This window comes from Wolffia australiana, chromosome 8, assembly GCF_029677425.1.
Source record: "Wolffia australiana isolate 7733 chromosome 8, ASM2967742v1".
Classification (NCBI taxonomy): domain Eukaryota; kingdom Viridiplantae; phylum Streptophyta; class Magnoliopsida; order Alismatales; family Araceae; genus Wolffia; species Wolffia australiana.
This window is the reverse complement of record NC_135842.1, coordinates 8,210,585-8,354,763: the sequence shown is the minus strand read 5'-3', so window position 1 is coordinate 8,354,763 and position 144,179 is coordinate 8,210,585. Positions and strand designations below refer to the sequence as shown.

The window sequence follows — 144,179 nt, the reverse complement described above, 5'->3', positions numbered from 1 at the left end:
TCATATCTAGTAATATGCAAATTTTTAATTTTTCCAACGAACAGGCACATGTATTAGTCAATTAATTTTGATGGGTCAATACTATTTAGTGACCAGCCTTATTAATTGAAAATATGAGCAGATAAAAAAAATGAAAATTTTACAAAATTGATAGGTTTTTTGTTGGTTAATTTGGGTTCCAAGCTATGCTTCAGGCTCTAGAACATGCAGTGGAGTAAATAAACTCCCTCATGGAACCTTTACTTTCATCAGTTATCTTGTTGGTGTAGTCCTTAATTAAAATACGCCATGAAGCACTGGAAAAATATTAAGTGGTCATTTTAGTGTTCATTGATGTGTAACACAAGGTATTCGAGAAAAACTTATCTTATATTTCCAGTTCTGTTGCTAGGGGAATTAAATGCATCTTGCTATTTGAGTTAATATCTTCACAAACTGAGTGTGGAGTATCCCTCTAGACTATCCAATTACCTTTGAGGACTTCTTGCTATATACCAGATAAGAATAATTTTAGCCTCGTGATTAGAGACTCTTAAGTCATCCAAACACGACTTTTCGTCTGTAAAGTGTCATTGGTATCTCAGGTCTTAGGAAAAATTAGACAACTATGACATCAATAAAGATGATTAAAGTTAAGTATTATACAGTTATGAAATTCTTATGGATTAATTTAGTTAGATATTTCCTAGACATCATCCACCATCTATCTTTAGTGTCTCTACACTAATGGCCATAGGATCAGCTTTACTTATGATATAAGCAGACTTTGATAGCGCACCATTGGTATTCATTGTTTTCAAATATTAGCATCATACATGTATTAATAAGAAGGTATTACATCACCCAATGTTTTTCAAAAAAACCATTTAAAGTATTTTATATTTTCTAGAACCTCATCATACAAAATATTTTTCTAAAACATAAATTATTAGTGGAAGAATTATGAGCGATGGCTATATACACGTCTCAATAAGCCTTGTGGTTAGTGTTAATCATAATTAAGGCAAAATATTTTCATAATTATTTAAATTAAATAAAAATAATACTTGAGAGTAAATATACTAGAGTTGATGAGCCATGTGGTTAGTCCTAATCATCACATCAAATAAGGAAAAACTAGCTGACCAAACTCATAGCCTCCATCTGCTTCGAGGCAGGCCTTCCCTCCACTCTCTTATCCTTATTCTTCTGAGGAGATAATAAAATTGGTATGTGTAGTAATTCACAAGGGTGTGGCTGCTGCTGGAGGTGGAAGCGAGTATTATATCATTAGCATCATCTTCATTTTCATGGGCATCATCATCATCATGGTCATGGTCATCACCATCATCATCATCATCATAATCATCTTCTTCTTCTTCAACTCCTTTCATCATCATCATCAGCATCATCATCATTTCCATCTCCATAATCACAATCATCATCATGGTCATCATTATCATCAAATTCTTTTTCCTGAATTGAGATTGAACGTGGAATATTGCATCAATCTCTCTACATCTCTCACTCATTTCCATTACTCATAAGTTACATGCGGATGAATCATTAACTACTCCTTTATTCTCTCAGGAATACCATTTACAGGTTCAGGTTTCTCTCTTTAAGTCATTTTCTAGGGAAGACACCATTAGTCGCCTTATCTCTTCTCTTCCTAAGTAGATGTGACGGAGTTTAAATTATGTGTGGTCGTCAGAGTAAGCTTCTGGGAGACTGATGGGGGACCATCCAGCCTTGAGGACATATCTTCCCTGTTTTTTTCACACCCATGGCGTGTGTTTGTATTTTTTTTCCCTGATTGGGCCCTTCCTCTTAAAGTTTTAGGTTTTCTTCCCCTTTTTCCTAGGGGGAAGGCCCATATTCCCCCTATAAAAGGGAAGGGGTGTCCATCGAAAGAAAGAGAGCCAAGTGAAAAAGAAAGTTTTGAAAATGTAGTCTTTTGTGTTTTTTTGGTTTTATTTTAGGTGTTTTTTTTATTAGGATTAAAGTTCGAGTCACTTAAGGAATTTCCCCTGTGAGAGAGAGAAGGGTTAGGGCATCTTTCGTTACTTCGCCACAGCGCCGCCGCTGCCTTCGCTGGCGCCGCCGTCTCCGCCACCGCCAGACCAGAGTGTATTCGCTGTCGCTGGACCAGGCCGCAGCCCCACAGCCACAGCCGTAAGTCGCAGCCACAACCGTAAGTTGCGGCCGCAACTGCAACCGCCTGCAGCGGCGTCGCCGCGAGCAATGGGCGCCGCTGTGAGCAGCGGCTGTCTCCGTGAGCAGTGGGCGCCGCCCGCAGGGCCGTAGCCGCTCGCAGCGGCCGCACCCGCAAGAGCAACCTCAGTCCATCAGAGCAGCCGTAGCTGCCGAAGCGACCACAGCGACCAGAGCAGGCCGCGGCTGCCAGGGCGACCGTAGCCGCCGGAGCAGGCCACGGTTGCCAGGGCGACCGCAGTTGCTGGAGCAGGACAGAACCGCCCGCAGCAGTCGTAGTCTCCAGAGCCATCACAGCCATCGCAGCAGCCGCAGCCGCCCCCAGCAGCCACAGCCACCCGAATGGCCGTAGCCGCCCGCAGGGGCCGTAGCCACCAGAACAGCCGCAACCGCCCGCAGCGGCCGCCTTGGCCGACCCTGGCCGCCTCGGCCAACCCCAACTGCCTCGGCCACCTTTGTTAGCTGCCTTTGGCCACCTCTGCTGCTTCAGGCTGCCTCGTCCACTCTTGTCAGCCGCCTCAACTGCCTCGGGCTGCCACGGCCGCATCTGGCCACCTCGGGCGCCTCCGGATGCCTTAGCAGCCTCAGGTCGCCTTGTCCGTCCTCGTCAGCCGCCTCGGGCCGCCACGGCCGCCTCGACTGCCTTGGGTTGCCACGGCCGCCTTGGCCGCCTCCGACCACCTTGGTCAACGGTGACCACCCTTGGCCGCCCTCGTCGCCTCGGCCAAACTCGACCGCACTTCAGCCGCCCTCAGCTGCCCCGGACACCCGCAGCCCTCAGCCATCCACGGCCTCCCTCGACTGTCCTCGACTGCTGCCTCTACTGCCCTTCTGCCACCCTCGGCTGCCCCTTAACCGCCCTCGGCCGCCCTCAACCTACATGTGCTGTTGCCGTTCGTGGCACCACGCTCGCCTTCGAGCCCATCGCCGTGCCAAGCTGCGCCGCCACCGTCCTCGACACATGCTCACCCCCGAGCTCGTCATTGTGCTTAGTTACGCCATCTTCCTCAATACCACGCTCGCCTCCGAGCCCATCACCGCACCTAGCTGCGCCGTCACCGTCCTCGCCACTACACTCACCTCTGAGCCTGCTGCCGTTTTTACACGTGCCACACGCGCACCTAGTGTTTCCCAGAGTAGTTTTGAGGAGAGAAATTGCCGGATGACCAGCCGCCGCCACTTCACCGCCGCGAAGTACATGCCGTCGCAAGATGAACCACCGCTGCTGTCGCCGGCATTGCCTACCTCCGTCCGGTAGTAGTTAGCTTACAGCCCTAGAAGCAACGCCAGACATCATCGTCGCCTATGTCCGATAGTACCTAGATGCAGTCGCCCTATGCCGCGGTGCCTTTACGCTGTCCTATGCCCGCCGCTATGGTCTCCTAGAGAAGCTTCAAGGGAGACGATCGCCGGATGACATGCCGGCGCTAGTTCACCGCCGCGAAGTACATGCCGCCGCAGGATATACAGCCGCCGCTCTGCACCGCCGATGGCAGTCTTTGTCGCCTATAGCGAGCTGTAGCCAAGGCTCAACCCGTCACAGTTACCGACGCGGCTGCCCTGTGCTGCCGCTCTACTGATCAGCCCTCCTCCCCTTGTGGTGTAACACGAGCCGTTCGCTCCTGGCGCGTTGTGTTATATCAGAGACTTGAAGAGGAATAGTCTCCCTCTAAATCTTTCTCCCTCTTATTGTATGCATCTCCTATCTTCTATTATCCTCTTTAGAATGAAACAGTGGATTCTTTTGTCCATAGTGAATCGAATGAGATTTCTTGTCTCTCTCTCTCTCTCTCTCTTCCCTTCTTTCACTTAACATAAAATGAGAACAACTAATCTAATACATCAACCACATGAAGATATCTAGCATTGATGAGGTGTCTTCCCCGGTCAATGCTAGATCAAAAATCACAAAACATACGATTTGTTCGGTTTTAAAGACTGAGGTTCAGCGATTTATTTTTCCTTTTGAGTTGGATTCACATTCTTAACGTTCAGGGTCTCAATAACTACAATATGTATTTTCATCTTTTCTTTTGACACTGTATCTCTCTCTTTCGTTTAATTGCGTATTGATAACAAAGTGGTTTCCCCCTCCTCGAACTGAAAGTTTTATATAGAACATAATTCCAGAATATAACCATACCGATGCCGGAAGTTCCAGAATTCTTTTCTCTTGCTTTCCTGTGATGTCGTTGGCACAGAACAAAAGTTTACTTTCTGTTTTTCTTGTGCAGTGAGCTCAATGGATACTCAACAAATAAACCCAGATTTTTCCCTGATATTCGACAAAAGTTGGAAACTTTCGGCGGACAAACATGGCCATTGTGACTTGGAGAATCTCAAGCGATCCTCTATATAAAGGCTCCTTTAAAATTTCCAAGGTTTGAGGGTCAACAAATACGCCTGGCACCAACATCGTCAATCTATCCTGCTCACAAAGAAATACCAGTTTGTGGATAGGAAGTTAGTCATATTTTTCATCTAGTCTCCCGTTCAAACGTGAAGTCCCAGCCGGTTTCTTTGAATGGAATAAATGATAGAAGTCAACAAAAGTCGACCAAGAACAGAACCAATTCATTGAACGGTCTTCGCTTTCAACGCGGGAAAGAGATTATAAATGGCTTCGTTAAGTTCTGGCTCTCGCAGCAATCTCTGTTGTGCACCAACAGCCAGAAACCATACCGGTGGATCAAAATGGAGGATTGCGAAGGTAATCAGAGTTCGCTGGATCGTCAAATATGCACGAGACTATCTTTTATTTGCACGATACGAATTATATGTAATTTATTTGGTCTGGAAACTATTCTGTAGGCAAAGGGTACTGGCCAGAACTCGTTGGAGCGCAGGGCGAGGTGGCAGCTGTGATAATCGAGAAGGAGAATCCTCATGTTCGAGCTCGTGTCATTCCTCAGAAGAGTATGGTTACTATGGATTATCGTTGCGACCGGGTATGGGTCCGGGTGAACGATGCCGGCATCGTGACACGAGCTCCGTTGATAGGATAGAATCTTCTATTTAATTAGTCATGGAGCGATTCACACATCTGTTTTGACTTCCAATTTGTGCCACTCATCCGTTTTATATTTTGATTTTCAAATAAACACATTGGGAACGTAAGGCCTTTTTATATTTTGATCTTCATTACTTCTAATTTATTGATTTTATTTTTAAAATAAGGAAACATCTGTCTTTTATCTTATCTACCACTAGAGGGCGCTCGTATCACTGATTTTCTGGCATGATTACGCAAATTATACTTGTGTGATTATTACACCTCGTGTACATTATGCATCGCCATCGTTGTGTTGGGAGCAAACACTTGGGGAATCATATTTTAATGTGAACAAATACATAAGATAATGATCATCAATGAACTAATGCCAGGAGAATACCCGAGGCGCAATCATCAGCCTCATTACATCTCAGTGTCATCACGATTAAGAGGACATCCTGGTTTATGGGGACAGAGAGATCAAGAGAGAAAGAGAGAGAGGAGAGAGAGAGCCATCGTTCTGAGAACCTTCAAAGGAAACTCCAATTCCAGGGATGAAAAAAATAAGAAACAAGGCCTCTAAATATGCACAAAACAAGGCCCCTAAATATGCACAAAAGAAGGCCTCAAGCTTCGTAAAAAATAGGCACATGCCTAGAAAAGTAGACACATTCCTATTTTGTAGGAGGGGCAACATAGTAGTTGCCATGCTTGGTCAACCCCTTAATCTCATAATACTGGGCTGGAGGACTTCACCTTCACAGGCATTGACCTTCGAACAGTCTCAACCTTCCCAGACATCCAAGCCCAAACACACGTCACTCCATCATTACATGGGTGCTCTACCTTCACTGATGCACCTCCAATGCCAAGTATGTCCAATCACTTATGGAACTTCTCCATTGTGGCCACCTCCATTGATATGTCTGCAGCATTCTCCTCTGTGCGCACCTTTTGAATAATGGTGATATCTCCTAAATTCAGCTGTTCTCATATCATGTGATACCACACATCCATATGTTTTGAAAATGCTTGGTACATCTGATTCTTTGCCAAGCATATAACACACTTGAATGCCACACAATAAAGGAACCTCCTCTTTCAGGATCCCTAATTCTTTCATCTATTCCTTAAACCACAAGGCTCCTTTTCTGCTTCACTAGCTACCATGTACTCCATATCAATTGGAGATAAAGAGGTAGTATATTGGAATTGGACATCCAGCTCAAAAGTCTACTAGTAGTAGTAAACACAAATCGCATTATAGATATATGATGATCTAAATCACCAACAAAGTCAGAATACACAAAATTCATCACTGACATATAACTTGTCTGTCCTCATCCAACCATGTAGATATCAGAGGATCCACTTCACTACATTCTAAGGTTCCTTCCCTGGGTTTCTCGTAAACCAACTCAGAACTCTAACTGCATGAGCCATATCTGGTCTAGTGCAGACCATATCATACATAAGAAAAAAAAAGCACAAAGAATTTTCTTCACGTCATCCTTTGCCTTTGGACATTAAACTTAAGATATCTTGAAATGATGCAAAAGATGAGTACTCACCACTGTAGCACTAGACATGCTAAGTAAATTAATAATCTTCTCAAGATAGCTCCTCTAAATCACACACAAGCCACCTTTCTCCTAGTCCATATGGATTTGTGTATCAAGAACATTCCTTTCACCTCTAATATCTTTGATGTAAAATTAAATTTGCAAAAGTGTCTTCAACCTTGCAATCTCAAATAAGTTATTCAAATTACTGATTATATCATCCATAAAGAGCATCAAACTAATGCATGACCCATCACCACACTGCTTTACGTGAAGACAGCAATGGAAGTCACACTTGGTGAGCTAATCCCCATCATATAGGATTCAGACTTATTAAATCACTACTTTAGAGATTGATTTATCCATACACCAACTTTCTCAAATTTTCACGCAACTACTTTACACCATTGTGTATTCAATCCCTCAGGATGATTCATACATACACCTAGCTCCATGGAAAAATATCATCTTCACATCCAACTGCTTAGATCCATATCATCAAGTCCAACAATAACAAAAGATAAACAAGTTTATGCATTGAAATAAACCTTTTTGTGTAGTACGCTTGACCCACACTGGAAAAAAGACAAATTTATGCATTGTAATAAACCTTCACTACTGAGGAGTACATTTCATTGAAATGAACTCCTTTTTTTAGTTAACCCCATCATAATAAAACTTTTTTTATGTTCTACGCTTGGCCCACACTTGACACTATTGTATCTAATATCGCTCTTACCCATAGTACACTCCGTTAGATCACATCTGTGGTTCTAGTCCAAGGATTTTTGCTCCTCATACATCATCTTTAGCCACTTCTCTTTCTCAAGGCAACTAATCACATCTTTGAATGAAGTTGGCTCACGATCTCATACAAACAGGGGAAATGCAATAAAGTTATCTATATGTGTCACCAGCATGCAAAATCTTCCCAAACCGTCCTGCGTCCCCGTCTTGGACAAGGGTGCACTATAATCCTTATCATCTTAGAATCCTCCCACTTACACAAAATGTTATTTCATCAAATATTGACCTATCTTCATATTTATGTACCTTTTCTACTTACTTTTTAGCTCTTTCTCAATCATTATAATAATATCCATCATATCACTTTATCCTTTCTACTATAATCATATTAAGCTTATTAATAATTATTACCTTTTCGCGTTACATATTCTCTTTCTCTTGACCCCATATTTTTATACTAATATTCCATCATCTCATTACTTACTATTTAAAGATCATTGAATCCATAGTTATTGTTTCCTGTGGAGACGATCCATACACATCACTCATTGGACTGATTTAAAAAATAAATGCTTACATTTTTTACTGATTAAACTCAAAAGCACTAATGATGAATGAAAACCCTTATTTTGAGTTTATCATGCATGAATTTCAAATCATATGCAAGATATCCTACAACTATGAAACTTTATATTTAAAAGTTGGGACAGAGACTATCCGACTTCAGCATTTTGAAATATATAACATTGGACTTGAAAAGTTATGTTATGTTCTTGTTCATCGTTTCTAATTCTGAAAGAAGATCTCAAATTGCAAAGGAAAATTTATGAATTTTCATTGAAAATAAAAAATTATCTGTGTTAGTACATCTATGAAAAGATCTAGAAAGTAAACGATGAAGTCCTTCACTAATTTGACGATATAAATAGAAACAAAAATTATATAAAATTATTGACTTTTAAAATATTTCTAACTGAAAATTTAAGTGACTGGATGGTCGAAAGACATTGATATTTAAATTTTTGTTCTTATTCTAAAAAATCTTCTTAATACTTCATTATTTCCTAGAGAATTATCAAGACAAGAAATTATATTTTGAGTCAAATCCTATTGCCAAAAAAAGAGAATTATAATCCAATCATTTTGAGAAAACATAAGGTGGAAATGTAGAAATGTTTTTTATATAAGAAGTTATCATATGATTCACAATGATCACAATTTCATGTACATCGTAGAACGTGACAATCATAATTTATTCTATACAAATATGAACCATAGGCTAAAAGGTAAATAATCAAAGGATAAAGTGAGTAAATATATCTTGAGAGTCATCTTTTCAAGCATTTTCTACACTTAAATATATATGAGAATCAATGATAATAAAAATGAAATACACCAAACTCAATGAATCCTGCTCCCCGACTACAGTGTGAGTTGATGAACCATAAAATCAGGAGAAATTATATCATTTAAGGCTTCTGGTTTATGAATGAATATATTTAATTATCCTTATGAGCTGAGAGCAAGTAAGGATTAAATACACAAAAAATATTGAAAACTGTAAATTTGAAACTGGATTTTTTTAAGTTTTAAATTAATTATAGGAATTGAATGTAGTTTAATGAGGACAAACTAGTGAAAATTAATTCAAAGTAGTTATAGAAAGGATGGAAACATAAATCTTAATTAATCTAATTTACTCAATTTTTATGAATAATTGGGTCTTGATTGGATCATGGCTCCTTCAATCCTATGCCATGAGAACATGTGTGGAACCAAATAAGGTTTCGAATGAGAAAATTAATTTGTCAATTGTTATTTTGAAAACCAATCTAGGGGAATTTTTTGTAAGGATGCGGGGCTCCGTTTGTGGATCAGTTAGTAGGTCTATAGAAGAGGTATAGACAGAGCTACTGTCAAAATTTCAACTTAAAACTCTGTATCAGCTGTTAGATATCTTTATTTGAAGTTAGAGCAATCACAAACATCAAACTTTTTCTATCAGTGATCCATGTGTTGGATTTCCAGCACGACACACTATTTAAGGAAGGCTAGAAAAAGTTAAAAAAATATAAAAGCAAATAGGAAACTACATTTTAGGATATATAAAATTGTTTTCTTTATGGGTTTAATGTTGAATAATTTAATATTATAACATTAAACCAAGAAAAGTGTAATTATATTGCAGATATAATAGAAACCTATAAAACATGTAAATAAAGCTAAATACATATTTTCTGTCTCTCAACATTGGTTTTTATGAAAATTGGTCTTTAAAATAATTCTGTAAAATAATTAAATTCTTTTAAAAGTAATTAAAAATTTTGTAAAATAATTAAAAATTGGGAAACAGCAAAATATCATTCTAATAATATTACAACCCTTATAAATAATGAAAAAATATAGACAATTGGTTCAAACTTATAAAAAATTTGATTTATTGTAGTGAAGTAAAAAATATTGTTAAATTATCAGAAAACTAAGGAAAATCAACTTCGTTATTAGAATTTAATAAGTCATATTAGTATTATTTATATGAATTTATGATCAACTCATTCAATATAAACACATAAATGCATGGATTTTATATGAAAAGTGTAAGTCACATGTGATTACGAAAAGACTTATTAGAACTGAGCTTTTCTCATCTGACATAAGAATAAAACATAAAGTTGAGTGCATCGAGTGAATGCTTGTATTATAATGTAAAAGAACTAAGGTTGAAGATAATGATACTGTTGAAGGTATTCAGAGGGCGTAGAAAATATGGATCAGGCATATTAGTTACGGGCTTGGATATAAGTAGGATAGTGCTGTTAAAGAAAATGACTTAATTTATTTTGGAAGCGAATGAAACAAGTAACAGCGTAAAGAGGTAGGTTCAATGTGTAGATAACCAATGGTGTATAAAATTAAACCTGTCTTTTGATGCAAAGTGAACTGCATGTCTTGATAATTACATGATTCTTACAAATGAATATGTATATTCTGATTATTTGTCATGTGTAGATAACCAATGGTTTATAAAATTAAACCTATCTTTTGATGCAAAATGAATTGCATGACTTGATCATTACATGATTCTTACAAATGAATATTTATTTTCTGATTATTTATCATTCTCATTAATAGTTTTGTTTGTTTCTATCAGATATTTTCCAATGTCTCTATATCAATGGATTATATACATGTTCATCTAGAACTCATAATCCAATAACTCGAATTGGAGTCCAGGCCTATTTTTGGTCTTTTAAAAAAGTCAATATTATTGATGATAAATATAACATTCGTAAAAATCAAACCAATTTTAAAAAATAGTTTCGCATGAAGGCTTGTAATTTTAAAATTCTTAAGGTCTAATACATAGTAACATTAATAATGAATCCAACACAATCAAACAGATGAAATCTGTTGAGATTATATCTAATTAGAAATGTAAGAAATATTAGTTGCATAGAATAACCTCTAAAGAGATGGTTAACAACATTGAGAAGACAAAGGAACAATTTTTTTTCTTCTGTTTGCTGCTTAATAGAGATAATAAAAAGATATATTTGATCTTATCAAAATTTTGATAGGAATTATTTTATGAAAGTAAATTAATATATAGTGGAAAATTTTTTATTATTAAAATGCAAATGACCATATAATAGTTGTTAAATTATGTGCTATTAAATGTAGATTTAATCATGTAATTGGCTTTTAGGCAATAATTTTCAAAATTTTGATATTAAAGTTCAAGGAAAATTTGAAAGAGACCTATGAATTTAAGACACTAACTGATATGAGTGATGACATAAAATATATAGTCAAAAGTATGTGTTTTAATGATTTATATTATTATTCATATCAATAATAGGCACAAAAATATAACTTATTCATGGTGACATGAAATTAACTGTCAGTTTTGTAATTGGTCCTAACTAATAGGTTTTAATGACTTATGAACAAACTCCACTTGATTTTCTTGAATCAAGTGGTTTATTTGTCTCATAATTTCCTTGGAGCTTCATTGTATGACATGACTTAGGTTATTGGAACCTTAATCATATATCAATGGTGAATAAAAGAGGGATCTAAAGCACAATGAAGCCCAATATGGAGCAGGCCCAAAACGGGATGCCAAAAGGTCCTTAATCCTAGTCAAATGAGCAGCCCCTTTTTAAGGAGAAATTCAAGTGGATGGTTGATGTTGCTTTCATATAAAGGAGGGCACGAAATTGACTGCCCAAATTGCCAAATCACGGCCACACATTCTAGGTTTTTCACATTGAGAATTTGGGATCCCAATGGATGGAAATATATGCAGCCGTCAAGTCAATCACACATTCCATATCTCGTTCCATGTTCATTAATAGAATATATTCATTATAGGGCACATGTGATGCTTATAATGAATTCCATGAAATTGGATTACAAAATCAGACTTTGTGAATTATGATGAAATTGTAATACAGAGATCACCAGACTTTAAGCATGAGTTCTAAATATTCCTATTCGAAGGATACTCGAGAAGGATATGAAAGTATGTGGATAGATAACTCTATCTAATCTCACTCATATGATGAGTATGGTCGTTCTCGTAGCCATTAGGGTGGAGACACTAAGGATAGATAGTGGCCGCTCTTTAATGGAAAATAGTTAACTGAATTGATCCATACAAATCCCTAAATAGTATTATACTCAATTGTCAACTAGGTTGAGTCACATCACGGTTGTGTAAGTGGTCCTTAGACTTGAGACACCAAAGACGTATTGTGGGGACAATTGTACTTTGACTATGATGTATGAGTTTCTAATCATGACATTATAAATAGTCATAGTTTTGACACATTAAGAAGTTTACGAAGATGATTGAGTGGTCAAGATGTGATTACCCACCCTCAGTATAATAGGTGATAACTCAAGGAAGATGATGTGATGAAGTCCATGGCCAAGGTAGTGAAGTATCGTAGAAGAGTTCTCCAATGATTTCTGAATGCATCAGTACTAACTCTGACGTAGGACGGCTACGGAATGGATGACTAAGGAATGGACGACGAAGGAATGGACGACTGGGTTGACGAGATAGACTACGAGTAGATGGACGACTAGGGATGGAATGGATACTGGAGGGATAAAACAGCCACAGAAATCACATGGTCGAATTCGGACTTTAAAACCGATGAAAATCAGGTGGTGTGGCTCCAACCTTTATCGAGGGCGGGAGTACTGTCTTCCCCACCGCGACGATGCCTAAGCACTGAAATCAATATTCGAATTCGCATTGCGAAGAAACACTTGAGAAAGAGAGAGAAGAAGTGGAAATCCAAACCAACTCTAATTCTGACGGCAGTGGAAACTTCTCGAGAAAACACTGGACGTAGAACACTTTCGACACCAAAGAGTTCAGACGTACCTTGGCACCGTAGTGCGTGAAGAGGATGCAGGAAATTCCGATTGTGATGAGACTGGGCGAATCCGGGCGTTGAGCGGCCCATTGGACGAGGAAGATTCTGGGCGTTCCGGGCGTTGAACGGCCCTGGTAGAGAGTAGATGTCGTTGTCACAGAGTCAGGCACAGGCAAATACCCACGCGCGTGAAGCACGCATAGGGTGTGTGGAGCGCACGGAACGCGCAAAGCAGCGTGCGCGAGCGCTGAGCGCGCGGAGCGCCGGCGCGCGCGCGGAGTGCGGAGGGCATGCAGCGCACCTGGAGCGCGCGTGGCTCGAAGAGTCGGACAGCGTCGACAATGACCGGCGCCGCCGGTGTCGAAGTCTGGCAGGGCGGCCTGAGCGGCCTTTGGGCGACCCCAAGTGGGCGGCTTGGGCGGCGGCCTTGGCAGGGGCGGCCTGGGCGGCCCTTGTTGGGGCAGCCTGGGCGGCCCTGATTGAGGCGGTCTGGCGTTTTGGGCCCTGCAAGCGGCTGGGGTGGCCTTGGCGGCCTAGTAGGCGGCTCGGGCGTTTGGTTGGGGCGGCCTGGGCGCCTGGCGGCGGCCTGGGCGCCTGGTTGGGGCAGCCTGGCAGCCTGATTGGGCGGTCTGGGCGTTTTGGGCGGTCCTGCGGGCGGCATTGGCGGCCGCAGGGCGGCTGGGGCGGTTGTGCCTGGCAGGGCGGCCTGGGAAACCTTGGTTGGGCGGCTGGCGGCCCAAGCGGGCGCCTAGGGGCGGCCTTGGCAGGCGGCTGGGCGGCCTGGTTGGGGCAACCTGGGCGCCCTAATTGGGGCGGCGGCCCTGGCGCGGCCTAGGATGGCCTTGGCCCTGGCAGGGGCGGCCTGGGCGCCCTTTGGAAGGCGAGAGAGAGGGAGAGAGGGAGGGAGAGAGAGAGAAAGAGAGAGAGAGAGAGAGAGAGAGAGAGAGAGAGAGAGAGAGAGAGAGAGAGAGAGAGAGAGAGAGAGAGAGAGAGAGAGAGAGAGAGAGAGAGAGAGAGAGAGAGAGAGAGAGAGGGGAGAGAGAGAGAGAGAGAGAGAGAGAGAGAGAGAGAGAGAGAGAGGGAGAGAGAGAGAAAGAGAGAGAGAGAGAGAGAGAGAGAGAGAGAGAGAGAGAGAGAGAGAGAGAGAGAGAGAGAGAGAGAGAGAGAGTAAGAGAGACTAAGAGAGAGAGGATGGAGAGAGAGGAAGGAGGAGACGAGGCAGACCGGCGGCGCGACGACAGCGGCAGCGGCGGTGGTGGCGGGGACGGCTAGGGTTAGGAGGGATAGGGGAGGCTGGGCAGTCCTCCAAGAAGAGTTAAACAAAACTCAATTCTTGAAATATGACTGCCTAAGTGTTTCTTGAAAACAATGGCCTATATATACAGGCCTTGGAGGAAAGAGAAAATGACGAGAAATTAGAGACGAGAAATTAAAGACGTGCTTCATGTCACGCCAAAGGACAGTTGTTGATCTGCCTCTGGCGACGTGTCATGACGCGCGTAGGGACGTGCGCGGGTGGAGACGTGCGTGACGACGGTTGCGATGTGTCCGTGGCGGAGGCGTTGACTTAGGTTGACTTCGCCGTTGACTTAGGTTGACTTCGCCTTTGAGTCTGTAGCGGGAGTGCTGACTTCAGTTGACCGTATCGACGCGTCTGATGGTGATGTGTTGGCGTCCTCGCCATCAAACTCGGATAATAGATTTGGGTTTGATAGTGGACCATACCCTAAGTCCTCTGAGGATCATCAAGTGGATGAGGGACTATGCGTACACGGTAACTGATGACAAACATTTTCCATGAGTGAGACGATACACACTCACGTGTATCTGCTAAAGCACAAGGTGTAGCTTGGCACCCCACATGTTAGATACTTGACCTATTGATTGGGTTAAAACAATCTGACATCAACTAATCCATATGATGATATCTAATTAATATGGAAGGCAAATAAAGGTTATTGGGCTGCTCGAGTCATTTATTAGTTTGATACATGGGCCTAGAGGGTCACACACAAATGGTCTTTGGATGTCAAAAGATACACTTAAGTTTGGGGTTTTTTTTAAAAAATACCCACTTAGTATAAATAGGGGAAATCCCTGTACAAAATTTGATGTCGGACGTTGTCTACGACGTCGTCCGGTCGGCACCGAGTATGATGGCTCGGTATCGATAAGAGATGGTGGTATTGAACGTCGACGGTGTCATCGTCCGACGGATTAAATCCTACGGGTTATGTAACTACAATGTGATGAAATGCGTCCTACGTGTCGTACGTGTAGGCTCTAACTCAAGGGAGGTACCGAGCTCTGAGCTTGGATGGGGTCATCGGGTGACGACAACGGTGGCCTCTCGAGCATCGTCGAAGCGACGAGGATGACTACGGCCGGACAGAATCAATCCATAGGGCTCACACGTAGCGGACGGACTCGTCCGTACTGGTAAGATGCTCAAAGTTGTCGTTGTTCTCTCAATTATTCCTCTCTCACCTACCTAGCCTGAGTGCAGTGGAGTCAAGACAAAAGTGTACTACAAATGGTAATCAAACGAACGACGAGAGAGGACGACGTACCTTGTCAGCACTTGGCTCGTCATGTAGGGTCGTCGACGGTTGGCGGCGATCGGAGCGGGTCTGGTAGAGAGTCATCGGAGAGGTCACGACGACTCGACAAGCAAAGGGTAATGCTAGAGCTACAGGTAAAGGTTGGAGGAAGAGGGATCGCGATCGGGGTCGAGATGAACTGGCTGTAGCGTAGCGCAGAATTCAGGGCGCACCCAATAGGGCTGGTGGGGGCAAACTCAGTCAGGTGGCACGAGCTGCGGTTTGGCACGTAGATCCTCGACGGTGATCGAAAATGGGCGGCAGACAATCAGGGTCGCCGGGTGACGTGCGATCTTTCTTGGTCTATTTCGAGTGATGAGAGGAGCACTGATTGAATGGAGAAGATACCCAGCTATTGGCGGTGCATCATCTTTGCTCAAAATCACGGTGCTGCTCTGCTAGAGTTGTGCATTCGTCCGTAGTCCGATCAACTCAACGGAGGGTGGATCTGGCAATGTCAGTCGATCTCTAGTAATGCCTATAGCCGGAATTACTAAAAATGGGCTTCCGTTCGTGGTGCAGGGTCTTCGATCACGGTTGAGAACTTGACTGGCTGGCAGGTACTCTCTTCTCTCAACCAAAATCGATCGACGCCAACGGAGTTCGGTCAATCAGCAGGTCTGTTGACCCAATGGATTCAACATGACCATACCATCCGCGGAGCTAGTTCGGTCAGCGGGAGGGCCGACAGGGGGGGGCCCGTCACTCAAATTCCTTCACCAGAAAGATCCATCGCGGCGATATGACCACCAACGCCGGGGATTCGCCGCTTCTCGTAAGCGACAGTCACCGGGAGAATTGGTGTGCCGGAGAAGGCTTGTGCGGGGCGAGATCGGTCACCACTGCAAATTTCTGTCACCAAGGGGATAGTGGATTTCATCCATGGTGAGTCGTACTGCGGCAATAGACCAGGGCGGACAGATTTGGTTGCCGGGATCCTCTTTCTCTACGGTGGAGTGCCTGGGGCGAGAAGGGCCTTTTGACCGTGAGAATTGGTTGCCCAAGAAGGATGGAGGCTCTCATGATCAGAATGAAATTGAGGGGTAGGTGGAAGCATTCCGGACCCCCAATTTCCACCGTTTCTTCCCTTCTGCTCCCTCTTCCTCCTTCATCTGTGTTCTTCTCTTGAGCGAGGAAGGGACACCAGAAAATCAAAAACACAAAAAATTTCTTCTTTGTTCTTTTTCCTGGTCTAAGGGGGCTAGGGCGCCCCCCCTCTTCCCTTATAAAGGGGAAGAGGTCAATAGGCCCTCCCCCCTTAGTGGGTCAACAAAAGAACAAAAGAGGGTCCATTAGGGGGCCCATATAAATTGGGTCCCCACTACACATAGAAGGGAGGGGGATTTAAAATAAAATAAAATAGGAAAAGGGGGAAAAGGGAGGCCCCTTCCCCCTGACGATAAACTGACCAACAAACGGGACACATCGCAAACGTGACAAAAACACAAAGACAAGAACAGGAAAACACAAAACACGAAAAAAAGAACGATGGAAAACAAAATGCGATAATCGAGCATCTTTCACATGGTTTTCGATGACGGTGGCTGGTGGCGCAGACGACATCGTCAGTGATCTTGATGGCGTGTGCCATAAAAATTCACCAGTGCTAGAATTGTTCAGGGCCTTCCCCTTCTCCCCTTCTCCCCTTCTCCCCTTCTTACGTTCTCCCCACACCTCCTCTCCACTTTTGATGTAATCGGGAAGGCGTAACATCGATGACGAAGGGTGAAAGGCTGTACTCTTGGTTTGCATGGGTGAAGGAGGAGATTCCTCGTGCTGAGGATCGCGTGGACGTTTCGAGGCTGCACTTGAGCTGCATGACTCGTCTCGCTCTATGATCCAAGTAATTAGGGATGTGATCCGTGCACGAGTTCCTCATTTCATGATTTTAAGGATGTTGTTAGGATTCTGTTATGAGAATTTTTACCAAACTGGAAAACCAGAGATTTGCCACACATTTTTCGGTGGCGCATCGTTTAGACCAGGGTGCTCGTGTGGGCAAACTGTAGTGCTCTCTATCAAAAAGTACTGTAAGCAATATAAGTAGTTATTCTTTGATTTCATAATATTAAAATATACAAATAAAGTTTCTCTAAAATATCTTTAATGTTATGCTCAACATTTTTCCTTCATTGCAATTGCTTGAAAATAAAGAAGAAACTATTGGTTCAATGAGAGTGAGGTTTTCCTTTGGTCTGAAAAAACTATCCTTTTTTATGATCACATGGAAAAATATTCTAATTGATTTCTGGATCTCTGTGATTTGACTCTTACTCAAATCAATACTTATAAGGAAGCATTTTAAATTTGTTGTTTAATCTAGGAATTAACAATGTTGTATACCCTTTTTCTAGCCTATCATTGAGAAACATCAAAATCAAAATCCACATATGCATGTTATCATAGCATTTAATAATATACAAATTTAAAAAGGTTCTCATGCCATGTGCCTCATGGAATTGTAAAAAATGAGTTAATGATTCCTTTTTCAATGATTGGCACAGAATTTGGAAATTAATAGATGACACATGGTAGGCAATGATTTCAACCGGTCATAGGTTATTGCATACACTTATTGAATGTAAAATATTATTCTGGAGTTCTAAAAATAATTATACAATCACCCTTTAGGTTTTCTATCAATTTGAACAACTATAAGATGCAAATAATGAAATTTTGATGCACATTTTCATGTAGAGTGAGATACTTTAAGAGTGATTAAAATATTTGTATATATAATTGGGACATTTCTAATCAATGAATAATATTTTTTTACATTATCAAATAAGATATGTTCCACCAGATATCACTACAGGTCTCATGGGCTTTTCTAGGAATGGGGCCTTGCATTAGGCGAGAAGAGTATCACAATAGGTTGCCCGCATTGAGAACGGAGGTGAAAGAGTGATTAATTTTTGTTCGACTGTAAAAAATTCCCTCAAATATAGATAGAAAGAAAAAACTGATTGATAATATCTGTTTTATTGCCTCCATTTATTTGATTTTTCATAATTTTAGCTTTTGAGGTATTGGAAGATTTCTCACTCATTTGAGTTTGACATGTTAATCCAGGTCATTTTCTTGTACATTTAGAAATGGTACAAAATAAAATTGCATACAAATGATTCCGTTTTGAGAAAACTTCCTCTAGGTCCACCACACTGAAAAAAAATAGTTTTAAATATTTTGGCGTTATAATATGAGGGCATGGTCGGATATGCATTGCAATCATCAAGACTAAAACATATAAATATCATTTGATGCCATGAACAGATTGAATAATGCTAACTTATATGTTTTTTTGTCAAGTTTCACATTTTTTACTCATTATGTTTTCTGTATTTTGTTCCAGGCGAGTGATGTTCATTATGTGTCTTAAATAAAATGTATTTTGATTTTGATATCTGGAAAGTGTAGAGAGAAGTTGGATTTTTAATGAGAAATATGACGGATTCTAGAAACATTTTCAGATTTATCAGTTACGGCTATGCCAACGCTGCACGATTACATATTCCCTGGACATGTTTGGTTCTAGAATAGATAATAAAAAAGTTAGGATGGGTAGCCATATGTAATGCAAAATGAGCATAAACATTAAAATTCTTGGTTGCATTTGCATAACCTAATAAAGGTGATGTACGAAATAATCTCCAACTTCCATTCATTTCTCAAACTCATACGACAAATATTTGAACATAGTTTAATTAAAGCATCTTAATAACTTATAAAATAAGATATGTTCTTAATTTTAATATCAGTTGTGTGTACTGAAACTTATAAATAAGATTTGGATTACGTTATCCAAGATTTGGAATTATCTTATCCTAAATTGTTGTAGGGTATTTATTTTTCTATTCAATTCCCTTGACTGCCAATTTTTGGGTAAGAGGCATGTTCTAGAAAATATTTTAACCCATCCGTATTTCTATAAACTATGGCTGGATTTACTTAAACCACAAGATAGACAAAACAAAATTTGTATTTATGTAGATTCATCAATCATTAATGGACAAAAGCTTACCACCTTTCTTGTTCCGAGGTGAAGCCAGATTTTTATTTGCGTTGGTATCTTTCATGGGACAAACATTCTGGACTTAAACACATTGAATCTAAAGACGCTATCTATGCGGTGACTCCTTTATAATTTAAAAGTTTGACGGTCAAGAAATACGGCTGGCACCAACATTGTCAAGCTATCATGCTGAAATAGAATTCCAATTTGTGGATAGGAAGTCAGTCAGAATTTTTTTCTGGTCTCTCATTCAGACGTTATGTCCCAGCCCACTTATTTGAACTACAAGTTTCTTAGTGGCGAATCCATTCAATTAGAAAAGTGCGATAAGTCAACAAAAGTCGACCAAGAATAGAACCAGTTCATTGAACGGTCTTCCATCTCTAAACATACAGGCTTATAAATACTTTCATTGAGTTCTCAATCTCGTAGCAGTCTCTGTTGCTTACAAATAGCTAAAACCTGTACCGGAGGAACGAAAATGGGGGATTGCGAAGGTAATGAGAGTTCGTTGGATTGTTAAATATACACGATGCTAAGTTATTGTTAAGAATAATATTTAAGATACACTGCTCTGTAAACTACTTTGTAGGGAAGGACTACTGGCCAGAACTGGTGGGAGTCCAAGGCGAGGCGGCGGCTGCAATAATCGAGAGGGAGAATCCGCACGTTCAAGCTCATATCATTCCTGAGAGGAGGGCCGTTCTTACGGATTTCCGTTGCGACTGGGTGTGGGTACGGGTTAACGATGCCGGAATCGTGACACAACCTCCAAGGATTGGTTAGAATCTTCTACTTAACGAGTCCTGGAGCAATTCCCACGTCTGTCTGAACTTCTACTTTGTACTACATATCCACGTTACCAGTAAGCTCGTCAAATAAACACCTTGGGAACTTACGCCCTTCTTCTATTTGATAAAGGAGGAGTTTTACTCGGTCAACGCCAGCGCCCTCCTGTTAGGAAATTAAACAAGATTAGTTAGTAAAATGAATGAATATCATATACTCGTTAGAGACATAGAGAATAGGATTAAATATAGTTTCAAAGATAGATTAGGATTAAACATAGATGGCTAGGATCAAAGATAGATTAGGATTAAACATAGACGGCTAGGATCAAACCATAGATAGTTATAACGGCTGAGATTAAATCGTAGGATATCCGTTGTAATATGTGGGTCTACCGCACCGATTGACGGCTGTGATCGGTGCACCCAACTTATTATAACGGTTAGATTTAAACATAGAGTATCTGTAATAACAAACGGACTTACCACACTGATCGACGGTTGTAATTGGTGTGGAAGAAGAGATCGTTGTTTATTCTGCCAGATTTTCCAACGCTACATTGGTTGTATTTATATTACATATAGAATAGTTTAAAAGAAATGTCTGTTTCATATATCCGTTATAACAGTGTTACAACGGATATAAAATATAGTTTAATCCCAACCGTTTAACAAGTTGGGTGCACCGATCACAGCCGTCGATCAGTGTGGTAAACCCGTGTGTTATTACGGATACCCTATGTTCCTATGTTTTTTGTTTTGCCTTTTTAATATTTTTTACTTATCATAATGGAGAAGAATGCCTAGTTTTGCAGTTTTAAAAAGAACATCAAGGAGATTATCGATGATTCCCTGTTTTTTTAGCTACACTGAAAGGGAAGGGAAAATTATGGGTTATGATGTAAAAAGATCTTCCCACTTTTTTTATCATCAGAACATTTATTTGGGCTTAGTTTTATGCTGTAATGGATATTTTTTATTATATTATCCCAATTGAGCTCTTCATTGTCCAATCTTAATATTGAAAATCTTATTTTACTTTTTCATCCCTCTATTAGAAAAAAGAAAATTATATTTTGGGTTAAAATAAATATAACTTACATGCTTTTATAATAATGAAGCTAACTGATGTTTCATGATACATAGAATTATAATCTCGACCAGGTTGAAAATTCTCACATGAGTTGGTTTTGACCTCCCAAGACATATTCGTTAACAATGAGTTATTTCTGGGCCCAAAAGAAAATCATATATACCTTGAAAGAAATCTAAGAGGTTGCTATTTACCATCTTTTTTTCCCGACTTCTGACTCAAATAGACATCAGTTGCATTGGGGAGTGACAACTACAAGGAAATGATAAAAGGTGCATGACGAGGAAGACTACTGCTTGGTTTGCATATCTGAAAAATTATGATTTATTCTAGTAATTCATTATGAAACACAGATATTTTTTGCTAGGGGCAAAAAAAATCGTCATGTTTTTTGTTTAATTCTATTCTTGAATCATGGTGAGTGAGGATAATTTCTTTTCCAAATGATAGATGTTAATAACCCCATTTCGTGAATTTTTCTAAGCTTTTGAATGTATTTCCCACATCGAAACTTCCGAAGAGGTTAGGATAATAGGTGGACTGAGTTGTGGGGTTGAAAAGTCAAAGTGTTGAAATTCCATAGTATGAGTGATAGGACCAAGTAAAATAAGAAAAGCCACCTCTTGTGATCAATACCAGATCCTACTTGAAATCCCCACAACCTTCATTAAGTGAAATATTGAGTGGGGAAGGGGTTAATTCTTATTTAAGTCCCCCCAAAAAAATTCCTTTCTGAATCCACCTAAACTGTGACTTCAAAGCCTAAATATGTTTCATATTTGCCCCTATCTTACCCGACCTAACACCATCACCCTATGCTATTATTATCTAAAGTAACCCTTCTTTAAGCCTTTCCCACCATTACTGATAATATGGTTATATGGAAACTTCATCTATCATTGCTATTCTAATATCTTGTGATATATTTTCTATGGTATTATTATTTATATTTTCATCTTCATTTCCCAGCGTCATTCTTATATGTAATTCCTTATCACTAATTACATTATCACAAGAAAGATATGTATAATGGTCTTCCAAATTTTATATTCATTCTCCTTTGACTTTGAGATATATTTATCAAAGTCTTACAAATCCTTTTGTGAAGATGTCAGCCAAATTGTTAGCTGATCAGATGTAGGTAGTGCAAATAATACATCCTTATTGTCCATTCTTTGAGAATATCTTAATTAATGTCTTTTTTCCATTGATATTGAACTTGATTATGGACCCTGCTTGATGCTTATCTATATTGCCACCCAGTAACTTAATTCATCCCTGTAATGCTTTATTAAATCAGATGTGTTTAAATTATCTGTTCAGCTTTAGTTGCACCTGTTGTTAGAGATGATAGTTAAGATTATACAGTTAATCTAGATACCTTTTTATTTTTTGGTTTTCCAAATAATTAGATTTCCTTTTAATAAGTGAGGCATTCATATTGTATATCTGTCAACTACTAATGAGCATGAGAAATCCATGTACATATTTAATTCAAAAGCTTCATCTTATTTAATACTAGACCATCTCTTAACGCAGCTTTCAAAAGTGTAATATTAGGTCCATGGATGGACTAGATTTAAGCACTTACAACATAAGCTATTAATGGCCTAATATCAGAGAAATAATTAAATTGATCAATGGGGCGCTGATATAAACCTTGGGTCAGCCACCCAAGCACCTTCTCCCATCTGCAGTTTCTGAGTTTTAATCTATTGGTGTATCGACGTTGACAATCTTCATATCCTGGTTCTCTCAATACATAAATTTTAAAATTATATTATGATAAAACTAAAACAGGACAAAGATATAAAACTTCTATAAAAAGAAAATAATTCAAGAAAGGGCCAAGTATTCCGTTTCAATTTCATAAGACAATTCACTATCTAAGTTTTTTATCTCTTCATTGTCATCACGAGGTAACAGTCTGGACATTGAAATAAACTAATATTATGCTGAATTTGAACAAATATATTGTGTTTATTAAATATTATGTTATCACAGTTACTGATAAGCTCAAAAATTACGTTTATATATGTCGTTATTTAGGGGTTTGTTTGGGCTTAATCACTAAATTTATATATCCCTTAATGAATTGAGTAAGGGGTCCAACCCTAGGGAGGCGATAGGAAATAATCAATTTTCTTTTGATTAGGGTTTTGAACTTGAAATCTAAATGAATAGATGTTTTAATTTCTTTTTCAAATGCTAATACTTGTAAATCTGAACTAACATTCTCTCCGTTGAACTTAAGTGATTTTAGTGATTCTCTGTTATTAAATAACAGAGATATAAAACCACTTAAGTTTATCTTTATATTTGATTTTAAATCTTTAGTCGATTATAATTGAAATCAATGTCAAAAATGGATTTAACTGTATAGTTTTATAACTTTAGTTTGTTTAATTTTTCGAATGGTGTTTTACTAATTTTTTTAAGAATCAGAAAACTAGGTTTAATGCTAGTTTTAAGAGTATTTTTATTATATTTTTATTTTATCAAAATTAATATGAAATTGTAATTATGTCCTAAAATAGCAAATCGTGAATATAACTCACGATTTGCTTATTGAAGAAGAACGAGATCGTGAATCGAATTCACGATTTCATGCGAATCAAAGGACAGATAGGACCGCTTCGAAATCGGAATTTTATCAACTAAGACAATGATTTTAAAAACGAACTAAAATCTATGAAATTAAACGACTAAAATCGGAAATAAAAAAGGAACGGCAAACGTGAACGAAAATGCAAAATCGAGAAAATCTAGCGCGAATTACAGTTTAAAAATCAAGCAGACATTGGCCTAGAGGTACCAGGAATTATTTAGACTCGCTTCGAACGAATTCCGCGCAACGAAGTCCCCGATCTCCATGAGTTTTTGCTTGAATTGGTCGGAAGATTGCGGCTACGGATCAGCGAAATTCCTGTCAAAATTGATCTTCAAATCGCTCCTGGCTGATTCTTGAGTCTTCAAGGAGGCTAGGCGATCGTTCCTTGAGCTTAACAAATCAAGAATAATCAGAAATTTCGCTTTTCTGGCCTTTTATCGCCGCGGAATCGGAAGGACAGCTCTTCCGATTCCGTTAGAACTTCTATCTGTTTTGCGTCGTATCCTGGGCGTACAATGCGATGCCATTGGCTCGTTGAGCCTTCCCGTGTCTTCTCTCTGGGCGCGACACGCACGGGATCGGGCACGTGCGTATCACACACGGATTGCTGTGTCTCTTCCTCCTGATTGGCTCGTGCGGCGCTGCGTGTCGAGTGCATTGCTCATGGGCCATGCGCGACTCAACCACTTGCGTGAGCGCCAAAACTGGCCCAATAAGGGCCAGTTTAATAAAAAAAAGTTTTTTTAATTAAAAGAAGAATGGAATAAGTCCTAAAAATTATTTATTAATGCGAAGCAAAAGTTCTCTTAATATCTAAAATCAATTTTTATTGTTTAAAAAGACCTTTAATTTTTTTAGCTTCTTTTTATTTAGAGAAGTAGGTCAATTAAAATCAATTCAATTGTTCTAAGCATCATTTTAAAATCATTCAACGTGTAAATTGACCTAAATATTGATTAAAGGTATTATTTAACTTGAATTTCAAGAAATGTCTTATTTTAACCCAAAATCGTGACAACATGCACTAAATGTAAATGTTTTATGCATTAAATACCCAAAAATATGATGAATTTAGTATTTATTTAGCTTCTATTTGCATGTTATCAGTTACTCAGTCTATAACTAGTTATTTACTTTTGTTAGTTTTCAGAACTAAGCTATTTATAATTTTTTTACACTATATAGCATTTTCTGAAATTTCCAAGTATTATCACTAGAGTCTTGATCATCCTCTAATTCTTTATGAAATTACGATGTCAGGTTGAGTATCAAGTTGTTCGTATACATTCTTAAAACGTTCATCTTTGTTAGTAGGTAAAAGGTCTTGAGATAACCTATAGCTGTCCAGCTATAAATCTTTATAGTAATGCCCATTTACATCTTACAGTTTTGTTACCTTTATGTGAACTCAATATTTCGTATGAAGTATTTCTTCTTAATGCTTGTTTTGAACTTTGATCTGTTCTCTATTTACCCGGATTTTTAGAATGATTGATGTGCTTATGAGGCACAATTACATATAAAATAATATTTAATAGGTTATAATTATTATTTTGTACCTACCCTCTTTCCTTTTCTTATGTTTATTTGAAGCTTCAGTGTTTTAGTGTCTCCTTCTATGACATCATCTTTTTCTGGGTTTTAATTTTCCACGTATAATCATTTTTACAATCTGCAAAGCCATTTGTTTCCTCTTTTTTTTTTATGATTGAAGTGGTTAAGGACTTTCATCAGAAAAATTTTGGATTTCAGTTTTCTATGTTTCAGAATGCGGGATATCTCCATCTTCACTGTTAATTGTCAAGGTCCTAGGCATAACACCATTCCCAACAAGTCCATTATTCCAAGGTGCCTAGAGCCATGATGTCTCATGTATGATACCCTTGGTTTTTTAAAAAATCCATCAATGTCTATTGTAATAGTCATTGGAATAATAATTTTGAACAACAATGGATTTATTTTTTAAAGTATAAATACCCACGTAAAATGAGTACCTTTATCAGCTAAAAGAAGGAAAAAGAAATAATGTTTCAATAAAATGTCTAAGGTTAGAGCCCATACACCACTGCGAATGAGTTGAAATTCTCATTATTTTTAATTCATATATTGAGGATATTGAGATGCTTTTTTTGATATCTCACATACATCACAGCCAAGTTTTGCATTTGATAAAAGGTAAATATGAAAAAAGAACCTGGAGAACTCTAAGATGCTTAATCACCGATTTATAATTCACAGTGAATTTTCATTCTTCACCTTCAGCTCGTCGTTAATGTATGCAATTGCTTAGTGTATGAAATATGGAAGAGTTCTGATAACATTCAAATGAATTTAGAAATTTCATTCATCAACATGAACGTCATATGGTCATAATCACAAGTTATCACAGTTAAGATTTCTTCAAAATGCTTTTGAGAAAAGATAACAATTTTTGAATTTCTTTATATTTTGATGTTTTTTTCTGTAGTTGTATGATGACCAATTCAATAATAAATTATTTCAACTCTGGTCTGTGTAATTTTGCCATGTGTCAATGAGTAATTTAAAGTTCACCTTAATCAGTGGTTGGATGAATTAGTCATAATGTGCCACATCATCTATACCTTGCTATTTAAGAGGGCAAAATGACAAATTATGAGTAAATCATCAGTGCTCTTTAAAGTTTTCAAGGACACATGGTAGAGAGGAACTAACAAATGCAATGTACATTTAATGGAAAAGATGCAGTAGGAGCTGTGGCCCAAATATAGAAAAATGCCCCTTATTTTACGCTATAAGTGCACATGGGGAAATGATGTCAAACTCAGAATGAATAAATTGAGACTTTATGCCTTTTATGGTGCTTGATGCCTGATGGATTCAAGAGCATGTGTCACACTCGTAGCAGTCAATCACGTATATTCTCCTTATTAATTAAGGACCAATTATTGGATTTTTTTAATGGCACAGGGAACACATCGTGATGCAGATTTTCACTGATTGAAGTAAACAAAGGCGATCCTTTTATGGTGATGGAGGCATGCATTTTTGGGAGAATTTTAAGTGAGAAAAACCTAAAATGTGAGTGGCGGGATGGAGAAGAGAGCAATTAGTGATCAGACAACCAAGATTTATCCATTTTGAAACAATAATATCTCAAGATCTAGCTATCAGATTAGAGCTCAAATTTTTACGATAGCCTCTTTTTATGATCCTCTTTCCATCCATAAAGTCAGATTCTTAACAAGAGGATGGGAATAAAGAGAAATTTACTTTGGAATTGCCTCAACCCTATTTGGCCAGGATAGACAAAAGACTTTTTTGAAGTTACATTTATTGCATTTCATAAATGGTTTTTGTGAATTTCTTCATCCCGTTTCTTCATATCCTTATTTGTTTCAGAAATACTGAGCATGTGCAAAATATTCATGCTCTAAGAGAGAGTATCTAGGGAGAGCATCACCACAGTCAAGATTGCATATAAAAACATAAAAAAAATTTCTCAAATTTGTAAGGATAGCGGGTTAGGCTGAAGATAGTAATGTTTAAGTCTCATTCAACATTTTTTCTTACTTCTCCTTCAAGATCTTTCTCTCCCAATTGAGGAGCACGATCAAGAAGGTTCTGGAACTTCTTTTCTGCTAGGATCACGACCTAAGCACCCATTTGTATAGAATATGGGGACACTAGTTGAAAACTTCCAAGCTTGGTTATGCAACGGAATATAGAAAAAGCAAAAACATTAGGTTTACATGGGTTTAATCTAAAATTTCTTTGTTTGAATATTCAAGCCATTCAGATATCTAGCCTCTAGACATATCTGCAGAATCTTCCAAGTGCTAGATCTCCTCTTTTCCTTGAACTTTAGTGTTTCAAATACTATCTCCATTGAAAGTAACAATTTAGAAAAAAATAAGAAAAGAAGGTAGGGGGGTGTAGGGGGCCATAGAGTCCATGACTGGGAAACCTATCACAATATTTCCCAGACTTGGACTTTGTTGACCAACCAAAAAGGAATCATACGTGTGTGACCACTAGGCCTGTGTCTGAGTCGTTTATAACTTTAATGACCCAAATTTTTTATTAGGATGAACTCATTAGTTAGCTATATCACATAACATATGGATTAATTAATGAAGGACCCATTTTAGTAAATGGATTAATTTAGTTATCGGCTCCTGAGGTGCCATGTCAACTCTCTCATGAATTCTTTACCATCATCGGTTACTCTATATGTTTAATCACCCTTCCACACAAAACTCATGAATGAATTAGAGTATGGTTAACAGTTAAACTGTAATAAGGCATTCGAGTCAGTATAGATGCGTGGAAAAATCATCACTTAACACCTTTTTTGATAAGTCGGCTATGCAGAACAAGGATATAACTACATCATCTTCCTACAGTCAATCTCTACTAAGATCCAGGGTCGACGATTCCATCTTAACCACAAAATCACTGATAATCTCAATTTTAGGGGTTTAATTCGTCGTTGGTAATTGGATTATTCAATAAAAATATATTTAACCATACTTAAGAATACTTAGTTAGTGATGAGTACGGATCATCTCCACAGGGAACAATGATTAAGGATTTAATTTTCTCACTATAGTGATTATCGATACGAGAAGAGATAAATACGAGAATAGAATATGCGAGATAGTGATATCGAGGAAATAGAAGTAGAATTACGCAAAGTGTTATGAGAATAAGGTAGAGGGCGTGACAGATACGATAGTGATCGAATGCGTGAATAGTATGATGGTAATAATAGACACGAGACAATGGGGACATAAGTAAGTGAAATGATGAATTAAGAGATGATAAAAACTATAATTATGATAACGATGATGTCAGGAGAAAAACAACCCGAGGCGAGGACACTTACCTTAGATCCCTACATTTTACCAGGATCACGGTGATTTACGAGTGTGGTAAGCTCCCCCTCTTCTCTAATGCTTCTTCCCACACGCCCAAGACATCAAGAACACACTTGATGGATCTCAAAACTCACAATCTTTCAATCAGCCCACATAAGTAGGAAGCAAGTTCAAGATGAATTTCACAATGATCCAGAACTCTATTTATAGATATGAGGGTATGTATGGAAAGAGAAGGGGAAGATAAAGAAGTGCTAAAAATTTCAGCTCAATCAGAGTTGTAGATCAAAAGTTACGGTTGTTTAAAGTTGAAGCAATCCTAGTCCTTGATTTTTTTCATTATCATTGTCTCTGACGCTTCCTTGTTTTCCATTTTTGGTTAAACTGTCAAATCCACTAGATTCCTCATCCTCTCGTCTTCTGCACTCACATTTTTCAGAACTGCCACATGTACCTGTAGGGAGAAAAAGACAAAAGAGAAAGAGAGAAAGAAGAAAGGAAAAAGACAAAATAAGATTTGTCTTTTTCCTTTCTTTGTCCACGTGAAGAGAGAGACAAAAAGAAGAGAGGAAAAAGACAAAATAAGATTTGTCTTTTTCCTTTCTTTGTCCATGCAAAGAGAGAGAGGAAGAAGACAAAATTATTTTGTCTTTTTGCGCCTGCAATATTTATTGTAAATAAAAAAGGAGAGAATTTTTCTGATTGGTCCACGTTGCTAAGAAAATCTCTAAATGAAATTAAAGCAAAAAATAAAAGTAAATATATATTTAGACTTAGAAGAATCATATCTTTCCAAATTTAATGTCAACAAATTCCAGAAAAATCATATTATGTCTTAAAAATCGTATTCTTTTAGAATCTATTGTTAGAAAATCCCCAAAAATGCATGAAATTCAGAAAATCATTCTAAAAATAGATTTAATCATTTTAAGCTTGGTAACATGCAAATATGAGTGATTTAATGCAAATATACATGTCAACATGATCATATTAAATAACTAAATATGCATGTTATCAATCACATTTCGGGTATTGTTTCTACATCGAGGCTAAGATAGTCTGGAATCCCTTAGTCGGATACTTACGGCTCATAGTCAAAACACAACCATCCATACACAAGGTGTCTTTGGTGTTGCAGGTCTTAGCATGCCTTACACAACTATGATACAAAATGAAATGGATCGCGGATAACTATAATATGACTCAAGGTTCATACAAATGAATTAAGGGAAGTCTTTTCCCAAAGAGTACTGATTATCTGTCCCTAATATCTCTGTACTTATAGCTCAAAGATCAACCATACTGTAGACAATGTTATTCCTTACAGATATTTGAATGTCCTTGAAATAGGAATGCTGGAGTGGGTATTGAAAGACTTTTGATCATTGTACCATAATATGATTTTGATTCACATAGCCATGGCACGTATTCATGGAATTCAAGGATAAGCAATATATTTTTATTATAAAGAATATATGTTGTATGAATGAACATAGAATGAGACCTGGAATATACGATTGGCTTGCACACCAAGTATATGCCCAACAACCTCATCATCCTCATTTATCCCTCAAGTGACATAGATTTTCAGGAGAATGTTAAGGTCAATTGAATTCTCCCTATCATTTTAAATCATCTCACTCACTCTTAAGGATCATCTATTGTGCTACATTTTCATATAATAATATCATAAATTACATCTCAGATTTTACTTCTCATCGTTTCTATTGACAGAACTCTTTTCTGTAGTCTGAACAAGGAAACTGTATCATTGCATAAGATTTAAATCCAAGGATGCACTTAAATTATTGTTTCATCTAAAACTAAATTTAGGCTTATTAAGTCCTTTACGAGTTTATCAAGTATAATCATCAAAGTCTCCATATTAATAAGGTGAATTAGAAAATTTGAAAAGATAAATTAAATAAATACAGTGTCTTGGACAACATACAAATCTTGTACTATCCCAACTGGTTCTATTCTGATATTATCTTTTCCATGTTTCCCATAACAATGATCCATCAACTTCTTAACCATTCTTATTCCTGGGGTAATCTGATTTTAGAATTGGTGCACTTTTGTATTCTTTATCATTGAATGTGAGGCACTAGGGAATGCAATATATTTTTATGAAGTTAAGCCCCTTGAGAGACTATGATAAAATAAGAGCAGATTGCATTTTCAAGCTTTGAGCCACTTGATTCAAACAAGGTGATGTCTGCCTAGATTCAAATGTCAGGAAGCTCTTCCCAGTTCATTGACTTTCTCTCTAAATACTTATATGTATATATAGTATGCCTTATTTTCTTATACTGCATGCATTAGATATTCTCATTCCTATCATATTACTTTCCCGTCTACCTCTGATATATGCCATATTCTGAGGTTTTTCCATACACTGACCAATAAAGACTAAATTCAACCTTTGGTCAGGATTCTGAAACAATTTTATTGATAATTTCAATCAACTATTTGCTTGAGCTGGTGCAGACATGACATCTTTAATCATCCCCTTTTCAGGCCTATTTAAGACTTGAACTCAACATGCCTGAAATTATAGATTTTGGCGGAGTGGTAAAAAGTAAACTATATCTCGGGGAATATGTTCCCTGTCTGCTAAATCTGTAGTTGGAGGCTGGTAATGATTCGACTTTGTTCACATTGCAATTAGCTCGGTTGTATGTTCTAAAACAATAAATTGTCCTTGCGTAATCTGTTAGGCAGAAGAGACTAATTCATGAATCGTTTCCTTCAATTATCTTTTGGAATGTATCTAATGAGCTGCTGAACATAATGCCTTAAAAGAAAGTTTATATTTGAATAGTTCCCCAACTCCAAGAGCCATAAATTTTAAGAACCACTCAGTGAGGAGGGATTCGTTGCTGATCCACCAATAATATGTAGGATCCTCAACATTAGGACCGTCCTCCGTAAGGTAATCCCTCAATTTTTGTGTACATAGTTGTCTCTCAATTTAACAGGTCCATGGAAACAGATTGTGGCCCGTATACATTTCATTCTAGAGAGCCTTAGACACTTAACTAATCCATATATGGCAATATAGCATAACTCCATCCGTGGTCAGAGCCTGACTTATTTGAGCTGTGTGCCAGGTGGACTTGGAAGCTCAGATTACGATATTTTTCTTGATTTCTATGAGCACTACTCTTTCAAGTTCTATTTTACCAAAAGAAGAATTTAATCAGAAGTAGGACAGTCGACCATACGATCCAGCGGACACCATGTATGTCAAGAATAGATTGAGTTAAGATAAAGCCAAAGACTCCAACGCTGATTGCTGTGATATGATATCGACAGATGCAAATGAATCCAGCATTGGCACATTTCTGTAGGTCTTCATAATACAAAGATTCAATAAGAACTTACCTCGACTATGCATATGAGAGAGGCTTGATCTTTCTGATGTCAATCTCCACGGAGGATGGAAGAAAAGCCTAGATCAACATTACCGAGGAAGAACTCCTAGTTAAAGGGAGGAAAATCTACGGGATTTGTCTTCATGAGATACCTAAAAAACCCAACTAAATATTCATTCAGCATCTCAAAACCGGCATTAAGCTCTTAAAACTTATGAAGATACCCTAATTCCCTAAAAATGAACATATATTTCTATGCCTGTCCAGCTCTGCGTCTGACGCGCATCTTCTCCACAAGAACCAGTGATGTTTCAGATTGTGGGTCTCTTCTAAATGTTTCCATCTTAACCCTACTAGTGCCCGTAAGAATAAAATCCCTTCAATTTCGTTTCATATTTTATCGATCACAACTGTACCCCGCTTTGCATTTTATGGAGTAACGAATAACATGATTTTCTTTCGTTGAAGAGTTAGGCTTTACATAGAACATAATTCTACAATCTATCCCAGGCGGTTCAGTAGGCAGTATCCCAGTGCTCTTTTCCACAGCTTCATCCTAATGTTGTAAGCACCGACTGTTTCGCTTTCAGTCATGGCAACAATATCCTGGTCTCAAAGCACTGTAGCCGGCTTACCATCAGTTCCCAAGTTAAAATGACATTTAAGGCGATAAAGTTATATTTTATTCATAATAGGAGAAAAAGGAAGATTCTGCATACGTTTGCTCAGCAATAAACCATGAAAATAAGTAAACCATCTGCTTTTTTCTGCGATGAGTTCAAGGTTTACCGTTACCCTTTTATGTTCTATCAATTATGCCAGATTTTGATTTTCTTTGGAACCTTCGGGGAGCAAGCATCACTAGACTGCCATATTAAATCTTAGGTGGCTATCTCGGTATCAACGACTTAAACTTACAAAAGTTGGACAGTCAATAGATACGCCTATCACCAACTCAGTCAGACTATCATGCTGTTATATAAATACCATTTTGTGGCCAGGAAATTGGTCATAAATTTCCTCTGGTCTCCCATTCTGACGTGATATCCCAGCCCGCTTCCATGAGTCACACGTTTCTAAACGGCGAATCAATGCATGGAATAGATGACTCATCAATTTGAAATGTGCGATAAGTCAACAAAAGTCGACCAAGAATAGAGGCCGTTCATTGAACGGTTCTCTCTTTCGAAACGGGAAGAGATTATAAATAGCTTCATTATGTTCGGGATCTCGTAGCAGCCTCTGTTGCATACAGACACCTAAAACCTATACCGGAGGTACGGAAAATGGGAGATTGTGAAGGTAATGATAGTTCGTTTGATTGTCCGATATGCACGATACTCAGTTAATGTTTAGAATCATATGTAATATATTTGCCCTGGAAACTATTTTTCAGGGAAGGGGTACTGGCCAGAACTCGTTGGAGCCCGGGGCGAGGTGGCAGCTGCAATTATCGAGAGGGAGAACCCTCGCGTTCGAGCTCGTGTTATTCCTGAGAAGAGAATGGTAATTACCGACTACCGTTGCGACCGGGTATGGGTGCGGGTCAACGATGCCGGCATCGTCACAGAGATTCCAATTATTGGTTAAAATATTCTATTTAACGAGTCGCAGAAAAACTTGCACATCAATCTTGGCTTGCAATTTGTACGACTTATACGTGTTACTAGTAATGTGGCCAAATAAACGCGTTGGGACATATGCCCGTCTTACATTTCGTTTGTAAAATGTACCCATTTATTGCCTTTATGCTTAAAATATATAAACATCTGTGTTTTACCTTATCCATCACTAGGGGGTAGATAAATCACTGATTTATTTTTCTACTTAAATATATAATGTCTTATTCATCGTCATCATTACCAATCGCCAAAATTTGAAGTGGACGATGATAAGATGTAGGTTATCGCGAACGGCGGACACCGACGACGACTCATCATTACTATCTTCTATTCCTCGTTCTCTTGGACACAAATATATCACTAAGTTCTTGATCGTGGGGTGGGTAGAGTGAACTTAAAAACCAAAGAAATAATCGTCATCGTCCTAATCATCAGCCAGTTCGTGGGCTTCATATAGAAAAAAAAAATGTAAACCTCTGAAAGCGATGGTTATAATTATCCTACGCGCATCTGATACCCAGGAAAAATGTGCGCACCACAACTGAATTTAGTCAATTTTACAATACTATGCCTGAAATTTGCATTTCCCAGCCTTTACCATGAGAGGATGGGTTATTTTCACGGACCAATTGCTATTCCAATGTGAAAGTAAACCGGGAGGAGAGCGCGTCTATTATCGCGTGAAAAGATTAAGGTCCAAGAGATTGGTGTCAGTAAATATTTTAAGATGGCATTCAATAGACGGGCCATGGCATCAGTTACTGGATGGGAGATAAAAAGGATGGTGCAGTTAAAGAATATGAGTCCATTTCTTCACTCAGCCCTTTTTTTATGAAGCTGATTAAATAAACTGATACCGTAAAAGGGGTTGACTCAACTCGATATTCATTTTTTTCGGGAATACTTCTCTTTTTATACATCACATATGTTCCATTTTCTCTGCGTTAATGAAATACATACACCTTCACTTAGTATTTATGCTACAGTAATAATTTGAATGGGAATACACGTTTAAATATATGACTGGAAATGGTATTGTAAGCATTGAATTTTTTCTAAATTTCGCCACCCTAATATCTTATGTCACCCTAATAACCAAATCACAATCTTTGAAAGTCATTTATATATTCTTTCATCAAGTAAATTATTCGTCTTGCAAGAAAGAGACGACAGTTCTTTCTATTTCTCCATGTGAACTGTCAAAAAAGTGGGTTAATTGATCGATTTTATGAGTTAATAAACCTATGCCGGTAAATAAATACAAAATAAGATTTAGTTGCGACAAACAATAAAATATTAAGTATTTTATTTTGGACATTATGATAATGGCCACACCGTCTTAGGGTGAAGAGTCATATTATTGGATGTGAAATGTACTTTTAAGTCAAAATTATAATGGATGAACTTTAAACAAGTTGCATACGATATTTTTAAAGCCCGGGTTCTCTTGATGTATAAAATTTTGCTTTTTTGGATAATGGTCAAACAGGAGAATCTATTAGACTACGGAGGTTGGCTTATGGTTATAACTGCCTCGAAAACATTATGAAATTATATCCCAAATGGGCCGGGAAATCCCTCAATATTTGTTTGGAAGTAGAATAAAATAGGATACCATGGACTATCAAAATTTCTATCGGAATGGCACTAATTAAATAAAAAAATGATAAAATAATACAGATTGTTACATTTTCCTGGATTTCTAAGAACACTACTCTTTGTAGTCCTATGTTTACAAAACAAGAATTTAAGCAGAAGCAGGAAAATGGGGTATATGATCCAGCATAAACTGTGTAAATGAAGATCACATGCAGATAATAAAACGAAGGCAAAGAATGTGAACCTGTATTGTTATGATGCGAGGTCAAGAAATACAAATGAATCCTCCATCACATTTTTTGTAGATATTCACAGAGATTTAAGAAGAAATTACCTAGACTCTTCAGATGAGGGACCCTTGATTTCATCTGACATCTATCTCCATAGAGGATGGAAGAAGATCCTGGATCAACATCACTAAGTACGCCTTCCCGTTCAAGAAAGGAATACGAGAGGCTTTTTCATTCATGAGGTCGCAAGAAACCTCAGACCAATTATTTATTTACCGTCTTAAATCCGGAATAAAGGGGAAAAAATTAAACTCCTATGAACTATGAACATACCCTACTTTCCTAAAAAATGAGTCTCGATTTTTACACCTGTCCAGCACAACGTCTGACCCGCGTTCGTATAGACAAGAATTAGTAATCTTGCTTCTTGTGGGTCTGTTCTCATTCTTGCCATTTGAGTTTCATTTATATGCCTACTCTTGAGGGTGTCTTTAAGAGCAACATCCCTTCATTTTTGGTTCAGATTTTATACTTCGGAACTTATATCCCCCTCTGAGTTACATTAGGTAATGATAACTACACGGTGGTTCTCACGTTTTATTAATTGGGCTTTCTATTGCTCGTAAGTCTACAATCTATACCATCTGATTTGGAAGCGGTTTCATAGGCAGGATCTGAGCGATCTAGTCACTAACATTACCCTGGTGTGGTTAGCGCGGGATTAGATTTTTTTGTCACGGAAGCGATATCCTGACCTCCACGCTGTTCGGGCGTCTAACCCTTAGCTACAATTTTAAAATCACATTTCAGGCGATGGAGGTTGGACTTTATCCAAAATAGGAGGAAAAGGAAACTTCTGCATATGTGGTGTTGGGAATTAATAATAGACAAAAGTTGATGATCTGCTTTTTACTCCAGTGAGTTTAAGCAAGGGTTACCGTTACCCTTTGTTGTTCTACCAATTAAGCCAGTTTTTTATTTTCTTTGTAGCTTTCGGAGGAGCAAGCATTACGAGATTACCACAAATTTACACTTCCCAAGTTTGACCGTCAATAAGTACGGCTGGCACCAACATAGTCAAACAATCATGCTGAGATAGAAATACCATTTTGTGGCCAGGAAGTTGGTCATAATTTTCATCTGGTCTCCCGTGAATGTTCCCACCCGCTTCTTTGAACTACAAGTTTCTGAGCGGCGAATCCATTCAATTAGAACAGAGCGAGAAGTCAGAAAAGTCGGACAAGAATAGAACCAGTTCATTGAACGGTCTTGTGTTTTAAAACGCGATAGGCTTATTTATAAATATTTTCATTGAGTTCTGGATCTCGCAGCAGTCTTTTTTGCGAACAATTTGGTAAAACCTGTTCCGGGGAAACGGAAATGGGCGATTGCAAAGGTAATGAGAGTTCGTAGAATCGTCAGATTTGCACGGAACCAAGTTACTTTTGTGAATTATATTAAACTTTGTTGTTCTGGAAACTATCTTTTAGGGAAAAGGTTCTGGCCAGAACTCGTGGGGCTTGACGGCGAAGCGGCAGCTGCAATAATCGAGGGGGAGAACCCTCGCGTTCGAACTCGTATCCTTCCTGAGAAGAGACCCGTTATTTTGGATTTCCGTTGCGACCGAGTGTGGGTGCGGGTCAATGATGCCGGCATCGTGACTCAACCTCCCAGGATTGGTTAGAATCTTATCCGTAACGAGTCTAATTTGCAGTACATATGCGAGTTACTTGTAAGCTCGTCAAATAAACACATGGAACGTACGCCCCTTTTCTATTTCGATTGTTAATAGTTCTGATTTGGTGCTTTTATTCATTAAATAAATAAAGAAATGTCGTTTACTTTTATCGACTACTCGTGGGGTCATATCTCGCCGTTTCATGCATTAATTACACAAGAAAGATATGTCTTTCTTGATCGTCATCGTTATCTGCACCCGAAGTATGATGTCGATGTTAATGTGACTTACTCTACACCGAACGGATTACAAGGAAGATGAGTACTCACTGCTATCCTCTCTTCCTTGTTCTCCCGGACACGAAACCAACCTGCGTGATGGAACTTCGGCAGGTATAGTAAACTTTAAAACCGAACGAACAATCGTCATCTTCCGATTTTACGGCCAGTTCAAGTGAAAAACATTTAACTCGCTATTATCACGGTGGTGAGATAAAAAACAGACATGTTAATCTCTCGTTAAACAGTACACATACCTATGGCATGGTGTTAGGCCCCTAACTAGGCGGCATTCCCTGCCCAGAAGCCTGCGTGCTTATTGGGAGGGCGTGTCCGTGTATTTCGGCTCACGACATTAAAGGACTGAGTCATTATGGGTAGCGATGCCCGAATACCTGATCTTTCAGGCCATTGCCCCTGTACGTGGTGATACACTACAGACTGTGCACGTGTCCGTCCACGCCCAAGGTGGGACGGGTCAGGTACGGTCCGCGCATGCTGGGTGCGCTGGCTGATCGGTATGTGCGCGTGCGCACCAACGCCAAGCACCACGCGCAGGTGCCAACGCTATGCACCAGCGCCGAGTGCTGCGCGCGGGTGCAGGACGCGCAGGTTAGGCAGCGTACCGCGATTGCAGCGCGCGGAGTTGTGCGAGGTGCCGCGCAACGGCCGCGCGGGCAGCGCACACATTGCGTGTGCGGGGCGTGGGGCCGGGAGACATCCCGCTAGGAGACTAAAGCATGTGGCGCACTGAGAGCGCCGAGACGGCACAACGGGCGCGTAGTGCTCCTGCGGGTAGTGCTGGGTGCGCAGCGCCTAGCTCGGGGCCGCCGAATGTGGCGGCGTCGCGTAGGCTACGCGCTAGAGTGCTGACATGGGTGCTGGTGGCGTGTGTGATTGCCAGGTCCGTGGGCGCACGACGCCTGTCCTTGCATACTTGTGTAGTGGCAGAGCAGGCGCCCTCGCGCAAAGCGGCGGCCCTGAGGCGGTGTGGCGACATTACCTCGGCGTAAAGCAACTCGTCTCATTCGTTGTATCACCCCTCGTCTTCCCCCATGTAATTATCCCCAACGATGATGTACTTTTTATGATATTAATGCAATGACCCTATTCCCTGACAGTGCTGAGCACCACCATCTCCTCTAACCCCTTCTATGCGATCTCAAGAAATCTGCAAAGCTTCCACTGCAAGAGATCAAGACTGCTCAGTGCTTTGCCCTTAACATTGAGGCCGGCACACGCCAAATTTGAGCAAGAGACCTAGCTTAGGATTTGACCGTGTGACAACTAGTATCAGAGCCAGGTTGGATCGCTTACCCCTGTGCTTCTAACCCTGGTTGAGGAGATGGAGTCGTTTTGCGCACAGTTACGTGAAGAGAAACGACAAAAAGAGAAGGAGCAGAGGCTAACTACTCGCCTGCTGCACAAGAATGTGATGGGTTTGAAGTCCCATCACATGAAAAAGACATCACATCACATCACATCACATCATATCGATAGGAACTACGACGAGCTGAAGTCAGATGTAAAAGACTTGCGGGTGGAGACCCACCAGAGGCATGAAGTCCTCGAGGAAACTAATAGACAACACGAAGACACCATCCGGTAGTTGACCGAGATGGTCCTAACACTAAAGCTCAAGATGGAAAAGCTGGAAGAAGGCACCAGCAGTCATCCCAGCAGTGACGACGTGGAGAAGCACTCACTCCCTGAACCGCGGTTCGACGGTTCTTGCAGGGAAGACGTAGTGGCAGATTTCCTATACGACTGTGACTGTTATTTTGGTAAAGGACAACTCTCAGATGAAAGAAAAGTACTACATGCTAGCTACTTCCTCACAGATGAGGCGAAGTCGTGGTGGCGACAGAGGGAAGAGTGTAGAAATTGGCCACCTCCGACATACGAAGCGTTTGTGTGGGAGATAAAGGAAAGCTTCATGCCGCACAACATGGCATGGATTGCGAGGGGAGAACTTGAAAACCTCAAGATGACGGGCAATCCGAGGGAATATGTGGGCCAATTCGTGTCCATAATCCGGAGGATCACTGACATGTCTGAGGCGGACAAGCTCTGCCGCTTTGCCAAGGGCCTTCCCCACTAGCTCTAGACAGAACTGGAGAGGAGACAGTGCAGAGACCTAAACTCGGCCTACAAGGTCGTGGACCTAAACTCGTCCTACTCTGCCCCTCTAGACCCGCCAAAACAAAGGAAAACATACCCGCGAAAGGGAAGAAGCCGCGTCAAGAGCGCGCTGAGGCACCAGCAGCACCAAGCAATCAAGGCCTGAAAAGGAAGTTCAAGCCAGGCCACGGCAAAAGCTAAGACAAGGGCAAGAGCCCGAGACTGTGGAAATAGAATCCAGGCAGTGGGGGCAACAAGTTAACTTGTTTCGCTTGCGGAGGACCCCATTTCATGAAGGACTGCCCAAGAGGGACGACAGCGGCCACCAACGTTAATGCGATGGTCATGCCACCGCCCCAACCGGATGTTCCCGGGGGAAACAGTACGGTGACCCTGAACCCCTTACATTGCTTGCGGCACTACAGGGGGGCGCCCCAGTCCAGTATGAGGGTCTGAACCTCTTGCATGTCCCGGTACTGATCAACGGCAAACCCTCCAGGGCCATGGTGGACACGGGGGCGACGCATAACATCCTCCCTGAGAAAGAAGCAAAGAAGCTCGGCTTGAAGTTGTCCCCAAGTGTGGGGAAGATCAAGGGCATCAACTTGGAAGCCCGAGACATCGTCGGCGTGGCCAAGGGGGTGTTGCTGCAAGTGGGAACGTGGGAGGGTCGGACCAACTTCATGGTGTCCCCCATGGATGACTTCACGGTCATCCTAGGTCTTGACCTTCTAATGGGTTCACGTGCTGTCGTGTTCCCCCAGTACCGCGGCGTCCTGTTCCCGGAGGGATCTCACCCATGTTTCGTGAGGGACCAAGGGGCCCAGAAGCCGCGGAACACCGCTCTCCTTTCCGCCATGCAAATCAATGGCGGATTGAGGAAGGGGGAAGAGACCTTCCTCGTCACCGTACGAGGGCCGGCACTTCGAAAAAAGGGTGAAAGGCAGGGATGCACACCAGCCCATTTGGCGGCACTTAGTTGGGGTGAAGACGACGACAACAACCCCGGTGCAGCCATGGGTGGACTACCGGGGCCGATTGCGAGCGTACTGCAGGAGTTTGCTGGGGTGATGCCCACGCAACTCCCCGCGAAGCAGCCGCCTAGGAGGGATGTGGACTACGAGATTGAACTACTCCCCGGTACACCTCTCCCTGCATGGGCACCCTACAAGATGCCCTCCGCTTAACTAGAGGAGCTGAGGAAGCATCTTCAAGAACTACTGGAGAGCAAGCTCATCCGGCCGTCCAAGGCTCCCTTCGACACTCTAGTTCTCTCCCAGAAGAAGAAGGACAGGTCACTCCGACTTTGCGTGGACTACCAAGCATTGAACAAGGTAATAGTGAAAAATAAATATCCTGTACCGAATGCTGAAGAGCTGTTTGACAGGCTCGGCGAGGCTCGCTACTTCTCACGGATGGACTTGAAGAGCGGGTATCACCAAGTGCGGATCAAGGAAGGGGACGAACCAAAGATAGCGGGCACTATGGATCATTTGAATTTTGCGTTATGCCCATTGGGCTCACGAAAAATCCTGCTACTTTTTGTTGCCTCATGAACATAATTTTTCGGGACTTTATCGATGATTTTGTCATTGTATACTTGGATGATATTCTCGTATACAGCCAAAGCTTGGATGACCATGTGAGGCACCTGAGGAAGGTGATGGCCATGCTGAAGGAACATGAGCTCTACCTCAACCGGAAGAAATGTGAGTTTGCCTTGTAGGAGATTGAATTCCTCGGACACCTGGTCATTAAGGGAAGTGTGCGCATGGATCCCTCGAAGGTGAACGCCATCAAGAATTGGACTGCGTTGAAGGGAGTGCCATAGTTGAGATCTTTCCTTGGTCTGGCTATTTACTACCGAAAGTTCATCAAAGGCTTCTCCCGACTAGCTTCCCCACTAACGGATTTGTTGAAGAAAGATATGAAGTTGTAGTGGACAGACCGGTGTCAAAGAGCATTCGACAAGTTGAAGAGTGCAGTCTCTAGTGAACCGGTGCTTTGATTGCCCAAGTTCAACAAGCCATATGAGGTACACACTGATGCTTTTGACTTCGGACTTGGAGGTGTCTTGATGTAGGACGAGCACCCCGTAGCTTATGAGAGCCGCAAGCTGAACGACGCAGAGAGACGATATTCAGTGCACAAGAAGGAGATGATAGCTGTGGTACATTGCCTAAGAGTCTGGCGCAGCTATCTCCTTGGAGGAAAATTCGTGGTCTACACCAACAATGTGGCCATGAGCTGCTTCGAGTCCCACAAGAAGCTGACCCCGAAGCAAGCAAGATGGCAGGATTTCTTGGCAGAGTTTGACTATGTCTTGAAATACAAGCTAGGGCGGGCTAATCAAGTAGCCGACGCCTTAAGCCGCAAGGAACCCAAAGTTTTTGTGGCCACACTTTCAATAGTCCAAGGAAGCATTCTTGATAAAATCAAGTCGGCGCTGAAAGACGATCCAGAAGCCGTTTGCCTCATGAAGCGCATTGCTGCAAGCGAGACATGGAGATTCTGAATTGAAGATCACATTATCTATGCAAACGGCAACATGCCATGTGTGTCGTGTGTGGGTGGGTTGCATCTTACGCTCCTCTACGAAGCACATGACGCACCCAACGTTGGACACCCAGGGCAGGCACAAACGCTTGCACTCTTGTCCAAAAGCTATCACTGGCTGGGAATGGAACGAGAGATGGAGGCTTATGTTCATTCATGCCTGGTGTGTCAACAAGACAAGACGGGGAAGGCAAAGGCTGCAGGAATGCTAGAACCTCTCCTGAGGGCGAGCAGACCATGGGAGTCTATTTCAATGGATTTCATCGCTTGCCTTCCACGCTTGGGTAGGCACGATGTCATCTTGGTCGTCGTGGATCATTTCTCTAAGTATGAGATGTTCATCCCCTCCACATTGGCTCGTTTGTTCATGTCTTATGTGGCAAAGTACTGAGGTCTTCCATTGGACATCATTAGCGACCGCGATACAAGATTCACAGGTCATTTATAGGAGTCGTTGTTCAAGTACATGGGCTCCAAGCTCAAATTTTCTATGAGCTTCTACCCCAGATAGATGGTCAGACGGAATGCGTAAATTCCATGCTTGAAGAGTATCTACGGCATTACATTTCGGTTAATCAAGAGAATTAGGTGGAGGTGCTGGATGCAGCACAATTTGTACACAACATCAACCAGAGCTCGGCTATGGGTCACTTGCCGTTTCAGATTGCAACGGGAAGACAACCACTAACTCCTCCACAAGTAGTGAAGAGAAAGGGGAACAGGCATTTCCCCGCGGCCCTCCACTTTGCACGCGATTACCATGCTCGCATTGAGGAAGCCCACGAGGCACTAGAACGTGTTGCTCCGAGCACGAAGAAATATGCCGATCAACACAGACATGACGTAGAGTTCCAAGTCGGTGACCTGGTTTTGTTGAAGAACAACGCGCAGATGGTGAAGACGAAGCAAGCAAAGCAACCACACAAGGGTCTGGTACCCCGCTACGATGGATCTTTCGATGTGGTAGCAAAGATCGGACGGGTTGCCTACTAGCTCAACATTCCCTGTCAGTTGGTGGTCCATCCGGTCTTCCATGTGTTGGTTCTAAAGAAATATGTACCATATTCCGAAGACGCGGCGAGGAACCAGCCCCAACGTGTGTCGCCGAATGTGCGTGCACATTTTGATCAGGAAGTAGAAGCAGTCCTAGAGAAGAGGGAAATTGACTAGGGAGGACACAACATGGGAGAGCGACTCAGACTTATGGCAATTCGAGGACATACTATGAGCATATGAAGCGAAGCAGCGGGCGTCGACGAGGGCATCGACAAGTTCAGGCGGTGGGGGCATGTTAGGCCCCTAACTAGGCGGCATTCCCTACCCAGAGGCCTGCATGCTTATTCGGAGGGCGTGTTTGTATTTTAGACTCACGATATTAAAGGACTGAGTCATTATGGGTAGCGATGCCCAAACATGATCTTTCACGCAATCGCCCATGTATGTAGTGATACACTAAAGACAGTGCGCGTGCCCGTCCACACCCAAGGCAGGACGGATCAGGTGAAGTCCGCTTGTGCTAGGCGCGTGGGCCGACAGGCGTGAGCGCACGCGCGCCAAGCGTTGCGCGCCAATGCTAAGTGCCACGTGCGAGCGCCAACGCTATGTGCGAGCGCCCATCACCGCGCAGGAGCAGAAACGCTGCGTGGGCGTGGGACGCGCAAGCTGGGCGGCATGCCGTGGGTGCAGCGCGCGGAGTTATGTAGGGTGCCACGTAGCAGGCGCGCAGGCAGCGTGCGCATTGCATGTGCGGGGCACGGGGTAGGGAGACATCCTGCTAGGAGACTAAGGTATGTGGCACACTGAGAGCGCCGAGGCGGCATAGAGGGCGCGTAGCGCTCCCGGGGGTAGTGCTGGGTGCGCAACACCCAGCTTGAGGCGTCGAATGTGATGGCGTCGCGCAAACTGCGGGTGAAGGTGTCAGCGCAGGTGCTGGTGGCGTGTGTGATTGTCAAGGTAGGGTTGGCGCATGTGATGGCCGCGCCTGCGGGCGCGTGGCGCCCAGGCCGGGGGCACGCATGAAGCGGTAGAGCCGACGCGCGCGCGTGGAGTGGCGGCCTCGAGGCGAAGAGGCGACACTACATTGGTGCGAGGTGCCTTTGTATCACCCCTCTTCTTCCCCCATGTAATTGTCCCAACTACGATGTAACCTTTCATGATATGAACGCAATGACCCTATTCCTTGACAGGGTTGCGTCCCCACCATCTCTTCTAACCTCTTCTATGCGATATTAAGCAATTGCAAAGACTTCCGCTGCAAGAGATAGAGGCTGCTTAGTGTTTTGCTCCGAGCAGTGAGGCCGACACACGTCAGATTTGAGCAAGAGACCTAGCTCGGGATTTGACCGTGTGACCCATGGGCATATGCTAATTCTGAATGATGTGCAGACATATCAGAGGTAAGTTATTTACATAGAAAGTTTACCGCCTCATATCACATTATTATATTCTTCCTGAAATCTGAATTCTCCAATCTTTACCCTGAGAGAATAGCTCATGACAACAAACCTTTTGTTGTCCGTCCGGAAAATTAATGGAGAGCTGAGCTCCAGGATTATACACTTATGTCATAATGTCAAAGCATGAAGATACAAGAGATTGGTCAGAATAAAGGCTTTCCGATGCCTTTTTCAAAAGATGGGCCATGACAATCTGTCAGTGACTCGGAGAGCAAAAAGATAATAATGTGAAATAAACTACGTGTATTTATTAATGAGGACATTTTATTTTGAAACTGATAACATTTACAGAGAATCTAAATGTGCCAATTCAGCAAGTTAACATGGATGAAAGATTCCATGGCATTAGAAAAGACACCCTTTTTTGGTGGACAATTAACTGCCTGATTTGATTACACAATTCCAATGTTGAAAACTGCACACTTCTATTTACATCTATCTTTTGGGAATGTGTCAGCCCCCGCCCTTTCCCATCTTTCCCTTGATACTTCCCGCTTTCTGTATTGTGTGCCGGAGAAGGAGGGGGGGAAAGGATTGCCTTGTCAACCCTCAAATAAAAGGGGGCCCGCGGGAATTATTAGTCCGTTCCCTTCTCGTGTCGCTCTCTACTGGGAAGGACACATGTGGGCTCCTTTCCTTGGTTATTCAAAGGGGTGTCACCCCCTAATCTGATTTATAGCGCCCAAGTGATTGTTGTTGTTTGTTCGCCTTTTCTCTCTCCCTCTCTCCCATCTCTATTGGAGGCAAGCCTAAGCTTTCACACCTTCCCAAAGGTGTTGATAATGGAGAAAATGGATGTCGATCGAGAGAGGAAGACAGAAGTGAAAAAAGAACTTTTCAACTTGCCATTTCAGAAGAAAACGTACATATTTATAGACCAGAAGAGAGAAGAAAAATGTAACTGCTAGCGAGATCTACTTTCCCACGTAGCTTGCAACGGACGGACGAAAAGAAAAAGGAAGAATAAGCCGTCGAAGAGCGCAGATAGTGGCATAAATAACTGCCTTTAACGGCAAGGAATGCTACGTATTGGGCTTATTGTCTTCACTCTCTACATGCTCTTCTGTTCTCTGGATTATTCGTTGGCGATTACTCGCTTGTGTTGGGAATCCAAGGTGGAGCTTCTCTACTGCAGCATACGACACGACTACACCCAGCACCAGAAACCGTCAGAGGTAAATTTTATCTATCTATACACCATCGAATTGATGTGTCTGGATTGGTATTTCCCACATTTTACCATAACATCCTGGATTTTCTTTCAAAAGCTGTGGGATATTCCGAAATGTTTCTGTGAATGGGTACATACACAGTCCCCAAGTATTTATACACTAAATCCATATCTATTTCTTAAAGTATTCAATGTTATTTATAACTGCTGCACTTGACTTCCATATGATACTTGCGCTAATTAAAAAAATGTTTAAACATTATCTATACTTATTCATATAGTAAAAGAAAAGGTTTTCCTCCAAAAAATACACGATAGTTCATACTCTTTATCTGATGTGATTGTCCAAGAAGCTAGCCAGATTATCCATTTAATTTTAAAGATAAAAAGTAAACAAAATATAACATTTTATGGGGTGAGGATTCTTAACTTACTCTTTAAATAAGGCAGGTTTTTGGCACAAAAGTTACCATGAATAACCTTAACCAAAGTAGCACATAATATTTAACAAACTGGCGACAATTCATGTATGATTATTTTTGTTGTGTTGTTGGTAAGCTGAACAAATCATTAAATCACTACCATCAATTTGAGGTTTTACATATGTTTGAAGGGTTTTTCAAATTGTACCTAGATTGGTTTAGAAATGTTTTAAATTGTGTGTGCAAGTAGAAGATGGGTAGGATAGCATTCGCCATCAAAATGCCATCATACTTCGAACAACATAATCACAACTTCAGAATGACAAATAAACAGAACCATAGAAAGATTTTAAGTCAATCTATGGATGAAGATTGATAGATCACTGTGAGACAAGCTAGTTGGTAGTAGTATTCGAAAGAGGGTGATAAGAAAAACATAATCTGGCAGATGTGGGGGGGGGGAAGAGGTTAGTGTTTGGGCCCCATTCTACCCTATTATAAATCTGATTTTACAAAACTAGTTGGGAGTAATATTTGAAAGACGGGGATAAGAAAAAGTAAGTTGTGCAAGGACTATTCAATGCGATAAAGAAGAAACTTACTTTTTGGATGTAATATTCTGAAAGAGAATAATTTCTGAGTTGCAGTACGATTTGTTTCTGAATTTTTTTCATGTTATTCATAAATATATAATTTTATAAGTCAAAGTAAATATTTATTGATATTTTCCGTGTTTCTAGTTAATTTTTTATGACTTTTGGTGTCTTATTTTTGCAGTGCAACTTGTTACCGTTCGATTCTTTGAAGGACGATCAATTAAATGAAATGATTTCCATAAAGGTCACCCATTATCTACCCTTAGTTTATCCACACCAATGGCTACACTATTGGGCATCCTCATTATATGTGGGGGACTAGATGGTGGTATTCTACACAAATGATTTTTTTTTGTTAGAGCATATGCTTTAGGACTAGTGATCTCCATATTATGATATCGTTATAATTAACTAAGTTACACCATGTATTCATAACTATCCCATGTGCATTATAATAAATATATTTTGTTAAAGAATAATGGCCAATACATGACATATGTGATTGTCTCTCGGGCCACATATATTTCTTTCTATATCAGTAAGATAATCATAACATTAGGTCAACTTGGTATTGTATGAACCATCAGCACCTGAAATTTGAGTTCACTTCCGTAGTCTTTAAAGAAGAAAAAGAGATAGGAAGAAAAGGAGAACACAGGGAATGGTGAGAAATCAAAAATCAGTTGAATATGGTGCAAAGATGGTCACATAAATGCCCCATAGTAACTTAGTTGACAAGTGATACAGTCTTTCTACTGTTGATTGCCTCAAATACCAGGGAACTATGCACATGAATGGAAGAGTTGATTATGGTGTCAAGGAATGGTTGATAAATGAGACATTGTAGTTAATTTATGGTATGAAAGCCTTATATTCTATAATTTTTATTTTAAATTCCCAAAAAAAACAGAGCACGGGTAAGGGTCATATCAGAGGAAATATTTATTGAATAATAGAATTATTAGTTAAATTCCTACAATTATGATTTATAAATGCTCATTGTAGTAATTGATTTTATTTTTACAAATCAGACGAGTGAAAAATTATTCAAAATCATTTGAAGAGGATAATAAAAAGTGTCTTATTGAAATATATTATTTACTAGTGATGTTTGGAAAAGGTTAATGGCACTGTCATGAATAGAGTGATGGGGATGAATGAAACTCTACTAACATGATAAGATGTGGTTTTTATTCCATAGTCTTGATGAAGAGGTCGCACCTTTCCTTCTAAGCTCTCTGAATGCGAGAACGGACCCAAAAGAGATTTTTATGAAAAAATAAGTAGGTTAGTTTTAATATGAACAAAATTCACGGGTGCCTTTTGTAAAAGATGGGGATTTATTTCTAGACGCTAGATCATGGATCGATAGAGGAGTACGCATGTAATATTATCTCACTCGTAGCAGTCTTCAAATTTTAGGACTAGGCTCATTCTGGATCGTTAGATATTTCCATTCAGACTTTGAAAAATCAGAAACAGTAATATTATCTCACTCATAGCAGTAGATTGCGAATGTGGCACAGAGTCATCGAATTTCCCAAATATTCTGCAGCATAATCTACATTATAGCGCTGACACAGTTTCTCAATTTTCTTGAAACGTTCCCAATAATTCATTCAATTTGGGCCTTGAAACATAAAACCCAATGCCCAGGAACTATATGTACGTAGAAAAAAGAAAAAGAAAGAGAATAACAGCATAATAATTGCACATTTTTCTCAATGATAATTTGTGTCGTGACAGGTGTAAATTCACCAAGAAAGAAGTAGGTGCCATTGATTTTGGAAGAATAGACACTTTTTCTATTGTTCTCACAAAAAGGTAATAATAAATAATTCAATTAAATACTACATATTACTAATTCGCTGTTGGCAATGATGGGAAAATTATTTGTCACAAGCAATGAGATATCACTACTTATCGTTGACCATAATCAAAACGAATCTGATAGGACAAGGGCAAGGAGCAGATTAAATTGAAAAGTTCCATAAATTGACCCTTTCCATTAGATAAATTAATACCATGAAATCTAATTATTTATTTTTAATAATTATTAAATTGCATATATCATAATTTCAATCAAAAGGAGTATGCCATTTGCGGTTATCAATGATAGTAGCCAAGGCTATTGCAAATAACATAACATTGGCAAAAGACTTAGAAACGAGTTTTAACAATATTGATGATTTTACTAACCTCATGATCACCTGCCCCCAAGTTGAAGAGTGGGCTCACTTATTGAGTCCTAAATAGATCACCAATCCAGAATTGTGCATATCTCAAAATTGAAGGATGAACCCAAACGAGACTTTGAATGAAAAAACTAGTATATTCATCACAACAATGAATAAAACCTAGGGCTGCTATTTCAAATATATGGGGGGCCTATTTTGAAACCTTGAAAAGTCAGAAATGCCCTAACATTATCAACCTTTGAAGACTTTCAAGATCGTTCGATACCACATTTTGAAGTTGGAGTAATCTAGGCCTTTCGTTGTTCCATCCCCCTTGGTCTGCGTCAAGGATTGCTACTATAGTTCCCGAAGAGGCCATGTAAAAATTGATATTTAGAAAGATGCTATGCCTTGCATGGTCATGTGACCATGGCTTTTATTGTAAAGAGCTAAGATTTATCATAGGTTATGTCTATTCAATTAAACACTCAAAGTCCGTGAATTTGATCTGCTTCTTCTACCTGTCTATCAATAATGTAAAAAAGTACAGAAGGATCCATTGGATTCTTTTTTGTTATCTTCTTTAATAAAATCATGTTTTCATGATGGGTATGCACGCAGGACGCATGAACCATTATTTACTTTACAGTGTTAGAAAACACGAAAATATGCTCATACTAAATGGCATGTCAATAATCGGAACTTACGTGTGAAAAATATGGACGAAATAAGGTTTAGAAACTAAGAATTCGAAAACGAGGGGGTCCAAGTTGTGCATGCCAAATGTCTGAGGAAGTGTTTCGGCCAGATATGTATTTCGTTTGCACGAGTGAGACTTAAGGCTGTAAAGTCCATCTTTAATTGGGTCTTTTTGCAGGATCTTATGAGTTTTCTTATCTTTCACTTTGGGAGAAGAGGCGACAAAAGAATATTAGAATAGGAGAGAAGGAGGGTAGGAGAATAGTACAGTTCATAGTCTTGGAAAAGACAAAAGGAAGAAGGAACAATGAAGAATGATATGGAATAGAGGAGGAAAGAATGGCATAAAAAAAGCATCTATTCCATAACTGTGACCAAACATTCACTCCTACAATAAGGTTTTACCCATTGAGTGGGACCCACATCTGTGACCATAAGTCTAGAAGACTTCCCTTCTAGATTTCATGTTAGCTAACATCCAACCTGATTAAAAATTATGAGTACCAAGTAAACAAAAAATAGCAAAGACAGGAATCATCTAGATGCCATATAGCTCCATGAATGATAAATATATTATGCAACATCATTTTGGTGCACGTAGAAGTGAATATTTTGAGCTCACCCTCTTTGTTAAGACGCCATGAGCCTAGTTAGTTGAGTTAACATGTCTCAAGTATATGATTTCAGAGTCCAGACTCTCCTTTATTAAATGCTGATGAATCTCTCTATGATTGAATTTCCAGTACATAGTATGTTGAGGTTGAGGGGTAGCGAACTCTTTTTTTGGTCCAAACACATACGTGTGATCACCTGACCCATCCATTCACAACAGGGGAAAAACAGAAGAAACGATTATTAAACAAGAAAAAACGGAAATTTGTTGCCCAACTATCTCCCTTCTAAATTACTTCCATCATGTTCAAGGGTTACCGTCGCCTTTGATATTCCCCCACTAAAGCCATATTTTCACCTGCTTTGAAAACTTTCGGAGCACAAACATTACCCATGCGCCTTATAACATATTAGACTGCCATCTATCGGCCGCCGGCTTCGAATTGCCAAGGTTGTCGGTAAATAAATACGGCTGACACCAACATTGTTAAAAAATCTATTCAACAAGAAATACCAGTCTGTGGATATGAAGTTAGTCATAGTTTTCATCCGGTATTCTATTCACACGTGCAGTCCCAGCCCGATTCTTTGAATTACAAGTTTCTTATCGGCGAATTTATTCACGCCTTAGATGACAAGTCAATTCGAATAGCGCTAGAAGTCAACAAAAGTCGACAAAGAATAGAACCAGTTCATTGAACGGTCTTCTCGTTCTGAACGAGATGCCCATATAAATATTTTCATTCAGGTCTAAATCTCGCGGTAGTCTCCGTCGCGTACAAATTACAGGAGCGTACACCGGGGGATCGAAAATGGGGGATTGTGAAGGTAGCGAGAGTTCTTTGGATTCACAGATATGAACGATGTTAAGTTATTGTTACGAATTAAATGTAGCTTTTTTGCTCTGGAAACTATTTTTTAGGGAAGAGGTGCTGGCCAGAACTCGTGGGAGTTGACGGCGCGACAGCAGCTGAAATAATCGAGAGGGAGAACCCCCATGTTCGAGCTCGTGTCATTCCTGAGAGGAGGCCCGTTGTTTCGGATTACCGTTGCGACCGAGTATGGGTGCGGATCAACGCTACCGGTATCGTGACAAAAACTCCGGCGATTGGTTAGAAGCACTACTTACCGAGACCTGGAGCAATTTCCACATCTGCCTTGATTTCTAATTTGTAGGACGTATCCGTTGAATAAACACATTGTGCCGTATGCCTGCTTTCCATTCGATGATTGTTAATAGTGATGACTTATTTCTTTTTTCTAACTTCAAATAAAGAGGAATCTTTTACCTGATCTATTGCTAAAGGTTGCACGTATGACCGATTCATTGCTATGATTATATAAATTCCTTCATCGTCGTTGTTCTCTATTGCCGAATAATTATGTGGGCGGTGACGAGACTCACGCCATTGCGAACGGACGACGAGGATAACGGCGACTCGTTACTGTCCTCTTGGACGCCAAGCCTACCTATATTCTTCATTGTAGGGTGGATTATAGCTCATAACACGTAATCCTTCTAGTCGGAATCATGCAGGGCCCAAATTGGTCGGTTCATCTTAAAACCAAGCAACTCAAATCGTAATAATCGTGGTATTTAATTTGAAAAAGGGAAATCACTTTTAAAAAAATGTTCGTAATTCTCTCACGGGTTTCTGATTCATGCGAATGAGGCGAGGACCATCAATAATCAAAGTTTCTAAAATTCCAAACTAATGCTAAATAACATTTCACTATAATCACTAATTAAAAGATGTAATCTGAGTATGGATAATGACCATGTTGTATGGGGCAATGACTCATCCTATTGCAAAAAATATTACAGGTTCTTTTTTAAAAAAAGAGTACTGATACCCTTAGTAGTTGGGAAATATGCGTCAAGTTAAAACTCTCGTCGAATAAAATTGAACCTAGTACCATATATCATTTTTATAACTCAGAGACATGATGTATCCAGTTTTTATTTTCCGTATATAATAGTCAAGCAGAATGATCCATTTAGAAACTGAGTTAGTCAAGCAGAATGATCTATTTAGAAACTGAGTTAGTCAAGCAGAATGATCCATTTAGAAACTGAGTTAGCCTTGAAGTTACAACTACTTTCAAAAAAAAAAATCAAACTGGGTTTAGAAAATCTACAATATTGGGCTGGAAGTATAAGAATAATAAGATGACATTAACAATTTACAGGAATTTAATAAAGCATTTATGGCCAGAACTATGACTAAAAAACCAACGATATGTTATAGTTAAATCAATGGATCAGGATTCGTAAATGAATATTGGATAAGTTGGCTGATAGTCGTATAAAAAAGCAGATAAGAAAAAAATCATCTACGATAGAGATCAACTATGTCCCAAAAGATCCAAAGAGAGATGAATCGACACACAAGAATCTTACTTTGGAGGAGGGTAGAAATCTACATGAACAAAAGGACGAACTGTGATTGACATAGTGGCAGTAGTGCTGAAGGACCGAGACATCCAACGGTCAAGAGAGACATCACCGTATTCATTTTTGCCCGTCTTTAGTCCAAGCCGTCTATTTTTCATCCTATCTATGCCGATCAATAGCCATATATTTTCATCCAAGCCCTGTTTAACCGTACCCCTGTATCACATTGATCCTATAGTAAATCCTAACAACAAATCTCACGAGTGTAGGGTACGCGAATGATTTTTCAATTCTAGAGTTAAGTTAATCCCAATTTGTCAAAGACGATTAAATACAAAGTTAAGTTAATCCCTCCCGATTTATCTCTGATTATATAGTAAATCCTAGCAGCGAATCTTACAATGATTTTAGGGTACGTGAATGGTTGTTCCGATTCTCATGATGTCGACAATATATCTGCCGATAGCTTTAAACTGGCCAAGTTTGACCGTCAATAAATAAGGCAGGCCCCAACATAATCGAAATATCGCGCCGATATACTCTTGAGTCTGGTCTACCATTCAGACGTGAAGTCCCAGCTGGTTTCTTCGGATTACAAGTTTCTAAGCGACGAATTCGTACACGAAATAGCGCTCGAAGTCAACAAAGGTCGGCCAAGAATAGAAGCTGTTCATTGAACGATCTTCTCTTTCGAAACGGGATAGCCTTATAAATAGTTTCACTATGTTCAGGATCTCGCTGCAATCTTGGCTGCGTACAAACAGCAAGAACCTATTCCGAAGGAAAGAAAATGGGTGATTGCGAAGGTAAGTACAGTTCGTTGGATTGACAGTTATGAGCGATGTTTAGTTATTGTTACGAATCGTCTGTAATTTATTTGGTCTGAAAACTATTTTTAGGGAAGGGGTACTGGCCAGAACTCGTGGGAGCCCAAGGCGAGGCGGCAGCTGCAATAATCGAAAGCGAGAACCTTCACGTTCGAGCTGTGGTCATTCACGAGAAGATGAAGGTTACTATGGATTACCGTTGCGACCGGGTACGTGTGCGGGTCAACGACGCAGGCATCGTGACACAACCTCCAAGTATTGGTTAGAATCTTTAATGTAACGATTCCTGGAGCTAAACTCACATCTATCTTGACGTTAGTAGTATGGTGCCCAATAAACACACGCGGATTTTCTATTTCGATTGCTAATAGCTCTGATTTGTTGCATTTATTCTTAAAATAAAGAAAGGTGTGTCATTTATCTTATCTTTCGCTACACGGTATCTGTACAACTGATTCATTGGCTTAGTTGCAAAATTATACTTGTCTTTGATCATCCTCGTTGTGTATCGCCAAAGAAAGACGTTGACGATGACACGAGATTGACGATTCGCTAATGAACGACCAGGATGACGACCAGTCGCTACAATCGTCTAATCCTCATCGTTTTGGATGCCAAACTTAGCTAAGTTCTGATCATGGGGTGGTTATAATCGTCAATCTCGGAATAATGAACCCATAGTTCGGCCAGTTCAATTTAAAAATACGAGAGTCGTGAATAGAGTTGTATGCACATTGAAAAAACAAATTATAATCTCTCAATAAACAACGCGCACAATAATATCACGGGCATCTGAAACTTAGGAATAATGTGAAGACCATAACTGATCTAAGTTTTAAGGTACGGAATTAACCGGCTTCTATCGAAGTGCAATATTTTGGATGAAAAGTCCGAAGTCTCAAATCTCTAGCCTAAGAGAATGGCCAATTTCCCTTGACGATATTACATCAAACGTGAAAATAAAACGGAGAGGTGAGCGTTTGGACCAAATATTTATGTTATAATATTTAAGGATAAAGGTTGAAGATATTTTTGGTATTCAGATGACAAATAAAGAGATAGACCATGCCTATCCGTCACTGGCTGGGCGAAAAAGGTAGTGCTGTTAAAGCGAATGACAGAATTTATTTACTTATTCATTGATTTTCAAAGTGATTGAAACATGCAATACACCAAATTGGAGATTCAACATGTGAACATGAACAATAATACCCATGGAAATTCAAAAAGTGCAATCTTTTGGTCCACATTGAACTCCATGATTTGATGATTACATGATCCCATGAAAGTCAATATGAAGATCTCCACTATTCATCGGCTTTTATAAAATATGCTTCTCCGTATCTATTAGATTCTTTCAAATTTCTGTATGTTAATGGAATATATATATCTTCGCCCAGTTATTGTGCTACAATACTAATTGGAACTGGAATTCAGATTTTCTATCAAGTGTTCAAATACCAGTATTATCTATGAGTTAGCCACTCTGCTCTCTTATGACAAGAGAACTATATTGAGATATTTCAGTGGCATTTTGAAGTTTCGTCACGTAGTCAAACAATTATATCTCCCACAAATAGCATACGACAATTCTTACTACTAACTGTTGGTCATACCGTTCATAATTGTTTTTACAAAAAACTAGCTAGTAGATAATATTTTCATATAACAATATTATCTAGAAGCACATAACAAAATTTCATATAGAAACGTCATTGTAAAATATTTTTATATAAAATGTAGGATCAAAAACATGAACCCACTTAATTAGAACATACGGATTCATGTAACTTACATCAATTTATGCAACTGTGCGATTAATATAAACTATTTGTCATTTACCTTTTTATTCTTTTATATCTTTTTTAATATTATCTTTTATATTCAGGAGCACACTCTGTTTTGAATTTTGTATTAGTTTTAGCGATAATAATCATATTGATCTATTTATGGATTTATATTTTTTCATATTATGATGCATGCTTTTAAAAAATCATATTATTTCCAATGCACTTGACATTTATATACTAAAAGTAATTTTGCGAAGGAAGAACATATTTAATTTCATTATCTATTTTTTTTACAATATAACTTTATCTTATATGCAGTCCAATTTGTTTTCATAAAAGATCATATTTAAATTAGTGGCCAATGGGTTTCAAAAGCTGATTGTCAAGTGTCGGAAGAGAACGTCACAATTTACAGATCTGAATAGATTACATGTCTTAAAACAGAACACATCAATCATACGTTATTCAGAGGATTAAACAAGGAAGACAAGATCCCATTACTAATACAAATTTTGGTACAATTTAGATCCAATTCAATGGTTTGAATACTTCCGACGATGTTTATCACATAATAGAAGTATAATGGCACTTGTGGGAAAGTGAGTCCTGAAAAGTACAATGGATCCAATATCATTTAAAACTTTTATAGTCTCATAAAATGATCATTTCCTCAAGTCAATTTACCCCAGAAAAATCATGCATTTTACATAAATATATCAAATAGAAATACCATATATTTATCATATCATGGTTGAAATGACTAAAATAATATTTCAAAAGAAGTCCAATGTTTTCATTTTTTGCATCCATATTGTTTGAGAACTCTGTTTTACCAGTCAAATAACATGTATTTTGAATTACGAACGGCATTTTTTAAAAATCTTGAATATTTAATATGTTTTTAGACATTGTTACGATAAATTCATGGAGAAACCAATGTATGAAGTCAGAAAATCCAGTTCCTAGATTTATGGAAGCCCTTGGGTAACTTAACCATATTTTATTATTTTTCATGTTAGTTTGGCGCAACTCATGATCCTATTCATTTGATTTTTTCTGTGCTCAATTCTAAGTCAGGTAAATGGGAAACTGCTCTTGCTAACATAACGATGTGAAAATCATTAGGGCATACAGAACTATTTATCTATAGTGGGAACTATGGAGGGGTAAATGAAAATAGGATATGTGGTGGAAAACAAATATGTATCCCTTTTGCACTAAATGTGACTTAGAAGCATGAGGCTTGCGCACGTAAAAATGAGGATGACTTTGGGTCAGAATCCATACAGGTTCATGTACACTCGGCAGAGTGTAAATGGATAGCTGGAGGAAATGATAAAACAGTATCACACAATTTGTGGCGCCAAATCATCATGACTGAAAGATTAATGCTTTGATCGTAAATCCTTTTCTGCATCTCATGGAGACTAGTTGCAGTAAAATTTTTATCTGCAACAAAAAGAGGAGAAGGCTGAGTACCAAAGAATCCAATCAGCCTATCAACTAAGAGAGAATGAAACAATGTCCAATGCCCCATATTATTCGAGATTAAAAATGCAAGCTCTAAAGGGCCAACCACCCAATTGTGCCCAATAATTTTAGTTAATCTTAATTTTTCAGTTTGTAATCATCCACATGGTTACAATATTTATGAGACATCACCAATAGATAAATTAAAATTTTCAAGTTCAACCCAATATTGTTGGCGAGGAAAGACACAGGCATATCCAAAACTCAAAATTTCCATACTCCTGATCTCTAATCATATCTTAACTCCTATGTCTGTTTGAACTTCCCCTTCAGAATCATTACAACTTTGTTTAATCTACTTTATATCTGTAGATTAATTTCTCTATATTCTCTATCCTTATATGGAGTTTATCTTTGTAATATCACATTCCATTGCTCTAATATCAGTCCATCAAATTTTATAAGGATATTAATTCATCTTCCCATTCAATTTGACATTTTATTTTTGCATTCAATTTCTGTACAAATCAGTTAGGAAGTTTGCTGAAAATTAAATGGACATGTTTCCTCTCTGATTTACCCATGGACTCCTAAATCATGTTAAAATAAGAATCCATAATTAAAAACTAAATTAGGAAAGTAGATCAACTACATTTCTTAATGTTTCTCATTAAAACTCTAGAAATCTCATTTACATATTTCTCTCTTTCTGGATGTTATTTTTATATATACTAAAAATAAATTAAAATGTTTATTGGATACCTTCCTCCATGTGGACCAGTCCCCTTCTCATCCTCTATCCTCTCTAAATTGATGAATGTAAATTTACAAATATTATTGCATCAGTGACACATTACTCACCATTTTGTTAGGCATATCGATTAACCATTGCAGGGTATACACGATTGTCATAATTTTTCCAAAATAATTCCTTATTTACATATTTATTTTATCATTTGTCTTTTTCACTTGATTTAATCATCAAGATTACAAAGTAGATAATCAAGTTTATTCTTTCCTTACGAGGCTATGTTTCTTGAATCAATACAAATTGTGAAAAAGGTCCACAGTAAAGGATCATATCAAATTATATTAGAGAAAGAACAGACATCATGAAACTAAAAAATATTTATCTAGATGAGAAGGTAATATTTCATTAATATGCAAAATAAAATTTCTCAACTCCGTTAATGATTATGTAATACTAGTTACCCTTATTCGAGTTTTAATACCTGCATTTATCTTACTGTGAATATGATTAAAAAATGAAAAGAAAAATATATTTTAAGATTCACTTTTGAAAATAATAATTACTTATTGCCACCTAGACTTTATACTTGTGATGATGAATTTATGCACTAAGATAAATTTAATGCAGCTTTTACCTTACAGCCGAAGGCATCCATACCCAATCATTCTAATGCAAATTATTTTCACATCATTTTGATGTGACTTTTTCAATTATATCATTAAGAGGTACACCGTTTCATACAAAACATTTACTTTCCTGATTATTTTGGCAGAAATCAAACATATTCTACTTTTTCTCTAATCATTCATACATGTCCGTCAATATAGAGCATTTCTTCTGATTAGGCCTCTTCTAATCATCAATTCAGTAACAATGTTATAAATATTATGGAAATGCCAGGAGGACAGTAAGAGACTATAAAGGATGATTTAGCAAAATCAGGCCTTCAAGGGATACTGGACGATGATTGTGGGATGATAGAGTGATGGGCCGTAAATGATTTTGTGATATCCAAAACATCATAGGATAATCATTAAGCTCATTGTGTAATGGGAGCTACATATGGAGGGATGGTAAGAGGATAAAATAATTTCATTTAACATTGAATCTTAATACCTAACTGCTGATATTACCTGGCTGAGAAATGAGATTTGTTTTATGCACCAAATGTATGCGAATTGTTGATGCAGGGTCCAGTGAAATATGGGATTTAAGCTGAAGGTGTTGGGTTCTAGGGGCCTTGACTTGGATGAATAAATCTAAAACGATGCGCAGCGGAAGTCTTTTGCAAATCGAACGGCATCGATAAAAACATTAAACAATGTACCTTTGCACGAATCTGATTTGTGATTTCCTCGATCCCGGAGCGAGACAAGTCGAGCTGCTCAAGTGTGCAGCCTCTAGACGTATCCACGCGGTCCTCGGCACGTCGGATCTCCTCCTTCTCGTTGACGAGCCCCGTTCTTTCTCCGTCGGCGTCGTTACGTCATCCCGATCACATCAGGGATGGAGAGGGGGTGTGGGGAGAGTGGAGAAGAAGGGAAAAGGCCCCTGAGCAATTCTGGACTGGGTGAATTTCGTTCAGGGCCTTCCCCTATTTATACTAAGCGGGTATTTTTCATAAAAACCCCCAAAACTTAAGTATATCTTGCAACGTCCAAAAGACCATTTGCGTGTGACCCTCTAGGCCCATGTATCATTCTAGTTAACGACTCCAGCGGCCCAATAACCTTTATTGGCCTTCCAAATTAATTAACTATATCATCATACAGATTAATTAACTTTGGATCGATTTAACCCAATCGATAGGTCGAGACTTTGACACGTGTGGTGCCAAGCTACACCTCGTGTCCTAGAAGATACAAAGGAGTGTGTATCGACTCACTCATGGAACCTGTTCATCATCCGGTTACCGTGTATGTATAATCCCTCATCCACTTGACGCTCCTTGGACGACTTAGGGTATGGACAACTGTCAAACCCTAATCGATCATCCGAGTTAGTACTGATGCATTCGGAAATCATCATAGAACTCTTCTCCGATATTTCACTACCTTGGCCAAGGACTTCATCACATCATCTTCCTTGAGCTGTCACCTCTTATATCGAGGGTGGACGATCCCATCTTGACCACTCAATCGTCTTCGTGTACTTCTTGATACACCCGAACTAAGACCATTTAGAATCCCATGATTAGAGACTCGTTGGCCATAGCCAAAGTACAACTGTCCGTCCACAAGATGTCTTTGGTGTCTCAGGTCTAAGGACCACTTACACAACCGTGACGTGAATCAACCTGATTGATAGTTTGGTATAATATCATTCAGGGATTCGTACGGATCAATTCAGTGAACTCTTTCCACTAAAGAGCACCCACTATCTATCCTTAGTGTCGCCACACTAATGGCTACGGGACCGGCGATACTCATCATATGAGTGAGGCTAGATAGTGCTATTCTATCCAGATACTTCGATGTCCTTCTTGCGTATCCTTTGAATAGGAATGTTTAGAACACATGCTTAAAGACTAGTGATCTCCGTATTACGATCTCATCATAATTCACTTAGTCCGATCATATATTCATGGACTTCATTATACGCATCACACTTGCACAATAATGAATATGTTCTATTGATGAATATGGAACGAGATGTGGAATGTGTGATTGGCTTGCCGGCCACATATATTTCCATCAGAAGGCACTAACTATAAGTCCAAATTTTCATACCAATTAGTGTACCTCTTTGAAATAAATCAAAAGTACATAAAACGTAACCAGTTTGCATCATCATAGTTAAGCATGGAGGATCCAAGGACAATCATTTGCATAATTTCAAATCATGATATCTCAAGACCAGATTATGTTATTCACTTTAAATTTGCAGGGTATATTTGTCAATTATTTCCCTTATGGTCAAATGACTATAATAGAGTGGTAGACTAAAGAAGAGGGAAATTCACATCGAAACTTTCCCAAAAGTGGTTACCTTGAATGGGCACACCAAGCTTCTAAAATAAAAAGTTTTGGCATTCGTAAGATTGAATTTGGTAGTTATTTCTGTCTAGATTGATATCATTTTCAATTTTATCGTACCAAGCATTATAAAAATGAACTGGTATATGAAGGATGACTTAGTAAAATCATGATTCTTCTTAGAGTGCACCAAAAACTCCATATAAATTAGACAGATAGATTTCAACTTGATGGATCAATTTTAATATTTAAGTAGATTCATTGTTCTATATTAATTTATTGGATTTCCAATATATTGCTCTTCAAGAAGCATGATGAACATTACTAAACTCTATCATCTTTATTTCCCCTATCATAGATCTTGATCTTTTCAAGAATACCAGGATGTAGGCATTGCTGTCATCCTACTCCCTCACTTCAGATTGTCCCAACTCTTTATGAGGCAACTATGGCCATCTAAGGATATCCCTCCTGCAAAATATCCTCTAACTGAATTTTTAACTACTCTACAGTACTCTGAAATATCTTTGGACACCATCGTAGCACATGCAGGACCCATTTCCTACACAAAAGGTGCCCATTGTTTTACTAAGCCACGTCTGCCTTGGTCAAAGTTGTATTGAATGAAAAAGGACTAAAACAATTAGCTGTTTTATTGGTGTAATCATAAAAAAGACAATAATTGAATCAACATGACATCATGAATTGTGATGCCCCAATGCATCATTTTCTGATGAGATTCGCACAGTAAACCTTTCAAAAAATAATTGGTTAATCAGATGGTGAAACTTCTAGAGTATGTATTAAACCCCCTGAAATATATTAAATCCACTCCCAGGTTAAAAAATAATTTAAAATTGCATGACATTCAAACATTCTGGTGAAAAATGTAAAACACTAATAAAGTAAGTTAATAAATTTATTAATTCAAGCTATATTCTTTGATTGCTAAAATTAGTTTTTTTCTAATTTCCTTTTACCAAAATTTTAAAAATATCAACAAATATGGACACAACATAAATACACACAGGAGTATCATAAAAAAACAGAGTAGGGTAATATCTTTATTTGGTCATTTTCAAGCTGATATTTATGTAATATATCATTAATCCATTTTATTGAATGGAAACATGCACATCTGAAGGATTTTTTTTGGCATCCTCTTATGGATATTATCTTGATTTTGGCATCTCTGACTTGAGCTTATCCGTCTCTCTTCGATGCCTGTGCTCCATTTCATCAATAATTTTGAGCATCCACTTCTTTTCCTCTTGAAATTCTTCAATCACCTTGTTGAGCGTTGCATTGATTTGATCTGAAAAGTTCCTGTAAGGTTAATAAGGCTGTTGTTAAGGTTGGCGGTTCCCTCTTGGTTGAAAGTGCTGTTGAGGTGGACCGTTGTTATGGTTCCACCGAAGTACGCCTAAATTACCTCTAGGAGCCCACTGAGCATTATTCATCTCATGCCTACCTACTGCATTAACTTCTGAGATCATGGGGCAAACTTATCCAATGTAGTGATCACTTGAGCATATATCACATGGGCTTATTTGATTACCCAAAGATTGGTTGTGTGATCCTCCACCATTCTGTCCTTGCCATAGAGAAATCATTTTTTCATTCATCATTTCCATGGCTTTTTCCATCATGACCCCAATCTGTTTTTGAAGTCTGTCCATGTTAATCTGAGTTTAAACTCCTCTAACATCCAACAATTCACCTTTTCGAGGAGTGACCTGTATATGATCGGAAGCATCTTGGTGGTAGATTAAATTGTCTAACATTTTCTGTTGGAGGGCCATAGCTTCATCTTCATACATGTCTCCTAGTGCACCTCCACTAGAAATATCCAGTCTTCCCTTTTCAACATCATTCAACCCTTCATGTAAAGATTTGCACCAACTCCCATGTGAGAATGCCATGGTGTGGGCATTTTTGTATGAGCCCCATCAATCTCTCCCAAGCTTCACTAAAGGTGTCATTTCTCTGTTGAAAGTTTCTGATTTCTCTTATAAATGAGTTTGTCCATGCCTTTGAATAGTACTTCTTCAAGAAACTTTTTTTCCATTTCACTCCATGATTCAAAATTTGTTCACAATGTTCTAAACCAGTCCTTAACTTTATCTTTCAGGGACTGAGGGAATAATTTCATTTTTACTGCTTCTTTTGAGATCCTAGGGTAACTAAAACTATCACAAGCCTCATAAAATCATCCCAAGAAATCATATGGTTCCTCATTTTCTTTCCCTAAAAAGGATGGTAACAATTGGAATTGGTGGGGATCTATCCTAAACATCACATCATCTCCAATGGGGGCAGATATCCTGGTCAAATAGGAGTTTCTGATGGGGTTGAGTGTTCTCTAATCTTCCTCCTTCCTTCATTGACTACTTCAGGATTTCCTATGTTTCCTGCAGGGTCCATTGGTGGGATTGTAGTTCTTGTCTCTTCGATGGGTGTGGGTGAACTGTGATGTGATTCGGTTGAGTCGGAGTTTGCTACTTCCTCAGTTATGTCATTGTTCTCTGATTCAAACTCTGAACTAATCTTCACACAAAATCACCAATTTAAAAGACAAGCACACGTTTGTCGTTAGCCAAAAAAAAACTTTCGAAGTACATGAACACTCAATTGATAGAAATGAAAATAAATTGAAATTTCTTAGTGTTGCCTCCGCGGCAACAACGGCAATTGATAAGCCAGAAATAAAGGGGTGAATTATCCAGTTTTAATCCCTTATCTTTGTTGATTTACACTTATGCAATAAAATTTATAGACCCCCTAACTTAAGATCTATAATGATGCGTATAGGGATCGTCCAAGGGAGGCTAATAAGGTAAGTCAATTATTGATCTACTTGAGTGATCTGATCCTAATTAGGGTTAATTTGATCTTCAGTGAAGATTAACTTACCCTAATTATATGAAGAAATTATAAGGGAGGGTAGAGGAGATGGGAAGAATAGAATAATTAAGTTTCTATAAATTGACTTCTTTGATCCAATAAAAAGGATCAAAGGAGTCAAGTAGAGGGGTTAAGAAAAAAATTTAATTTAATTTTTTTTTGGGGAACTAGGTATCGAAACTCACTCACTACTTTTTCATAAACTTAATCTATTCTTACATAGAAATTAATCCCCTTTTTTGTTATTTTTTTGTTCTGTGTACAAGTGGAACAGTTAGCTTAATTCAATAATTAATCGCATTAATCCTAGTAAGGGATTGTACATGCTGCTCAAGCCAAGCGATTTAAAATTTCAGACTAAGATCAAGAAGAACAATAAAAAATTTCACTAACAAATAATCTCAAATCCACTAAAATTATAATACAATGAAGTAAAAATACAAAATGCAGTTGATCTAGGCTGGTTCTCCTCTCTGCCTTGCATCTGTGAAAGAGCCCCCTCTAGAATGACCTACTCAACTCAAATTTCAGTTTTCATACTTAGGTTAAATGGTAAAAATTATCATTTTACCCCTAATATATAATTAATTTTTATCCATGAATGTAGGCTTTATCTGATTGATCGAGCCATATATATAGAAAGAGGAGGTCAAGATAATCAATCTCATAAATTTGAGCTCAATCTGACTTCAGGATTAAGAGTAATTAATAAATCAATATTATCCAATCCTGGTCGTTGGATCAATATTTCATTTATTTAATTTAATTTTTTATGTACCCATAATTTGTGTCGTTTTCTGATTGGCCAGAAAAATTTATAGTCAATTTGGCGGGTTTTCTCTTGACATGCTACATACCCCCCGGGCTGAATATAAGAGAATAAAATAAATAAATAAAAATACCTTTCGATTCGCACTTACCTGTGTGCTTTTACAAATGACCCCCACTTAGGCGTCACCACATCACGTCCCGTGCATCAAAAGCTATTTACACATCCAGGGCGGTGCACTTACCGCCCTTAAGATATATCACTGCCAACTGCATTAAAGCCGTCAGATTCCCTTTCGATGGACGAGATTTTACTGCCGCGTACTCAGTTTCTTAACGTTTTGCGCAAAAGTTCCTGCTTTTATTCACGCATGCAAACCAACGCCGCCCCAAAGTAAATGGAAATATGCCTCTCCGATTCTCTCTCCTTGATATTTCCTCAAACAAACCATAGAAAAATTCATATTACTTCAATCAAACCTTATAATTAGTTTTATTGGATATTTATGTCTACAACACATGACCGAAAGCTGTTTTAAGGGTATATTTACAACCAAAATTTTATTGGATACTCAGTTTCTCTAACTTTAGAAATTGCTATAAACTCCTATTTCCCTTATCATGATATCCTTTTTCTATTTTAAAATTCATTTCTTTCTCAAATAAATTCAAAAAAAATCAATAAAATTCAAGAAAAATCTAGAAAATTCAGTAAATCATCCCCACATTAATTAACATTAATCTTAGTGTTTAACCTTACCGATTCCATTTAAATAGAGTTATTCCAAGCTTAAATAAATTCCATAAGGTTAACAAATTAACATAAAATTAGAAAAAAATAGAGTTCAATTGGAATAGTAATTCACATGTAAATATATGATAACAACCCTATTTTCAATTCTTGAAAGGGATAAAACTGTGCTAATTACTTGAATTAAACAACAAATTGATGATGTTATCAAGGGCGATGTGGAGGAATGGAAAAAAAGGAGCGATATAAATTTCCACTAATGCAATTCATAGAGTAAGAAGAAAAATAATAAAACAGCAAAAGAGAAACGTCAAAATTTATAGTGGTCCATGTGGCACACACATGTACCCCTGCAACTGATTAAAAAAGAGATAAGTGCTGATGTGGCATGCGGAAACACATACCTCGTTAGATAAGGATTGAGGAGTTTCTCCCTTTTTCACATGAATGACACGAGTGAGCGTGTCATGTGCTAGAAAAGGACAAAAAGAGAGGAATCTTGTGATGTGGCATGTGGTGGCGTGTTGCCATGTCACATTAATCTTTTTCTTTTTCTTCAATGTAGGTACATGTGGCATTCCCGATTGCACAGTTGCGAAAGAGAAGGTAAACACACAAAACATTAAATGACTGATGCTAGTACATTTCACCACCAATAAAATATGAGGAAGCATCAACACCAAAGATGAAGAGAGAGAAATTATGGATGACTCAGATTCTTCCAACTTTAAAGCTTGACTTTTGACATTGTGTCAAGCCAATTAAGCTGAAAGTTCTAGGGAGGCTTTATCTTCACCTCCCTTTCCATACATATCCTCTAATCTAACAATAGATGCTTGGATCATTATCAAAATCATATGTAAACTTGCTTGAAAGCTATTCGTGTGGACTGATTGAAAGCTAGTGAGTTTTTGAGATCCATCTAGCTAGTTCTTGGTGGCCTAGATGTTGTCAAAACAGGCAGCAAGGAAAAAGGGGAGCCTACCTGCTATCATAAATTATAGTGACCCTGATGGGATGTAAGGATCCATGATTAGTATCATCGTTTCAATTTATTTCACCTCACTTTATTTCTTTTTGACATCATTGTTTTCTAAGATTGATTTCACCATCACATTCATACATTGCATAACATTCGTACACTCTCTAATCATCTCGTACCACATTCATGTCAGCATCTTGTCATTATCTTACTCATCGTTCACCTTATATGACGTGATATTTACCTCACTCCTTTGCATTATTCTCGTTATAGTCAATTCATCCTCGCTCCTGCTCAATGTTTTCAAATCTTAATTATTACTATTTACTATCTAATGTTATCATCTTAATTATACTACTGATTTTCATTATCTTTCGTTACATTTTCTCATCTCTCAAATCCAGTTTTTACTATCTAATCTCATCACTAATAGAGAAAGGAGAGAGGAGTTACGAAGAGTTACATAGAGATGAGTTACAGAGAATGAATGAAGTAGGATCGAATTGATTTTTGTTTCTTTGGATTTGGAAGGCCTCAATTTATAGGAATTGAATTGACTACAAGAACGTCACAAACAGAGTCCTATGACTCGGAATCGAGGCCATTGAATCCTTAAGGTAAGTTTTCATTTGTCGAATTTTAAACTGACAATATCTTTTGATTCCGATGGGATAAATATATTGAACCTATATTCATTTTGTTCGTCTTGAGGAGATGAATCCATCCATATGGATATTTGCTTATTCTCTACATTGCTTGATCACCTTTTTCGATTTGAATTCGTCGTTGCCAGGTCTTTTTTCTCACAGCCCGCAATCCAATGCGGGCAGGGGAGTCAAATGGGTTCCTTAGCTGGCCGCCTGACGTGGCACGCACGTGAGAAGGTTAGCAGGGACTAATTGCCTAACTGGAAGAACTCATGCACAGTTCTTCTGACGTGTCAAACACGTCAAAAGAACATGTGATGGCCACTTCACGCACAAGATTCATTCAGGCCATCGGATCTGATAGCCTGGACAGATATGAAGGCCCATATAACACAAAAGCAATAAGAAAAATTCAAAAAAACAACCAAATCCCCCCCACTCTCAACAGTAGTTAATGCTATTAGGAGCGAGCTATTTTGTCCATCTATCTAAACTGTTGGTAGCGACACGTGTCTAGATCACAGCTGTCCAAACGATTGGCCCGGGAACACCCACCTGCGATTCAAATTTTTGAGCCGTTGACGTTAAATGCCGATAACTCATTAACTGCGCCTTTTTGCATTGGGAGCGATGACATGGGCACGTCAGATCAAACGACTGCCATGACTCCCCAAAATGAAATGCATCAAAATATGGCCATTGCATGCGCCACACCAGCAATGCCGATCCAAAGATCCAACAACGCAGTAAATGCGTTGTCAGAAACATCGTTGAATGTGGCACCTGCATTTGTTGACCACTTAAAGCCACATGCGTTGTCAGATTCATCACTAGGCCATCAAATGGACAGTTGTGATTGGCACATGCATGTGCCACCTCAAAAACCCTGCCCACATGCTGAGTCAGCGGATTATGGACGTGTTGACTCAACTGACCTAGCTCAGTCTATCCGAGTCGACCCGGTCCACTAGGCAGAAATAGACCGGGTCAACCTAATCGACCTAGCCTAGTCAGGCCGAGCTGACTCGATTGAGTCAACCCAGGTCGACCCGGTCGACTTGGTAGAGTCAGACCAGGTTAACCCGGTCGACTCAGCTGAGTCGGACTGAGTTGACTCAGGCGCATTAGGTCGAGTCGACCTGGTCAACTCGGCCGACTGTGGCCTAGTCAACTTGGTCGACCCAGCCAAGTCAGGCCGAGTCGATTCGGCCGAGTTAGGCTGGGTCAACCTGGTCAACTCGACCTACTTGGGCTAGGTCGACCCAAATGCATCAGGCCAAGTCAACTCGGCCGAATCAGGCAGGGTCAACCCAGTCGATTCGGCCCAATCAAACTCAGACGATCAGGTCGACTCAGCCAAGCCAAACCAAGTTGGTCGGGTCGAGTATGGTTGGGTTGACCTAGTCGACACAACCAATTCCGGCCATGTTGAACCAATCGATCTAATCGCCGATCAAATTGACCAGGTCTGACCTGGTCGACGCAACCGAACAAGACCAGGTCAACCTAGTTAAATCGGCAAACGCCCGGCTGATACCAACCGAGCCTACCCGACTACATCAACCGAGCCTGAACCGACTGAATTGGCTGATTTCGATCAGATTGACCTGGCTGAAACGGTCAGACCTGCCCTAATTGAACCGGCCAACCTAGGCCAGGTTAACCCGTCTGCTCGGGATGGGGATGACACAGGCGAATAAACCTATCCTGATCGGGCTGACTCGATGGATCCGGTTTGACCCGATGCGGTCGTACAAGCCGCTCCCAAGATAGACTTACCTCATGCCCATACTGATTTGGTCAGACAACCGAGTGGAACTAGTCACACTATGAATAAACGGGCTACACAGCCTGAACCTGCATGTACCAAAATAGGGCGAGACAGACATATAGACAGTCCGACACCACCGATGACATGGGCGGGGAGGGTTGTTGTACCTACACAAATGACTACTGCACAAAAACTCTGAACACTGTACTTCCCCTCCATTATGATGACAGGACCCCGATGCAAGGTTACTCCGAATCTCAGGGAGTACGCCTTGTTGAATTTACAAAAGCCGAGGTCACGAGAATGGCCATGTCATTCGCCTACAACCTGATAGGGAGATTCGCTACCAAGCATCCCCTTATAGATGATATCTCTCAGATATATCTAGCACTAGGGCACTTTCTCGGACCAGTGGTTATCGACACGCGTAACCATCATAGTGTCTATATTCGCTTCCAATTGGAAGCCAATTTTAGAAAGCTTGGAATCGTATCACCTGGAATATTAGTGGATCCATTATGCATACGTATGATGGACTACGAAACAGACGAGCACCTCACGTGATCATGCCTCCCATTCAATCCCAGTCTGGAAAGGCTACCCACTACCTTGGAGTCATTAATCAGTGTTGTAGGAACATTCATACGTCTTCACAAAGACACACATCTGGTCAACCACCCAGAATATGTGCAGGTTTGTGTGAAGATCGATCTATTAGTCCCTATCCATCGCATGATTCTTATTAGGAATGTGGATGAAATGATCCACCATACCATAGTGTACAAGAACCTCCCATAGTTATGTACACACTACACACTTTTGGGACACACCATTCCCATGTGTCGCCAAAAGGTGACACATGCCACTTCAGCCCCCCAAACGGACTACCTCCCCCCATTACCCTATGATAATTATATAGCTGAGGTGAAAGCCTTTACCCAAGGGTGCCGCCCTAACCAGAAATCGTTGTCTACTGCGCGGCTGACCACCTCACTATTGGGTGTATCGAGTGGGTCGCCCTCCCTAGCCTAGGGCCTTGTGCCGGTCAAATCTATTTCGGTCCGACTTACTCCTAAAGCGGCACATTGGGTGAAGAAGGATGCTGATAAGCGCCCAAACCTAGGGCACAAGATGCCCCGTCTACTAGCCACTTATCGGACGAAAGGAAAGAGGTTCAGTCCCCTACACTGACCTCGAATGCCTTTGCTCCCCTAGAGGTAGCGGTTGGATCTGACACTCATAGCCGCCTCGAGGGAGGGATGAGTCGTGCTAGTGCCCCACATGTTGCCCCGACTTCCCCTTCCCCTAGTCCCTCTCAGCCAATATCTTCCCAGCCCTCCATACCACCCCCTACTCAGCAACCGTCCCCATGTCCTTTACCCGCATCTCCATTTACTGTTAGCCACTCCATTCCTCCACTCTCTTTCCCGACGAGTCCCAACGCTCTCCACCACACGTACCCCTCTCTGCTCATCTCCTAGCCAACCTACGCCTCCTAGCCAGCCCATCCCTTGCCATCCCCCCCCACCCACCTTCCAACTCACCCCCACTCATTCGCCCCCACCTATCTTCTCACTCACCCCCACTTAGTTTTCCACTCCCCCACCCCCCCGACATACCCCCTCTATCTCTCCCTCACCCACTGGACCCTCTGCTTGATCCCTACCCATCCCATATACCACTTGCTATGGAGGAATGCTTGAATGATCATCAAGCCTCTCTCCCTAGAGATGACACATGTGGGGACACTAGTGGACTTGCTTCCACTGGCGAGGAGGACGATGATGCCTCCATATCTGAGGACTCAAATACGGACACCCCGCACCTCTTGGACATCATTCAGATACGCTTCAAACTCGTTGCATATATAACACCCGATCGACAGTGCGCCACAAAAGCCGATAGTACTATGATTCCTAGTCTCATCTAGAATTGCCGAGGGATAGGCAACCCTCTTACCCAATCCCACCTCATGTCCCTCATCAATAAGCACAAGCTAAGAATAGTCGGGCTTATTGAACCGATGACTACACCAGATAACACTCCATTATGAGGAAATTCAAAATGGATCACGTGTATTGCTACTCCTCGAATAAGCTCTAGTTATTTTGGACACGAGACTATTCGTTGGAGTTCCTTAGCATAGGGACCCAGTATGTCACTTTTGCCGTTCAATCGTCCGTTTCGCATTATATACTCACGGTAGTCTATGCCTCGCATAGATACCTAAAGAGAGAGGCCTTATGGTAGGAACTTATCTAGCATATACACACCCATCCTCGTCTTGTTGATCTCTGGTGGTTTATAGCGGGGGATTTCAACTGCGTACGAGTAGTCAGTGAATGCCAAGAAAGTCGGTCGCCTAGGTCAAGATCCATGAAAGCATTCAATGACTTTCTTCATCAGGCTTCACTAGTGTAACCCTCCAATATAGGCGAGAGATGGATGTGGTAAAATGAGAGCCAAACAGACGCGCGTATGGGACTCGATCGTCAATTTACTAATGATATTGCACTAGTGCATTGCACTATCATGATTGAGCTCTTACCGAGATATTACTCAGACCACTCACAAATCCTCATTCTCACAGATTTGAATACTCGAGTCCGTCGTCCCCCATTCAAATTCCAAGCTATGTGGTTGGAGCATAATGACTTTCATTGTTTTGTGTACAGCCATTGACATAGAACGATCTCCACATCGCCTATGGAGAACTTCATTTATAGATTGTGGAACCTTAAGTTCCACCTGAAATGGTGGAATCAACATGTATTTGGAGACGTGAATGCACTAGTTGAAGCACTCAAAATGGAGCTAGCTGTTATTAACAGATAACTACTGGATGCTTGGACAGACGAGGGATAGCGACAGCATAGCCTACGTGAGAAGCTTGAGGATGGAATGACACGACAAGAGATTTTCTACCTCCAGAAATTGTGTATCCAATGGCTGCGAGAAGGTGATAGAAATACATGTTTCTTTCACACTTTGATTTGCTATAGAGCCCGTAAGAAAACCTAACTATACGAGCCTATTAGGGATGTATATTCAAGACCCCTCCCATCTAGCGATTGTTGGTGTCAAATATTATCGCTCGCCTCCATCCCTCATTTGGTGACTAACCAGGAAAACACATTACTCATAGCCCTTCCTACGAGAACAGAGATCAGGGAGGTAGTCTTTTCCTTAAGTAGGAATAAGGCTCCGGGACCAAATAGATTTTTAGCATAATTCTATATCACGTGTTGGGATATCGTAGGGGTGAACTTGGTGATTGCTCTCAAGAAGATCTTTACATGCAAAGTCCTACCTCGAAGTTGGAAATCCACTTTCTTAGCATTAATCCCAAAAGTGGACAACCCAGCTTCATTTAGAGACTTTCCCTATTAGTCTTTGTAATGTATACTATAAAGTTGCCTCCAAGACCATTACAAATCAACTTGGGACCTTCCTTGATAGACTTATCTCACCTGAATAGTGCAGTTTTTTCAAGGGTCGACAGATCCAAGACAGTATGATGCTCGTTCATGAGTTAGCCTAGTCACTAGACACTCATATTCAGGACTCGAATGTCATCATGAAACTGGATATAGAAAAGGCTTTTGATCAAGTCAAGTGAAGTTTCCTTACCAAAGTGTTACATCACTTTGGGTTCACCGATGCATTCATCGCTCTTGTGGATGCCTGCATTAGAGAGAATCATTTCTCTCTTTTGGTTGACGGAAACTCAAAAAAAAATTTCAAGGTTACGACAGGTCTACAACAAGATGATCCTATCTCACCCTTTTTATATTGATGGAGGAGGTCTTTAGCTGATCGCTCACATAAGCGATCACCCGCGGCCTCATCCAACCAGATTTTACAAGAAGGGGATGCCCGATACTCTCACACTCTCTATTTACAGATGATGCCATCCTTTTCCTCAATGGATCTAAAAAATCCATTAATGAACTTATGAGTGTTCGCACTATATACGAGTGGGCTTCTGGCCAGCTCATCAACGCCTCGAAGAGCAGCTTTATAGTCGGTCCATTCATCATTGTAAAGCGCTCTCAGATTATCCAACACTATACCAAGTTCTCACGAGGGTGCCTCCCTTTCGACTATCTTGGATGTCGTATCTGTCTCGAATGTGCAAGGCATCATTATTTTGATGCCTCACTAGCCAAATTGAGAAAAGAAACTAGAGGGATGGAAACTTCTTTTTCTATTCCCTGAAGGACGCATCCAACTTATACGACACGTCCTTATGAGTATTCAGTTGCATACCCTTGGTGTCCATTCATTATCTCCAACAGTCCTTCACTCTTTGGAACGATTGTGCGCACGTTTTTTATGGTCTGGTCACCTCGAGGGAGACAGTCGCCACCATTGGGTTTTTGGAGAAAAATCTTGTCGGCCAACAGACGAGGGGGGTCTATAGATCAGACGTCTTTTGGATGTCCAAGACATGCTTCGAAAGAAGCTTGTGTGGCGTATGCGTACCACGCACTCCCCATTGGGGAGATTCATCTCACTAAACTATGGCGAGATGGATATTCGGGGCTATCTCACGTGGTGGACTTGGTAGCAACATTGGCTTGAGATACCCACGGTCGCACGTTGGCATGTTGGCCGAAGCGCGGTTAGCGCCTGGTATGAAACATAGCTCACTAACACAATCTTTCAATCATTGATGATCGAGTGACCCGTATCAGTCAATCTCTCAGTTTGCGTTGTCTTTGTTGCCTCACATCTCCCCAAGCTGAGACTATGGAGCATCTTTTCTTCCATAGTGAGACAACTCTAGATTGTTGGCGTCAAATCACACACCATTGGTGTTTACTTCTCGGTACATCCTCTACCTTGACACGGTTAGAGTCTTTTGGTAAGATGTATCTCTCGCCAACATGCTCCAAACAAAGCCTCCTCCTACACGTCACTGTAGCTTACTTACTATGAGAGATTAGAAAGGGCAAAATTCTTCTTGTTTTGCTAGAACTCCCATGCGTGCCTTGGATATCATGCGACGAGTCAAGCAACGGATATAGCGTACACACCACCTCTTACCACCTTGCGCCCTCAGCTCAGCCCCAAAATGCAACCTCCTTGGATCTTGGAGTATTATAATAACCCTCGCCCCCATCCACATTCAGCTACATATTGTTTGTTCACATTCTCCACCAATTGGCATGTTAAGCGAAATGTGGATGGTGTGGCCAAAGGGAACGCGGGGCCAACAAGGGAATGTGGTATCCTACGGGATCATACAAAGAGTATTCTCTTTGCCTTCTCCTATTTTTACAGCATACAAACTAATATACTATCCAAGGCTATAGCGATACGTGATAGTTTACTCCTATGCGAGGAATTAAACCTTTACCACGTCGCAATATAATCGGACTCACAAGTATTAGTTGACATACTTCGTGTAGGTAAATGTTCCTAGTGGAAACTGCAACGCGTATGGTAAGACATCATGCGATGCGGCCCCCACACAATTAGTATCCATTCCCAAGTATGCGAGGGAAATCAGACAATAGATGTCCTTCCCAACCACGAGGTGCACACACAAACCACTTCCTCCCTTTCCCTTTCTTGGCAAGCACTCCCTCCAACAGCACGTGGATGTTATCGCACTTAACGCCTTGACTTGCCAGCCCTGCGTACGCGTCACACACTATCGAAGGAAGGCCTGTAGGAGTGGAATATAGCATGAAGTGCTCAATGCGAGAGAGCTCATCCTCTCACCTGATAGTTCGTCAAGTCACGCACCTCTACGATGATATCTGCAAATGGCAGGATGGACTACGCACCCCACACTTCGCATCGCTACGAGGGCTACCCCAACTCCTACTGGCCCGAGTGATAATCTCCCAGCCATCACTAGGTAACACCTATGTACCTTTTTCTTTCCTAAAACATGTGATGGAAATATATGTGGACGTCAAGCCAATCAAACATTCCACATCTCGTTCCATGTTCATTAATAGAACGTATTCATTATAATGCACGTGTGATGGTTATAATGAAGTCTATGAATACATGATCGGACTTAGTAAATTATGATGAGGTCGTCATACGGATATCACTAGTCTTTAAGCATGTGTTCTAAACATTCTTATTCAAATGATACACGAGAAGGATATCGAAGTATCCGGATTGAATAGCACTATCTAGCCTCACTCATATGATTAGTATGGCCGTTCCCGTAGCCATTAGTGTGGAGACACTAAGGATAGATAGTGAGTGCTTTTTAGTGGAAAGAGTTCACTGAATTGATCTGTACGAATCCTTAAATGGTTTTATATCGAATATCAATCAGGTTGATTCACGTCACGGTTGTGTAAGCGGTTCTTAGACTTGAGACACCAAAGACGTCTTGAGGAGGGACGGTTGTACTATGACTATGGCCAACAAGTCTTTAATCATGAGATTCTTAATGGTCTTTGTTCAGGTACATCAAGAAGTTCACGAAGATGATTCAGTTGTCACGATGGGATCGTCCACCCTCGGTATAATACATGACATCTCAAGGAAGACGATGCGATGAAGTTCTTGGCCAAGGCAGTGAAATATTAGAGAAGAGTTCTCCAATGATTTTCGAATTCATCAGTACTAACTCGGATGATCGATTGGGGTTTGACAATTGACCATACCCTAAGTCGTCCAAGGAGCGTCAAGTAGATGAGGGATTATACATACACGGTAACTGATGATGAACAAGTTCCATGAGTGAGTCGATACACACTCCTTTGTATCTTCTAGGACACGAGGTGTAACTCGACACCCCACATGTCAGAGACTCGACCTATCGATTGGGTTAAATCGATTCAACATTAATTAATCTATATGATGCTATAATTAATTAATTTGAAAGGCCAATACAGGTTATTGGGATGCTGGAGTCATTAACTAGATTAATACATGGGCCTAAAGGGTCACACGCAAATGGTCTTTTAGACATTGAAAAATATACTTATGTTTTGGGGGGTTTTTTGAAAAATACCCACTTAATATAAATAGGGGAAGGCCACGAACGAAATTCACCTCGGCTAGAATTTTTCAGGGGCCTTTCCCTTTCATCTCCCATCGCCCAACACCCTCTCTCCTTCCCCGATGCGATCGGGCTGGCGTAACGACGACGGTGGAGGTAGAACGGGGCTTGTCAATGAGAAGGAGGAGATCCAACGTGCAGAGGATCGCGTGGATACGTTTAGAGGCTGTATACGTGAGCAGCTAGACTCGTCTCGCTCCGGGATCCTAGAAATCACGAATGCAATTCGTGTAAAGGTACTCGTTTTTATAGTTTTGTTAATGTTGTTCGATTCGTTTAAGTCTTCTGTTGCGAATCGTTTTCATTTATTCATCAATGTCAAGGCCTCTAGAACCCAACAGTATGTTGGCCGAGTAAGTTGCGCAATGATGGGGTTTCTCGAAGCAGCTTGTTCGAGGGGAGATATAATCTCTATCAAGGGAATTGAGTCGCTCAAGTTGTCCATACTTCAAGACAGAGAGCTGATGAGCAGGACAGGCCAAACAACTTGACGGGCCAAACAACTTGACGGGCAGCCTTAGAGCAACGCCAAGGGATGGCAACGCTAAGAAGGTCGTCGTTGGGCAGCACCAAGGGAGGCCGCCTCGAGGAGAGGGTGGCGTCGAGGAGAGAATGACACCGAGGAGAGTGTCGCTTGGTCGACGCTGGTTGGCACTCACCAGGCGACGCGTAGAGTGAGGGCGACGTCGAGGAGCGGCGGCGAGGGAGGGCAGCACCAAGGCGGGGCATAATCGTGGAGAGCGTTGGAGAGGGGTGATCGCGGATGACACTTGACGGTTGGCACTTGGCGGTGCCTGGGCGAAGGACGCCTAGAGAGGGTGAGGGCGGCGCCTGGGCGAGGGTGGTGTCTGGGCAAAGGCTCTCTGAGTAGAGGGCGAGGGCAGCACTTGGGCGAGAGCAATGCCTGGCAAGGGCGCCAGGGTAAGGGTGTCGCCTGGGCAAAAGACGCTTGGGCGAGGGTGAGGGCAGTGCCTGGGCGAGGGATGTCTGGGCGAGGGCAAGGGCGGCGTCTAGGCGAGGGCGCCTGGGGGAGGGCAGCACCTAGGCTGCACTAGGAGGAGGACGTCGCTGGTCCACCTGTGCCGTCAGAGAGGAAGCGGGATCGTGAGCCTACCGCTCTAATACCATGAAGAAATTTAGGTCATGATGTGACCACGAGACTGTTGAGGGGAGAACCGAAATAGAAAAAGGAACAAAAGAGAGAGAGAGAGAGGGATGAATGTGGGCTAGAGCCCACTTACATAGGCCCAACTAGGCGTCGTTTAACATCATCAATACAAATTGTGATTACTGATTAGGATTTAATAGTTGACCATAATCCAAGTCATCGTTGGAAATGAAGCAAATAAAGGGTTATACATAATCAGTAACTGATGACAATACGGTTCCATGAGAGAATAAATTTACTCCTTTGCATCTTGGAACCCCACATGCTACCAACTCAAACTATTGATGATACACTTCCGGATCGTCTCGGACGAGGATGATGGACGAGACGGGGCAAAATTCGTCCCGGCCGACGTCCATCATTTCCCCCGGGACGAAGGACGGGACGATATTTCGTCCGGGACAGTCCCGTCCTACCTCTATTGTACAAAATTTCGGACCATCCCAGCTCTCCTGGACGAATTTTCGTTCCGTCCGAACGAAAATAGAGAGAGACTTTTCACAATGGCTGCCCTAGCATTGTCCTTCGAAAGGAATTCGGCGGGAATTGTTAGACGACTCGCCCTTCTGAAACCATCGGGTTGCCTTCTGAACCCACCCTTGCCTTCTGAAACCCACCCTTGTCTTCCTCCATCTCTTCACTGTCGCGAAGGTGTTCCACCGCCGGCAAGGTACCTATCTATCTACCTATCTATCGATCTTTCTATCGATCTTTCTATCTACCTATCTATCGATCTTTCTATCTATCTATCTAGCTATCTATCTATCTAACTGATGAAATAGCTATCTATCGATCATTCTGTGTAGCTATCTATCTACCTATCTATCTATCTACCTGTCTATCGATCTATATATCTATCTATCTAGCTATCTATCTATCTAACAGTCGATGTAGCTATCTATCGATCATTCTATGTAGCTATCTATCTACCTATCTATCTGTCTACGTATATATCGATCTTTCTATCTATCTAGCTATCTATCTATCAAACTGATGAAATTACTTTCCTATGGGACTATTCAGTTTGACTATTTTTGTTTCTTATTTTATTCTGTCGATATCTTGCACCTGAAAGATCAAAAAAATGTGGAATCAACGCATAGCTCTCAATATTTCCCTTTAATTGAAGATATCAATTCCTTGTATCTTCATGGATAGTTAAATTGATTTGAAGGTCATTCTCACAAAAAATAGAAAAAAAACTTTAAAAAATCATCCAATTCGGTCGTACACTGTCCGAGTACCCCGGACGAACGATTCCTCCCGTCCGGGGTACGTCAGACGATTTTTCGTCCCATCTTTTGTCCGGACCCATGGACGGGACGAAAATTTCATCCCGGGACGAAAGCTTTGTCCCGTCTGCGTCCCGGAAGTATAATTGATGAGCTTAATACATATATGTGTTAATATAAATAATTTATTTGGTTGGCAAGTAAAGGTTAATTGCCCATCAAAGTCATTAAATCAGCTGATATGTAGATCACATGCAGCTGGTATTTTTGTATGTTATAAGAGATAAATCAAGTACTTTTCATGAAAATTTTATTTCAATTATATATAAAATAAAATTCAACCGGGTCAAAATTCTTTAGGAGCCCAGTCATCTTCTTCCATCTTTTGTTGGATGCCCTCTCCTCCAGATGTGATCAGCATATCTAAGTGTCAGCATTGGATCAATAACTAGGCTCATCAAGATTGCTTGGATTTCTTGGATACATGAACATCTCAACATATCCAACTTTAGGAACCAATAAATCTGCTACATTAACTTTTGAGTGAGGTGACCTCAAATTATCCTGTAACGAGAAATCAGGACCAATAATTATCCATCAGAATATCATAACAAAAACACCAAAAATCACTCTAGTTCCACGATTCCAAGAGAAAGGGATGTCGTTCACTGCCCTAATGTTGGTGTGCTTCTCCAAAGCGTATCCTTTGTATCATAAATCCTAGTGATCTAAATCTTCTCTGGCATTTTTCATGTGCTTTCTGGGTATTCTCCCTATCTGTCAGGAATTTGTGGTGCTTCCCTAAGCTGCGGAAAGGGTCTTCTATCGATCTCTTTGTTCCCAGACAAAAACTACATAAAAATGATGAAAAATCCGATCTAAGCGTGGAGGAGGTTATGTCCACCCTTTTGATATCATGGGCCATCTTTGGAGATTCTATCCAGGCCCCATCAGATCAAATCTGGGTGGTCCCTTGCCAGAACATCGTCCATCCAGATCAAGACAATGACCATTGGTGGATATTTACGGCTCTAGTTCAAAACACAGCCATGGGGCCATTCTTGATTGCTAGATGTCATATCCACATCAACCTTCATCCTCCAATTGGCGCTACTGATTATGTTGTGTGCCATGACATCCTTCTTAACTCTGCTGCATCTGATTTGTTGCCTAAAGAAGAGAGAAAGAGAAAGTGATTTATTTTTGAAATAGAAATAGAGAGTGATAAAAGTGCCAAGGGACTATCCGATCTTCTACAAGATCGATCGGTTGAGATCATAATGTGGTATCTTAAAAATGGTACATTGAGATACAAGTTTCAGGTGTGCGTGCCTTTTTTAAGATCACAGACTGTTTGACTGCACTCCCATCTTCTTCTCTTCCTGAACCAGGTCCGTGCTGAAACTAATAAAAACAGACCTGTTAATCCATATTGTAAACGTGGGATAAAGTATTCACTATGAAAAGCTAAACTCATGTCTTCTTATTGTCTTTGATTGCTTTCCTTGATTGCCCTTTGGTTGCCAATAGAGGCCCTCCATTTAGAAGGGAAACAGAGGGAAATTTAAAAGGAGCAACGCAGAGAAAAAACATTGATGTTAACATGCACTAAATGCACTTTTAAAACATTTACTATATTATTTAATATCCGTCCATACTGACTGTATCTGTATTATCAAGAGCACATAAAAAAGGCATTCAAAAGACATAAAATTTTAAAGGTGCGACTTTATACAAAAAATTCTAATTATTTTTTTAATTGTTACAACTTTTCAACCGCAGTGGCATCTGCGTTCTTTATCTTCTCCTTACCACAACTATAGATCCTTACAGATAACTATGGGTGCAGTTGCATTTGCAAGAGAGAGAAATAGAGATATTAACTGTGCATACGTGAGAGAGCAACAGAGTTAGAGATAGAGAGATGGATTGTTCATATTTGTAAATTGATAAAGTATTATATTGCCTCTTGGTGTGTCTCTTGGAGCTAGAGAAAGAGAAAGAAGTTGATGTTCATGTAGAACCTGAAAGCAGGCGCACCGTCTGTAAATGTTTGTGATATAGAGATGAGTTCAAATGCCAAGATTTTGGAGAGCAGCGAGACAGCGTTGGAGAATGGACTTGGCCTGCTCATTCTTCTCAACTTGACATAGCCGAGCAAGCTCTTCGATGAAGAGCAGACTTTCGCCCGCCATGGGGCACTCCTTCCACAGGGTAACTATATCCAGGAGGCACTCTGAAGCGGCCAAATGGACCTAAAGATGATAGAGAGATACATTCATGGGTGGAAGAAACGTGTGATACGGGATGGGATGGATGTATGGGTATAATGGAAGAAATTGATGACATAAAATGAGTGGAAGAAATGAAAGAGGTGGGATGGATGAATGCATGGAGGGAATATAGGACATGTTAAGCTGTGGATGGATGGATGTAGATGGAAAAAATTGTTCTTTCTCTCTCTCTCTTTATGTACTTTATCTTTTGGCGAATGGAATCAGACAAATACAGATATGCGAAAGAATGAAGGAATGACATGGGGTCGATGAAAGGAATTGGTGGAAAAATGAAACTGATGAGAACACTATTGATGGATGGTAGGTATGGATTCGATGGGGTGGATGAGAGAAATAGATAACAATGGGTGGCTGGAAGGACAGGTCTCGAAATAAAATGAAATGAAAGAAATGGAAGAGACAAAGGGATTAATGGATAGATGGATGTAGATTGATGGAAGATATGGATGAGACCGGAATAGAAGGATGGATGGATGGATGAAATGATGGAAAGATTAAAACAGACCTGGGAAATCTTTATGGTCCCAATGCATTCAGTCAACTTGGGTGTGGCAGATTTGACCAGCTGACATCAACAAACCAAATGAAATTTACTCACAGCATTATCGAATGCAAAGCCAATGGATATTAAGTCTCACATCTCTGATAAAGGAAGTGTGAGGGTTGACGCCGTGTGGGTTGAGCTTCTTGCAAAGTTCTCTAAGCAATGTAAAGGTAGCCAGCTTCACTGGGAACCAAACAATATGTTAAACAGACAACTCCATCAATAGATCGATAAATGAATAGATAGATATATAAATAGCTAGATAGATGCATAGGTAGATAGGTAGATGATGGATGGAGACAGAGAGAGTACATGCAAAGAAGGCAGAGAGAGAGAGAGGGAGAAAGAGAGGTCAACCATAAATGGGCCAACGCATACTTGGCTATGAGAAAACTGGAAAACAGATGATAGATAGATTTGATATATTAGATTGATAGATATATAGATATGCAATTCGGTAGGTAGGTAGATAGAGTAAGAGTGAGTGAAACATATATAAAGAGAGAGGCAAAGTGTGTCTCAAAGAGAGAGCAACTATGGAAAGGGGATGAATACCTGGCCAAGAGTAAACTGGTGAGAGAGCCACATCCAACACATGTAATAGTTCTTTCTTTGCATCCAATAAGTCATCAAGATTTGCCACTATAACTGACGAGGCAATGCAGTTTATAACTTTTTCCAGTGGGGCAGTTGCATCTTCAGATTTCTCCTCACTTGTACCTGCCGGAGAAACTGTTTTCATTTTTTTACCCAGAAAATAGAAATTTACTCAGAGCTGGAGGAACTTATGAACAAGGATCAACCTGGCTTACCAGGATAATTAACAGAGGAAGTTGACCCGTCAAAGAGGTTGAGTAGCAAAGGAAAACTACTTTTGAAAGTATCCGGATCACCAAAAGCTTCTATAACCTGTAAGGACATTTTGAAAGAAAAAATCATTCGTAGTATCAAATTTTTCAAATCAGTTTTGCTCTATAAATATCTATTTTTTTAGTGGGTTTAAATGAGCAGGATCTTTGGAACATTTTTCATGAGTTTATCTGTCTTGATGCATAACTGTTGCTTAAAGGGTTCTTTCTCTCACTGGCCAGGATCATCCGAGGTTAGAGAAACTCAGTTCAGACCAACATAGATAAGAAATTTTCAGAAATTTAGAGAAAAATCCGTAAGGTTTTCAGATGCAACGGAGCGCACAATTCATCGCTTCCCAGCCCTTGGATAGTTTGATCCCGGAGATGCCAGACGGGACAAGGGATGACCCATTCAGTCCATAAGTAAAACATTATTTTTTTATCAATTTGATGAACAAAACATGAAAATAAAGTTTTTCATAAATTCTGTTATCCGAATCAATTTTAATCTTTTCTTCAGAACTACTATCCACACGCCATTGCATTATGGGATGTGGAACCAGAGAGGACGATCCAGGACACGATGAATCCTCAATAAATCCAGGACACGATGAATCCACAATAAATCCCAGACACTTGGGGGACAAAGCTTGTCTGCCACCGAATGTAACGGACAATACTCATCCACAAAAGATTACACTAAAAATTGTTGAAGAAATAATTATCCCAATATGCTTAATTCTTTTAATTACCTAATGTATTTCACAAACGAAGAGGAAATAGAAAATTTTCAGTGTCAGTTCCAATAAGCCAACAAATCAGCACCTGTTTTAGAGAGATCAAAGCTGCTTCACGATAAAGTCTGGATTTCTTTGAACAAGCGGATAATAACTCATTTATGATCACTTTTTTTATCCCTGGATCACTCGAGATAATCACTTTGTGACATGAAGAGCAAACAGAGCTCACAGCGGATAGCACCACATCTTTACCCTGTCACAGTCGTAGAAGAAAAGGATAAGAAAACATAAAATTTATTTCTGGAGACAGTTTTGTTGGGAGAATCGGTAATCTGTTCCACCCCGAATATTATTGTCAACTCGATCTGAGAGAGAGGAATGAGGATCTATGAGAAGGGAGGAAGAGGGAGGAGCTCCAGCCCTGGGGGCGGCGCCTGACAAGGAAGAGAAACCAACAAAAAAAAAAAAAAGGAACTCACGCTTAGTCGGCTAGGGTTTGGTGCCTTTTAAAGGCCCCTACATCAAGTTCCCACGTGGGAGTCACTTAATGAGACTCCCACGTGGAGAATTCATTTAAAGAGGCTCCCACGTGTGAACCTCATTAAGTGATTCACACATGGGGGGGGGGCCTGAGAGCAGTCCTCCGAGAGTATTTCCTGTGTGTGTGTGGGCCACTTATACTGTGTGTGGCCCACACTTACAATAGAGGAGCCAGTGAGAAAGAAGAGTCTCCCTTGTGGGCCACTTATAGAGTGTGGCCCACTTACAATGGAGACGAGAGAAGGAGAGAGAGATGTCTTGAGAGCTCCAGTTCAACACCCCCCCGCAAGCTAGGTGTGGATGTTTTCCATGCCTAGCTTAACCACCAATGACTGGAAGCGTGATGTAGGGAGGGCCTTGGTGAAGATGTCCACTTTCTGATCAATGGACGGCACGAACACAGGTCGGATGATGCCTCTGTCGATGTTCTCAGCAAGATAGTGTCGATTTAGCGCCATGTGCTTCGTCCGGTCGTGTTGGACTGGATTCTTGACGATTGCCAATGCTGATTGGTTGTCGCAATACAACGAGATGCCCTTTTCTTCATACAGGCCGAGGTCCTCCAGCAGATGCTTCAACCACCGACATTCCGAGACGCCTCTCTTCAATGCTCGGAGCTCGGCCTCAGCGCTGGACAGCGATACTTCCTTCTGTTTCTTGCTTCTCCACGTAACTAGGCTCCCACCAAGGAAGGTGCAGTAGCCTGACGTGGACCTTCGGTCAACCACAGATCCCGCCCAATCAGAGTCAGTGTATGCCTCAAGCTCAAGTCCCCCTTCCCGGGAGAAGAATAGTCCCTGTCCAACTGTATACTTCAAATATGTCAAGATTCGATATGCCGCCTGGAGGTGAACTTCATGTGGTGCGCTCATGAACTGACTAAGCAGACTCACTGCAAACGCAATGTCGGGCCGTGTATGATTGAGATAGATTAGCTTCCCAATCAATCTCTGATACAGGTTCCCGTCAACTGCCGCGCTGTCGTCGCCTGTCCCGATTTTTACATTTGGGTCAAGTGGAGTTGCTGCGGGTCTGCACCCTAGCTGCCCCGTTTCCTTTAAAAGATCTAAAGTATACTTGTGCTGGGTCAGTGAGATGCCGGCTCTGGAATGGGCAACTTCAATGCCCAAAAAATACTTCAGCAAGCCCAAATCTTTCAAATCAAACTGTCTGGAGAGTGCCTTACTCAGCTCCTGATTTGCAACCACATCACTCCCAGTAATAAGAATATCATCGACGTATACAATCAGGAGGGAAACTGCCCCATTTCCGCCGCGTTTGATGAACAGGGTGTGATCCCCCCTTGCTTGGTGATAGCCTAGGCTTAACATCGTCTTCATGAATCGTCCAAACCATGCTCGGGGGGACTGCTTGAGCCCATAGAGCGCCTTTTTTAGCTTACATACAGACTGTCCTGTGCCCGGAGGTTGGAAGCCTGGCGGGAACTGCATGTAAACCTCTTCCTCCAGTTCCCCGTGAAGGAACGCATTCTTGACGTCAAACTGGTTGATTTCCCAATCGTGCTTGGCAGCAATTGCAATCAGAACACGTACTGTGTTGAACTTTGCGACGGGTGCAAATGTTTCGTCATAATCGATTCCCTGCATTTGGGTGTACCCCTTCGCCACCAGTCGAGCCTTCAATCGATCAAGCACTCCACTGCTGTGGAATTTGGGTGTGAAGACCCACTTGCATCCCACCACTCTCTTCCCTTTAGGAAGAGAGACAATAATCCACGTGTCATTCTTTTCTAGAGCCGACATTTCTTCTTCCATGGCTGCTTTCCACCCCGGATGTTGGAGGGCTTCCTCAACCCGGGTGGGAACCACAATGTTCCCCAGGGATGTCAAGAAGCTCCTGTAGGTTTCTCCCAGTTTTTCATACTTCACATACTGTCCAATCGAATACTTGGCAGTGGATCGACAAGACCGAACTCCCTTCCTCAGTGCAATCGGCCATCCCAAATTATCCGGGGGAGAATCTGAATGCTCTTCAATCTCCAGCTGATCGGGCAGTGTCTGGCTATCTTCAGCATCTTCTGCAGGTGGAGGAGAGGTCTGAATTTCGGTATGAGGCGGCTCTTCTCCAGCTGGTACTGTGTGTACATGTTCGTCATCTTCCTCTCTAATTCCACTGGTGTTTGCAACATCGCTTGACTGCTCATCAGGAGACAGTACATCAACGACGACTGTAGGAATGGACAGAAATTCCAGTCCACTTGTTTCCACTTCTGCCATAGCCTTTGGAGGTTCTGCAGGTCCGTAGAATGCCTCGGATTCATGAAATGTGACATCTGCAGAGACGTAGAATTTCCGGGACGATGGGTGATAACACCGGTAACCTTTCTGAGTACCCGAGTACCCAACAAAGACACATTTCAGTGCCCGGGGATCAAGTTTACTACCACTTTGGTGCACAAACACGCTACACCCGAAGATACGGGCTGGCAACCCGGAGAACAACTTCAAGTGAGGGAACTCGGCACTTAGTAGCCCCAACGGTGACTGATACTCCAGAACTCTCATTGGCGTCCGATTCATCAGATAAGTAGAAGTAAGGACAGCTTCACCCCAGTAGTGTTTCGGCAAATTGGTTTGAAACAGCAGGGAACGAGTCATGGCTAGGGTGTACCCAAGTCGACGTTCTGCCAAACCGTTCTGCTGTGGAGTATTAACACATGACGATTCTGCCAAACCGTTCGGCTGGCGAAATAAGAATTTACTGTTTCATTAAAAAATTCAGAGCCGTTGTCTGTTCTGAATTTCTTCACAGTCCTCCCAAACTGTGTGGATATCAACTCGCAAAATTGTGTGAGGACTTCCGGGACCTCTGCCTTTGACCTCAGAAGGTATGTCCACATTGCCCTTGTACAGTCATCAACAAACACAATGAAATATCGGCACCCTGTAAGACTCGTCACGGGGCACGGTCCCCATACGTCACTATGGATGCACTCGAACGGTTTACGGCATCTTTTATCCACCAATTTATAAACTGCCCGACGATGTTTGGCCAGGTGACAGGCCTCACAAAATAATTCGTTGTCCAAAATACCACGAAAAATACTAGGATAGCATGTTTTCATCAAATCAAAAGGTGGGTGTCCCATTTGTCGATGAAGGTGTATCACCCGCTCCTCCACTGTCCGACTTCGCTCCGTCACCAGGCACTGTTGCAGGGACCGATCAAGGAGGAGTAGTCCGCCTTCCCTTCTAAAGGACGAAATCTTCTTCCCGGAGACCTTGTCACAGAGAAAACAAGTGTCACTGTCGAGGATAAAACGCCATCCGTGTCGTCTACTATTCTCTGAATAGAAATTAAATTTGCCCGAAGATCTTGAACGTGTAACACTTTCCGGAGAGTTCCAAGGGTATCAACTGGAACGTCCCCTACTCCCTTTACCGACAGAAAACCTCCACCTGCGGTCTGAACTCTGTGGGGGCCTCCGGCTTGGACATAGGTCTGAAATATTGATTGTTCTGGGGACATATGGTCTGTTGCCCCGGTATCAGCCACCCACACGGAGAGAGGGGGATTACCTGACTTCACAAGGGAGGTGGAACTCAGGCGCTCCTGGACTTCCCCGACTTCTGGGCCCGTGACAGCAGAGTTTGAACTGCTGGGCTGTGATGCTGCCACGAGGGCCTTCTTGCCAGGTGTTGAATTTTGGTTCTTCCATGCCAGCTTCCAGCAGTTCTCTTTGGTGTGACGGCGCTTCTTGCAGTAATTGCAAAATAGCGCATCTCGGCTATCCTCCCCTTCAATACTTGCTGATGAGTTTCCTGAGTTTGACTGCGCTGGCCTGGATGTCCAACTTCCCGTAGAGCTAGACCGACCCTCAGGCTTTCTGGTCAGCAGGGCAGAGGATGTCTGTCCCTGAGGGTCGGGTGTGACGCCAAGTCTGCTTTCAGCCTGCAGTCCCGCACTGATGGCCTCCTCCAAGGTGGGAAGTCTTTCCCGGTGAAGTAGCTGGCTCCTGACGGCTTCATACACCGAATTCAGACCCATAAGAAACGTGAATATCCTTTGTTTGAGAATATACTGGCGCTCCACAGACAGCGGATTCTGTGTAGGCCAGAGGTGATCGATTTCTCGCCATATTGCCTTCAAGCGGGATGAATACTGACGTATGTTGTCTGTTCCTTGACGGGCCTGGGACTCTTGCACTTTCAGTTCGTAAATCCTCCAGTCGTGGGACTGTTCCGTGGTGTACCGTTGAATCTCATCCCACAATTCCTTGACGGTGTTGCAGTAGAGAAAATCTCGGCGCATATCTGGCGTCATCGACCTCAGCATCCAGCCTAGAATGAGGGATTCCTCAGCCTTCCATTTCTTGAAGTCAGGATCTGCAGTCGTCCTAGGCAGATCAGTGAGGTGATCTCCCAGAAAGAGGCCATAGACGGTTAGGGTAACCATCTTGGACCATTCAAACATGTTTCCCCCATCAAACTTCACTTCTGAAGGGGGAAACACCACAGCAGGTCTTCCAAGTTCTTGCACCACTGTAGAGGAGCCGTTCTGGACAGCACTGTCTTCCTCCTGAGCTACGTTTTCATCTCCCTGGCTCGCCATGCCTTCACGCAGCCTCTAGACACCGATTAGAGGCAGTTGGGATGGAATCAAGAACCCTAGAACAGAATCAAGAACCCTAGAACAGGTTCGAGGGGAGAAACAGATCTTAGAGGAAGAACTTCAAGCTTCAGTCGAGGAGGATGCAGGATCTTACAGCTCTGATACCATGTCAACTCGATCTGAGAGAGAGGAATGAGGATCTATGAGAAGGGAGGAGCTCCAGCCCTGGGGGCGGCGCCTGACAAGGAAGAGAAACCAACAAAAAAAAAAAAAAAAGGAACTCACGCTTAGTCGGCTAGGGTTTGGGGCCTTTTAAAGGCCCCTACATCAAGTTCCCACGTGGGAGTCACTTAATGAGACTCCCACGTGGAGAATTCATTTAAAGAGGCTCCCACGTGTGAACCTCATTAAGTGATTCACACGTGGGGGGGGGGCCTGAGAGCAGTCCTCCGAGAGTATTTCCTGTGTGTGTGTGGGCCACTTATACTGTGTGTGGCCCACACTTACAATAGAGGAGCCAGTGAGAAGGAAGAGTCTCCCTTGTGGGCCACTTATAGAGTGTGGCCCACTTACAATGGAGACGAGAGAAGGAGAGAGAGATGTCTTGAGAGCTCCAGTTCAACAATTATCATTTCAGACTTTTCACTCAGAAGTACATAATCACATGCTGTTATCCATCATCGTCCCCGTATTTAAATTTGCAAATGTAAAAAGGTTTCTGTAAAACAATGATGGTGGATTTGCTTGTCAAAATCACCGGTTCACACTACCTTATACTTTTTATGTACTTCTGAGTTATTAAATTAGATTCCATAATTTTAATATTAATTTATTAAATTAAATTCCACATCGGATGTTTGGCACTTGGACTTGTAGATAGTTAGCTGTGAAGAATGCAGAGAATTCTGCCTTTGGGAACAGATAGGACAAATGAGGCCTTTTTGAGACAAATGAGAAAGATGCAGAAGAAGTTTATTGAGATTTTTGATACAGAGAAAAGGGGAAAAACTCACACGTAAACAGGTTGGGAAAGACTTTCCTTTATAGGCTAAGTCCTTTCTCAAGATAGCCGTTGGGGGCAACGGTCATATAGCCGTTGCCCCAACGGCTATTTTAAGGGGCAAAAAGGTCATTCTTTGGGGAGCGATAGAAAAAAGAAAGAAAAAGAAGGAAAAGAGAAAGGAAAAAGGAAGAGAAAGTAGGAGAGAGATAGGTGGGCCATTTATAACTCATGGCCCACCTTTTTACATGTGTGTCAAAATAGAAAAGGATGAAATTAGATGTTTAACATTAGCAGATGATGAAAAATTCATCAATGTCATCCGCTCTTCCTCCAAGGCAAATGTTGAGATGATGAGGAGACAATGATCAAATGATAATGAATTTGTGATCAGCATTATCCCAGATGTCAAACCCTAGAAACATGTCCCATCAAAAAGTTGTAGTGCATATAAATAATTTAAGTCATAAATGTATGAGCACATTTGTTGCTCTCCATGTTCATCTTCTCAATTTAAATTTGTAAAAATGCTTTCCCTAGAAGCGCAGTAGTTTCCAGAAATCATGGATCTCTATAATTTCTATTCTATTTCGTATTGAGGAACAGACAGGGAACACAATAAAAGAATGTAATCGAAATTTCAAGGAGCCTGAGCACATACCTCCCACATGCGACCAGGTAGTTCAGCTAAGAGACATTTGAGGAGTTCCTGATAGAATGGAGAAAGGGACTCTCCTAAGATTTCACATAGACTTCGTATTGCCTTCGCTGCCTAAGCTTAATCAATGGGAAAAACTTCCAGAATTAGAGCAGTACAAAGGAAATGGAGCACTTAACAGAAAACATAAAAAAGCAGGCTCCGAACGAACCTTTCGCTTACTAGCCCATGAAGAGGCGATGAGACAGCTACAGAGAATGGAGATAATTTCAGTCAAGTATAACTGCAACGTGATGCTTTCGTTTCCAACTGTTTCATCCCACACTTCTGAAAATTGATTGCCAACATCTTTATCGTCCTCAAACCTAAAAGTAACCAACTTTTCATTTAAAGAATGCCTCTGATTCCCGTTCAAGGAAATTAAGATCAGATGACATGGAAGTTGCCATTAACAGCATAAGTATAACGATTTTATGCTTCAGAATGATGGTTTCAACTAAGATTTTAAGTTGGAGATTGTAAACAAGAAAAGAACAATTCTAGATAGCAAATGAAAGAGATTACAGGGTTTTATAGGAAGCCCTAATGGGCTGACTAGAGAGGGCCCTTAATGGGCTAACAAGAGAGAGAAAATAAAGACATGTAATACTCAGATCAACACTCCCCCTCAAGCTGGAGCGTGGATGTTATCCACACCCAGCTTGGAACAGAGCTCCTCAAACCTAGGGGCATGAAGCCCTTTGGTGAAGATATCTGCAAGCTGTTCAGCGGACGGAACATAAGGCGTGCAAAAATCTCCCGATTCAAGCTTCTCTTTGATGAAATGGCGATCGATCTCGATGTGCTTTGTACGGTCATGCTGAACGGGGTCATGAGCAATGCTAATCGCCGACTTGTTGTCGCAGAACAGCTGGACAGGAGAGGGAACTGGACACCGTAGCTCACGAAGAAGCTGGGTAATCCAAAGTGCTTCACACAGACCATGCGCAAGGGCACGGAACTCCGCTTCAGCACTCGATCGAGAGACCACTTTCTGCTTCTTGCTCCTCCAAGTAATCAGATTGCCGCCCAAGAAGGTGCAATACCCAGATGTGGACCGACGATCAACCACAGAGCCGGCATAATCTGCATCGGTGTAGACTTCAAGACGCAGGCCGGTATGGCGACGAAACAATAATCCACGGCCAATGGTGCCCTTCAGGAAACGGAGGAGACGATGAGCAGCATGAAAATGGCTCATGCGAGGAGTCTGCATGAACTGACTCAGAACACCCACTGAATATGCAATGTCCGGGCGAGTGTGGGTGAGATAAAGCAGTTTTCCCACAAGTGTTCTATATGGGCCAGGCTCAGCAAGCTCCTCATCCGCATCGGCACCAAGTCGATGGTTCGCATCAATCGGTGTCGAAGCAGGCTTGGCGTCCTCCTTTCCAAGCTCACAGAGAAGGTCCACCATATACTTTCTCTGACAAATAAAGATCCCGCTGGAAGAATAGGCCACCTCTATGCCAAGAAAGTACCTCAACGGGCCAAGATGGCGAATAGCAAATTCCGACGAGAGATACATAGCCAGCTCAGTAATGGTCGTCGTATCATCACCCGTAATAATGATGTCATCCACGTACACAAGAAGAATAGCGACTCTGACGTGGAATGGCGGTAGAAAAGGGTGTGATCACCATTACACTGACGGTATCCACGACGCTGCATGGCCGTCGTGAAACGACCAAACCAGGCACGAGGAGATTGCTTCAAGCCATATAATGCTTTCTTCAGGCGACAGACAACAGACTGCGGAGACGATGGCACTAAGGAAGTGTAGCCAGGAGGTAATGCCATGTAGATCTCCTCAGACAACTCTCCATGCAGAAAAGCATTCTTCACATCATATTGTTGCAAAATCCAGCCCCGATCCGCAGCAAGGGCCAATAAGATCCGCACAGTATTCAGCTTGGCGACAGGAGCAAAGGTCTCCTGATAATCAATGCCATGTTTCTGAGTGAACCCTTGTGCCACAACCCGGGCTTTGTGGCGCTCAATAGAACCGTCAGAATTATGCTTCACAGCATACACCCAACGGCTACCCACGAGATGCTTCCCGGCCGGTAGAGGAACTAGATCCCACGTTTCATTGTGAGCAAGAGCCTGAAGTTCTTCCGCCATGGCCTGACGCCAATGCGGAAATGAAAGGGCAATGTCCACCGTCTTGGGAAGGGAAGTGGCATCAAGGGAGGTGAGAAGGGCATGATAAGAGGGTGAGAGGCGATGAGAGGAGATAGATTCCGCCAACGGATAGAGGGGAGAGGAACGGGAAGAGGGCACCACAGCTAATGAGGAGGTGGCAGGAGGGGCGGAGGTTGAGGTAGACGGGGCAGCAGGAGACGAAGAAGGAAGCCGAGGCTTGCGACGAGCAAGGGTAATACCATAGCGTTTTTCAGGCGGGCAGCGACGGATAGGGAGCGGAGGAATCGAAGAAGGTGCAGCAGAAGGGTCGAGCGCAGGAGCAGATACTGGAGGAGGCTCCACAGGAGCGACTGAGACGGCGGCCGGAGGCGGGTCGGGAGGCACAATTGCTGGAGGAGCAACAGGCGGAGACACGTCGGGCGGGGCCGGTGAAGAGGGATGAGGGACGAGGATGAGGAATTCGAGTGGATTGGAGGGAGATGGGGACGATGAGGGTTCAGGAGAGGAGGAGGAATAGTAGGGAAGCAATTCATCAAACGTGGCATCTTTGGTGACGACGAACCGACGAGAGGGTGGATGATAGCATAAATAGCCTTTTTGGGTGGAAGAATAGCCAACAAACACACACTTGATAGCACGGGGATCCAGTTTATCACGACCAAGTTGGTGGTTGGGCGCATAGCATACACATCCAAATACACGAGGAGTAAGATGAGTTCGGAGAGAGAGAGTTGGAAAGGAATGCTGAAGACGGTCAATGGGAGTGGAGTAGTCAAGCACTCGAGATGGAAGGCGATTAAGAAGATGGATGGCGGTGGAGACGGCTTCCCCCCAAAAATACTTGGGCACATGCATATGGAAGAGAAGGCTCAGTCATTTCAAAGATGTGACGGAATTTTCTTTCGGCAACGCCATTTTGCTGTGGTATATAGGGACAAGAAGTTTCATGGATAATGCCTTTGTCTTGGAAGAAGGTGCTTAACGTGGTGTTAACGTAGTCTTTAGCATTGTCGGAGCGGAAGCGACGGATGGATATAGAGGATTGAGTTTGGATAAGGGGGTAAAATGGAGGAATGACACGAGATATCTCCGATTTGCTCTTCAAGAAATATGCCCACGTGAATCGAGTAACGTCGTCAATAAAGATGCATAACCACCGAGAACCGGAAGTACTATGAATAGGGGAAGGCCCCCACACATCGGTGTGAATAAGGGAGAATGGGGTCGAAGAATGAGGAGACGAGATAGGATACGTGGTACGATGATGTTTGGCAATTCGACAAGCAGTACAAACAAAACGGTCCACAGAATGGCCTTGAAAGAGTTTAGGAAAGAGACGATAAAGAGTAGCAAAAGAAGGATGGCCGAGACGTCGATGAAGAAGCCACAAACGCTCGTGGGAAGCCGAAAGGGAAACTGCCGCAGAAGCAAAAGCAAGAGAACTCGAACAAGGACGAACAAGATAGAGCCCCTCATGCTCCTCAGCAATGGAAATCGTCCTCCACGACACCTTATTACGATAAAAACATGAATTAGGAAAGAAGGTAAGGTCTTGTTTCAAGTCGCGAACAAGGCTAGATAGGGAGAGAAGATGATGAGTAAGGCGAGGAACATGAAGAACTTTAGATAGATGCATAGAAGAGGAAAGGGCCACACGACCAATACCCGCCACGGTGAGAAGATCGCCGGAGGCTGTTTTAACTTTGGAGGAGCCAGAAACGGGTGCATAAGTTTGAAAGGCTCGAGGATTTGGGGTCATGTGGGCGGTGGCACCGGAATCAAGAAGCCAAGTGGAAGAGGAAAAAGAATGGCCAGGAGGGGATGTAGGTGTGGGAAGACTGGTGGACATACCTGCGTGGGCCAAGGAGCATGAGCCCACGACTGGAGGATCAAGCAAGCGGCGTAGACGCTCCATCTCTTCCGGAGTGAAGCTAGCGGGCGAGGCACTAGTCGGGAGAAGACCGTACAGCATAGGCACTTGACCCGGGGGGGGCACGGACGAGGCGGCTGCAGCAAGGTTGCTCGGTTGTGCGCGTTTCCGTTGAAGCTTGTAGCACGTCTCCCAGTGACCTCGCTTCTTGCAGTAATTGCAACGCAGCGAAGGATCACCCTGTGGAGAATCCTCCGTCCGAGCCGTCGGACCACGTGGTAAAGAGCCGGGTGGTGGAGTCGCCGATGGGCGTGCAGACGAAGAAGAATGAGCTACAAGTGCCGAAGCCGAGTTCTGGGCCTGCTGAAAGCGGGATTCTTCAACCCGCACACTGTGGAGCGCATCTTTGAAGGTAAGACCAGTCTCCCGATGAACAAGCTGAGCCCGTACAACTTCATATTCCAATTTCAGTCCCATACGAAACTGGAAAACCCGGTTGAAGAGTATATTGGCGGTCCACCGAATGGGGTCGGGCGGCATGTAGTAGTCAATTTCATTCCACAACGAAATGAGCTCCGCACTGTACTCCATGATAGACCGGTCCCTTGACGCAGGTTAGCGGCCCGATGTACCAATTGCATGAGTCGCAATGTTGTGCTTCTTGGAGTGGCTCTCAAGTGCTGCTTCCCAGACCGCCGAGCCGACTCTAGAGACATGAATTCACCTTTAACACTAGGTGAAATACTGTCCAAGAGCCAACGATGAACTACCCCTCAACGCCCAGCCAGTCATAATACTTGGGATCGGTCCGGAAGGTCCGTCTTCTAGAAGATGGCGCATGAGTCGCCCTTTTAAAGTTATCTGGACGTACTGGCGCCATTGCAGGAGATTGAATCCAGTAAACATACCATCCGGAGGCATCCGAGGCAAAGAGGATGGTCCAGAGGAGGACGACCAATTCCCGGGTTCGAGAGGCACCGCAGATGCATGTGGCGAGATACCGGCTTCAGTCTGGCGTAACAGTAGAGGTCTGGGCTTCAACCGGGTTCGTCATGATGAAAGCAGAGTAGACCACAGTCAGAAGGCGCCGAACGACGAAGCCGGGACTGCAGGCGCCGAGACGCCGGGCGCCGGACGGCGGTGCCGGGACGCCGGGCGCCAGGACGCCGGGCGCTGGACGGCGGGAGCGGACGGCGGTCGCAGGGACGGCGGAGCCGGACGGCGGGCGCTGGACGACGGTCGCTGGACGGCGAGCGCCGACGTCGACGCTGGGCGGCGCAGCCGGGCGGCGCGAGCCGGGAGGGCGCGAGCCGAGGCGGCGCGAGCCGGACGGCGGGCGCCGGGCGGATGTCAGAACGGCGAGCGCCTGGGAGGCCCGGAGCGAGACGGCGAGAGACCGGAGCGCGAGATCAGGCGGTCGTGAGAACCGCCGAAGATCGGAGCGCAAGGTCGAGCCCAGGAAACCCAGATTAGGGTTAGGGTTAGGGCTCTGATACCATGTAAACAAGAAAAGAACAATTCTAGATAGCAAATGAAAGAGATTACAGGGTTTTATAGGAAGCCCTAATGGGCTGACTAGAGAGGGCCCTTAATGGGCTAACAAGAGAGAGAAAATAAAGACATGTAATACTCAGATCAACAGAGATCAAACATCACAGAACTTGAATATGAGCTTTCAGAAGTCTATCTTTAGAAAAATGGGCAGTACCCCATCATTTATTAATCAAGAAAAGAAAACAATTACCTTGTACGGGCTTCAACAATTAAAGTTATTAGATCAAATAAATACCGAATATAAATCCAAAGAAGAATTATATTTTTGGCTGGAAACACCCTAAAGAGCAAACCTTGCCACAAAAATGACTGGTAAAATCACAGCATGGTAGCCACCAACTCTGTCGCCTGCTATATTTAAGAAGCTTCTTAGCAGAGTGGCACATGAAATCTGGGCACTTCTGTCGCCCAAGTGCAGGGCTGCAGTCTCATCTATAATCTTCTGCATCTGGGAGGCTCCAGCACTCTTTAACGAGCTGGCACATGCAGTTGCAAACGCCCTTTTTGCTGCACTTCCCTTTTCCTCCAAAACCGCATTAAATAGGGGTTTTAACAAGGCGCTCGTAAAAGGCATGAACTCACTGTTGGCCTTCTGGAGCAATGACGTAATGAAATTGGCAACGCCGACCCTAAACATGAGTAATAACACTTGAAGTTAGATAAATATAAGAATATTGAGGCTCGCTAGAAAATGACGCTAGTTTCCTTCTAAAAGTCTTGGGTGATTTAAATAATATTTTAATAATATAATCATCATCCTTACTGAGTGATTGCGTGATGACCTTAACATGATAAGTTTCTTGAGGCAAGTAACGTCAATTTTTTTGTTGGACAGAACAAAATATATCCTTTAAATTATTGGTCATGCAAGTTGAATGATTCGTAAACACCAGGGTATAAATATTTTATTTTTCTGTGCTTTGATAAATGAAATTGCGTAACCAAGTAGTTCAAGCTAGGTAACTCGAAGAGCCAGCTAATATCTCTGCCTCCTACCCATCAGGAATTGACCTTCTGACTGCACCAGCTCTTGCCAAACCCCCTCAATGGATCTCAAAAAAGACCTTTTTTTGTGACCAACTTTCCTGGATACCTGTTACTTCAATTGTCTCAACCTTTAGTCCCCACGTGCTGGGCTCTTTGCCGCATACTTCAGGTGTTTTGATTGAGAAGTTCCACTGATGAACTTGTCAGGTTTAAATGCCTTTAAATCAGCTTTAATTAGCTTATATGTGTTATTGTTTGTTTCTTGAGTAATATTTCAGGCTGATTAATACCATAGGGTCATCAAAATGCGCGATGAACATTTTCAAGAACTCCAGAAAACAAAGTGTACATCATATGACAAAAAGTAACTTTTTGAACCTTAGTGTTACAATGTATGTACCTCGTATTAAGGCCAACTCCAGAACGAATCAATTGAATAAGGCGAGGAACCAAAATTTCTAAAGATTTTGTGTCAATAATTTTCAGGCAAAGGTCAAGCGTTTCCCACATTGGAGAGTCTCTTGCAACAGATATTCTCAAAGTTTCAAGCTTCTCCAATTTGATACCCACATTTTCCGCATGAAGCTGGTGTCATTAAAAAAAAGAATAGCAGTTGTTCAAAAAAATAATCACTATTCCCATAAAGAAATTTCAAGTTGAAATAAAGTAAACAAATAAATTCACAGGAATCCAAAATATGATTGAAATTCCCAGATAAAGAGGAGGACAAACAGACCTCCACATAATTAAGCCTTTGGTCCTCTAGACCAGATAAGCTCTCTAGCATACAGCACACTAGTTCGGTAAGATGTGGCCGCAAGGCAATCCCAGCACCCTAAATTAATTCGCAAGGACGATAAATGATAAGGATATGACTTCGTAAACCACCTTAATTTTATATAAATAAATACATTTCACTACCTGACAAATCCATAATAGTATTTACCTTTGAAAGCTTCATAACCATTGTCACTGATGTCTTTTGGATTGTCGAAACTTTGCTGAAAATTCCATCAGCTAATAGAAACGGTAGTACAATATCTATTGTTTTGGAAGCATCTGAAGTTGTGGTAAGTGACGCGTCACAAAGACGTGCAGTCAGAGAACTAACAGAACGACATAAACTGTCTCCGGCATTTCGTACTGTCTCCTTGATATCATCCATTGCACGAAATGCAACTGTCCATAATCCTTTTAAATGCTTTGACACCTACATGCAGAAAATATTTTGACAATCATTCATTTACACCACTTAATTTAGAAAACTCAAACTTGCAAGGGCAGAGAAATATTTAGCATCATAAAGAGAATAAACATCACCTGATCAAATTTTCGGCCTTGAATAATATCTGCTAATGCAAGAACTGAAGCTTCACGTGATCGCCAAAGTCTAGAACCAGATTGCACCAGCAAATCTTCAACAATGGGATCAAATTGTTCATCGATGGTTTTTTTTGGTTCAGCCACGATAGATTTCCAAATGTGCCCCATAGCGTCCTAAAAAATGGATGTGGTTTGGTACAAGTAAGCCAAAAACCCAAGAAAAATACATCTCATGCATCTTTCTTCGATCATAATGTTGCATATATAAACCTAACATTTGGAAATAACTACCTGAACGTTTTTATCTGGGTCGTACTGATATCGCACGAGTCTAGGAATCAGGATGCGTAAGTAAGGCTGAAGCACATCACCAGCTTGCTTTGCTATCTTAGAAAATCCAAATGCAGCACCCCGTCTGGAGTTTAATGAAGACTGATAGTTTGCAAGATCCATAAATTTGTAGATAAGGTCAGGCTGCCCCATCTCATTGGCCAAATTGCAAAGTTCTTTGTATGTGGAAAGCTTGCCCCCTCCTGGACCTTCACCCAAAGTTCCTTCTTGGAAAATTTCTGTGTCCTCTGCAAGCTACATGTAATGTAAGATTTCATTGATGTGTCTTCAAATAATCTTTTGTTTAAAATAATTAAGGAAGATCACCCAAGAACAGTGATCAACCTGATGCTATTAAAATAGATGAACAGTCAATAGGCACAATGACCAATATGTCTTCCAATAAATATTAAACCTGTAAGACAATTTCAGACCTTAACAGCTCTTTTCCTCTTTCCTGAGCCAGTCAATGTGTTCACCAAGGCGCTAATGAGGTCCTGTTTCATTGTTGGATCACCAAGTTCATAAACAATACTCATGCCTTGGGAGGCCAGTTCCTGTGTGAGTTCGTTCTGCTCACCAAGAAGGTGCGTGAATGCCTCCTGCGAAAGAAAGATTTTTATCAACAAGATCCCATAGACAAAAACAAAAAGGGGAAAGGAATGTAAATGTCCTCATTGTCTCTGATACGTAGATAGTAGAGCTCAAGTCATTGGGCAATTACATTTGTTAAACTTACACAATAAACTAAGGAACCTCACACTCACAACCACAATAATATATCTTCTGATCAGAGAGAAATTGATTATAGAACTTTAGAGGTCTAGCATAAACTAATACACAGCAAAAAGTAAGTTCTTATTTCTTTGACGTTTGCATATATGTCCCACTTAAATTGCTCATCAGGTGATAGAAAAAAATCTTTTGATACAAATTCGTGCAAAAATAAAAATAGTTCTATGAATCCAATGGGAAATAATGATTTACCGTTTACATGGATGTAGGCAACAAAATAGAAATAAACCTGGATTTCTGGCAGAAGCTTCTGAATTTTAGGATGATGTCCGCAGAACATCGTCAATGACAAGAGCCAAACAGTTCCAGCACATCGCTCCTCTTTTCTGCTGCTGTAGAGAAGGACGTCAAAAAGCTTTCTGAGAATCTCATCTTGAAGCATGCTGCGTGAGTCACAACCAGACACGCTATCTAGGTGCTGGCCACCAGAATCCGTAAGGTGCAGTTCGTTGATTAGATAGTTTGAAGCTTGAGCAAGGGAACTGTAATTTGATTTGAGTATCACATCAGCCGTTACAGGCACCTCGCCCCACATAAACGAAAGTGCTTCACCGGCAGCAAATAGAAGATCTTCTACCTGGTGCCAAAAATATTACTCAAAGATTCATTGTTTCTAGAAAAAGCACAACGTAAATTTCATTCATTTTACTATTGTTGCATGTGAAGATTCTAAAAGGGAAAAATAATGAGATTCAAAGTGCAGTCTATGATAATTACGGGACAGAATTTACCCACCTTTGTCCTGCAGAGGCTGAAAACCAGATCAAGACCTATTTTTAGATTTGAAAACGATGTTTCCTTTGTAGAGATATGCCCAAGAGAAATGATAACTCTTTGAATCGACTTGACATCATTCCCAGTGAATAACTTATTCAACTTGTCTGATAGTATTTCCAAAACACCTGCAAGAATCACCAAGAGATTCAGGGTAGAATATTGATTAATGACTTTCTATGCATGAGCTGAATGACATGTACCTTTAGACGAATTTTGCATAACTGAAGACAGCGCACAACGTAAGCCTATGTGACCAAGGGACTGCATTGCAATGGAAGCCAGACTTGTGTCCTCGGACTGAACTTTGTCCAGCATACTGTCAATAACTCGGTGAAGCAATACATCTGATATCTGCAAAGATGGAAAAAAAATCAATAAGCACTTATCTGAAAGGATAAAATAAAATCCCTTGAAAGACAATGAAATTAAAAAAAGGAAAATATAATCAAAGTAGAATGTGGTATTGGCAGAATGCGAACAATTGGTGACAGTTCAAATAGTTGAATACGGCTGAAGTGGGCCTTAATGTACTTCTATTAATGTCCCTAATTAAATTAATGGGCTTGTCTATAAATTTCCTCACCGTCTACCTCCTTATATTTACATAATTGCAACCCTAATATGGTTAAGAATGTTTACATTCTGTTTCACACTAGCCATTCTTGCCTTTTTCTGTATCGGTGTCTGGCCAGTATGGGTCAGCCAGCCAACCAATCAGAAGGGTGGATGTCTCCTCAGAGGAGGCCTTCTGACACTCCCTCAAGGATGGGGTATCTGGGGGTAAGGAGGCAGTGGGACAGTTTTTTGTGGTGATCTGGGCAATATGACTGCATTGAGCCGAGAATATATTCAATAGGAGTGCTCATGAGCTGGGATTGCAAACAATGCAGAGAGGGATGTTGGTAGAACTTCAGGGACCCTTCTCATTTTCTTTCAAAAACATAAATAATCCGAGAAAAGTTATGGTAGCGGAGTCATTGGAAACAATAAGATAATTTGAAACAGACTGAAATAATTATACTTCATCTGATGAAACAGATCAAAATATGGCTTAACCCTCCGGAGGAAGGTAACTTTAAACATGAAATCCTAGCCAAGTATTACAAATGTTTCTAAGGAATAAACAAAGAGATCAGGGTAATCTATGGATAACTGTATGCCTTTCTATGACTAAGGACTCAGACCATTTTCCTTAGTCTGTGTCACAAATTCTGTTCATGTAAGTATATAATCCATTCAGTTGTAAGGTTTTCCATGAGAAGAAGAACAAAATGATTATCACCCAACAAAAATTAAGTATGCAAGGTAATAAAGAAGGAATAATTTAAAAACCTATATCACCGCTAAATATACATGTAGAAAACAAAATTTTCATTTATAGTCAAGAAGTAAGTAACTTACATCAGCTTTCACGTTCACGCACTCAGAAACAATATAACCTAAGGAACATATCGCTCCTTGTCGGGATTCATACCTGCAAGACTTCAGAACATTCATTAAGTATCCACAATAAACAGAAAAAGGAGGGGATAAGGGAATAAAAACATACCTTGTGGTACTGCTGATAGATGCTAGAAGTTCCCCTATCAAAGAGGATATTACATCAGTTGACAAAACAGAGCAGGTAAGTCCTAACAATCGAGCTGCAGACTCCCGAGTGGCATAGTCGACATGCCCTAGTAATGGTTTTAACCAATAAATGCGTTTAGCATATCGTGCCGCCACTAACTGAAAAGAATTTCAAGGCCTACGTCATTAAAAATCCCCCAAAAACAGATGCAAGTTTTCACAAAGGCTACCTCAGGGAAATGTGAAGCAATCAGGACCAAAGATTTAGATGCAAGTGAATGCAACTCAGCAGAGCCATCAGATACCATTGCATGCTCCAGTATAGAACACAGAGTTATTACTGGATCTGGGAATATCTCTGTCTTTCTGGTTTCCTGAAGGGCCAACTCTGCTAAGAAGCACTTCACCAAAAAATTTACCATTGCCAAATACGTCTTGGAGGGAAAGATAAGTTTCTCCTCCTTTATTTCTCCTGACTTTGATAAAATTGGTTGTTTTTTCAAGATATGATCCAGCATTTCCCCAAGCCGTGGATAGTCATCAGTGCTCACTTTTCCCTCCTCCTTAAGTGAAAGACCTCCAATTGCCATTTCCCTGTAGATGAAGAAATGCGAGAAGTGTAGAAAGTAAAGAATTCATTAGGGGATAGAAAATAGAGGGAATTCAATGTCTGCGTCAGCTTGAGCCCCAATAGGCTTATATCATAATGAAATTAGAATCCCAAAAAATTAAACCCTCTATGCTACTTCTAAACTATGGCACAAACAAGGCACATATTGCACCTGAATAAATTTCTGATCGACCTTCTACCTTATGAAATGTCTGATGATCTCAATGCCCTTAGTCTGATCATGTTTCACGGGATTCTGAGCTATATCAGTAGCTAATTTTCCTTTTGCAATATAATATAATATGTTCATCTTTTCGTACGGAGAGGTCATCAAAAATAATAGTATCCATATCCCTTCAAATATTCTCCTTTTCATGCTCTATTATTTTTTTTTGAAGAAATTTCATGCTCTATTATTGGTCTCAGCACTATATAAAGAAACCACAGACTGCTTCTTACTCGTAATAAGGTTGCCAACAATAAATGAGCAATGCCCTTTGGTCAATCTACAGTCAATCAGAGATCCTCCATAATCAGAGTCTGTGTAGATCTTCAAAATTATGCCACCATGCTTCTTGAATGATAAACTATGCTCTGATGTACAGTTTGGATACGACAATACTCTGTATGCTGCCTGCAAATGAGGTACTCTGAGAATATGCATAAACTGGCTTACAAGTCCAACATCAACTGCAGTAATTGGCCTTGTATGGTATAAGTAGATTAATTTTCCAATTAACTTCTGGTACCTCTCCTTATTGACAGGAGACGACTCGTTACTCAGACCCAACTTAGTATTAGGTTCAAGTGGGGTTGCAAATGGCTCGCACCCACTCATCCCAGTCTCTTCTAGCAAATCAAGGATGTAATTGTGATGAAAGATGAAAATGCCATCTTTTCAGTACGTGACTTCAATTCCCAGAAAAATCTTAATTGGCCCAGAGACTACACCTCAAATATTTCAGATAGACAGATATCCAAGGATTTTGTTTCTTCCTCATTATCACCAGCGATGATTATATCATCTACATACACCAGGAGAACTGTGATATGTCCAGATGAAGACTGTTTTACAAATAGGGTATGATCACCATTGCTTGTGTATACCCATACTCTTTAATGAGAGAGAGAACTTCCCTATCCACAATCATACATGGGGAGACTGCTTGAGTCCATATTGACTCTTCTTCAATTTCAATACCCTAGAGCCGGACATAGAGAATTTTTTTTTTTGAAAGGTTATTGAAAGAGGGTAGTCACCCAACAAAGCGGTAACCACCAGAGACATTTGAGAATAATACCTGGAGGACGCTGCAAATAAATTTCTTTGTCCAAATCACAATGGCAAAAAGCATTTTGACACCATGCAATTTCCAACCAAAGCATACAGTATTTAGTTTTGCTACTGAAGCCAGCCTCCCATCATAATCAATTTGTTAAAGACTTACCAAGGACCTATCAGAGCAAGAGAAGAAGAGGGGACGACAAATCACGTGGCCATCTGGCCTGTGGACACGGAACAGAGAGATGGTGGGAAATGAGAAGACAGAATAAAGGGAGACCTCAAGGGGGAGGAAGCGCATCTTTTTCAGAAGCAGTTACGGGCGAGATCGTCGCGTCTTGGGAAGCTGTTCCAGCTCTCGAAGACTCCGGCAAGAGGGGGGACGCCGATCCAGCCATCTCTTGAGAACTATCTTCATCCTCGTTCGTTAGCATACTTGTTGAACTATTGCTATTACTCTGCTACATTTGATTTGGGTTCGATCGACGACTCCGCGACTAGTCTCCGTCTCTCTCTATCCCTCTCTCGCGCCTTCTTCCACGGTCAAGATACGTGGTTGAAAGGCTACGTCGTTGAGTTCCTAGGGAGCCTTAACACAATTACATAGCACTGCGTATAACTGTTTTTTTTTTTAAACAAATAAAAGGCAGTCACCCGACGAGTCGGTAACCACCCGAGAAGTACATGGGCCCTAAAGCCTGTGTGTTACATGCCTAACCACTCCTCTCTCTATTCCCCCCTCGCGGGAACCCTGCCACAATGAGGTTGTCGACCTCATGGGTGAGTCCGTCCAGTAAGGCCTGCCTCCCCCTGAAACCACATTGTTTCAATGTAGCCATATTCCCCATAGCACCGTCAGTGCGCGGCCCCTTTCCTCTTTTCGTCTATTTCCATTTATTTGCATGGATTCCTAAAAGGCCTCAGCTGATGTCATATTGATTCCCAGATGTGTTTGAGTAGCCCAAGTTGATCGTGCAAAAGGGCATGCAAAGAACAAATGGTCACAGTCCTCTTTTCCTTGCATGCAAAAGATACAAATCGTCGGTATCTCTGGGTACAACCGTTTCAGGAAGGCGCGACTCATCAGTCTCTTGCGGTACAGTAGCCACCTGAAGATCTTTACCTTTAGGGGGGCTTTTAGGCGCCATATAGCTTGGCACGTCGATATGGTCATTTGATCCTCATTCCCTCGGCAGATCCTTGTATAAACTTCTTTGACTGAAAAGGGGGCATTATTCCAAACCCAACCGTCCTTTGCTCCTAAACATGGTCAGATGTGGTGCAAGGCCTGCTGCATGTCCATGAATTCAGCTACTCTTTGGTCTGACAAAGCGCCATCAATTGACAGGTTCCAAATATTGTCCCAACATTCGCCCACTGTGACCTCAGGATTTCGGGCGAGCGCAAATAACCGCTAAAAGGTATCACAAAGGGGGCCGCATGGTGCCCATTTGTCTACCCAGAAGCGAAATATAGTGCCGTCTCCTAGCCTGGCTGAGTAAAACTCATGAACTTGGGAGAAAATTAGGCGAAGGCCTTGCCAGAAGGGTGACGCCCCTCTGATTGGGGTTGTTTTATCCACCCAATTCAAACCCCGACCGTAGCTATCCCGCAACATCTGGATAACGAGGTCCTCACCGGGTTGCATGAGCCTTGTCACCCATTTATTTAGTAATGCCGTGTTCATTCATGGTAAGTGCAAGACTCTTAGCCCTCCTTGACTGGTGGGTCTACAGACAGTGTCCCATGCCACTAGTGCCAAACGTCGCTAGTGATCTGATTCTGCGCCTTTCCAGAAGAACCGTCTCATCAGGCTTTCTAATCTTTCACTAATGTCAACTGGCATTTTGCAAGTGGAGAGATAGAAGATGGGGATTGCTGACAGTACTGACTTCAGTAGAACCAACCGGCCCCCCCTAGACAGAACCTTGGCTTTCCAACCTTCCAGACGTCTTTCAACTTTCTCTATCACCAGTTGCCAGTCCGCTTTCGAAAACTTCCCATTGGTCAATGGCAAGCCCAAATATCGCATAGGAAGACTACCAATTGGTGTACCTAGCGCCCCGGCGAACTGCGTCTCCTCCTGAGATAGCCCATTGCTCACAAAAGCTGACTTGGTTCGATTGATTTGTAGACCCGAGAAATCTGCGAACAAGTCGAGTACTGTGGAAAGATTTTTTGCTTCTTCTTCTCCGCCTTCTATAAAAAAGGTGGTGTCGTCCGCATACTGCAATAGCCGTATCCCCTCTGGAAAGCTAGGTGTCTGGTATCCCCTTAGGAGGCCATGTGCACAAGCTAGATTCGTACATGTGGCGAGTGTGTCCACAGCTAACACGAATAGTAGAGGTGCAAGTGGGCATCCTTGTCTAACCCCCCTTTGTGGTTGTATCCACCCGCCTCTGGCCTTCCGTTCACCAACACTAAAAAGGAATGTGATGTAATGCATCTTTTCACCCACCTGATCCATTCACTAGGGAAGCCTCTCCATTTCATTGATGCCCAAAGAAAGCCCCAGTTTAGTGTGACATACGCCTTGGCAAAATCAACCTTCCACATGAACCATTTGGTCCCATGTCTTTTCCATGCCGTTAATATCTCTCCTGGTACGACTGCGCTATCGATCAGTAAGCGACCTGGTATGAATGCTGATTGGGAGGGTCCAATGAGATCCCCCGTTCGCCAGAACCTTTGCAACGATTGAGTATATGGAGTTGGATAGGGTGATTGGCCTGAAGTCCTCAATTCTTTCCACACCAATCTGCTTTGGCAGTAGGAACAAATATGCCTTGTTTAATTTTTCCATACTACTTGACCTTTGTCGAAACTCGTCTAGCGTGGCCATCACATCAGATTTCACCAGCTCCCAGAACTATTTGTAGAAGAAACTGGCAGGCCGTCTGGGTCTGGCGCCCCTTCACTGTTGAGGCCTAAAATAGCCTCCTTGACTTCTTCTTCTGCAAAAGGCCGAATCAACTCAGCTTGGTGTGCGTGTGCTAAAGTCTGAGCTCCTTTTCCACACCACATCCATCGGTTGCGTCTACCTTTCTTATAGAGCTCGCGAAAATGATCCGCGCCTGCACTACCCACTGCATGTGGCCTGTCGTGAACTTGGCCTCCCACTGTTAGTTTCCCAATATAGTTGGACCTGCGCCTCTTGTTTGCAACTAGATGAAAAAATCTTGTGTTAGCATCTCCGGCATGTAGCCACAGCTGTCTGGACCTTTGTCTCCAGTGTGTCTCTAGTTTCTTATCTTCCACGGCTACCACCCCTCTCCATTTCCTTTTATCGAGAGCTTCCTCTGCTTCCAGGCACCGTGTATCCTCTAAGTCATCCAGTTGCTTGATTCTGCTCAAAGCCTCGTTTCTGGTCTTCTTTCTTTGCATATGTATGCGCTTTCGGAACTCCACAAGATGACGTCACAGCCCGCGGATTTTCGCGGTTAACGTTTCCGTCACTGATCTGAGTTTGGGCTGTGACCTCCACTTTTCCGTCACCTCGTTTTTGAAACCAGCCTCCTGGAGCCACGATTTGCCTACCTTGAAGTATGTCGGCCTCTTGATCAACTCATTTGCAGTCCATACAATGGGTGTGTGGTCCGAAATAGGGCGCGGAAGTCACCGCACGTCTGCTAGTGGGAATCTTTCCATGAGCTCAACTGAGCATAAAAATCTGTCCAAACGCGACATCCTGTTTTGGCACGACGTGCTTTGCCATGTATAAATGCAGTCTGTGGGCCCCCATTCCTTGAAGTGATGACTCCGAAATGAAGGCCTAGAAGGCTTACGAATCAGCGTCTCTCCCTCCAACTTCATTCGGCTAATCTCTTGCTTCTAGTGTCACATTAAAGTCCCCAGCAAACAACATGGTGCACCCCTGGAATGTGTTTGCAAGGTCGGCGAGCTCCCTCCATAGTTCAATTCCCCGTTGGACATTTACAGGACCATATACCGAGGCTATAACCAGCTCAAAATTGTCTTGCAAGCGCTTTTGCTTTGCTGCTACAGTAAATTGCGCCTTCTACGTGGCCACTTTTGAAAACCGTGTTTCATTCCATGCTATCATCACTCCTCCAGATCGCCCAACCGCATCTACAGCTAGGAACTCCTCAAGGAAGCCTCTTCCCACAACGTTCCATTCCCTTCGTTCACAGCTTTCCAACATGGTTTCTTGTAAGCATACCACTGATGCCCCCCATTCTCGCAGGTAACCCCCCACCACCCTCCATCTACCTTCATCTCGGTGGCCTCGAACGCTCCATGAAATCATCTCATGATGAACTATATTTGGCCCCTATCTCAATCGGTGTCAACCTTAGACCCAGGGTTGACGCTATTCTTTTAGCCCAAGTATTAGTAATACGGTCCTCTTCGCTAGCTTTACGCTGATGGTCAGTCCTCTACTTCCTCACTGTTGGTCTCGTTCATGATCTCCTAACCTTTTCCTGGTGTCTCTGTTGACTCCTTCATTACTCGTTCTGTTTTGGTGTTGTTCCTTGACATGCCCTCTGCTGCTAGCATCATACGTCCACTTTTACCGGCTTTGACCCACGCTACTAGCCCCTTTTTCATGGCGGATGCCAAGCTTCTTACGTTTATAAATGAGACCTTCCTCGCCTATTCTGCTTGTTCGCGATCGTCGGCCTTCAATCATATCACTTATCTTGGTAACCAACACCCTTGTCGCAGTGCCTAGTGTCTGGGGTAACGTGTCTGGACTTGCTTGGCCTCCCTCCACTCTAGCTGCCCGCCCATCACTTTGAGTTGACGCCAGGAACAATCTCACGAATTCACCTTCCTCTCTTCATCAGGTTGCGGCCCCCTTGAAGTTAATGCCACTACATACGGGTGTCCTTGGCTTGTGATCTTTGGGTCAACATCATCACATACTCCCCCATCTGTCGGGGTCTCCTTCGTTTCTACTGTGATGTCCAGCTGGCTTCCCCTCGAGGCTGCCACAACTTCCTTGACGTCTTTGTTGCCGCGATCTCCTCCTCCTGATCTCTTGCGTCAACCTCCGGTTGTGTACTCACTGACGGCCGTGGTATTGTAACAAGCAAAACTTCGAAGGTGCCATCTGGGCCCCAAAAGTTGAGTATAGGTGGGAGAGTGGTCGCATGGGGCCCCTCTACATCCAGCAGCACTTTGTTGGCGTCGCCTGACTTCAAACCGTCAGAGATGATATTTTTCAGAGAGCCCAAAGGTTTGACCATAGCCTCCAATGCCGCTTCCACCCTGTATCCCATGGGAATGCCTCTGGCTTCGATGACATGTGAATGAACAGGTCCCCTTGCCGCTCCGTCTCTTGGGTGGACCTTGCGCCACTTCAGCTGCGCGCTTCCTTCCACTTCTTGCTCCTATCCAATCACTGCAATATATTCTGCCATTGAGGCACCGCGGAGGAAGAAATCCCCATTCTCGAGAGACCAGACCTCTGCATTGACCAAGGTTGGGAATTTTGCAAGAAGTCCACATTGTACCTCTACCACTGTCGGAGTTCCCTGTGTGGCTTCCCCCACAAGACAGCCCGCGTGGGCACCGTAGCACTAAGTATAACTGTGAGGTCCCCTATCTGTTTGGGTTTCCATTGCAGCTGCTACGAGGTGTCCAAGGCACCCAGGGGGGGTGCCTAGTCCACAAGCTGCCAGGTAAGCTCCTGATATTGTCTTGTTCCCAGTCCACAAGTTGTGGCAACGCTAATCACGCTCCTGGCAACGGGATCAACCAACATTGCATGCAGCTGGTCTTCTACGGTGCCTTGTTTGTGCCAGTAACTGAGAATGCGCCTCAACTGACAGTGGGCATATGGCAATGCTGCGCGTACCCTGCACATAACGTTACAGTGGGAATGCCCATCCTGGTTCTAGGCAACAACCTACACAGAGGTAATGCCACTCTTGCATGAAACACAGGCTAACCAGGGTTGGTGCAGACATAGGGTAAGGAGACTGCTTGATTGGCGCCACAAACTCCAGATGGGTGTGGGGCATCAGATCAAGAGGGGCATTGGGCACCAGACCCAAAGACTCCTAGGTGCCTGGTGTGCCCAAGCAGGACTGACCATGGATGTGTGGCATTATGGGAGAGGAGCAGCAGAGTTGACACTCAAGCCACAGGTCGAGAGAGGCAACCAGGAGGAAAAGGCATGGTGCCTTCCTGCCGTATCTGATGTAAAGCCAAGGGAAGTTATCAAGGTCACGCAGCATGTAATCAGAAGCGGCCGACTCTGTAAAACCTCTAGGCAATATACTACAATATTCTCTTTCAGGGGTCAACCCTACTACTTCCTATATTTTATAAACACTTGTGTTGCCCTGGCGAAGGCTGCTTGACAAGAGTACAAGATCACATCCAGCACAATGCTAAATGGTGAATTTGGTCCCACATATTTAGCCGCATGAACAGTAACCTTTAGCTACTACCTTGGCCTAATACCACTCTATGGATCCTTCAGATGTAAGTTTTATGGCATAAACCCATGGACATCCAATTATGCGCTTCTCCTTCAGAAAGTATATAGTCATCCAAGGTCAATAACCTTTACATCACCAAGACCAATGATTGGTAATTTTGCCCCAAAGGGTGAAGACATTTCTGCCCCCTTGATATGGAGTATAATCATAAAATTATGATCGATACAGGGCCATAATAATGATAACTTCAAAATCTAGTATCCAGATCAGATACAGATGATTTTCAGCACATTATCCGGCCTGAAGTTGGACTTGGCCATGGTGGTAGAACTAAATAAGGCCTTCAAATTCTCTAATTATTCCCACAAGAATATAGACTTCATCATTGGCTCCTCGAACTCGATATTTGTAGTACTCATTATGATGTATCCACTTCTTCCATGTTGCATTCTTGAGCAGTAACTCAATGGTCCTAAGTTCTTGTAGCCTGTCAATGTAGATCCCAAAAATTCTCCTTTCTGTGGCCTCTCCGCTTGCAATGGGGTCACACTATAAAACTCTGATATAATTGGCCATCCAAACCTTTTTGAGTTTGCTCTATAGTCCCTTGCATCCCAGTATTAGTCCCCCCACCTGAACTATGGTCACTCAAGTTTTCGGACTTTTTATTTTGACCATTGATCCTGCTCTATTCTCCTCCATTGGACCTCCTGGGTTGAGCTGTAGTAGACAACTCTCCTCCTCTGGCATGATGTTGATCGCCTTTTCAAAATCCGGTACCCATTCCTTATCGAGCATTTGGCTCCTAAAATTCATAAAATGATATTATGTCAACTGGCCCTTTAGCATAGAGTATATACCATCGGGTCCATTCCATGACAACAGACAAAAAACAGAAGACTGAAAATACAAAAATGAGAAGTATTGCAGACAAATTCAAAGAGGAAAAAAAGACATTGGTTTATAAAAAAATGGCACCACATGATAATGGCTCCAAGAACATAACATAACACCCAAAACTTGCATTGAAAATAAAAATACAAAGAAAGAGAAGCATCTAAAAAGCATAAGTAGTTCAAGAGAAATAAATAAACTAGTAATGCACTTGGAGCAGCAGCGATGTTTATGATAAATTAAATACTACGAATAGATGAAAACCTTATATCCATCTTAGGGTCTGCCGCCGCAAGCATACAAATAAATCGAGTTGGACAATGTTGTAAGCTGAACAGAGATTTTGCCCACTGCACAGCACAAAACCTCACTTCTCCTTCATCCTTGAAACAAATGATGAAAATTTTACATGTTATTAACAAGCTACAGATTTGGTAAGGAAAATTTTGTGGGATGAGCAATGTCTCAACAGCTTCAGATGACGGTGTGCACCACAGGACCAAAAGAGGGCTTAAGAACACAGTAAGATGTAAAAGACAAAAAAATTCAACTAGGAGCTGGAGCAATTTGCAGGCTGGTCAGGAGCTCTTTGCCAAATTATCAGAAAAGTTCAACTAGAAAAGTTTGTTGCTTGCTAGATTATCCAACCAGAATCATATTCTAAATGCAACTAGACTCCCCTTCAAACTAAAATCACAAATCCTTCACTGGTGTCAGTGGAAATCAGAAAATTTAAACGATGCAGATTTAAAAAAAACACAAAGGAAGAGGCAGACTAGATAAATGAGTTTAATTTTGGATTTTTCTACTCAGAGAAAGATTGTGCAAAGAGATGTTGCCTTCTTCTTCTGCAACTAAGAGGATCACAAGATTAGCAATGTGTACCTTATGGTTCCTAATGTTATCAAAAATTACGATGGTAAAACAGAACCAATGGTTAACACATAAGTCAAAATAAGAGGGGAAATCCTTGCATGACATGTGTCGCAGCACGTGAAACTTAATGAGTGCCATGGCTGGACAGACCATCAGTAGGTCTAGTGAAGACACCCAATAAAGGGGGATTCGAGTGAGAGAAAGAGTAATTCTGGTATCGGGAAGTCAATTGGTGAGAGTGCATGCAGATAGCGACGGCGACATTCTAAAGATTATCAACATTAACCCCTGTGAGATTCAACGGAAAATTCTCATGGAAACTCAATTTATTTTCTTTCCTGATCCAGGAGAACTTTTCAGGATATTTGGTATCTCTTTGTTCCTTTTATATTATAGGTATCACCCTGCATCCACCGGGACCATTCTATCAGTGGGTAGCTTACTACAACTTCACTGGCAAAGACTTAAGTCAACCAGACCTAGGTTGCTCAACAGAAAATAAGATCAATCTAGAAATTGAATTATTACTAGGCTATTGTTATCTTTCTATGTGAGAAAGGGGAAGTAACTAGACAATAGGTAAGCTTCCTTCCAAATCAAGAATCAACAGTGGATCAAATCAATGTAATGTGCATCAAGAATGGCAATCTAGCAGCGACTTCAAAACTGAGAGGATATCAAGAGAAGGGATAGGTGATCACAAGGTACAAGAATGGATGCCAGATCGACTTCTCCTTCCACCAACAGAGGACAGCTCAGATCAATCGGATTCTCCTTCCACCACCAGAAGTCAAGAGGATCTCCCGCAATAAATTTGATTGAAGAAACAGAGTAATGGGATCCCTATGAGTGTGACCCACGTGAACGGCCATTCCTTCTTTTCTAATCAAAAGTCATAGCTAGGATCTTATAAGTTACAAAGAACGGCTTACGCAAATGCTATCCCATCCAATGTAAGAGCAGGGTTTTCCACTATGTCCTATGAGATGTGGGATATGATGGAAACTAATTCAAATAACCCAAGAAGGCCCATGCAGATCCACTTCAATGGCAATGTCTACTTTTTATATTGTAACTTAACATGAAAAAGTGCAGGAAACTGATTGGAATCAAAGTAGTATCCCAACAAATAGCAGAAGCATACATTAACTAAAGTATCCTCACCGATTGACAATTTTCAAGGAGAAGTGTTTCGATTTCCTGTAGAACATCTGAGGGTGCATCCTATTTGAAATTGAATGAAGATCCGTTAGCTCATTTACCGAAGGAAAAAACTCAAATAAGACTAAATGCAGGATATTTGAACCTTCTGAAATATATTAATAAATACACAAGATTAAAAATTAAGATGCGAAGAGTATTAGAAATCATTGGGGGTTCGTTGGATGTAATTTAATAGAAGAAAAAAACCATCTTCAACAGTTAAGTATTCACATTTGGATGAGACAATCTCAATAGCAAGAAATTGTATTAATCATCTACTGTTCATTAATCTACCAGCCATGAACTCCTTCCATTGGCACAGCTGTCACAACCGAATTCTATAAAATTTCATAGAGATAACAATTCCTTAACCTAGGTCTCAGCTGTCACAACCGAATTCTATAAAGTTACAGCCTACGAACCTATGATTTAGGGTCCACTCAAAGTTCAGGGATGAATAAGAGCAAACAAATTCTTATAAAGGTATAAATTCAGAGCTGAGATAATCAAGAAATCTGATTGCATGTGGCAGAGACCGATAAAGTGTAATAATGTCGGATCATAACAGAAGGAAAGGAGAGCCAGGTTAAGACCAGATGGGAAAAAGGACGCCTTCCCTCCCCTCCTTGAATCGAGAAGAGAAATATGACGCCTTGCCCCCCAATCCCTAGAGGTTTAACAAATGCAGTTTTTCTTCGTCGGGCTTGGAATCTAGAAGTCGTGATAAGAAAAGAAATTTGGAGGCAAGTCAACGCTTGTTCAACTGTTTCATTCAGCATTACAGTAACAAGAAATCGATGACTTGTAGAGTTGCGTAGTAGCTCAATAGCACCTTCTCCCATAGTTCACAATCTCCACTATTTTTTCTGTTTTCCTCTCTTTATTTCTCTAACTGAACGTTATTTCCTATTTTTGGTATCAGATCCTTATCAGAATCCTATTCTGAATACTTCTTGAAATGGAAGCAGATGATAGTCAACAAAAGTATACATATTAGTGCTAAACAATACTACATCCTATTCAGGATGAGCAAGAAAATATAATAAATAAATGAAAAGTAAATTGTTGTTATTTATGATTATCATAATTCTTATTGCCAGCAGCCCTTGTCGGTGGCTATTTTCAGTCATGGCTGCCAATCAAAGTCAAGAAAAGGAAAAGCCACAAACATTCAATCCGTTGACGTTCCCTCCATAATATATGGGGTTTGGCGGGTTGGGCCTTAGTAGACCCACCAACACTTCAAAAGGGTCAGACCTTTTTAAGTCGGATCACATAAAGGTTGAGATGTCATGTTAATAAATAAGGACAAAAGACGAATGATAAGAGAAAGAGATGTAAAGAGAGATTTGGTGAAGAGCTCTACCTCCTCCTGTGCCACCTGTCAAAACATTATCCTCCAGGAAGAGACAAAATGGAAAAGAATCTCATCGTTTCATTCATCAGGGAAGCCCCAATATTTATGTTAGGTCACATTAGTGTTGAGTCCCAAGAACGAATAAGAAAAGGTACAAACAAATACATAAAAATTGGGTTCATCACTGACTCCAGATGATCTTCCTTTTTGCCCTTAGAAAAAAACAAGTACATTAAAATGAGGGGCATAATAGGCATTTTCGGACAATCAGGCTTACATTGGCTGACACATTATATTGCATTTGACGTAAATTAAATGTATGTGTACTGGGGTGGGCCACCTTGTATGCCATTGCAAGGGAGTTGGTTGCCCCTTGGATGGTGAGGCGTAGCGATTGGTCCTCCAGTTTCAGAGCGGTGAAAAGTCTCCTGGCCATGTCAACTTTGGTTCTACAATGAAAGCAAGCCTCTAGTTATCATGCAGAACAAATATACAGCAGCGAGTGTAGTATGAAAAAATCCTACCTGAAAAGCTGTGGCATTCTATTGGCCAATAAAGCAATAGCTTGGTACCCGAAAGGTCGAACATCCCGGGAGAGAATATCAGCTGAGCCTGAGCATTAGGTGAAAAAATCAGAAATTTGAAAACATATATTAAAAAATCTCGGACACCGCAAGCACAGAAGGTTGGAAAGAACATCAGATATGAATGATGTTTGCATTGGAACATGAACCAGTGACAGGAACACAGAAGGGAGCCATGTTTAAACCCCTTCAGTATAATACTTCCAAATTCCCATCAGAATCCTATGTCCTATGAAGTCATTGTTTGCCTTGCCACTTTGATTGTTTGCCCCAATCCGTCCCTCCCTCCCTCCCAATATTGTTTCACACATTGCTGTTAATAGAAACGGGGATTTAAAACCCATCCATTTGGACACATAATAGCACAAACCAATCCACATTCATGTGTACCTTACAGATGCCATCAACTTGTCCAGGCAAAAACCACAACTAACAGTCATGTCCAAATTTTATTGAACAGTCCTTCAATAAAACTAATAAGACTATTTGGGAGATTAGACAACCAAAAGATCTAATTATGTCACCACTCGACCTGACATTTGTCACTAATTTAAGAAAAAAAGAGTATGAAAAACAACAGTAATTTAGGTCACGTACCTAACGATTTGAGTCGTCATGACCTAGATAGATTCAAGCATTCGAGATATAACTTATATTGAACATAAGTCAGCACAAGTTCAACTCTTATTTCATCGTCAGCAGTCATTAGATGGCCAAAAGGAATAAACCTTGTTCAGTGGTTATGTCGCCGTCAAGAGATTTGAGAATCCCAGATAAAATTACAGGGCCCATGAGCTTCAACTGGTCCATCGCAGCCTTCAACAGAAAAAAAAATGCACCATTAATAAGGGAATAAAATGTAGAAAAAAAATAACCATCATTCTAATATGTACAGAAAAAGGCATCGAGATATAAAAGGAACCACACAAAATAATTAGACCTCAGAAGATTTTCCCTACTTTTCCATCAATATTATTAACACCACGAAGTTATCAATCACCTCAAATATGTTAACATCAATTTCCCACAGTGAAGATCGAAAACTGTAAATATAGGCCTGTCAAAACACATTATCTTTTTGTTAAGAAAGGCCAATCAAAAGCAAAAGAAGGCGATTTGTAAAAAAAACCTACAGTTGCATTCACTAAATTAAGCTCCTGGAGTCGCCTGAGACCATAATCACCTGTATAAGAGAATTAAGTACCGATGCTCCTTAAATTATTGCATTACCAGGAGAAAAGAAGAAGATAAGTGACACTTAGTGTCCAACACATCTCTAATTGTCTCATGAAATACTTTTGGCCACTCAATAGCCAAAAATACAAGATATGACTCGATCACATGCTCGGCAGCCAACAAGAGAAATCTCCGAACTAGAGATGGTCCTTTCGTAAGATTGATTGCGAAGTGTGCGATTGTGCGGTGGCGGCGCGAATTTCGCACTGCACTTCGCATAGCCTACACGGGAAACACACCGCACATCGCACAGACCTCCGTGCAGTGCAAATGTGCGAATTTTAAATAGAGTCACAAGTGAGGCCTTCTCTCTCTCATTCCTCTCTATCCCTCTTTCTCTCTCTCTCGCTCTTCTCTGTCTCTATCACACTCTTCTCTCACTCGTCCCTCTCTCTCTCTCTCTCTCTCTCTCTCTCTCTCTCTCTCTCTCTCTCTCTCTCTCTCTCTCTCTCTCTCTCTCTCTCTCTCTCTCTCTCTCTCTCTCTCTCTCTCTCTCTCTCTCTCTCTCTCTCTCTCTCTCTCTCTCTCTCTCTCTCTCTCTCTCTCTCTCTCTCTCTCTCTCTCTCTCTCTCTCTCTCTCTCTCTCTCTCTCTCTCTCTCTCTCTCTCTCTCTCTCTCTCTCTCTCTCTCTCTCTCTCTCTCTGTTGTTCCTTGTTCTTTTCCTATCGCCGTTCTCTCTGCTTCTCTCGCTCTTGCTCCCTCGTCTATCTCCCTCTTTCTCGCTCGTTCTATTGCTCTTTTCTCTCCCTCTCACTCTCCGAAACTTCTCTCTCTCTACTGCTTCTCTCTCCCTCTCACTCTCAGTGGCTCACCTCCCTCTTCCTCTTTCTCGCTCTCTGACACTCTTCTCTCTCCCGCGCACTCTTCCCTCCCTGTCGAATTTGTAGCTCCTCTCCCCTTCTCTCTTTCAATATCATTTTTCTCTCTCACGCTGGCTTCTCTCTCTCCCTCTCTCTCACAATCATTTGTGTGAATTTGTGCGATGTGCGCTGCGAATTACCACACAAATTTGCACTGCACATTGCACAGGGGGTTTTGTGCGAGCGAAAATTCGCAGGGCATGTGCGAAAATTCGCCCCGCACCGCACGACCATCTCTATTCCGAACTGATCAGGAGAGGCAGAACATCTGCCACGGATAGAGATAACCGATGAACAAAGAGAGATGCAGCTAGATAAATGCTAAAAGGATAACTAATCCAAGCAAGGTTTTTGAAAATAAGCCAGCACAACTGCTGGAACACTCTGAAAGAGGGTTTTTTCCCCAAAAAAAACACTCTGAAAGAGAGACTATAATAGCATCAGAAAATGCAGAGCCATACCAATATCCCTTAAAGTGGCAGAAATGGGCTAAAATTACAGGAGAACAAAAGATGGCAGATCTGCTGTTGGAAAAGAGAGAGGGGTGACACTACTACGAAAATTGCCAAAAATTGAGGTGTCTCTCCAGAAAATTACAGCTGAAACTGGCAAGATCAAGAGAAAAGGCTGCAATATCAACAGCTTAAGATAAAGAATCACCACGAATCATGCAAGATCAAGGACAAGGTATGACTGAGTTGCCAATCGCCCGGAATGGACACAAAAAACTGGAGAACAAGAGATCGCCAAATGCCTGAAGGATGTCGTTCCTGGGTACTATCTGCAATACTTCTTTCTAGTTCCTTTCACGGTATCTAACTTCTAATTAAAATAAAGTTTTTCCCCATTACAATGGGCCTACATACTACTTTTTGGAAGAATCTACATGGTTTAATCACAGATAAATAAACAGCCAATGCCTTCCCCCTTTAACGGTTAAGAACCTCAACCACCTGCTTTTCCTCTAGCATGGTCAATAAAAAGTTCTTGAGCCATTTATATGCAATATATCTCAACGTGGAGAAGTTACAAGAGAATCTAAGGGAAGTTCCTTGTACTTGTGAGGAAAAAAAAATTCCCAATTTATGTGGGGCAGCTATGGGCACTTACAAAGGAGGCTCCTATAGTGAAGTATCATAGATGAGAGAGCCACACCTCAGGAAGTGCCAAGTGCTGAAGATTTCAAGGCCCAAAAAATGTGGGAAGTACTCGGAGGCCTAGCAAAGGTGCACATTTATGAGACTCCCTAGTTACAGCAAATAGCACCATGTGCCCAGCGATACATTAAGATAGTTTCGTGGACTTATCAAAACAAAGGCAAAGGAACTCGGCAAGGCAAACCAGGTTGGCACTGGGTAACTGTTGGGCCAGGCCCAACTAAAGGCCCATGGACCCTCTCTCCATCCTTCCCATTCTATTTTGGTCATAAGTACCTTGTACCGACCAGTAAGGTTTGGTTAAGAAGTATTTTGGAGGTTTTCTGGATCTCCCAAACAGCATGCAACTAGGAGACACTATCATCCTCCCATTTTTTCCTCTGAATCTCACTCCATTAGGGTTCCGAGGGTAGAACCCTATTACAATATATAAGTCGCCCCATGACCACAATTGGCACGAAGAAGCTAAAACTACGCCAATAAGTCAATGAAGACCAATTATTGAATGAGCAAAAGTGAACACAACATAGATTGTATAATTGGCTTATGAATTAAAAGTTGTAGACAGAAGACCGGAGCAATTCCCTTATCTGGGCCAAGTATTATAGAAAATGAGATTAGGTTATAACTTAAGTCCCGTGGAAGATGACTGGACAATTTTTTAAAATGGAAGATGAGGAGCCAACTGCTAGCGTTTAGTGAGATGAAAGAAAATCATATTCAAATGGCAATGAACAGAATAATATTTATAAGGAAATATACTTCAACCGGTATTATTTCTTTGTGAAATGAAAATCATACATGTTTAAACACCCATACGGTGAACTCCATTCCCATAAGCTTTAATCTGGCTGTCGTCCCATTACCTATGTTTGAAATTTAAAAAACGTTCAATACAATATATAAAACAGAGGATCACTGAAAAAATAGCAACACTACTACACATATAATGTTGAAGCCTAGATGACTAATAGGCAAAGGATAATAAAAATAGAAATGCAAAAAAGCCATAGGACAATAACATAAGATGTGAAAGAACAAAAATAGATTGATAAAATGTTACATAGTTTTTTTTTAAGAAAAAAGGGAAGGTCACCCAAAATCGTTGATCAACCAGAAGTTAATAATATCTATGAACGTAAAAAATACATGACCGACCAGCCTGATCCTTTTTCCATCCTTCACCCCCTGCTAAACCAGTAGAAGATAAAATTTTCCTCATCATGTAATATTGTATCCAGCTACACAGCCTTTCCATTAAACACAACCTCATTGTGGTGCAGCCAACATCATTTTCCCTTGAATAGTTACAATAATTATTTGAATCCAAGTAAAGGAGATTGCTACAGCAATGGGACTGCAGCAGGTACAGAACAGGGTTGGAGGACCAAGGCTCAATCATGAAGTGTGTCCCATAGAACGTTTGAGGCCTCCGAGATGAGCAGAGGAGAAGGATAGTGGGAAGGTACTTACGAGATTCTCATCATGAAAAGTAATCCTTGGAGGACCTATGAGCTTCGCATCAAGGGTTGGGACTTACAACAAGGTGACAGGATTGTGACAGACTATGTGAACAAAAATCAGGCTATTTGGCTAGAATTGGATCACCACCGCCCATTTCAAAATCCAGATGTGTGGGAGTATACACTCAGGGATAAGATGTTTAAACTCCTGATGGGTCTAAATTCAGAATATGAGCCAGTAAGAATCCAAATATTGGTTATCAATATTATGTAGGAGGAAGGTTGACAACAGGTGGCCACTAATGTATCAAAAGACGAGAATGGAACTTTTTTTTTTTTTTTTTTGAAGAAAATAGGGCAGACCACCCGAAACCGGTGGCCCACCTGATACTATTAAAAAAAACAAAATCATGTACACATCATTTACAGATTGACCACACATACTGCTTTTATCCCCCTACCCCCCAAAAAGATATTAGTGCCCCAACGTCAAATATGGCACTCTCGACTGAAGCCTTTCCTCCCTTGAACACCACTTCGTTTCGGTACAACCATACCGCCCACAGTATTGCGAGAATTCTCCCCCACTCCATTCTGCTCCGGTATCCACCAGTCGTGACTGATGCCCAAAAATCATCGTCCGAGGAGAGATTCACCCCTAAAATCTGTTGCGAGGCCCATACTCCTTGAGCTAGGTGACATGTGAAGAAAAGGTGTGAGCAGTCTTCCTCTCCCCTAGCGCACAAGGGGCAGTCGACAGGCTCTGCTGGTGCCCACATCCGCCGATAGACCCGGGTGACAAGTTTTCGTCTCCTCAACAACCAGCCAAAAATTCTCACTTTAAGAGGAATCTTTAGTTTCAGCATTATGTGACACGCCTGCCTGACTTCTGGGTCATCTCTCGCCACCCCTCGAATCTTCAAGTATGCATCCTTCACCGAGAAAGGTGGCCCCTGCCATACCCATCCATCTCGATAATCTGCTGAAGGACTGAAAGGTAGGAGGATCTCCTGCATTCCCAACAGCTCCTCAAACCGAAGATCTGATAATGTCTCAGAGAGGGTTGGGACCCAAGCCCCGTCCCAACATTCGCTGACCGTGGCATTTGGGTTCCTTGTTAGAGAAAATAGTCTGGGAAACTTCAACTTCAAGGGACCTTGTTTGGACCAGTTATCTTGCAAGAACCGAAAGCCTTCTCCATCACCTAGTTTGGCATCAAATAATTCACGAATGCGAGGGGACTCCCCCTTCTTCTCACTCATTGCCTTTCCCAATCCATATCATGGCCATACATGTCTCTTAGGACATCGAAAACCAGACCCTCCGCAGGTGTCATAACTCGTTCGACCCATTTAGCAAGCAATGCCAAATTCATGGATTCCAAGTGGAGAACCCCCAGCCCTCCTTGTTTTAGAGGTCTACAGACCACATCCCACGCTACTAGGGGTATCCCCCTAGGATCCCCCTCTCCCCCGCCTCCCCAAAAGAACCGCCTCATTAATCCCTCAAGCCGTTTTGTCACAACTTCGGTGCTTTATATACCGACAAGAAGAATATAGGGATCGCTGAGAGCACCGACCTCAAAAGTACCAGGCGACCCCCTCGTGATAACACCTTGTTCTGCCAGCCCTCCAACCTGCGCTCCACCTTGTCAATCACTGGCTGCCAGTCTGCAGCTAGGAGGCGTCTCCCTGTCAGCGGAAGACCCAAATACTTCATTGGTAGCGAACCTCGGGGTGTGCCTAGCGCATTAGCGCATTGGATCTCCTCGTCCACCGACAAACCAAATCCCACAAAGGTTGACTTTTCTCTATTGAGACAACCTCGAGAAATCAGCAAATAAATCTAATAGGGATGATATGATGTGAGCTTCTGTCGCAGCTCCTTCCATGAAGAACGTGGTGTCCTCCGCATACTGGAGTAGTGGAATACCCCTGGGGTAGCTCGCCGTGTGAAAGCCACGCAGTAGGCCGTGTTCGCACGCCTTAAGGGTACATGTGGCCAAAGTGTCTACTGCAAGGACAAACAATAATGGGGCTAATGGGCAACCTTGTCTGCCTCCTCTCTGTGGGCGGATCCATTCCCCGTCTGCCCGGCCATTGACCAAGACTGAGAAAGAGTGGGACGTAACGCAACGTCGCACCCATGCCACCCAGTCCTCGGGAAATCCTTGCTTTCGCATGACGGACCATAGAAATTTCCAATCGAGTGAATCGTAGGCTTTTGCAAAATCCACCTTCCAAATAAATCCCTTCATCCCGTTTCTTTTCCAAGCTGAAATGATCTCCCCCGCCACCACCGCACTGTCTTGCAATTGTCTACCAGGAACGAAGGCCGATTGAAAGGGTCCGATTAGGCCCCCAATCACCCCTCTCAACCTGTTCGCCAACACCTTGGCGATGATGAGATAGATAGAATTAGACAGAGCAATGGGTCGGAAGTAGCCCACATTCACCGCTCCCGAGCACTTGGGCAACAGAAATAAATGTGACCGGTTCAGTCTTTCCATGCCAAAGTTACCCCTTTTAAAAACTGAAACAGGCTGATCTACGTCAAGGGCACAAAGGAGGGGGAATAATGGTGGATGCTCAGATGCTGGAAGAGAAGAGCAACAACGAACTTGAAGAATTAAAATTTTCACATTTTTTGTCTGGAACATCCAGTTTTTTTTTTGAAAAAAATCAAAGGGGAAGGTCACCCAAAACCGGTGATCAACCCAAAAATCATGATATATATAAGCGTGATCGTTACATGAACTTCACTCCCTTTCAATGAGGGAAACTAAGTTCCGACCCTCACCCCTCCCCCCACCAATAAGATACATTACTCTCATTGTCGTGCAGAATAGTATCTAACGAGAATACCCTTCCCTTGAATACGATGTCATTACGGTGCAGCCATATGGCCCAAAGAACTGCGAGGATCCTTCTCCACCTTGACAATCTTCTGACTGCGGTTCCCCGGAGCGAGTTCCAGCATGTCTCTATAGAGGTCACTGTTACAATACCTTGGATTACGTATAAACGAAAGAAGAAAGGAGGACAGAGAGAAGAGAATGTGAATGAATGTGCACGTGGGACCGCACTTGGGTCCACATGAGTGGAGTCAATGTAGTCCAAGATCAAGATTGTAACTGCCCAGGGTAGTAACTGCTCGGGCTAGGAGCAAGGGATTCTTGCTCCTATATAAGAAAGCCCCTCTGGACTGGAGAGGCATTGGTCATTTGAGGAAGAACTGGGAGATCTGGAGGCATTGCAGAGCTCAAGCTGCATCCGGCTGGAGAGTTCGAGAAAGCGCTACGGGTCTGAAGATTTTCCTTTCTGTCTGAAGAATTATCATCTCTACAACTATCATTGTGAGTAAATTCTTTCTTTTTCAAAAATCCGTTTCTTGATTTAGTAAGAATATTATCAGTAATATCCACCCCGCTTAAGTGTTGCGATTCCCATACTTCCCAGGCAAGTGGGCAATCGAAACATAGATGTGTGCAGTCTTCCTCTCCTTGTGCACATGGGATATTCTGCCGATGTGTTGGTTAATATCCGCTTACGTTGAACTCTTGTCATCAAACGTCTTCTAAGAATCAGCTACCCAAAGATCCTAATTTTCAAAGGGACCTTTTGTTTCCATAAGCACTGACACGTAGCCACAATGTACTCCCCTTCTGTAGCAACTCCTCCAATCCTTTCGTAAGCATCCCGGATTGGGACATCCAGCTTGTGTTTTCATGGAAATAATGCTTCCATGAAGTTTCTAAGATTGTGTGTGAATCTTGCCAATGTGCCGAACATAAAAGAGCATTATACAGCAGGAAACATGAAAGACATGTACCATGTTCTCTCTTATTTTATTGTTGTATGGGCAGCATCTGATAATACCATGGATTTATTCACAGCAATATCATCCCCGTACTTCTTAGCACAAGGAATAATACAAGAATCATCATGTGTATATAATCCACAGGAAAATGGAGTTGCTGAGAGGAAAATAGGCCATGTGGTTTTTTTTTGAAAATAAAATAAGGCCATGTGGTGAATACAGCTACAACGCTCTTGCATCAGAATGTTCCCAAGTATTTATTGCAAGAGGCCATGCTGACTGTGGTCCATCTGATTTACCGATTACTGTCAAAGCTATTGAACTATGATAGCCCAGTTGACATTGTCTCTAAATTCTTTACACATAATGACTTAAGGACCAACCAGAAGCCCAGAGAATTTGGCTGTACAGCCTTCGCCCATCTACACAGTCCACTGTTAAATTCAGTCATAGTGCATATTCGTTGGCTACTCACAATGCAACAAAGGGTACAAGTGTTCCAGGAAGTTTTATATATCTGCAGATGTGATATTTGCTGAAAGTAAACCATTTTTCTCAAATGAATGAGAAGCAAGAGTTCAAGTTACTTGCTCTATAGATGATCATCTGGATGTGTTTGTTGAAATGACAAGTGCCGACGATACAAATCATGAAGCACTATTTGAGCAGAGACGGAAATCAGTTGATATGCAGATCCTAGTGAGACTGTAGTCAACAACAGAACACCCAAACAAGAAGTATGGTCAAATGAAGATTGATTAAACTGAAGGTGTGATTGTTTCCCAGAAGTGAGGGACTCCTAACTCAGGAATCTAATGTGCCAAAGCAGGATGATGATTCGGGGTGGCCAATCAACCATAGGAAAGGGAAGAGGACCTGTACCCGAGGAGCAAGTATCCCCTCATTTCAGCGGGTATCCCTCTACTACGATATGTGAATGATATTCAATGCAGATCAATTAAAGTTCATGAACAAGAACATAGAACGGCGAATGAGGAAGAGAAAAAGAAGATCAGAATGAGAAGGATCCAAGAATCCTTCTTCTGGTCGCAAGCCTCACCTGCCCTCCTGCCTCAACCACAGCTCCCAGGGCCAGGAAACAACTTCTTGAAAAGCTTCCCCCTGTCTGCTGCAGCCTCTTTATTTGTTGGATTGAGCTCACATTGTTTGTTCCCCCATGTGGAGGAGCAACCTCTTCTTGGCTCACCACCGGTACATTCTTAGAAAGAATGTACCTCCAAACCTATGTTTTCTTAACGGGAAAGAGATGGAGAAGGAACTGGCAAAATCAGGTTTGCCAGAAGAAGGTAGAGCTGACAGAGAGTGGGCAGAGGCATAATGGAAATCCCCTGGAGAGAGGATATACCAGCAGGATAGGCTTTGCCATGAGGGGAGGAGAGCCACATCAACTTCTAAAGTTTATCTACTACCTTCCTGAAAGAGTGACTACTATTTATAAAGGAAAAGACCAAGATGTGCATTCAAACTGAAATGACAGAAACAACCCTCACGAAGGTGGGAGTTCGTATAATATTTCTCCTGATCAGCTTGGATCTATCAAAAACGAGAGTGAGATTCACACTGTCCACAATATTGGAGACACTATTCAAAATAATAGAATCAAAATCAAAGAGAAATGATGGAAAAAATATCATCAAGGATTTCATCTAATGAACGAGAACAAACCATAAATACATCCAAATATGCATTGCAACGTTGAAGGGAATGCATTTGCCGCGGAAATAGATCGACAGAAAACAGACATGAGCCGAGTTTTCAATACAGTGCTGGCAGGGTTGACTTTGTGTTCATTGGGAACATTCTCAACTCCAGCAGAACCTGAAATAGATTATTCAAAATTATTAAAGCATATTCATCATAGTGACAAATACCATAAATATGAAGTACCATGCATATAACATAACCACCATGACCAGCAGGTATGACACACCTGCGTTTCCTCATTCTGTAAAATTAGAGAAACTACAAGCCAAATGGAAATGATGTCTTTTAAAAAAAAATTATCCAGCACTATGAGGCACTGGTGGCGTTCTTTTTTTTTTTTGAAAACATACGAGGCGGTCACCCGAACCAATCAGTAACCACCTGACAAGTACATGGTTTGAGCCCTAGGGCTCTATTAAATGTATACATTTGCCTCTTCCCTATCCATCCCCGTCATGAGGAAAACCATGATGCTATGAGACCTTCTATCTCATGGGCGAGCTCGTCTATAGAGGCCTTCCCCCCTTGGAAGATCACCTCATTTCTGTGTAGCCAGATTCCCCAGAGCACTGTCAGTGCTCGGCCCCCCACTTCTCTATGTCTGGGACCGGTCCTCTGCATGACTCCCAAAAGGCTTCCTCTGATGATGCGTTCACCACCAACTGTGCTTGGGTGGCCCAAATTGTGCATGCGAAAGCGCATCCAAAAAATGAATGATTGCAATCCTCATTGTCTCTCGTGCACAACACGCATACTGTCGGGGCATCTGGATACATCCTCTTGAGAAAGACGCGAGTCATCAGTCTCTTTCGGAGCAAGAGCCACCCAAAACTCTTGACCTTAAGCGGAACTTTAAGAGCCAGATGGCTCGACACGCCTGGATCGTATTTTTGTCTTCCTTGTTGTCCAGTCGGATCCGTGCATAGGCTTTCCGCACTGAGAAAGGAGCTTGACAGGGTCCCTATGCAGACCTATCAAAGGATGAAGAGCAGTCGTTTACCAGGGGACGCCACACGTGCCGCGGAAGCCGCACGTGCGACGCCAAACTAACCCTTATGTAGGGTTTCTTTAAATAAAACGGCAGCCGATCTCGGGGGGCACGCGAAGAAGATTTCAAGCATTCGTTGCTGTGGCGACAGTGGAGATTCTCCAGCTCGAGAAGGGGGTCGACGCAGTTGCCGATACAGCCAGTCTTCCCCTGACCCCTCTTTCTATTTCCAAACAGTTCTTTTCTACGTTCTCCTATTGTTCCTACAACTTGTTTCTCTGAAGAAGAGATCTCTGAGTCTTCTCAGAACGTACATTGATTTGGTGATTCGAGATTTGCGTGATCAGTATTTTCCAGTGGGATTACATTTTATATTCCATCGTGCATTGAAGCCCTAACAGAGCTATTGTCCAATCCCAACCATATGATTCCCCGGGTTAGGGCAGATCTGATGTAGAGCTTGTTGCAAGCCCAAGAAATCAGTTAGTCATCAGTTTGACAGGGCACCTTCAACCCTCGGATTCCAGGTACTGTCCCAGCATTCACATACTGCAGCTCGGGGCAGTGCGCGAGTGCAAATAGCCAAGGGAATACTTCTCGCAAGGGGCCGCACGACTACCAGGGGCCTGTCCAGAATTTAAAGAGAGAGCCATCACCTATTCGGATAGAGTAGAACTCCCGGACCTTTGGGAAGATTTGTCTGAGGCCTTGCCAGAATGCTTACACCCCCTTGATTGGGGCTATTTTCTTATCCCAGTTCAATCCCCGACCATACTTCTCTCAAGATCTGTATGATGAGGTCATCGCTTGGTTGCCAATAATGCCATATTCATGCTTTTGATATGCAATACTCCTAGTCCGGCATGTTTGGTGGGCCTGCATACGGTATCCCATGCAATCAGTGCGAGCCCTCAACTCTGGATGCTACCAGTGCCTTTCCAGAGAAAAGGTCTCATCAAACCTTTTGAGTCTCTGGCCGATTCCAGCAGGCATCTTGATTGCAGAGAGATAGAATATAGAGATTGCTGACAGGACCGCCTCAGTAGCACCAACCTACCGCCTCTGGACAACACTTTGACTTGCCATCCTTCCAACCGCCTCTCGACCTTCTCTATCACCGGCAGCCAATCCGCCTTAGTCATCTGCCCTCTAGTTAACGGCAGACCCAGGTATCTCATAGGGAGGCTACTGATCGGTGTTCCCAGCGCCTCTGCACATTGAGCTTCCTCCTCCAAGGAAAGGCCACAGCTCACAAATGCAGATTAGCCCAATTGATGCGTAGGCCAGAGAAGTCCGCGAATAGGTTGAGTAACGCGGACAGGTTTTTTGCCTCCTCTACAGAGCGTTATACAAAAAAATAGTGTCGTCCGCGTACTGCAGTAACGGGATACCCCCAGGGACACTAGCGGTTTGATAACCCTTCAGAAGACCGTGTGTACATGCTAGATTAGTGCATGAGGCGAGTACGTCTACCGCTAGCACAAAAAGTAGGGGTGCAAGTGGGCACCCTTGCCTCACCCCCCTTTGCAGTTGTATACACCCCCCTTCCGACCTTCCATTCACCAACACTGAGAAGGAATGTGTTGTGATGCATCTTTTCATCCATGTGACCCATTCTTTCGGGAAGCCCCTCCATTTCATTGACGCCCAGAGGAATCTCCTGTCAAGCGTGGCATATGCCTTGGCAAAATTGCTCGGTAAAAACAGGCGATTGCTAATAGCGGCAGAGTCTGACGAGAAACAACACCAAGATAGAGCGTGGGGTGAAGGAGGATGCCGAGTCTCGGGGGAAAGAAAAGGAGACCATAGGACTGTCCAGCAGCAGGATCACAGAGGCCGACAAACGTCGAAAGGACATCGAAGATGATGCTCTTAAGAATCCCCGAGCTAAAGTGATGGCGTCAACGGTGGGACTGAAAGTGACACCGGGCAACAAAGGGGGCGAAGAAGGTTTACCATGAAGTGCATCTCATGGAATGTCAGAGTCCTTTGGGATGAAGGCAGGCACCGGTGGTGGGAGGCTATATAAGAGAATGGGGGGCCTTAGTGGCATGCTTACAGGAAACAACGCTGGAACACAAAGCCTAAGGAATGGAACACAATGGGTCGAGGCTTCCTGGAAGGTGATACGATCCAGTAAGCCCACTAGGGGCATTTTCGTCTTTCACATTCCCTTTACTTTTCCTTTAAGTATGTATCCCTCCTTGTGGGAGGGCAGAACATGAAGTATTGAGTTGTTTCCTGCTAGTAGTATTTCTCCTCTCCCTTGATGACGTCCACTCCGTCGAGCCCTCTGGCGACGTCCACTCAGCCGTCTGAACCGCCCTGCTGTAGTCCATCCCAGCACGCCGACGTCCACCCTGCCTCTCCTCTCGCTCCACCGTCTTCTCCTCTGTACGAACCGGCGGGTTCGTATCACTGGTATCAGAGCACTAAGCCTAAGGAATGGAACACAATGGATCGAGGCTTCCTGGAAGTTTTTTTGGCTGTCAATGCGGATGGTGGTAGCAGGGAACAAGGCCATGTTCTCCAAAGTGGCTACATGGACGGGGTTGTTCGCCACAGCAGTCTGTTAAGACCCTGATCAATAAATATCAACAGCAGCGGGAGCCAAACGGCCCCCTGTATTTTCGGCCCCACGAAGGAAGTCCAAACTAGCCCAACCCATTAAGGGTTAGGGCTCACGGAGTACTGTGAGTCATAAGAGAAGGGGGAGACGCAGGAAGAAAGGGACGACTCACGAGTATGCCCAACTCCCTCCCTTTCTTTCTCAACTCTCCTTCTACCCTAACCTTCTTCCTCTCCTTCCTTCAGCCATCTCCAGGGGTATTGTCAGCGGGTTTGTAGCGTCACGACGTTGGGATCGCTCTGCCAGCTCCAACCATCCGGAATCCCTTCCCTGCCACATTCCATCCTCTCTTCTTACCCCTTCGAATCTCATCTCTATTGTTAGTACGTTGTGAACAACTTGTTTTTGCAATTGGAAGAAACGTTCAATGTCTCCCTTACTGAGCACAAACCGGGGTCCTATCATTTTGGTAACAGAGCCACCTCCTGCGCATGCCGAAGGGCCTTACCTTGGGCTGCATGGAAGAATTGGAAGGGTGAGTTGAACAGTTGACTGTGTCTTCCCAAAGCACCGCGGATGCCCTGTCTGCCTTACCAGCTCAAATGGACGAGAACCAAAAAACCACGGCCGAGGTTTTGAACCAAATTCTTCGCGCCTTGGCGAACAAGGGAACTAGAGATGAAGTCGAGCCCGGAGCATCCCTGAGCAGCCATTCCCATTGCCGGCCCACGGACCGGACAGTTCGGGCGGGAACCCCCCCATGCCCAAGAGGCCTTTGCATCCATGGCACTGTCACCGGGCGAGGGCCACGGTCCTCCAATTCTGTCCGCACAGAATGTGCCGCGGCTGGCCCCGCTGCTGCCCCACCCACGACTACGCACCATGCTGCATCCGAACCTGCCGATCCAAGGAGCACCGGGTCAACATCATCCCTACTCAGACCCGGTCATCCTTGATGAACCAGAATGTCACTTCCCCTCGTGAGTTCCCGAATTACCAAGGGCATGGGCCTCCCGCCGGGAGGATTATGAAGAACGTAGGGATGGAGCACCTTTGCCCACGAACGGCAGACCAGTCGCCATCCGGGTCGACCACCACCAATCCTTCCGGCACATCGGGAGACACCTCGGGCCTTTTCGCCTGAGGTTGAACTGCTTGACGACAAAAATCGTGCGAGTTTAGGGCGGCACATCGATTGTTCCCGTGTGTACCGAAAGGGTGAACTTCCTGTGTTTGCAGGAGACAACCCATAGGGGTGGTTACGTTGGGTCGACCAATATTTTTGTCTGCACCCTGCGACAGCCCATGAACATCTTCAATTGGTCGCCATGCAAATGGAAGGGAAGGCCCTGGACTGGTTCTGTTACCGCGATGACCATTTAGGTTTTGCCGATTGGGATGACTTCTGGAGACGGCTCTCCAGGCGGTTCGGCTAGTTGACAGAGGAAGCTTACCACCACATCTTCAAGCTCCAGCAGCGGGGCATTGTGGAAGAGCTCATAGCAGAGTTTGAACAGCTCGTGGGATATACCTTCTCTATTCCATCGGACATTCTTGCAAAGGCCTTTCTCTCCGCCCTACAACTGGATATTCGTGCCGAAATTCGGCGAAATCGGCCGTGATCATTGGACGAGTTACAAGAATATGCTCTAGAAGCCGAGCATCAGCTCTCTCAAGTCTTGCATGGGGTCCAGACTAAGATCGCCACAGCTCAAGTTTTCCGGGATAAGGGGAACAGACCACCAGCCAGCTCACATTTTCCGGCATAACCCAAGGTGGGTCAGTCTGCGGTGGGTTCGGGTCGGAAAGGTGGGCGCACCTATATAGGTTTGACGGAGGAAGAATGGCGGCTGCGAAAGGCGAAGGGCCTATGCTTCCACTGTGATGAGAAATTTACCCCAGGGCATCATTGCAAGCGTGAGCTACAGCTCTATTTAGTCCAAAGCGACACAGAATACAGCCATTCATCGGAAGATGAGGGGGATCTTCCTCCACTGCCCCGGACACAGCTCAAGTAACGCTGCATACAATGTTGGGTCTCACTTCTCAGGGGACTCTGAAGATGAAGGGCGAGCTCCGGAGACGTCAAATTTCCATTCTCGTCGATGGGGGGGCGACAAACAATTTTATCTCCAAACGCCTGCTGAGTGACCTGGGAATTTTGTTGGTCGACATTAATCCCTATTATATTACGCTGGGGATGGTCATGTACTGCAGGGTCATCAGCTGTGTCGTAAGCTGAAGCTATTGGTGCAAGTTCTTGCTATCACTCAGGACTTCTTACCGTTAGAGCACATCGAAATTGAGGTGATCCTCGGGGTGCAGTGGCTGAGGAGCTTGGGCTGGGTTAAGACCAATTATGATCTTTTGATGCTCAGCTTCAGTGTGGATGGAGTGCCGCACACTCTCCGGGGCAACCCTTCTGGCCATCGACCAACCTGGAGGGAACACAGCCGGCAGGGTGGTCGACAACAAGGCTCTTATGTCTCAGATGTGTCCCAGATAATATCGGTTTCGGGTGCTGTGGGTTTATGCGAGCAATTGCAGGTGAAGTATCCCCAAGCATTTGGGAACCCCAAGGACTTCCCCCGACACGCAGGATTGACCACCGCATCTGGCTTCTGCCAGGAGCACTTTCAGTCACCGTGCGGCCTTACCGTTATTTGCCAGCTCAAAAGGACGAGTTGGAGCGCGTGGAGCAGAAACAATGAGCCCAAGGGATCATTCGCCACTCGACCAGCCCTTACTCGAGCCCAGCCATGCTCGTACCCAAGAAAGACGGGACTTGGCGCTGTTGCGTCGACTATCGGGCCCTCAACCGCTTACCATCCCAGATAAGTTTCCCATTCCGGTGGTGGATGAACTGTTAGAAGAACTGAATGGTATGACGATTTTTACGAAGTTAGGTCTCAAGTCTGGATATTCCTAAAACAGCATTCCGCACTCATCATGGTCACTATGAATTCTTAGTCATGCTGTTTGGTTTGACTAATACACCGGCAACTTTCCAGGCATTGATGAATCGCATTTTTGGGGCCACCCATTAGATGCACTTGTGAGGTGACTTCGTCCGGGGTAAGTTCGGGCTGAACTTCCCTCTGGTGGGATTTTTCATGACGGGTTGGGCTGTGGTGGCTTAATTAACCTCTGCTTAGGGCTCCCAAGAGGAGCCCTCTCATGTGGTGTGTGAGCTGTACTGTCATTGGCCACGGCAAGTGGTTGCTGGGGACTGTTGGCTGGGACAGCACCAGCAGGGTCTCCAACGGTGGAGGCTCCGACAGAGGCAGAGGCGGAAGTGGCACTGGTGACAGCTCATGAGGGAGTGGGGGAACTAACGCAGCACACTGGGTGTGGCCTGAAGGACCCAAAGCTTTGGTGGGGTCTTGTCAGGACACTTCCTGGATATGCAGTATGCCCGCTAGTTTAGACTCAAGGAGGAGAACTCAATCTTCCAAGGACTCCATGGAACGTGAGCTCTAATACCAATGATTAAAACCCGCACGTACCTACCAAGGTAGAGTTTAAGAAGGCTGGAGAAGACACCGCAATAGTTGTCGGTGCTGGGACAGGAGATGCCGGGGATGGACTTCAGGAAGACGAATAGCGGGTAGGGTGGTCATCGCCCAAATGGAGAGGGGGGTTCCATCGGGATGAACATCATTGGCAATGTTCCAAAACCATAAGCTCCTTCCTGCCCTCCAACAAGGGCTACAACATTTAGAGGGGTTTATAAGAAGATAAAGTGACAAAAATACCTTAGGGGTTGAGATTTGAATCATTTTTTACCGCCAGAGGTATCGATGACAATTCTGATATTGGCTGCACGCTCTTATCCTGTGTTCTAGGATTGTGTTGATGCCCTCTTAGGCTGACTGACTGAGGTTTGATATTAGGCTCTCGTTTCTGATGACTATCAAATGTCTTCCAGACTTATGCTTGGTGTCTGACGCTTGCTCAATTGACGCCTCTACCAGTGTCACCTACTGCTATAGTTCTATCTTGGATTATTGTGCATCAGGGGCCATGGTGTGACCCTTTTATTCTTCTTCTCCCAACTCCCCTTGATGTTTTTCTCCTCCTGGACTCCGTTCAGTGCACCAGACCTCCCTGAATTCTGTGGTGCTCTCAGGGGAAGTCACACAGTCAGGCTGACTGTGAAATTACCGTGAAATTACCTGCACTGTCAGGCTTAGAGCAAAGCCAGTCCTAGTAGCTGGAATCCCCCAGCCACCTTCATGACCACCTCACTGAAATCCCCAGATACCAAGTCTGCCGAGGTAATACCATGGAGTTGGCCGAGGGGTCTGACCATAGCCTCCATCTTCAGCCATGTTTTAGAGCCCATTGATCTCCTCCAGATTATGCGATGACTGTCATTGAGTCTGCCCCCAAGACTCCATCTTCTGGGAGAACCTGTCGCTGCTGCACTCTGCTTCCCCTTTGAGTTTCTGTGTCCAGCTACTCCTTCAACGGTGATGTCAATCGTGCCTCACTCACCATCGACCCACGTCCTCAGATCACCTCAGTTGAGGTCAACCTCAGACACAATCGACTCTTTCCCTCTGATGTTGATGATATACTCCATCGTCTTTGGCATAACTGCCGCCAACCTCCCCCCCCCCTGTTTGCTACCTCCTTCCCCACCCATTCTGCCTTTCACAATCTCCGCCAACCCCACAGTGACTGGTGCCTACCTCTGCAATTTGCAATCTCCCTCTGTGATGAGCAGTGGTCTGTTTGCAACCACCGCTGTGATCTGCCCTTCACAACCTCTTGCGATCTGCCATGATCGCCGCCGCAATCCTCTGCATCCACCGCAAACAGCACTGTGATCCCTTCCAACCTCTGACAGAGAGCAATATTAATTGGGCCTCAACAGATTCAATAACTTAACAAGGTATTTCTTCATATTATTCATCAGATCAGAATCAATGTTGCACTAAAATTTCAGTTGCATTTTGTTGCAGAAAACATCCTACCTTAGTTATAGATTGAAGCAGTGTCTTGCTATTAGCTATAACGTTATTGTACTGTGGTCGGCTCAAATCTTAATATGATTTTTTTAAGAAAGATAGAGGCGATCACACAAAATCTACGACCCTCCTGATGTGATAAGTAAACACGATCGTTAAGTTCACAGAAGACCTAAAGGGCCACCCTCCACCCTGGCAGCAGCCCTTTAAACTATGTGGAGGCAAGACTCGCCACTGCTTGTACAACAGTGTCCAGTGATTCCTTAACATGGTATCTGAAACTAGATAGAGGATTTGAATCCGAGGAACAGCACACTGTATTCAGGGGAATGTTGAAGTCAACCTCCTGCCTAAGTGGAGAAAGGAATTAGTGCCCCTGCTATCAGTTATAGCTTTTTGCACAATGGTGGGCACTTAAGTCTTAAAGCATCTCTACAAAACATTTTCAGGCACATTACAGATGTCAACCATGGGTGTGCGCTGATGTGCAAAGCACTTTAAATAGTTTTAATATCTGAAACAGGGAAAGCATGAAATTTTCACCAGCATTAAATTGGTAGTGGACTTGACTCTTTTCATAAAACTTCACATCATAATTTCAAATGAGCAACTCATGATTAGAGATCAACTATTAATGTAAATTCGGAAAGCAATAAAATAATGTACCATTAAACAGAAAAAGTAATCTGCCGATGAATCTGGAGTCTTCAAAATTGGCAGACGAGGCTTTTCTCTTTAAAAGTTCTTCTCCTCTTCGGACAACTGACTCGTTACTAGACAAATAGAAAGATGAAGATCACAAACTAAAAGAAAAAAGTGTGAGACTTTGAACAATATATGATTTTCCAACCTATCTGAAGAAGCGGATAGGTAAAGTAAATAGGCAACCTCCGCAGGAAGATCCATGGCATCAATTACATTTAAAATACCCATCTGTAATACCCGCGATCATGAATTTTTGTCTTAAAACATGAGAAAGAATGAGTTAAGGCAAAGCATGATTCACCTTTCTTTTTACAAGCAGATCGCCGATCAGTGGAATTTTACCAGTAATACAATCAGACTGATAGGAAGAAAGACCCATGGGACACCCCATACTGCAAAAAAAAGAACTCTGAAATTAAATGGGACATACAGATGTAGTTAAGCTTCAGGCTCACATATCAGCTTACTCACCTATGAGGGGGAGGCTGGTATAATAGTGTCCACAGGCAAAAATCGAGAAATATTTTTCTATCCTCACCTGTAATCATTTGATATTTATTCCCAATAGTTTCATCAATCTTAGCAGAATAACAGTCGCCAAACACCTAAAACGGATCAGGGTATGAACTGTCAATAATCGGTAAGGTGAATGGTTTTCCTAAAAACGAAACAGGGATATGAAATATCATGATGATTAAGATAAAAATACCTTCAAAACAATTCTCAATATGATACTCTGATGATGAGAAGTAAGCCTTGAAATATTTGTCAACATCTGGGGTGCTATAGTGGGCTTCTCCTGCGAAACACAGCACTGTTCAGGAGAAAAACACAATACCTGGATAACTATTTTGGTTCTTCCAGTTCTCTTTGTCTCTCTCTGACTTTTCGTGAGTTCCCTCTGCCTTCAAGTGATCTCATATGAATGGGGTGAAACTTGCAGCGTCGCAAAATTTATTCCAAAGATTTCAATGAAAATAATGGAAAAACTAAGGCAAAACATGCATTAGGTGTCATTATCATGTCATTCAAGTGATCTTTTATTCTCAAAAAGAAGTCATGGGCTCTAAGTTATCATTTTTTAAGCAGAAAAACATTGGCACCAACAGAATCGGATCGTTATGGATCAAATAAACGTAATTCAGAAAGAACTTGTCACATCGAAATACAAATAATAATGCAGAGGAACTGACCTCCAAAGGCAAGCGATCAAATGCCATCTCGATGTAAATAATGAGGAAATTTCTCACAATGGAGGCAACATTCTCTTCCCCATACATCTTCCACAAATCCATCAGGGGAAGCTGGATTTCTCGATGGTGCTTCACCCGCTTATTCACATGAGACAGAATCTCCATTACCTTCCACACAAAATAAAAGAATCAACACCAAGACTTCAGAATTACAAGCAGATCAGAGACTAAAGCGGGCGATTCCCATAACTTCATCTGAGCAAACAAACATGAAACGACATGGAAAAACAATATTTTCATACTTTTCTTCTGACAGCTGAACATTTATCTGGCAATAATGCTAGTCAAACTCCACAACGGCTTCCGAAAATTGAAAGAAAAATAAGAAATTATCATGAACTTCAAAAACTACCAATTTCCTGACGGACGGAGAGGAAGAAGCGAGGGCAGAGATGGAGAAGGGAAGAATCCTGGAGAGCAAGTTTGTAAGCTTGTTATCGTCTGCGAGAGCAAGACTAGTCAACATTCTGTCCAATACTTCCTCAATTTGAGCATCAGACGTTGACGTCGGAAGCTCTGCCATTCCCTCCGAGCTCCTCGTCGCTCACCGCTGCAGAGAGATGTGACTTGGGCTACAAGTCGCTTGAAAACTTCAAAGTCTTTCCCCCCACGATGAGTAACGCATATAAGCAGCGATATTAGATCAATGTTTAGATGGGGAAAAATAAATAAGTTACTTCCCATCACATTAAATAATGCTTTTAAGGGGAATTTTTAATATGATATGGATTTCAGGCGAGCGTATAAGCATATGGATTTCAGGCGAGAGTAAAGCATTTTCAAAGGAAATAGGTTTTCGAAAAAGAGAAGTTTGCAAACAAAGCTAAGTATAAACATATGGATTTGATCTATGTATGCGAAATAAAGGACCATAGAGTTTGGAATCATATGGAAGTTCATCAACAATGGATTTCTCAAAGATGCTATTGGGTCACTTGTAAATCCACAAAAAACCTGCCGCAAAGAAGCAACACTGGATCCTATGGATTTGGAATTTAAACTCTTATTTCATGATTCAGATCCTATTCATGACAGGTAAATCTTGTCATGAATGACTGTGAGTTTAATGTATATTTTAATACGGTTTTGACTAAATACTGGTCCAATTATTCAAGGCCTAATACATTTGCAACATTCATCAGACCACTAACTAAAGTGTTCAATATGATTTAGATCAGATGCATTGAATCTTCAATTGAAAATTCTTTGGAGTTATTTGTCTATTAAAATATAGCTTTTAAACCTTATTAAATCAACTAAATAGACTATTTTTTGCTTAAATTTAACTTTCAAATTCCCATAAAAATCTTCTGTCAACTAGCTTTGATGATGTCATTCTGAAATAAAATAAATTTGATGAGCGATATTCTCCATAAAGCATTTAGATGCTTAAGTGATATTTATGAGACAATATATTTGACAGTCGACTTAATTATTTCCTGATAAACTAAAGTATTTGTATTCTAAATTAAACCTTGTATTAAAAAAAGAATGTGTGTCTTTGATAATATCATACACAGCACATTTAGGAAATATATGCATCATTTAAAACAAAATTGCTTAATTATATCAGAGCAAAATTCACATAAACATAAGAAATTGCAGTTTAGTGAAGAATAACTGAGTAAGTTTCATACTAGAAAACAAAAATGATTATGTAGTTTGAAAATGATTTTGGCACTGGAAGATTTTACATATACGGGTGCATATTAGTTAATATAAACTGATATCCAATGATAAATTAATTATAATTTGTAATAAAACATGTGCGATTGATATCAGGATTGTGTTGCATTTTAGAATTCAATAAAGAATTGTAATGAGGATATAATATGAAAATGGCTCTATCATAAAGTATCTTGGTAATTCAAGTTTATATATCTGAAACAAAATTTATTTTACATTGATGTCTCGTATCTTGTTTCATCCAATTGGAAAGGGAGGCCATTGGTACATATTCCTGCTATAATTTACTACACACCTTAATGTTTATGAATTTTAATAAACATAATTTGAGGTAACTCTGTTGTTTAACTTCCTGACATAGGCAACAATATTTATAAAATTTTCCTGGCAAGTGTAGATAAATTATTGGTAAAATCCACATAGAGCATGAATTGAAAAGCCGAATTTAGGTTAATTGATACTTTTATAGGATTTTGTATATTTTAGTAATTAAATATAATTTAATAAAATCAAACTAGTGATAAAAATTCAAAATAATTCTAGGAAGTTGAGAAATACTTTTGCTGATTTAGTTTATCCATATTTGTAGAATAGTTTCGGGAATTGTACAAAAATTTTCAAGTGGGAAATAGTAATTAATTCTAAATAAAATACCTTAGACCATTCTTCAGTAGCACCATGTTAGGATAGATCCTGGAGAGTGTGCATGGTGTGCATGGACTGAATGGAGTTGACTAGGTTTTACCATTGCTGATTGTGACGCGAATGGCAGTGGATACACATCAACAGTGTTGTTGCGAGGTGGTTGATGTGGCTTTTTGCCATTGTTAGCGGCGTAAAATTAGGAAGCGACAACAGAGATAACTAGGAGAGAGAAAAAATCAACATCCAAAACTTCTCCAACTTCAAAGCTTGATATCTAATAATCTTGAAGGCTGATTGAGATGAAAATTTGAGGGTTTCTTGGGCTTCACCGCCCCCCCCCCTTCTATCCATGCCCTCTGATCTATAAGCATGCATTATTGTCAAATTCATCCTTATACGTGATTCCTACACTTGTGGATTGATTGAAAGCTAGTGAGTTTCTAAGATCCATCAAGCTTCTTCTTGGTGCCCTGAGTGTATGAGAAGAGAAGAAGCTTACCTACACTCACAAATCACCATGACCCTAGCAGAATGTAAAGATCTACGCTAAGTATCCATAGGTAATATTGATTCTCCTCAAAATCATTGTTTGCTTAGATTGGTATCACCATCCAATTCCACCATCATTTTACATATGTATACCCTCAATCACCACCTACCATTGTCATGTCACCATATCATCATCATCTCACTCGTCATTCCCCTCACGTGACTCACTCTTTATGCCACACACGTGGATTCTTTTCTTTATTGTCAGTCCATCCTCGCACTCACTTGATCTTATTATGGCTATCTATAATCGTCTTAATTATATTACTAATTATCATAGTCTTGCCTTGGATTTTCTCATCGCTCGACTCAATATTTTATGTGTATCTCATCTTATCTCACTAGTCATGAGTTAAATAATAATGCATCATTAATTATCATTCCCTATGGAGACGATCCATCCTCATCACTAGCTAAATTTACTTAAGTGAGTACAGGTTTATATTTTTATTGATTAAACTCAAAAGCATCAACAATGAATTAAAACCCTCATTTTTTAGCTAATTATTACACATGGAACAACATGAGTCATCACATGAGAATATAATGATTAAGACGTGGACGCATGGACCCCACAATGTATAGGACATGGTTCTCCCATGGTGCCACGTGGCATCATCTCGACGGTCCAATTTTACTTAAACAAATAGATGGCCCAAATGTATGATCTATTTTAGTTTTTTCTCTCTTCATAGTAGAGATAGCTAAGAAATCCTTAATCAGGAGATCTCTCACATTCATATTGAGCATGTAGTCGCATTTCCTTGGTCAATAATAGAGTGATGTGCATTATTGACTTGGAGACACTAGTCTTGCTGAAAAAATCTTGTCAATCCATCAAAAAAAGAGGCAGAGTCATTTCCAACATGTGGGAGTACCCCAAGAGCAAATAATAAGGTGATTAATGAGCTTTTGGGGGTCATGGGTTGGAAATATGTACTCTTTGTTGTGTCTAATTTAGAATGAGTTTAAATTACATTTAGAATAGGAAAAAATATAGATTTTTATTTTTATTGAATTCTTACAGCTTTGCTTCAAGTTTGCTGCAAATGTTTTGTGCCAACTTTTGTGAAAATTTTCTCAATCTTCACTCAATCCTGTAATGTGATTTTGAGGTAGTCATTGTGGTTTTGAGCCCTCTTTCCATTGATATAAGAATTCTATAGATATTTGAATGCCAATTTTTTCTTTGCCCACTAAATCCTCATACGAGTCGCAAATTTTCATTGTTCAATTATGAGATCCATCTCTGGATAATCAAATCTCCAAATTTTGTCATTATAATATATTATGTATCCAATTCTGAGATCAATTGCTTGGTAAATTTCTTGACTTTGACCAGTTGTCATTACTCTAGACATTTTTAAAACTTTGATTTTAAAAATTGATTTCAATTTTATCTCATTTCCAAAAATTTATATATAAATATGATAAATATCATTTTTCTCTTTAGTTTCTGAAAACATTTTTTTATAAAATTATATTACCATTTCGACATTAGTTCACCTAAAGTCAATGGGTGGTCAAAGTTATCACTTTGAATCTCCATTTATTTTGTTCTGATTTAAAATTTATAGAAAATTAAAAAATTTGCTAATCACCCTTACATCATCCTATATAAAAATCCTAAAAAATCTCCCCAAAAAATTAATGAGTTGACTTGGTCAACGGGAAAACATGAGTTGATTTCCTTATTGATTGTTTAAATCAGATTTTTAATTCCATTTTTATATGTTTTTAATTAATTGATTATAATATTTCTTAAATTGAAGTACATATTTTCATTCAATTATTTGGATTATCTTAATTCTTGCATCTCTTTTCATCCAATTAGACTTAAGTTGATTGAGTCAATCATAGTAAGAAGTAAACCCTTGCTCTATGTGAATTTGACCTGTAGTCATTGCAATACTCATGTTTATATATGGATAAGTTCATAATTTTAGTTACAAAAAAATGTGTGTTAAAATGACAGCAGGATTTTTTTTCACCAAATGGTGATGTTTTCAGAGAGCAAGTGTTGTTGAATTTTATCTCAAATTCTAGGTTATGTGGATTTCTATTCTTTTTGTTTATACTGATCTTGCACTATCAGTCTCTGATCAGTCAAAGGATCTCAGTAGTGGATAAATGTCAATCGAAGAAATTTACACATTATGGTCACATGTGGGGATACTTCATGTTTCTATTATCATCTCATAAAGTTATTTTTTATTATCTTGAATTATTATGTATATATTGATTGACCTAAGAGACGAGCACAAAGGGACGAGCACAAAGGAACACTTAGAAAACAAGAGATAAACCCTTGTATACCGACTTATTTGATAGAGCCAGATCTCCAACTTCCTCAGATTATGTTGCTACTTCCACACAAAGGTGACAAGGTTTGACCGTGGCCCAAACACCCGTAGATCATATTAGAAGACACCTCAGCAATTCCGCTAGGCCAGTTCAGTAAAAGCAAACCACTAGAGTCAATCCCTCTCACGGTAGAGGAGCACAGACCAAAATTTACTATCACATGCTTAGCCTCTTGCCTACCTTCCACGGACTTCCTTCAGAACACCCATATAGAAATGTGGATGAATTTAACTCAGTGTGTAAATTCAATCCATTTCATAATGTCTCCATCAAAATGGTTAGAATGTGATAATTCTGCTTCCCATCAAAGGAAAGAGAAAACTATTGGTTCATTTCTTTAGATTGTGAGCTTAACTCATGGGAGGACATGGAAGATGCACTTCTCAGAAAGTACTATGTGGGCATGATGAGTGTCGTGAGACAAGATATTCCTGACTTCTCGCTAGGGCCTTGTGAGATATTCTATGAGGTGTGGTAGTGACTTTGAGAACTCTTGAGACAAATAAGAGATAAGGAGAAGCCAAGGTTATGACATGAATTTGAGCAGGAGGCCCAATATGAGAAAAGGCCCAACTTAAACCTCTTGAGAGACCAAATGTCAAAAGGAGGCATGATTTGTAGAACAAACTCATTACATTCAAATTTGGAAGCTACTTTCCTATTCAATGATAAAAGAAACATGGATAAAATCTGGATCTCAAAATTTAATAGCCCATAATTCTTTGTAATTAAATACAAAGGCTAAGAAAACTAGGGCTCCTTCTTTTAACTTGTTTTAACAAAGGCTAAGAACACTATCCCAATACATTGTGCACAAGAGAACATCAGTCACTCACTTTGTGCACAGGAGCCAAGAACTGTCACCCTCAGTATGTGGGAAAGGTAAAATCTTTATTTTTAATTCAATTATCTCCCTAAAAATACAAATTTTAGTAAATTTTATAATAAATTATTATTTATTAGGAATAAAGTTCAAGTCTATTTTATATGAAATGAACCAATAGTTTACTTTCCTATTCATGGATAGTAATTTATATGAAACCATAATTAATACATAAAATTAAAAACACTTCTATATGACATCTAAAAATATATTGAAATCAAAAATTACTTTTTAACAATTAATCTCTGTGAATTTCACCCTTGCTTTGTGCTTAGATAGTTATTATAATTTGATTGTACCAGCCATAATATTAAAATGAGGCGTTCCCTTTTTATGGTTTATTAGCTGTACATGAAGTTGCCAAATGAAGCCTGTAAGAATTGACTTATAGAAAAGTCAAGTATAAAATGAAGCACTTACATAAAACACATTGAAGATAAATACTATTCATGAGGATCAAATAGTTTGGCTTTATAACTTTGCTTTGAAACTATTACTTGAAACTTTCAGGTCCATTGAGATTAGTCTTAAGCAATTACTGAAATTTCTGATTCTTATGAAGTGCTTCTAAAAATCCAAGGACATGGAGCTCATATAATGTCAATGATAAAAGGTTGGAGTCAGACTTTGAAGAAAACCAAACACCATAATATGTTGGAGCCAATATTCAAGACCTGCAAGATCCTCCCAGAATTAATGATTATAACATCATTAGTTATATATCTTAGTTTTGAAGGTTTTGTGTCTTTCTTATTTGTCAACTGAATTTCAGTTTTTTTGTTTAGATTTTTTTGAACAACAAGAGCCATGCTTGGCCCATTTTTACTGTTTTATTTTGATTTTTAAAAATAATCAGGGTGATGACCGAGACATTTTTAATAACTCCAACTACAACCAACTCCTATAGGATGACTAAAACCTACTTAAGGTCAGTTTGCATTTTAATTTTAACATTATATTTATTATTTGCATTGTGAAAATGCATCTAGTAGTTGGGATGTACTTTATGTGTGAAAATAAACATATAACATCTCATTATGAAAACATATGGTGTAATATTTGTGTTGCATGCTTCCATCCCATATAATTCGCCTTGGTCAGAGAAGTGTGTCCAAACCTCGAACATAGCAGAACAAGTAGAAAAGTTAGCACTTGCAGCAGATCAACATCATCTCTTGATGGTATGATAAATTAATATATTTACTCTTGATCAGCTTAAGTAGCTTGCATGTCTATTAGGGTTACAACAAAACCTGACAACCAAAGTGTAGGAGTGATGCAGGATTACTAGGACTCACACGGGTAGGACAGGCTAACTCAATTAGGGATGGATAAAACAGACCACAAATCAACACGATTGATTTCGAACATTTAAATCTGGTGAAAATGTTGGTGGTGCAGCCCCTTTCCTCGGTTGAGGGCATTAGGACTGTCTTACAACCACCAGGTGAAAACAAATCTCCAAATCCAATATCTTGAACGGTCGATCACGAGAAGATTCAAACATATTCAACTAAATCCGACGATGGTGGAAAAATAGACAAGAAACAGTGGACGAGAAACACCGACACCAAAGAGGGAAGAATGTACCTATGGCACAAGAGTAGTGCGAAGAGGCGATGCAGGAAATTCTCGACGCGTCGTTGGCGGGGGAGAGTGATGTGCACTTCGACAGGGTGTCGCGGATCCAACTGCGCGGTCAGTTGGCAAAAGGTCAAGGGGGGAGTTGCCCCCTTGCGGGGTTCGGGGCAACACCCCAAAACCTAAATGGTAGGTGCGGCGACGGGTGGCTGTCGGGCTACCTTGGGGTAGGCGGCTGCATGCGAGTGGCGGTTGTAAGTGGCAACAGAGTGGGCAGGAGGCGGCAATTGGTGCGCAGGCAGGCGACCGTGCACGTGGCGGGCACGGGTGGGCGGCCGTGTGCGCAGCGAGGCGTGCGGGCGGTCGTCTGCGCTGGGGGAATAGGCATGCGGTTGTGCGCGTGGCATGTGCGTGCGGGCAGCCGTGCGCACGGCGGTCACGTGCGGGCGGTGGGCGCGGGCGGACGTGCGCGCTGTGGGAGGGGGGCGACAGCTATGGGTAGAAAACTCCTCTCTTGATGGCGGCAGCATCGACAAGAGGCTGCGGCGGCAATAGAGAGGGACTAGGGCAAATGTTCTTAGAAGAAGAAAAACTATAATTCCAAAAGAAATATCAGCACATAGTTCATTACAACACTAGCCCATGTATAGGCCTTGGAGGAAAGAGAAAACATAAGATAACTGTAAAATTCAAATCTGATTTTAAATGACGATCGGATCCCGGTTCTGAAGTTGACGTTGGTGATGTGTCATGACACGAGACATCTCGTGCGGTAGTGATGTCACGTCCGGTGATAGTGCATGGTCGTGTTCGCCATCAAGGAGCGTTACATTTATACAGAGGAGTGATATGTGATTTTAGTGCACCCATATCCTTGCTTGTTAGGTTGAGATCTTGCTAATGTTTATTAAGTCATCATTATATATGTAATCTTCATGTGAGAGAAGGTTGCGATGCCATCATGTCCAACATACATAATTACCTTCCCTTAAGCCAAATATAGACAAATTTTGAAACCACATGTACTGGCCTCACTTTATTAACTATCACCTGATAACTTGCAAATTAGCAGGTTTAATTGATGAATTTTAGATTATATTTATGTGTTTTAATGACCATATTTGCATGCTATCATATACAAATAGAGACAAATGATATACATTTTATTTTATTTTTATTTCTAAATTTATAATATTTTTACATGGTATTTAACCTCATTTCATTGAAGAAATAATTTTTACAAGGCATTAAATTCTTGGCCAGAGGTTGGTAATGGTTTTCCTATTTTTCTATAAATTTTCCCATATTTTTATATAATTTTTCGACCATTCTATAGCCAAGAAATGATTTTTCTTATTTAAATAATTCATATTCTATTTATTTGGCATTTAATAATATATTTATATATATATCAAATGGCATCCACGTCATTCGCCCGAAATTCGGGGAAATAAGTGGATGCATATTATTTAGATAAGATTAAGAGAGAGAAAAAGAGCATTATTGGCTCATTATGGCATTGCGAATCGCGATGCCATAATGAGTGAATGATTGTCTCAAAAGGCATCAACGTGAACAATATATTTTTTTACTTTTACCTTTTTCGCGCAATAAATGCACACAGAGAATCACTCTCCGCGTGCATGTATTCCTCGTACGCTCAGTCGGTTAGCCGCGTACATTTAATGCACACGCTAACTGACACATATACATTAATAAAGACATTGTATTATTATACGCCCGTAGTCGATTCACCGCGTGCATTAAATGCACACGGAAATCGATTGTGTATTATTAAATATAATGAAAAGTAAAGTGTTCTTTCGTGCAAAAATGTGGCAGCACACGATACGAGGATGGGGAAAACGAGGAAACAAATGTTACCAGTGGAAAAATCCCATTTTTTAAGAAAGATAAAAGAGATCAAATAGCCTGGATTAATCTTCAGTAAAACCTTGATATCTTGAGATCTAGACGTCCGATTGGGCTGAAATTTTGAGGGTGTGTT

The 144,179-nt window shown here is 41.7% G+C and overlaps 1 protein-coding gene, 4 long non-coding RNA genes and 1 other non-coding gene across 24 annotated transcripts; 4 read left to right on the top strand and 2 right to left on the bottom strand.

Moving 5' to 3' along the window:
- Positions 1-22,865: 22,865 nt before the first annotated feature.
- On the bottom strand, positions 22,866-24,553 carry LOC144707195 (uncharacterized). The gene is made up of 2 exons (XR_013582410.1): positions 24,193-24,553; positions 22,866-23,123 (listed from the first exon to the last, which is right to left on the bottom strand). It is a non-coding gene; the product is annotated as an uncharacterized LOC144707195 (long non-coding RNA).
- Positions 24,554-33,456: 8,903 nt separating this feature from the next.
- Positions 33,457-34,003, top strand: LOC144706693 (uncharacterized). The gene is made up of 2 exons (XR_013582307.1): positions 33,457-33,526; positions 33,621-34,003. It is a non-coding gene; the product is annotated as an uncharacterized LOC144706693 (long non-coding RNA).
- Positions 34,004-51,148: 17,145 nt separating this feature from the next.
- On the top strand, positions 51,149-51,731 carry LOC144706647 (uncharacterized). The gene is made up of 2 exons (XR_013582291.1): positions 51,149-51,269; positions 51,364-51,731. It is a non-coding gene; the product is annotated as an uncharacterized LOC144706647 (long non-coding RNA).
- A 1,630-nt stretch (positions 51,732-53,361) lies between these two features.
- LOC144707068 (uncharacterized) lies at positions 53,362-54,088 on the top strand. 2 transcript variants are annotated; one of them, XR_013582397.1, is made up of 3 exons: positions 53,466-53,484; positions 53,568-53,642; positions 53,736-54,088. It is a non-coding gene; the product is annotated as an uncharacterized LOC144707068 (long non-coding RNA). The 2 variants fall into 2 exon arrangements; XR_013582396.1 differs by having other exon boundaries at positions 53,362-53,642.
- An 8,476-nt stretch (positions 54,089-62,564) lies between these two features.
- Positions 62,565-62,672, top strand: LOC144707268 (small nucleolar RNA R71). The gene has a single exon (XR_013582429.1). It is a non-coding gene; the product is annotated as a small nucleolar RNA R71 (small nucleolar RNA).
- A 15,480-nt stretch (positions 62,673-78,152) lies between these two features.
- On the bottom strand, positions 78,153-135,082 carry LOC144706432 (ARM repeat superfamily protein). Of its 18 annotated transcripts, none has more exons than XR_013582250.1 (37): positions 134,816-135,081; positions 134,404-134,571; positions 133,920-134,009; positions 133,682-133,815; positions 133,512-133,602; positions 133,356-133,438; positions 133,172-133,278; positions 123,937-124,089; positions 117,770-117,834; positions 114,444-114,531; positions 113,656-113,743; positions 113,472-113,580; positions 111,736-111,795; positions 109,960-110,078; positions 100,730-101,093; positions 100,480-100,658; positions 100,332-100,404; positions 99,131-99,281; positions 98,889-99,055; positions 98,383-98,730; positions 97,793-97,960; positions 97,320-97,613; positions 97,026-97,202; positions 96,652-96,915; positions 96,442-96,540; positions 96,106-96,290; positions 95,012-95,347; positions 89,322-89,475; positions 89,114-89,224; positions 82,426-82,593; positions 81,562-81,658; positions 81,305-81,481; positions 80,844-80,932; positions 80,711-80,770; positions 79,933-80,163; positions 79,241-79,312; positions 78,153-78,472 (listed from the first exon to the last, which is right to left on the bottom strand). XR_013582250.1 is itself a non-coding variant. In XM_078579379.1 (36 exons), exons 1-35 carry the CDS (start codon positions 134,984-134,986, stop codon positions 79,981-79,983), a joined length of 5,367 nt encoding a protein of 1,788 aa, XP_078435505.1. In that variant the 5' UTR covers positions 134,987-135,081; the 3' UTR covers positions 79,093-79,312; positions 79,933-79,980. The 18 variants fall into 18 exon arrangements, 9 of the variants coding, with proteins under 9 accessions (XP_078435505.1, XP_078435500.1, XP_078435501.1 ...); XR_013582252.1 differs by having other exon boundaries at positions 79,241-79,306; XR_013582256.1 differs by having other exon boundaries at positions 79,949-80,163.
- Positions 135,083-144,179: the final 9,097 nt, after the last annotated feature.

Bases quoted from the DNA above. Each gene is read 5' to 3' on its own strand.
- LOC144706432 (XM_078579374.1), bottom strand. From the start codon at position 134,986: ATGGCAGAGCTTCCGACGTCAACGTCTGATGCTCAAATTGAGGAAGTA. The intron at 113,744-114,443 runs GTTTATTCCTTT...CCTAATGCTCAG, and splicing joins CGACATAACCACTGAACAAG to GCTCAGCTGATATTCTCTCC. The intron at 96,916-97,025 runs GTGATGTTTATT...TTCTGCATGTAG, and splicing joins AAGGCCGAAAATTTGATCAG to GTGTCAAAGCATTTAAAAGG.